General features: G+C 35.9%; 6 protein-coding genes across 12 annotated transcripts in view; 5 read left to right on the top strand and 1 right to left on the bottom strand.

Moving 5' to 3' along the window:
- Positions 1–1,016: 1,016 nt before the first annotated feature.
- tulp1b (TUB like protein 1b) lies at positions 1,017–16,650 on the bottom strand. Of its 3 annotated transcripts, XM_089134530.1 has the most exons (13): positions 14,499–16,650; positions 11,028–11,151; positions 9,344–9,448; positions 7,767–7,895; positions 7,535–7,645; positions 7,308–7,448; positions 6,703–6,788; positions 6,446–6,613; positions 4,524–4,636; positions 4,307–4,415; positions 4,101–4,199; positions 3,847–4,018; positions 1,017–2,006 (listed from the first exon to the last, which is right to left on the bottom strand). In XM_089134530.1, exons 1-13 carry the CDS (start codon positions 14,511–14,513, stop codon positions 1,873–1,875), a joined length of 1,506 nt encoding a protein of 501 aa, XP_088990656.1. In that variant the 5' UTR covers positions 14,514–16,650; the 3' UTR covers positions 1,017–1,872. The 3 variants fall into 3 exon arrangements, with proteins under 3 accessions (XP_088990656.1, XP_039509928.2, XP_088990655.1); XM_039653994.2 differs by lacking the exon at positions 14,499–16,650 and having other exon boundaries at positions 7,535–7,636; positions 11,028–11,809; XM_089134529.1 differs by lacking the exon at positions 14,499–16,650 and having other exon boundaries at positions 11,028–11,808.
- A 6,482-nt stretch (positions 16,651–23,132) lies between these two features.
- On the top strand, positions 23,133–73,149 carry kcnq2b (potassium voltage-gated channel, KQT-like subfamily, member 2b). 3 transcript variants are annotated; one of them, XM_039654004.2, is made up of 16 exons: positions 23,133–23,593; positions 40,253–40,343; positions 40,418–40,544; positions 42,943–43,118; positions 47,645–47,770; positions 49,642–49,752; positions 50,362–50,457; positions 51,925–52,019; positions 52,990–53,058; positions 54,758–54,781; positions 56,333–56,556; positions 59,162–59,209; positions 64,992–65,100; positions 66,558–66,689; positions 70,253–70,376; positions 72,133–73,149. In XM_039654004.2, the coding sequence occupies exons 1-16, from the start codon at positions 23,295–23,297 to the stop codon at positions 72,814–72,816; spliced, it is 2,535 nt and encodes an 844-aa protein (XP_039509938.1). In that variant the 5' UTR covers positions 23,133–23,294; the 3' UTR covers positions 72,817–73,149. The 3 variants fall into 3 exon arrangements, with proteins under 3 accessions (XP_039509938.1, XP_039509949.1, XP_039509942.1); XM_039654015.2 differs by lacking the exon at positions 59,162–59,209; XM_039654008.2 differs by lacking the exon at positions 54,758–54,781 and having other exon boundaries at positions 72,133–73,148.
- Positions 73,150–84,761: 11,612 nt separating this feature from the next.
- arfrp1 (ARF related protein 1) lies at positions 84,762–92,971 on the top strand. 2 transcript variants are annotated; one of them, XR_016169579.1, is made up of 8 exons: positions 84,762–85,117; positions 85,494–85,581; positions 85,661–85,743; positions 85,874–85,955; positions 88,059–88,129; positions 88,231–88,331; positions 89,321–89,499; positions 92,830–92,971. XR_016169579.1 is itself a non-coding variant. In XM_039654026.2 (7 exons), the coding sequence occupies exons 1-7, from the start codon at positions 85,025–85,027 to the stop codon at positions 89,406–89,408; spliced, it is 606 nt and encodes a 201-aa protein (XP_039509960.1). In that variant the 5' UTR covers positions 84,762–85,024; the 3' UTR covers positions 89,409–89,727. The 2 variants fall into 2 exon arrangements, 1 of the variants encoding a protein (XP_039509960.1); XM_039654026.2 differs by lacking the exon at positions 92,830–92,971 and having other exon boundaries at positions 89,321–89,727.
- stmn3 (stathmin-like 3) lies at positions 92,892–102,695 on the top strand. The gene is made up of 5 exons (XM_039654043.2): positions 92,892–93,022; positions 95,862–95,957; positions 97,363–97,544; positions 98,903–99,094; positions 101,398–102,695. Exons 1-5 carry the CDS (start codon positions 93,004–93,006, stop codon positions 101,455–101,457), a joined length of 549 nt encoding a protein of 182 aa, XP_039509977.2. The 5' UTR covers positions 92,892–93,003; the 3' UTR covers positions 101,458–102,695.
- A 2,073-nt stretch (positions 102,696–104,768) lies between these two features.
- helz2a (helicase with zinc finger 2a) lies at positions 104,769–124,975 on the top strand. The gene is made up of 21 exons (XM_039654055.2): positions 104,769–104,925; positions 106,075–106,664; positions 108,849–109,032; positions 109,185–109,295; positions 110,221–110,338; positions 110,437–110,818; positions 111,851–112,492; positions 115,053–115,845; positions 115,956–116,031; positions 116,126–119,600; positions 119,776–119,861; positions 120,015–120,158; positions 120,256–120,396; positions 120,584–120,728; positions 120,836–120,952; positions 121,084–121,276; positions 121,813–121,947; positions 122,172–122,381; positions 123,432–123,585; positions 123,822–123,989; positions 124,117–124,975. The coding sequence occupies exons 2-21, from the start codon at positions 106,096–106,098 to the stop codon at positions 124,251–124,253; spliced, it is 7,980 nt and encodes a 2,659-aa protein (XP_039509989.2). The 5' UTR covers positions 104,769–104,925; positions 106,075–106,095; the 3' UTR covers positions 124,254–124,975.
- A 3,589-nt stretch (positions 124,976–128,564) lies between these two features.
- Positions 128,565–144,179, top strand: part of sp7 (Sp7 transcription factor) — a 16,127-nt gene continuing 512 nt past the window's right edge. The window contains exons 1-2 of one of the 2 annotated variants that reach the window (XM_089134531.1): positions 128,565–128,978; positions 142,248–144,179. The exon at positions 142,248–144,179 is cut by the window's right edge and continues 512 nt beyond it. In XM_089134531.1, coding sequence (XP_088990657.1) covers positions 128,901–128,978; positions 142,248–143,549 — 1,380 coding nt within the window. In that variant the 5' untranslated portion in view covers positions 128,565–128,900 and the 3' untranslated portion in view covers positions 143,550–144,179. Of the gene's footprint in view, positions 128,979–140,783; positions 140,929–142,247 lie in introns of those variants that run through there. The other variant, XM_039654083.2, reaches the window with a different exon arrangement.

Raw genomic sequence — 144,179 nt, forward strand, 5'->3', positions numbered from 1 at the left:
CCAGCATTGTTTAGAGTGTATATATCTAATATGTGTTACTGTTCACCCTAAAAAATGCTGGGTTGTTTCAACCCAAATTTGGGTAAAATATGGACAAACCCAAATGTTGGGTTAAAAATCTAATTTCAAATTTTAACCCAACTTCAACTTTCACTTTCAACTGTACATTTTTAACCCAACATTTGGATTTGTCCATATTTGACCCAAATTTGGGTTAAAACAACCCAGCATTGTTTAGAGTGCAATATAAATCAGCATTCACAATCCACTGGATATTTTTAAATTTGTAAGTTTACTATTATTGCCATGGCATTATTAAATTAACATTAGGCAGCATTAAAAGCCTAAAACAAATGTCAAAATAGATAAATGGCTATTAGTTAACATCAATAAAGCTGCTTAGGTGGCATCAATTGGAAAAAATAAAGGCTGCAAAGAAAAGCATTGAATTGCACAAAAAAAATACCATAAAGTTTTACACATAATTAACTTTTCAAACACACCTATAAAATAAATTCTTAAACAAAGCACATTTTTACAAACACTTTTATTTCATTTCACAGTTGCATTTTCCTTACACTGTAAAAAAATATTGATGGTTAACTTAAAAAAGTAAGTAAGGTTGCCTTAAAATTTTAAGTTCATTGAACTGGAAAAAGTGAGTTAATACAATGAAGGAGATTAATTTAATTATCAGAAACTCAAAATTATATGTTATCTGAACTAAATAAATTATTTAAGTTGATTTGATAAAAGAAAAAATGTTGTGATAACTACACTGTAAAAAATATTGTTGGTTTAACTTAAAAAAAGTAAGTAACCTGGTTGCCTTAAAATTTTAAGCTGATTGAACTGGAAAAAGTGAGTTAATACAATGAAGGAGATTAATTTAACCATCAGAAACTCAAAATAATAAGTTATATCAACTAAATACATTATTATAAAGTTGATTTGACAAAAGAAAATACGTCGTGATAACAAATCTTGAAAATATTTTTTTACAGTGTACATTTACATTGAGTAAAAACGAAAGAACATGTCTAATTTACTTTTGTCTGCATGCATTAAGACAGTTATGGGTTTTTATCAAATGCATCCTATGTTACAGAAGGAATCATAAACTATAATGACATGTAAAAGGCAAAACAAAATAAAAGAAACACCAAACAATGGGTTTTCGCATCTGTATCAGGTGATCATGGACTTATTTCAGCAATGACACATATTATTCCAGATAATGTTTGTCTGAGTAAGCAAAAAAACTGCATGAGTGGTTGAGATGTTTGACATTCTCCAACGCATCAGTCATGCCAATGATATTGCATGTGCAAAAATCTGAAATTTACAATCAGCTGATAAATCTGGACCTTCAGCTTTCGGCACACTTGCACAGACACATCTTTCTTGGACATGCATTTTTACACAGTTACACACACACACACACACACACACAAATGTAGCACGACTGCCAATAAAACACAATAAAAAACTGCTTTTTCTACTGCTGTTTTTAACCCGGTTTGCTAATATTAAAATACAACCAAAAAACTGTTTCTTTTCCCCCCTTTTTACGCGCAGACCACGTCTAATGTGACCTCCTCACCACCAGGGGTCATTTGCATCTTTCACACCCTCAAATCAAACATCATAAAAGGAGGCACTTCCTCCGTTCTCCAGTACACCCACTGTATTCGATTTCAGCCCATAGAAGAGGTTATGACCAACAGATGCATGTAAAATCATGCAACCCCACAAGCAATGGTGCTTTATTTTGACAGATTTATGGGCTCTGGAGAATTGAGCCGATGCTGAGTGAGAACGTTTCCCATGTGACAACATCACAGAAAGACACCCGCAGGAAACGTGACGCTCCTACTCGCAGGCGATCTTGCCATCAAAGCTGGAGAGGGCGATGGCAAAGGCTTGTACGGCACACAGAGGATAGCTGTAGTCCAGAGTGAAAGCGTCATCTGCAACTCTCCCAAACTGCATCACAATGTAGTCCACTGAAATATATGTAAATTTATATTTACTTAGACAACATATTAATACTTCCATTATTTTGCTGCACAGTGTTTATTGGGCACTTTGTATGTACACTCTAAAACATGCTGGGTTATTTCAACACAAATTTGGATCAAATATTGACAAATTCAGTAATTGGGTTAACATTTTAAATGAAAATTTTAACCCAAAGTTTGGGTTTGTCCATATTTTACCCAAAATTGGGTAAAAACAACCCAGCATTTTTTTTAGAGAAACGCATGCAATATGGAACAATAGCTACATTTTTCAAATAACAGTAACATTTAAATGTAAAAAGGGATTAAAAAATGCTAAATAACCTTGAGATGCAACACACTGAATTAAACATGCACAATTCTTAAGTGCTGCATCTCAAAATACATTTAGCATTTTTTTATCCATTTACATTTAAATGTCTTAACTTTTATTTATTTATTTTACATTTAAATGTTAACTTTTCCCAGTTCAGTCAAACAGTAAGTCAAGAAAGAGATTAAAAAATTGCTGTTGATATTATTTCTGGTACATTTGTCACATTGGAAATGGACGATGAAGTCAAGTGCATTGAATTGTGGGATACAGTATATTGCATTAACTAATTTGGCTTTAAATAGTACTAAAACCTAATTAATAAAATTATAAACAATTATATAATGAAATAAATTATTTAATTAAATCAAAATAATAAATATAAATAATAAAATATAAATATATAAATCACTAAATAATCACTAAATAGAAATTTAAAAAAAGCAAACTAATAAAAATGGCAAAAGCACAACAAAAGTACTGAAAATTAAACTAAAAAAAAATCCATTCCATTTCCATTTATAAAAATATAAATAAATTCTAAAATAGTATATAAGAATCCTAAAATAACACTTCAGGTTATACACTCTAAAAAATGCTGGGTTGTTTCAACCCAAATTTGGATCAAATATTGACAAATCCAGTAATTGGGTTAACATTTTAGATGAAATTTTTAACCCAAAGTTTGGGTTTGTCCATATTTTAGAGTGTACTATTATATAAAACAGTAAAAAAAAAAAGCATGAAATATGAAACAATACATTTTTCAAATAATAGTAACATTTAAATGTAAAAATGGATTAAAAATGCTAAAAAATCTTGTGTATTTTGAGATGCAACACACTGAATTTAACATGCACAATTCTAAAGTGTTGCATCTCAAAATACATTTTTTATTCCATTTTTACATTTAAATGTCTTAACTTTTCCTAGTTCAGTCAAACAGTAAGTCAAGAAAGAGATTAAAAAATTACTGTTGATATTATTTCTGGTACATTTGTCACATTGGAAATGGACAATGAAGTCAAGTGCATTGCATTGTGGGATACAGTATATGCATTAAATAATTTGGCTTTAAATAAGTACTACAACCTAAATAATAAATAATCACTTAATAGAAATTTAAAAAGCAAACTAATAAAAATGGCAAAAGCACAACAAAAGTACTGAAAATTAAACTTAAAAAATGTTTAAATATAAATAAATACTAAAATATTATATAAGAGTCCTAAAATAACACTTCAGGTTATACACTCTAAAAAATGCTGGGTTGTTTCAACCCAAATTTGGGTCAAATATGGACAAACCCAAATGTTGGGTTAAAAATTTAATTAAAAAAGTTGAAAGTGAAAGCTGAAGTTGAGTTAAAATTTTAAATTACATTTTTAACACAACATTTGGGTTTGTCCATATTTTACCCAATTTTGGGTTAAAATGACCCAGCAAAATCGCTTTATTCGAACACGATCTATTAGTGAAGTCGATCAACACAGCTCTAGCTGAGAGACTTACGGTCTTTGTTATGCACTATCTGGAAGTTTTTGATGGAGGCCTGTGTGACTCTGCCGTTGAAGTTTAACACATGTGACGCCGTATCTTCATTCCACACTGGCGTCTTATTGCGCAGCTCTATCAAGTTTTCCATATTTCTGTTTTGATGTCTCATGAGGAGGCCATTATTGTCCTGTTGGGAAGCAGTATTTTTAGTTGTCACTTTAAATGGTTGTGTGTGTGTGTATGTTTGTATACATTTGTGATTTACTTACACTACGTGGTCGTATGGGGACTCGTTCACCATCTTTGGTCATGCCAGGAATAATTATAATCATTCGTCTCGGCCCTTTCATGCCCAAAACATTTGTTTCCTAAAGTCACAATATAATATCAAATTAATATTATGAAATATCACTGATATTGTTTCATTGATTAGTACTTCAACCAAAACTACAGCAGTATTGTAATGTTGCCGTACATAGATAATGGCTGCCAATTCCTGCCGAGCGTTAGACATGTCCGGCAGAGCACGGTCCGGATGCAGTGCATTATCGAACACCGTGAACTTAGTTCCCATCAGATTTGACCTGAAATACAAATGGATATAACCTTTAAATCAACGAGACTGTGTCATAGGCCTACAAAAAGTATCATATAAAGAGCAGCTATATTGGTAATGGTCCAAACCCACGTACCTCAGCTTCCCAACGAAGTTTTCTCCTCCTCTGGAGAGGTCAGTGGGGTCTATGGAGATCAAGTAGTTTGAGGTTGTGCTTTTCTTCCTCTTCCTTCCCGCTAACAAAAACACCTGGATGTAAAATGGACAAAAAAAAGACAAATAGGAATTCATATTACTCCCATTTGCAAAGCTAAAATTAGTAAAAAAAAAATTATAATATTGGAGCATATATTGGGGTAAGATTTTCTTAGTCTTTTGAAAGAAATGAATCATTTTATTTAGCAAGGACACATTAAATTCATCAAAAGTGACATTAAAGATATTTATAGATTTAGAATGATTTCTGAAGGATCATGTGACACTGAAGACTGGAGTAATGATGCTGACAATTCAGCTTTGATCACAGGAATAAATTATATTTTAGAATATATATAGAACCAGTTATTTTCAATTGTTAAAATGTTTCACAATATTAGTGCTTTTATTATATTTTCGATCAAATAAATGCAGCCTTGGTGAGCAGAAGAGACATATTTTAAATCTTACCGACCACAATGGTTGTATAAAAACTATCGGGTTCTATATATGAAGTGCATGACAGAACCCTTAAGTTCTATATATGAAGTGCATGACGGAACCCTTAAGTTCTATATATGAAGAGCCTGATGGAACCCTAAGGTTCTATATATGAAGCGCCCAACGGAACCCTAAAGTTCTATATATGAAGCACCCAACGGAACCCTAAAGTTCTATATATGAAGCGCCTGATGGAACCCTAAGGTTCTATATATGAAGTGCCCAACAGAACCCTAAGGTTCTATATATGAAGCACCTGACAGAACCCTAAGGTTCTATATATGAAGCGCCTGATGGAACCCTAAGGTTCTATATAAGAAGTGCCCAACAGAACCCTTAAGTTCTATATATGAAGTGCCTGATGGAACCCTAAGGTTCTACACCCAACGGAACCCTAAAGTTCTATATATGAAGTGCCTGATGGAACCCTAAAGTTCTATATATGAAGCGCATGACGGAACCCTACGGTTCTATATATGAAGCGCCCAACGGAACCCTAAAGTTCTATATATGAAGCACCCAACGGAACCCTAAAGTTCTATATATGAAGTGCCTGATGGAACCCTTAAGTTCTATATATGAAGCGCATGACGGAACCCTACGGTTCTATATATGAAGCGCCCAACGGAACCCTAAAGTTCTATATATGAAGTGCCTAATGGAACCCTAAAGTTCTATATATGAAGCGCCTGATGGAACCCTAAGGTTCTATATATGAAGCGCCTGACGGAACCCTAAGGTTCTATATATGAAGTGCCCAACAGAACCCTAAAGTTCTATATATTAAGTGCCCAACAGAACCCTAAAGTTCTATATATTAAGTGCCCAACGTAAACCTAAGGTTCTATATATGAAGCGCCTGATGAAACCCTAAGGTTCTATATATGAAGCGCCCAACGGAACCCAAAAGTTCTATATATGAAGCGTCCAACGGAACCCTAAGGTTCTATATATGAAGCGTCCAACGGAACCCAAAAGTTCTATATATGAAGCGCCCAATGGAACCCAAAAGTTCTATATATGAAGTGCCCAACGGAACCCTAAGGTTCTATATATGAAGCGCCCAATGGAACCCAAAAGTTCTATATATGAAGTGCCCAACGGAACCCTAAAGTTCTATATATGAAGTGCCCAACGGAACCCTAAGGTTCTATATATGAAGCACCCAACGGAACCCTAAAGTTCTATATATGAAGCGTCCAACGGAACCCTAAAGTTATATATATGAAGCGCCTGATGGAACCTTTTCTTCTAAGAGTGTCTATGTTTCCCACTCATCCATCATGATTGAGCTTATGTTCATTATGTTCCAACAGCCTGAGAGACTCTGGAGAAATACAAACATTACAGTAGATGTCATACTTTCTTCTCATTGTCCAGGTGCAGGTAGTAAGTCGGGTAAAGGCCTCGGTCCATCCCTCTCTTGTCCCGGGTCACTTTGCACTTTACCGTGACGCCTTGTTGAGCGGGTTGAAGTACAAACTCTTCCAGATTGTCAAACTCGATGACAGGAGAAGGTGCTCGCTCCTCCTTCACAGGAGTAAAAGAGGTAAGCATACAAAATATCCAACAATAAATAAACAATAGAGTGAGAATAATGTGGAATACAGTGAATTTACCTTTTTGCCTTTTTTCCCTTTGCCCTTTTTCTTTTTTTGCGTCACTTCTGAATCAGAGTCTTCAGTCTCGTCTGCTTTAGCGGGATCTGACGATGAGAAACGTATATTTATATATATATAAATATATAATAGTTAATATTCAATTTCTTCACAATGACATGCTATAACCCTCAATATGGTTCTTTAATTGTAGCTCTCTTAAAAAATACAACATGTCACCATATTGGAATAAAACAGTTTGTTCTTCATTGAGAATTTACTTATTTGTGAAGTATTTATGATGATACAATTTTGTGTAATCATTAAAAAAAATATATAATATAACAAATAATAAAATAAAACACATTTCACATAATAATAATAATATATTTTAATAATATATTTTATTTGTAACGCACTTTACATCAAATTAATGACCTCAAAGTGCTACAACATAAAAAACAAAAACAGAAATAAATAAATAAGAGTTTTTTAAAAGAGTCCACAGTCTGATATATATAATATGAATTTTTTTTTTAATATAAGCTTTTATATCTTTTTTTTTATATCTTTTATATCTTTTTATCAAATTGTGCATACTATAATGGTTTAAGAAAAGAACTTACTTTTGGTCTTTTTTGTCTTTTTGTCCTTGTCTTTGTCTCCTCCGGTCTGAAACATGGACGATGGGTTTGAGCTGCTCTTCTTCTTTGTCTTGCTGCTTTTGGTTTCTGGTTCGCTCTCATCTTCACTCTCAGATTTGGCAGCTTTATCATCCAAAAGATAAGCGAACATATACATTATTGCGAATAGTCAAGCAGACATGCGTGTAGAAAAGCTCTCAGAACACTACCTTTCTTTTTACTCTTGGTTTCAGGCTTGTCTCCATTTATCTGAAACATGGAGGCCGGCTCCTTTTTCTTGGCTTTAGATTTCCCTTTACTGTCTGCGTCCTCTTTCATGTCTTCATATTCACATAAAGCAAGAAATAAATAAACAGATCCAAAAATCAATCTAGTTAGCAAGTATTGCTGAAAGTAACGTTGGAGCTCATAATAGTTGTCACTCATTTGAGAAGAGGACACCTTTTGATTTGGACTTCTTGTCTTTTTCCTTGTCTTTTAATTTTCCATCAGAACTTTCTTTTGAAGTCTTTTTCTTTGTCTTCTTCTGAGGAGTGGTCTCTCCATCATCATCTTCATCTTCTGTAGAACCTGTTTTGCGATAAACACATTGAAAAAAGATTGGTACACTTATCAAATGTCACGCCACCATCCTGTAGAAGAGAGAAGACATTGCTTAGTATTACAGTTGTTTCTCCAAGACAGTCGCATTGATTCCTGAGAAACAAACTCCAATCATCTTCACAGTTTCAACTGATGTTTCCATATGGGCTTGAGATATTAATGTGTGAAATCATTATGAGATCAAATTCTTCCAATCTGAGATGATACACATTCATAACTATGCATTTTTAACTAATCTCATCTCAGTAATTGTCTTATAGTTTTAGAAAAAAATATTGAGACCTCAATAAAACAGAATTTGTGAGAGGTCACGTCGGTGTTGTTATTTATACTTTCAGTCACGTGACTACTATATGGATACCTGGCGGGAAACGAACGCTGACAAAATGGCGACATACACTAGTCCAATACTACAATGTCACTGTCACCGAATGTTAAAATTAGATATCAAGAAAAAAATTTACATACTCGAAGTCTCTACCAGAGTTTGGAGATATTTACATATGTCATAGAGAATCCGTCACTTTACACCGCACAAAAATGAAAGCCGACAAAAGTACAGATAGATCTTTTTTCAAGAGTGGACAACGCTGTCGGTAAAAAAGGAATATCTTCACAATCAAAGCAAAGGTCCGTTTGCTTATGTTTGCAGCTATAACGTACACGTTTTGTATATTAAAACTGGCGACGTCCATCCTGGCAAGATCCTTGACTAGTTTACTGGGTTTCGTTGCTCGAGAACGACGTTTTTTTGTTTGTTTTTTTTTTTAATTTCACATTTTTATTTTGTGAATATGAAATTTGACTAATAAAATTAACAAATGAATTACAAAAGCCTCCTTAATCACACTGTTATCATACTTTAAATATCCAAAAAATACATTTTCAAGATGCTAAATTAAAAAGTAGGCTACCTCATACTCATAATCTTTTCATGGCAGAAAATATGTTGTACTGTTTCCAAGAGCAACTCGCAACAATGTCTTTACTATTATATATTCAATTTCTGGATGAATCAGCTTTTTTTAAAATGAATCTCTTGAATGAACGATTGAATGACAAATATATTATTTAAGAGTCACTTGTCGCCATCCACTGGTGTAACGATGTAATGATACAATCTTTATTTGAAGAGTCACGTTTCTTTCCAATGTTTGATCACTACCATTGACATCAGTGTTTACATCTAAACTAATTTTAACTTGACATTGAAGATGATGTCTTAAAATTAGAGATGTCGCCTTGGCAAGTTGAAGTAGCCTACTAAAATGACTAAACCTGAAATACAAATAAAGCTAAATAGAAATGTACACAAAACAATACGACAAAGCAAATAAAAAATGAAAATACAAACTTAAAAGCAAATTAAAATATTAATAACTATAATAGTATTTCATTACACATGGGTCACTTACTCTTCTTCTTCTTTGGGGCACTTTTCGCTTTCTTTTTGGATTCTTTCTCCTTCTCTGTTGATTCTTTTTCCTTCTCTAGTTTCTTCTTCTTCACCTTCTCTCCATCTGTGAGGGAGGTTTGTGAGAATTGAGTAAACAGACTGACAGAAGCACAGTTCTGTCATCATGACAACTCTTGGAGTGTTTGGTATGTTAATGGATATATGACGATGTTTATATGTTTGGTCTTGGCGTAATAGATCTGCTTCGCTGTTTCTGTTATTGCTGTTGCTCAAGTACAAGACATGCTACTGCCAATACACACACGACACGACACACTGCTGTGAGCAAGTAAGACTAGGGTGACCAACGGTCCTGTTTTCATATAACAATATAACCATTTTCTATCCATACAGAGGAGGCATAACCTACTTTAAATGTATTGAAATTAATAAGGTATCTTTGAGTAAACTTCGAGTATCATTTGAGTAGGCCCATCCGTTTGGTTTTTGGTAATCAAAATATGGTCACCCGAAGTAAGACATGCTGATGCATACATGAATTATCAGCAGCAGTGGCGTGCACAGACAAACAAAATGGGCACTAATTTATCTTATTTTATTTTTAATTATTTCTGTCCTTAGCATTCTATAAAAAATATGTTAATACAATTAGAATGCATAACACATCAAATGAAAATAGGGAAATTATGATAGTATTACTAAATATTGTTTACTTTACCAAACAAAACAGCGAGAATCAAGAAGGTAATTATAGAAAATTCCTTTTTTCAGTTTTGTTGATGTTGTAAATTTAATGTATGTTTTATATGCAGAGCCGGACAGTAACGGAGTAGGTCTACATTTACTTGAGTACATTTACATTTATTCATTTAACTGACGCTTTTATCCAAAGCAAGGTCAAAGGTTGATGCACGAGTTGCCGAGATGAGATAACCAATGACCTTTTCAAAATGGCGGAGGGTCGTATGTACTGATCTAGAACGTTCAATAATATATATATATATATATTAGGCCTGTGCAAAAATTATTTGCGATTAATCGCATCCAAAATAAAAGTCTGTGTTTACATAATATATTTGTGTGTGCTGTATATTTTGTATATATAAATACACACACATGCATGTATAAATTTAAGAAAATGTGTTATTCATATATAAAATATTTATATTTATATAATATAGATTTTGTATTTATATATATATAAATATAGAATTTAAATGCAAATAATTCTTAAATATATACATGCATGCATATGTATTTATATATATAAAAAAATTATATACAGCACACACAAATATATTATGTAAACACAGACTTTTATTTTGGATGCGATTAATCGCAAATAATTTTTGCACAGCCATAATATATATATATATATATATATATATATATATATATATATATATATATATATATATACAGCATATTATTTACCGTTTGAGTTTTGATAAATTGTCTTGCCGTAACACGACAACAAAAGCACTTGAACGCAACCCAATAGACTGGTAAGTAACCAGTTCACAAGTGGAAAATATCTCTTTTTTTTCCCATAGCACGTGAACGCACCGAGAGAATGATGTGATGCAAGCAGTTTGAGTTAAGCACCAATCAGCTGGCGCCACCTAGAGTGTGTCATGACAGAACTGAGTGTGATGTGAGATTCGGACTGGACTCGGGCGTACTCTGAGTGGCCGGGCTGCTCTCGGCCGACAGGTCTGCACTCTTCTTGCTCTTCGGCTTTTTGGGTTTGGCTTCGCTCCCGTTGGTCTCTACTGGAGTGGACTCGGGCTTCTTCTTTTTGGGCTTCTGTAATATTCTGATGTGCGCAGTCATAAAATGACATTTTTGTCAATGGTGATGTAGAATTAAGCATGTTCATGTAGCAGACACTTCTAACCAAAGCGACTTACAAATGAGGAATACATCAAGAAATTCATCCAAGCTAATGCTAAGTGTCAGATATCATTCAGAATAGGAGCTACAAGCTAAAACAGGGAGGAATAGGAATAGAAAATTAGAGAACTCACCAGTAATGATGCATGGGAAAGCAAGAAATAAGAAGAGAACAACATTCTGTACATCTATTTAAGTTATTCAGAAGCATCTTATTCTTCATCTGCACACTTGGATTGATGTAACTTAACTTGATGTAACTTGATGTAACTTAAGAGGTCCCAGGCTCAAATCATTCATTTTGTTCATATTTTTCTCCAACTTAAATAGTAATTAAAGCCTAAATATTAAATGCCATGGATGAATATGAAATGACAATTTTCACCAAAAATTAAAAGCTAAATTACAGATGAGCGAAAATGACTTTAGAAAGATGGCAGTATTATTATTTTAGGTCTCCTTGTTGCATTATTTGCCAACGGTGACAGTTCAGCAATGTGGAGAAGCACTTTTAGTTTGTGTTTTCTCATACTTTTATTTCTCTTTTAAAGAACAATCTCTGAAGAACAAATAACATTGAAACTAGAAATTTATCAAAATAATTGTCAAAAATTAGTATGAGTGTCAAAAATATTATTTTTCCAGTGTTTGTTTGACTGTAACTCAGAAATTCTGGTTCTTAATAAATCTTTTTTTATATATATATATATCTTCATTTTAAGACTATATGGTTTATATATAAAAAAAAAGATATAATACTTCTTGATTTACAGGCATGCGAACTTTGCAGGAAAGCAGGAAAAGAGCTTTTTCCCATTTTTCAACTGTTACCATATAATGCAACAAGGATTGCTGAAGACAAAAGAATTGAATAATAGACCTACCAATCTCTGTATAAAAATAAATAATAAAGCTGCCATCTTTCTAAAGTCATTTTCGCCCACCTGTAATTTGGCTACAAATCTCCGGTGAAAATGGTCATTTTGACCCACTCCACAAAATACTGGATTACCCAGTAAATATTCATTTAATATTTTGGCTTTCATCATTACTAATTATGTGTCTACACTCTCAGAAAAAAAGGTACAAAAGCTGTCACTGGGGCTGTACCTTTTCAAAATGTACACTTTTGTCCATTTTATGTGAAAATATGTACTTTTTAGGTGCTAATATGTACATTTCATGAGCTAATATGTCCATTTTAGGTGTTAAAATTTACATTTTAGGTGTTAATATGTACATTTTAGGTGCTAATATGTACATTTTAGGTGCTAATATGTACATTTTAGGTTCTAATATGTCCATTTCATGAGCTAATATGTCAATTTTAGGTGGTAATATGTACATTTTAGGTGGTAATATGTCAATTTTAGGTGGTAATATGTACATTTTAGGTGATAATATGTACATTTTAGGTGATAATATGTACATTTTAGGTGCTAATATGTACATTTCAGGTGCTAATATGTACATTTCAGGTGCTAATATGTACATTTCAGGTGCTAATATGTACATTTTAGGTGCTAATATGTACATTTCAGGTGCTAATATGTACATTTCAGGTGCTAATATGTACATTTCAGGTGCTAATATGTACATTTTAGGTGCTAATATGTACATTTCAGGTGCTAATATGTACATTTCAGGTGCTAATATGTACATTTCAGGTGCTAATATGTACATTTTAGGTGCTAATATGTACATTTCAGGTGCTAATATGTACATTTCAGGTGCTAATATGTACATTTTAGGTGCTAATATGTACCACTAAGGTACCAATATGTAGCCTTTGGACACAAAAGTGTAACTTTTGAAAAGGTACAGCCCCAGTGACAGCTTTTGTACCTTTTTTTCTGAGAGCGTATGAGCAAAATCAAGCAGGAGGTTTCCGAAATTTGGTTGATTTGACATAGAAGGACCTAATTGCTAAATTGTCATGCTTGAAATGTGCTGACAGATATGTCTGATGCGGATGAAGTTATACAGTACTGATAAAAGATGTTTAGTCAATTATTTACATCAAATGTAAAGGAACATAAACAGAAAAATGTGGGAGAAAAATCTGAAGCACAAAACATGCATTTCGAACAGCATCCAAAAACACTTCAACATGCATTTGAAGTTTTATTTATGCATTACTTTTGTAGATAATAATCACTTATGATGCACATTGATATTTGTAATGTGTTTTAAATGCATAATCTATTGATAGCAGTGATCTGATGCATAACAACATTATGCAACTTGTTGAACGAAGGTGACAATTATTGAAATGCATCATATATCTATGCATCATTTTTCAGGATGTCTTCATACGTGTAATTTAAAAATATCTACGCATATTTTAACCCTCGTAAATGACAAAAAGAATGAGATATTCAATGTGGGCTGTGCTGAGTGTAGTTAGTGTGTGTGTGTGTGTGTGTGTGTGTGTGTGTGTGTGTGTGTGTGTGTGTGTGTGTGTGTGTGTGTGTGTGTGTGTGTGTGTGTGTGTGTTTGTGATCCACTTAAGACCCAGCCAGAATAAGGCTATTAATACCATCACCTCAGTCAATCCCTGTCATGAGGTGTGGAGGAAAACACGAACCCTAATTCAATCATGTTTCCATTAAATTAACAGCAAATTCTATACATTTCGCCAAAGACGTTTTTTGAAATCAGTCACAAATTAGGCTAATTACTTAAAACACAACCTCTGTGGTCAACAACTAATCTCTAATATCTGTGCTGTCTAAATGTACTCAAGTTTGGTTTGTAGGTCACACACTGAATGAGACATTCATATATTTCCATTTATAATTCTATAATTTCAAAAAATATCGTTTAAGCTCTGAACGCAGGAGCTAAAGTTTTCAAACGTATATCACCGTATAAATAGCATCTGCAAAGTCTAATATTTCTTAGCTATTTTAAAAAGAAATACTAATAATATTTATGCAAATGTAATTATGTTAAATATTAGTGAAATTCATGGGCACATGTGTGTGAAATCACTGATCTTTCCTGAAAAACTAGAACTGACCTCACCAAAACTCACTGATTTAGACATATGACATAATAATGACAGTAATATTATTATTATAATAATTATTAATGTTAAAAAAATATACAGTTCTGATAACAGATGCAGAACAAAATAATTCAGATAATCTCCAAATGTCCTTTAATTAATCAATATTTAGATCAACGGGGATTCAAAAAATAATATGCCTATAGGCTCATAACTACATCATGCAATCAGTGTATTAAAACAAACGTACCTTTTCCGCAGACATGTCCGTATCCTGAATGTGTGTCCACTAATGGCCGAAAGTGTGGAGCTTCACTCAATGAACCTCCATCAGCAGAAAGTTGCTAAGAGGATTTTCGCACTGACCCCATCTGTCACACACACACACACACACACACACACACACACACACACACACACACTCACTCACACACGACAGACGGGAACCACGTGGAGATCTTTGGGCGTAAGGTGCTGTAAAAAAATGATATGGTCAGTTATGACAACATATGTTTTTACATTGCTTTAACTCATCAAAGTTAAACACATTTATACAAGATGACAATGACTTAAACGTTCAAGTTGATTGTACTTAAAAAATGAAGTGGGAATGTTCTGATCATTAATAAAAACGTCTCTCTTTTTTTTATTTTTTTTTATTATTAAACGTAAAGAGCATTACAATCAAAGTAGCATAAAATTAAGATAAAAAATAATAAAAACGTCTCATTATGGAAAAGTGCCGAAGTTACGACGTCACTCTGTAGGCCAAAACGCGGAAGTGAGTTAGCATTTTAGCACTACGGTTCCCTCGCTCTAAAGCCTATGGGATTTATGAATGTGTTTTTGCTAAATGGCCTGAAATAAGGTCTGTGGTGAACAAAGCCTCTAAATATTTTCACATTTTGATCTATGACATAGAACACACAGTTATAACCTGCTTGTAGTTTTTTAAACTTTATTGTGTCTGATTGTGTTTTTTAAAATCTTTATATAAGCTTCAAAATGTTTAAATTTTGGATTATCTTGACAAAACGTGTAAGAGTCACAACCCTTTGTTAAACACAGATCTTATTTTTTGCGATTTTCCAAAAGTCTATGGGGAAAATGCATTTTTTTTTTCGACCGAGGGAATCCATGCGCCGCTAGCTTCCGAGTTCAGTTGTCCTACAAAGTGACGTCATCACTTCGTAAATCCCTGGTCAGAGCCTGACTCCACCCACTGGCAATATTTGAAGATGCTGAAAAAGTGGGCTGACCCCAGCGGAGATAGAAGGGAGGACGAAATAGATGCTAAAACAATCTATCCTGATCGTTTTCAATACTCACAATTCCAATTCCTGACTCCCTACAGTGGTTTTGACGACACACGATGGTTTTTATACTGCCAAGGGTCACGAAGTGCGGAACATCCAATAAGAAAATTCAACTGCAGTAGCCACCATTCAACCTGAAGAGGGCAGCACTAAGACGATTTTACACCATATATTGTAGAAATAGAACACTTTATAAACAAATGTCAAAAAAGTTACTCGAATCAATGACTGGTATTAATAAAGATCCATTCTTACAGATCATTAACTAAAAAAAGTTGGTTAAGTGTTTAGTTACTCTTTTTTATGTAATAAAAAAGAACATGTTTTTACATTATTTGAACTCATCAAATTAAGTTCATCCATTTTAATTTTTTTGTTATGGACTCAACTCATTTTTTTAAAGTCAGTTTAATAATTTAAGTAAAAAATAAATAAATTACAGTGCATATTTATGCAAATTTTACACATCTTGTTATTTTAAAAGTTTGCATGGGGGTTAAGTCATAAATATTTTCTTGTTTGGTGGATTAATAATGGATGTACAGTATTATTGACCGTGGGAAATCAGTGGGCCACCAGAGAAAGCCTAAAAATCACTAACAATTAAATCTAGGATGGGAAACGAACACCAGAAACATCTGTTCTCTGACCAGCGCTGGAGGGGAACATAAAGAAACGACATGAATAGAGTGTGTGTGTGTGTGTGTCGGGAGCTCTGCTTTAGTGCTCTTCATCTCTTCTGATTTGCGTTGCCATGACAACGTCTCGGCTAACAATGAGTCCCATTGGGTTGTGTGTGTTTATCACCATCATCCTGTAACTGGATGAGGATGATAGAAATATAAGAGACTGCATGTTCACTTTTTGCATTGGGACATTATTTTTGTCCATTATGCATGAAGAAAAACACTCATATGTGCACTCTCAGAGAATAAAATACATATTAGACCGCTCTCAGATATTGATGGACTGGTTTGATCTGAGATTGATGAGAGATGATGTGTGACGTATAGAAGGTCGTGACCCTGCAGATCAGCAGCACACACTGTTATTGTGCAACTTTATAAAAGTTCATGCATGTGAATTTTGCTGGAAATCAAACCTATGATCTTGGCATCGCTAGATGGTGCACATATAAAAAAGTATATATATATATATATATATATATATATATATATATATATATGTATGTGCATATACAACACTGAAAAAAATGATATGCTTTATCTAATCAATAAAATTGTGGCAACATATTACAAGCAATATTATTAATTAAATTGTACAAATTAGAATTAATTAGAATGTTAATTTAATTAACTGTTACTCAATTCTAATTTGTTCAATTTAATAAATAATATTGCTTGTAATCTGTTGCCAGAATTGTATTGATTAGATAAAGCATATTCATTTTTACAGTGTACACTATACACACACACACACTTGACGAGTCTCAGCCGAGGGAAGCTCTTTCTCTGTGTTGTGGATGGGGTTTAATAGTGTGTATTAGGCTGATCTGTTCACTGATTTGACAGATTACACTGTGAGAACTCAAACACACGGCAAATCTGTCACAGTGTTAGGTTGTTCCCTGGGTTAAACACTAGAGGTCCTCAGTTTTCACGGTGTCTATGCATTCTCACTACAATTCCCATGATCCTGTCTGTCGCTGATTGTTCATTGCCTTACAGCTGTTTTTCGACAACCTGTTAGCGCTTGTGTGTGTGTGTGTGTGTGTGTGTGTGTGTGTGTGTGTGTGTGTGTGTGTGTGTGTGTGTGTGTGTGTGTGTGTGTGTGTGTGTGTGTGTGTGTGTGTGTGTGTATATATATATATATATATATATATATAGTGTTTGTCTTTTATGTTTTTGGATTGCATTTTTGGATTTTGGACGTTTGCCTGGACTGGTTGTGAGTATGGATTACCCCTTAATAAATATTGATATTTCTTACGTTTCCTGGGTGTGTATCGTGACACATGATGTATGACTTGGTCCGATTTCACCATAACTCACCCTATTAACTCTCTCAACGCTGTTAAAATGGATCCACAAATTAAATATACAGATTTTATTCTGGTTCCAAATAATAAATAAAAACTTGCCTTGGTTATATTTCTAAACCTTTATATGTTTATTCTTGCTCAAACCGTCACTTTTTTAAAAACAATGGGGAATATATATGATGTTTACTTGTTTATTCCTATTTTTCCTGTTCCATACAATTCAACTTGAGAATTTCAACCAAAAACAAATTCTCAATTTGTGATCAATCTTTGTGATAAAATCCCTCTTATTCAAGCTAACGGCTTAGGCGGGTTTAATGTGTTCAATATCTGAACTGTGGTGTAAATCCAGCTTTTAATGTTGTCTATGTGGTGTTATTAATATGTAAGTTGATAAGTGGACAGCATTGCTGAGTATTTCCTCCTTAAAACTGCAGTGAACCAAAGACAGTCTCAAAAACACGCTTTGGTGTTTCTGACGTCACAAACCACCTTGTAACCAATCAGATCAATGTGGATCTCTGAGTGAGGGAGTGGAAGCGGGGCTCATTTGCATAGGGTGAATTGCCCTAATGTGTTATATGACATCATGTAACCAAAACTTTAAATCCACACCAAATACAATTTTAAAAACCCCGGTATGTGTCCCAATCAAATCAAAAGAGAAAATTCAGATAATCCATTCATAAGAGAAATTATAGGCATATTAGCGCTTATAGCAAGTTGTCTGAGAAAATCTGCAGCTTCCTAATGTGGGACACTGAAAAATCTATGATAAAATACCAAAAATCACATTGATACATGTAGAATAGTGACATCCTAATTTATTTTAGATTCTCTCTTAAATCTATAAGTTAGCAATTGTCTTTGTTATGAATGAATGAAACATGTAAAATAACAAAATCTTTAGTTATATTATCCATTTCCTGTAAACCAGAATCACAATCCATAAACAAAACCATTGTATCAGTTACTAATGCATTTGTAAAACACATAAAAAATAAACAGATACACTTTAGACCAAAATAATTTGGTATAATTACACTGTAAATGATTTCTGTTGTTTTCACAGGATTATACTGTTTTTCTCAACAGTTTCTTACTGTATAATCTATGTACAGTAAGTTACAGTAGATTTAGTTGTTTTCACAGTATTAAATTGTTTTTTCAACAGTTATATACTGTGCACACAGTTGACAGTATGTTACTGTAGAATTGCAATGCATTCTGGGAAATTATCAGTTACTGTTAATCTAAATACAGCAGTGCAATTGACCGCGAAAAACACCACACACAGTTCCACGGGTAAAATTGCTAGCCTACTAATGTTATTCTTACATTTAAAATAAAAATGTAGCACTGGTTGACCATTAACAGTCATAATTTATGACATAATTTATGTCAGTGGGGTGTGCATGAGAGCATATTTGACTTTGGAAGAGTTTCTCTGTCGTGTCAGTGGTGCTGCTGTCTTTTCTGCCGACCTGCAACTTCTTCATCTGGTAAGTAATAATTCTTATAATGTGTATGCAAACGGATTCTAGCTAATAACTTTAAAGTTATTTAGAATAGCTGACCACGATTTCTATATTCAATTTAATATATTCTAGACATTTTAATATAATATGTATATGATGGGCTACTCTTCAATGTAGCCATTTGGGATGTTACTGTAAATTCAAATACATTAGTACGAAATGACCGCGAAAAATAACCACAACAAGCTGCCATTTTATGAAGAACTCTTCAGTTCCCTTCCCTCTGTAAGAACACGCAGGCCGTGCATCGCGTCGCTGTCGGTCGGCAACGTTTTCGCCATACATCTGGTTAGTAATTCATATTTTTATGCAAACCATATGAGTTACTTACGTTAACAGATTAACGTTAGAAAGAAGTGGCCGCGGAATGTTCTACGTCTGTATAAGTCAGACGCGGATTTCTTTTATGTTGATAGCCTTACTTGATTAAATGTGATTTTATTAACATATATTTCATATGTAACCTCTTATACGGTCAAAATGGTCTAATCATTTTGTTATTTACCACGTTAAGTCGGTGGAAGCGCCTGCACGTTCATTATTTTATGACTTACAGGGGTTAGGAATTGCTAATCGATAAATGTATCCTGAAATCGGACATCCAAGGTTAGGATTCGGATTTATTGTTATAAAATTAAAGTGCCGATTCCTCTTATTGATTTTTTCACGCTTATTTTCGTGTAAATCCTGACCTGGCGTTCTGCCATTATAACGTTACCTCAGTGATAAAGTTGGACCGCGGAAAGCGCCCAAGGTGTATTTTTGTCCAAAATACAAAGCTATGTGTGACATTTACAGTATTTGTTGTGGTCTTTGTTAATCTTTGGTTATCATTAACGACACATACACGAGGGAGTTAGCCTGGTGTTGAACACTTTACTAAGCGAACTTAGAATCAACAACAACAACAAAAAAAACCCGGGTCATACCAACTACACAAACTGCCTGGGGGTGTTCCGGTAGGAACCATTCACTGCATATACTACAGTATTGTCGGCTATAATATCATTTTTTTTTTTTTTTTTACTATGTGTAAACTGACATGTACTCATTTGAAGGGAACGATGCCTTGTCAATCTTTTTTTAAGTCATGTAACTTAGTATCACACAAGCAAGATTTAGCCTACGTTTTCACATGATCGTAAATGAATTGATTTTAAACAACAGTCCAACAAACAAGATTTTAGTATTAAGTGAATTACACTTTAGACATCATTTTGTCTGTTTTTGCTAGCCAAAACAACAACAAAAACGTACTGTATTTTAACTGTCTTGTCTGTTCTCCTTTTCCACAGGTGTGAGCTGTGCATGTTAAGAAGACCCCTATCCATCTTGATGACCGATGAATTGTAAATCTAATCTAATTTAATTATTCTATTTATCTAACTACTACTACTATACCTTGGTCCAGTACTGACCCACTGAGAACATTTTAAACGGATTTTTATCCATCTGTGAATTTTGTCTATCTGCAAGTTGTTTAGAATTGTTGTGTGAAAATAAACGTTACTGTACAGTTTAAGGTTTAATTGCATAAAAGCTTGGATAGAAAACTTCCTATTGCAAAAGTTAGAACATAAGTCTGCATATAAATAATTATTGATACCGTAATGCAAGTTTTTCATGGCACATGTGCATGATGAGGTTGTTTTGTGTTTAGTTTTTTTTTTTTTTTAAAGGACACTGGATAACTTGTCATTTTGTTATACTCATCTGGATTGGTGGTTTACTCGTCAAAGCTTTTATAGTTTATAAGTTTATATGTGTCTCCCAGCCCTGCAAATCTGGTCCCTTAGATAGAAAGCAGCCAAAAACCCTTTAAAATCAGCAACTGACCAGTTAGACAGTCTATCTCAAACCAATAGACAATCTTATACTAGTTTAAGCTGTTTTACCCCAGCAGGGAGTGGGTGGATGAGTTGTAATGAACTATCTTTCTACTAGATTGATCAGATAGCACCCCTTTAATCTTTTCTATTTTACCTGTTCATGATAATTTTTGCATGTATTTATGCATAATTGTTCATGATTGTCATGCATGATTTTTATTGTATTATATTACATTTTTATTATTAATCTATTTAATTGTATTAATGTATTTAAATGTATATTATGTAAATGTACTAATGTGTTTGAAAATACACAATAAACCTTGTGCAGTTAAAGCTTCAATTGTTCTTTTTTCTATTTCCCATTAACAGTTAAAATAATATTTCTACGGATTTTCTACAGGTTACACAGTAGCACTATAAAATAAATACAATAACATTTCATACTATACAGTATTATTAAAAATTAACAGTGTAATTCTGTACTTTAATATGGTAAGAAATTACAGTAAAATAATGTTATTTAATTTGCAGTATGCTTAACAGTACTGTAGTTAGTGTTACGGTAATTTTACTGTTAAATGAAATACAGCAAGTACTGGATAATTGTTGCCAGTAAGTTACTGTTAATTTGACAAGAAATTTTTTACAGTGTACAACTATAAAAAAAAATAAAATGTAGCCTACAATTGTCTATGTTTCCTCTTTACCAAAACAGCATAATTGATAAACCCCTTCTTTAGTACTAAAAAAAATCATTACATGGATAATATGTATTTATTATTTTAAAGTGAGTTTCTTTGACTTATTTATTAGGAATGACATTTTTATTAATATCTGACCACAGATTCTGAAAAAAGGTCATGAAAAACCTGTTTCCATTTCGTGAAACATTTTTTTCTTTGGTTAAGATTTGTCTAATAAACATTATTCATATAAATGTTTATAACATGCCCCATTTATGACTCATTGAAGAACTGTCCCACATTAGGCTGATCATACTGTCCCGGATTTGGAAACCACATTTCCTAATGTGTGACACTAAGGACATTTGATAAAAATATCAAATATACATATAAAGTTACACTATTTTTTTTTTTTTTTGATGGACAAACATTTCATAAGGCTAAAACGTGGCAGGATTGCTTTGTTTAAAATCTATTTAACTCCTTAACATAAAATTTTCTAACCTTCAGATGGTCTTCACACAAGGTGTCTCCTGATTGATGATTGCTCCATCCTCAAATATGACTGGACATTTGATTGGTCATGTCACTTTGTCTAACCCTTAGTTTCACTGTTATTCATGTATTTATGGGGGACCTAAACCTATAGGTGTCCCACATGGGTGCTGGATGTGGAGTTACATTCGAGCTATTTTAATGTATGAAGTTTTTTTCCAAAGAAAACACTTTTAAATGTGTAATTTTAGTGATCAAAGATCAGTTTTAAGGGATAAAATGATTGACAGGGGGACTAACATAAAAACTGAAAAGGTCTTAATTTGACAGTCAGTTGTGAGCAGTGTTGGGTGTAACTAATTACTAAGTAATTAGTTACTGTAATTTAATTACTTTTCCCTTGAAAATGTGAAGTAAGGGATTACTTTTCATTTATCAGTAATTTAATTACTGTTACTTCTGATGTAATTGAGGTAAATACTGTGTATAGATCAATCCGATCTCACAGCGATTCGTATGCGTTTTATGAGGTGTCTAAATTGTACGACCGCACTCGTACAAATTCATATGAATTATTGTAAAATATGTATGAAAAAAGTGTGAAATGTCATGAGATCAGAAATAAAACAGGGGTTTAACATCAAAATGTATTGTCTGAAGCTAAAAAGTATAATGTAACCTTCTCAACCTTGGTCAGTTTAAGGATAATTCATGCAATTTTGTAGTATTTATTTGAAAGAATTAAAACAGATCCATGTCTATCCTTGTATTATTCATCTGGTTGAGATTGATATGGGATTTTGAAAGTAATTAGTAATTAAAAGTAATTAAATACTTTTTAGAGAGAGTAATTAGTAATCTAATTACACTGTTGAAGAGGTAACTATAGTAATTAATTACTTTTTTAGAGTAACTTACCCAACACTGGTTGTGAGTTTAGATGAGGAAATCATGAATCTATGGGATGTAGAAAAGTGTGTGTGCGCGCGCGTGCGTGTGTGAGAGTAAAGAGAGAGAGAGTGAGGGAGAGACTGCAGATCGTCTTCGCATCGCTATTGGCTTCTTGTTTCTCAGCGCGCGCACCTCTCGTGCGCAGTGATGCTCGCACCTGTCCCGACCCGCAGCATCAGCATCAGGACCATCAGCAGCAGCGGATCTCCATGACGACAGCGCTTCCAGCATGGTGCAGAAATCCCGCAACGGCGGCGTGTTTCCCGATGACGCCCCGCCGGCCGAGAAGAAGCTGAAGGTGGGCTTCGTGGGGCTGGACGCGGGCGCGACGGACTCGAGCCGAGACGGCGCGTTGCTGATCGCGGGCGCGGACGCGTCGAAGCGCGGCAGTATCTTGAGCAAACAGAGATCCAGCATCTCCGGGAAGAGGCCGCCGAAGCGCAACGCGTTCTACCGACGCCTGCAGAATTTCCTCTACAATGTTCTGGAGAGACCGCGCGGATGGGCGTTCATTTACCACGCTTACGTGTGAGTCTCTGCACCTTTAAGTGTTCTGAGTGTTCCTTCTGCTGATGGCCATCAAAACAAAGCGCTTCTCAAACCTGTCAGTCAGTCACGCGCTTGGCGAGGTGTGTGTTTACACGATTGGAGAACAGTTTCGAGCAAAGCTTCTGGAGCCAGATCTAACGTTACCCCACAAAAAAAAAAAAACCTGTAATAGATAGGCTAGATAGTTATTATCGATTCTGAATGCGGCTTGTGGAATGTTTGTCGGGATTGTTCTATTAATAGATGATGTACGTTGTTTAAAGCTTTGTTTATGTGAATATCTGCACCTTTGCTGATGGCCATCAAAACAAAGAGCTTCTCAAACCTGTCGGCTTCTCTTCACGATGTTTACTCTCCAGTTCTTTCATTTATTCATTATTATAGCAATGCAGAACGTGTTGTGCTTCACAATCAATACACTCTCAGAAAAAAGGTACAAAAGCTGTCACTGGGGCTGTACCTTTTCAAAAGGTAAACTTTTGTCCATTTTAGGTGCTAATATGTACATTTTAAGTAATATGTAAAATGTAAGTGCTAATATGTACATTTTAGGTGCTAATATGTATATTTTAACTTTAAGTGTTAATATGTACATTTTAGGTGCTAATATGTCAATTTCATGAGCTAATATGTCCATTTTAGGTAAAATATGTTCATGATTTGTTTGTACATTTATTCTTTTATGTACATTTTATGAAAAAATATGTACGTTTGTACATTAAAAATATGTCATTTTTTTTCTTTTGTCAAATCAACTTAAATAATTAATGTGGTTCAGATAACTTAATATTTTGAGTTTCTGATGATTAAGTCAATCTCCTTCATTGTATTAACTCAATTTTTCCATTTCAATGAACTTAAAATTTTAAGGCAACCAGGCTACTTAATTTTCTTAAGTTAAACCAACAATATTTGTTTACAGTGTGTTAATATGTACATTTTAGGTGCTAATATGTCCATCTCATGAGCTAATATGTACATTTTAGGTGTTATGTACCACTAAAGTACCAATATGCAGGCTTTGGGTACAAAAGTGTACCTTTTGAAAAGGTACAGCCCCAGTGACAGCTTTTGTACCTTTTTTTCTGAGAGTGTACATAAAGATAACAAATACACACTGTGAGTGTTCTCACATACATAGATGTGATTTTAGCCTAAATCTAATAGAGACGGGAGATCTTTGCAGAGTTTTGGACGCTCTCACACATCAATAAATCGCCCTTATGTTTATATATTTTGCGTTGCTGACACACAGAAGATGCGGATTCTCTGATCTCAAGGATCTGGGCGAGTGTGTGTGTGTGTGTGGACCACATGTTGGACATGTATAACAGTGCCTGATTGAAGAGCTTTAAAAAACTAGTTAATCTTACATGATTATAGAAGAGGTGTTATCATCTTTTTTAACATTAATATTCAGTCATGGACCCAGATCTGCCCAAAAAACCCTTTAGTGTTGATTCTGAATGTGGCTTGTTGGAAAAGCGCTTCATGTTGAATATGTTTGGCAGGATTGTTCTATTAATAGACGTTTCTTCCGGTTGTTTAAAGCTTTGTTTAGTTGAATTCATAATCATATTTGCATAAGTGAATCTGATTATCTGCTGATTAACTGTTTTCTGCTGCACTTTTGATTTGATTTTCAGTCATTTCCTTCTTGTTGCTGTATGATTATATATTTCTAAATCCTTTTTAATAGTTTGAGTTTCATAGGCTGATATAATAATGATCTTGCTTGTGTTGTGCATCTCATACAGATGTTTCTATTGATCAGGTTTGGTTATATCGCTCTGAAAGCTTGCTTTTAATAGTTATTCAACCAGAGAATTGTTCTCAAATTATGTTCAGGTTGAAGATTCGCGTTACAAGCCAAAGAAACCCAATCTGATGCTGTTTAGAGGCACATCTTCTGCTTGTAAGATCTTCAGTTTCAGTGTTCCTCGTCTTGGCTAGAGCTCACGTGAACCGGGATTTTCAATTGTAATTCAAAGCGCTTTACATATAGAACAAATTAAAATAATCAAAAGAAATACAGTTTGGAATAAAAAAGAAAGTAAAATACAGCCGGACCAACTGTTTAGTTTATATTTAGTGAGCATATCTGCACTATATTGCGTGATTTATATACCAGTAATAACTTTAAAATCAATTCTAACTGGGAGCCAGTGTAAAGACCTGTTTGTGTTCATATGCTCAGAATGACCTCATTCATCATCACAAGCTGAATTACAGTAGTCTGCGATCATCAAAACACACGCGCACTGTTTCATCAACAGCGATCACATCTGATCCGTTTATATGCATCGAATTCCCCTCATCAGCGCAGTTATACAGTCAAACCAGCATTATTCACACACCCTCAACATCACACACATCGCAGTTTAGAAAATGGTGATCAAATATGAAGAGTTATGAAATGAGTGGATATTTGGTTTTGTCCGTCCTTCACTCTTAGAAGAAAAGGTTCTATATAGAACCTTAAAAGCTACGTATTTGGAACCCCTAAAAGGTTCTATACACTCTTAAAAAAAGGGTTCCTCTGGGTTCTATATAGAACCCTGGGGTTCCATACTTGGCCAATAGAACCTTTTGCCAAAAAAAAAAAATGGTTCTATATAGAACCCTGGGGTTCCATACTTGGCCAATAGAACCTTTTACAAAAAAAAAAAAGGTTCTATATAGTGAGTTCCATATATGAAGCGGGGGATGGAACCATTTCTGGTTCTAAATGGAACCATTTCTTCTAAGAGTGTTCTGTTGGACTCTCACACATGAATTATGTTGAATATCTGTTAAATTGAACTACACAATCAGATAATACCAGTTTAGCTCAACCAGTGACCAAGCAATGCTTCATGTTGTTCAGTGTGTGTGTAAAAAGAGCATTAGCGATTACAGAAAACATCATCAGCTCAAAGTGGAGGAATCATTTCTGGCCCCAAATTTGTATAATTTTCTCTCTATGAACTATATTTGTGTATAATATGCCACCGTTTATTTTGCTCTCCTCACTTACATCAGTGAGCTACAGTGAAACGATGTGTAATGATATCTGGAGTGTGGATGAGTGTAGATGGTGTGTGTTGTGGTGTGTCAGATGTTGCTCACATGCGACCGGTGTCTTCACAGCGGTGTGATAATCTCATCCATTCATTACAGACAACACACGGACAGCTCCCGATACACACATCATCATCCTGAGACACACACACCATCCAAATGAATTTTCACTATAGTCACTGACTTTCATTCATTTTTCATTGGATTACGATTGAGCTCTACACTACAATTCAATTCTTCCAGATGCGAGCGAGCTCTCTAACTGAATTATTACTAATAAAAACACACACTAAAGATATGCATAATTAATTACAGAGATCTGTCATTGAGGCAGAGAGCTCTGCAAATGCTTTCTTTATAGAGAGAACTGATCTAGAGAACTCTTTACAGTTTTTTCCAATTGCTAACACACAATTTTGCAAACTAGTCTGTTTTTTTTTAAATACAAAACCACACGCCCAAACTGCAAAATACCTCATATATCCTGCAAAATGAAGCACTGCAAACGAAACTACACACAGCATTATCAAAATCAGACTTTTGCATGAACTGGCACACACTTCATTCATATTACCAGATTTTTGCCTAAACAACTACACACTCACTGTAAAAATTTTTTTTACAGTAATCTGTAAAAGATTTTTTTTGGTTAAACTAGTGAAAAAACCCAATGTAATTTACTTGAAAAAGTTAGTTCAGGCAAGAATTTAAAAAACTTAGTAAATTCTATATCAGTACTTATTTCAAGCAAGTATAAATGAAAGTGTATTATCAACTCAATAAAATTAAGTAAAAATTACTCAACTTTTCTGATACTGGGGTTCCCATCATGCACTGGACCTTGAATAATTAATGAGGTTCATTTTTCACTGGTTTCCAGCTGTATTTACACTGTTTTATCATTGATTTTTGTTTTCAGTATTAGTAAATTGCCATTTTGTGACATTTCGAGTAAATTTTTTGCTTAAAACGACACATTCAAACACAAAAACGACCCATCAAATGTTACCACCATTGTGTATTGTCTACCAAGTATTGAGGTGTTTGCATTCTGACATGATGTATATATAAATTACTTAGATGATCTAAGTAAAGAACATACTATAAATGACTAATAAAATTCAAGATAATTGTTTTAGTGAAGTGTAATACAAAGGCAAAGGAAATCGGTATTAATCAACCTTTTTACAAGTCGAGTTAAAATGACTTATTTTTTGTAAAGTTTACTTAATTCCACATTCCAAGTAAATTTAACTTAAAGATTTCTAATTAAAGCTACTGATAAATATGTTTAGGTTTTTACTTGGCAAATCTTTGTAAATTTACTAGCATTTTCTGAGTGAGATCGTTTAGCAAGGTTTTTTCAAGTAAATCCTACTCCAATTTTTTTACAGTGCTGTTGGGCATAATGAAAAGCACTCATATCTTTAGTATATGCTTTGCCATAATACTAAAATATGTCTCAGATTGTTCACATGCACAGAAATATTTGCAGACACACACATGCTGTTGAAACTATAATGTATTTTTTCACTACAGTAAACAAGTCACAGCAGAAATATTTACATAAAATGACTTACAAAAAACAGTAAACTGAAAAGAAACTTCCAGAAAATATATTACAGTAAAAAAAGTGGCAAGAAAAATATATTTTTTATAGTTTTTATAGTGCTTACATCCAGATTAAAGTGTTAACAATTAACCATTGAGGTGTTTGGCCAGATGGCACATGTAATTGGCCAATTAGTGTCATTTAGAAATGGCAAACATGTGACTTTATGTCTTGTTGTGTCTTATGCAGTGTTGGGTAAGTTACTCTAAAAAAGTAATTAATTACTAGTTACTAATTACCTCTTCAACAATGTAATTAGATTACTGTACAAATTACTCTCTCTAAAAAGTATTTAATTACTTTTAATTACTTTCAAAATCCCATATCAATCTCAACCAGCTGAATAATACAAGCCATGAATCTGTTTTAATTCTTTCAAATAAATACTATAAAATGTTTTCATACATATTTTACAATAATTCATCGGTCGTAATATTTAGACGCCTCATAAAACGCATGCGAATCGCTGTGAGATCGGATTGACAGTATTTACCTCAATTACATCAGAAGTAACTGTAATTAAATTACTGATAAATGAAGAGTAATCCCTTACTTTACATTTTCAAGGGAAAAGTAATTAAATTACAGTAACTAATTACATACTAATTAGTTACACCCAACACTGGTCTAAAATGTGTTTAGACTTTTGGAAACTTGAGAAGAAGTTTTTCTCTCTGTGTGTGTCCGTTTAAAGAATTGTGCTGTTCATGTCATTTTAGTGTGTTAGGAATCGGAAAAAAACTGTAATAGTAACTAAATTGTAGAGCTCTCGGTTAAATTCTTACTAGTAGAAATGCAAATACGACTTGCCGTTCAGATTTATCTTTATTTTTCTCCCCATATTTCCTCTCTTCCTTCCTATCGGATGTTGATTCTCTGTGTCTGCTTTACTCTTTATCCTAATTATGTTGCATTGAACAGTGGACTGATTAGTCACCGTTATCACTGGATTATATCTCGTAAGTAATAAAATTAGCAGTTGTGTGGGTGTAGATACAGGATTACTCAATGCTTTCTGTCCGTGTCCGTCATCATCTGCAGTTTTATTTAAAGCACTGTTTGTGTTAAAGCTGCTGTGGGACAGTACGTATAAAAATGCTAAACATTATTAAGCATTATCAGTGATTGGCTGTAGGAAATTCTCCACTCTTGTGTTTTTGCTGCAGATGTTTCTAAACCGCTGTGTGTGTGTGTGTGTGTGTGTGTGTGTGTGTGTGATTATGAAACACGTTGACAGGAAACTGCAGAGTAACACACTCGCGTCAGCAAAATCTGCTAATCGTAGAGGACAGTTGAAGAACTGGAGAGAAGAAGTTAAATAAATAAACACAGTCAAAACTGTGATGTTTCAGAGGCGCGGATGTGTTTATGTGTGTATTTTACAAAGCAAAAAATGTTATATAAAAATATATGTTATGTAAAAAAATAGGACAAATAATGGTAAGCAAAAATTATATTTTACTAGTTGACAACTTTCATTTACAGTAATATATATATATATATATATATATATATATATAGATACACAGCATTTATATATATATATAAAGATTTTTAATATTCTGCTCACCAAGGTTGCATTTATTTGATTGAAAATACAAAAAAGAATTATATATTGTGAAATATCACTACAATTTAAAATAACTGTTTTCTATTTTAATTTTTTTTATTGTAATTTATTCCTGTGATTTTCAGCATCATTACTCCAGTCTTCAGTGTCACATGATCCTTCAGAAATCCCTCTAATATGAGGATCTGATGATCAAGAGATTATCAATCTTGACAGCAGTTGTGTATAATTTCATTCAGGATTCTTTGCATCAGAAATATGCTAATTTACCAAAATACTAAAATCTGTTGATCTAACTTTCTAATATACTGACAATCAGTAAGCAGTTCATCTTAAGCAAAACAGCACACATGACCCTAAAATAATGCAAAACACATTCATTTCACAGCATAAGATGGAACATAAAACCTTAATGTACATAACTGATAACAAAAAACTATGAAGAAACGTGTGATTTCAATTAGAAACCATCAAGGTGTGGCATAAGAATATTGGGAATTACAGATTATGTTTTACAATGTAAATTATAAAATGTAATTTTTCACTTCCAAAAATAGTATTTTACTGTATATGATAGCCTATAGATGTATAGACTCAGAGAGCGTCTCAAGTTACGCCGCATTTTTACAGTATTTCACCGTTTCATATTTTACAGGCAGACAGATTAGTCTTTGTTAACATATTTGCGAATAAATATATATAATGCAGAATTTAACATGCAAATTTTTTATGCTGACCACCAAAAGGAGGTAAAGTTGTGTTATTTAAGTGTGTGTTATGATATGATTAATATGACACTTGCGTCTCTCATGTGACAACATTGTCCTGTAAATGTCTAGCTTCTATCTTTCTAGGCAGTGTGTGTGTGTGTGTGTGTGTGTGTGTGTGTGTGTGTGTGTGTGTGTGTGTGTGTGTGTGTGTGTGTGAGACCTCTCAGCTCGGGTGTGAATCAGGCACCACCATTTAAGTTTCCTGTGAAAAAAGCTGCATGGTCTCCGGCCGACAGAGACGTGTTCGGGCAGTCTGCCCTGCGGTCGTCACTGACACACACACACACACACACACACACTGATTCATGAGCTGGTTTATAGGGAGCTTTTCGTGTGCCACACATTACAGTGATGAAGGAGACACACACCTCACACATTTAATCTAGTACTGACACTAAAACTCTGAAAACTTGATTTTTTTCTCACATAGTAATTTTTATTTTATTGTTAACTACACTCTAAAAAATGCTGGGTTAATTGTTTTAACCCAACTTTGGGTCAAATATGGACTAACCCAGCCGTTGGGTTAAATTTTTACATTACATTTTTAACCCAACATTTCGGGTTTGTCCATATTTGACCCAAAATTGGGTTAAAACAACCCAGCATTTTTTAGAGTGTATACACAATACATATTATCACTAATATCCACTATACATATAATATATCGCAATTAAAAAAGCAACAGTTACACCCTTATTTAGTTGTGAATATTTCATAACTAATTTATGTACAAAAGATACGGTCTCGTTTCCTTCCTTCATCTTTATTTGCTGCTGTTTATGTGGCATATAATGTATATTTATGCATTAAGTTTGTATAAAGACTTAAAAATAATATGATTAGTGGGAATGTACTCAACCAAAAGCTTGAAATAATTCATATTTTGAATTAATTAATCATAAATGTGTCTTGAGCATCAGATCCTCATATTAGAGTGATTTCTGAAGGATCATGTGACACTGAAGACTGGAGTAATCACAGGAATAAATTACACTTTATTATATATTCACATAGAAAACTGCTGATTTGAATCATAATATTTCACAATATTATCGGCTGCGGATTGTGAAATGAAGCCGAGTCAGTTTTGTGGGTCAAAGAACGAGCGTCCTATTAGAGTAACACAACATACAGGAGAAATACATGAAACTCAAAAAAAATCAGAATATCGTCAAAAGTTATAATTGTGATGATTATTGAATATTACATGAAATTTTAAATGCAAAAATGTATAAATCATTATAGTTATATACTAAATATAGTAGTTTCACCTTTTAATTTGCATTACTGAAATACATGAACTCTTTTTTCACGATTTTTCGAGTTTCACCCGTTTATAATATATATTATAACATTATTTTGGCCATTAAAGGAGTAGTTCACTTTAAAAAAACTTTTGCTGATAATTTACTCGCCCCCATGTCATCCAAGGTGTCCATGTCTTTCTTTCTTCAGTCGAAAAGAAATTAAGGTTTTTGATGATTTTTCTCCATATAATGGACTTCAATGGGGTCCAAACGGTTGAAGGTCCAAATGAGAGTTTCAGTGCAGCTTCAAAGGGCTTTAAACGACACCAGACGATAATTAGATTACTTAAAAATAATCTGTTGAACGAACTTAATTAAATTAAGGAAAGGTTTTCCATGAAATTGAATTAGGCTACATTTTTCCAACAAATTCAAATTAGTTTGAAATAATTTGTTGTAATCTTGTTGTATGAATTTAAATTAATTTAGTCATTCCTACTAGATAAAGTTTTGTACATTTAGTTTTGTCCTGCCTTAATTCACCAACATTATAATTTTAGTTATTTTGACTCTATGGTCACTTCTAATGATAGACACTTTCAGTGTTCATTTGAATTAAACCATTTTTTTTTACATATAATATTATATTATTTGTGCAGGACTGTAAGTGAGGTTTACTTACAGCCTGAACAGGAGGTTTAAAGCACATATAATATAATAATGAGTCTGAACACAATACTGACCTAAACACGGTCACCACTCTTCTGCATAATGGCAAACATTACAGAAAGTACTCATTAACATTAACTAACAACGTCTTTCCATTTACTGAAAAACACATAAAATAACACTTTTTCCATAAATTATGTAGTCCCTTAATGCAGTCCCTTGCAAAGCATGCTGGGAACTACTGATCCACTGCCCAGTTAGATGTCAACAACAATGATTCATGTAGATTTCACACAAATGAATTAGGTTGATTGAACACAATTCAATGAAGTTGTGACAATATTAAACAATCATGTTACTTTTGCTTATTTTAATTAATTATTTTAACAAGAGGCCAAAATTCATTTTTTGAGTGACATCCGTTTAAGACGAACGAAAAATATTCATGTTGACTCAATTAACCCTTATGCTGCATTAGGGACATTTTTGGTCTTTTGCAGTTTAATTTCTTTGACCATTTTGGCTGTTTTAATGCAAATGGTATGAAATTTGGCAAAATTGTGACTTTTTGGATACATGTAAAAAATGTGATCCCATTTTGCAAAATATGTATAACACACACTGTGTAGATCAAATAGTAACACTCAGCACCATAAAGACCAAAAATGGCCCATTGAAACCCATTAAAACGTTGTTTAAATCTGAGGCTGTCAGTAATACATGAAACATGATTTTTGCACAAACATCCTTTCATTTTGAAGCAAAAGCATTATATTTGCATTATATAGTGATGACGTCACTACATATTTATTCCCTATGGGTGGAAATGCACCTTATTTTAGGCAATAGGCAATATTTAATAGGTGGCCATTTTTGGTCTCTAACGCGCTAAGTGGGATTTTTTTGCAAAGTGGGACTGTGATAATCCAAATCTAAAGTTTTCTCTTTGCATTTAGTTTATTGAAAATAATTTAATTTTTGTGTGTTTTCCTCTTATACAAATCGATGGTTTCGCAAACAAAACTGGTAATTAAAGGGTTAAAATCCTGAAATTGAATACATTTTTGGTAGTTATGATGAGGACTGATGCTGGTTAAAAGATTTAACTTGGTAAAAGTGGAAAATAATAATAATATATAATATTTTAGGCAATGTTTAATATGTGGCCATTTTTGGTCCTTAATGCACTCAACGGTGTTAAAAATCTAATGCAGCACAAGGGTTAAAAAAAATTGGTAAATCAATTTTTTAAAAGATTACATTGATTACATTTAATGAATTTAAGCTGGAATCACTTCTATGAAGGATTGTGTCAATTATTAAATTGAACAAAGAGCTAAAATCATTTTTTGAGTGCAGTTCATGCAAAAGTTTGATTTTGATAATGCTATGTATAGTTTCGTTTGCAGTGCTTTATTTTGCAAGATATATGAGGTATTTTGCAGTTTGGGTGTGTGGTTTTGTATTTTGATAAAACCAGACTAGTTTGCAAAATTGTGTGTTAGCAATCGGAAAAAAACTATAATATCAAAATACTTTTCTCAGCAAGTGCAACTGACTCAATGTGTGATTACTTTGTGATTTGGTGAGTTACTAACACAGTTGAAAACATGATGAAAGTGCACTTTTGATGATCTATTGTGATTAGCACTATAAGAGTTTTGAAAATGTACACCTTACTTGTGAAAATAGCACCAAAACGAATAAAAAAAAACTGTTTTCTTGTTATTACAGTTTTTTTTCCATTGCTAAACGACAGTGAGCACGACTTGTGCAAAACTCTAACCACAGTCTGCACAGAAGCCGTTCATGTGGTCCAAACTCTAGTTTGTTTTTCATCGCTTGAACACGGTTTTCAAAAACTTATCACCTTAACCACAACCTGCAAAACACTGTGGGTTTACAGATTTTATTCAAATCCGAACACACTGCTGTCAAAACTGTAAACCGCACATTCAAAACAGAATAAATTTCACACAGACACACACTGCTGATTTTCAAACAATTTCAGCTGGGCGTGCGACAACACCGGTGTCCTGATGCTAGAGAGAGGAGGATCAGCCCCTCAGTTATTTGTCGAATTACAGTGTGTACTTTTAGTTTCTACTTTTTTTTTCACATTACTGTAATTCTGTAAATGACTGCAGATTATTGAAGCAAACTGCTCAAAATGTTACAGTGATACAGTTTTTTTAATTCGCTTTGGTACTATTTTCACTATTTTTCAAAACGCTTAGTGCTAATATCACAACAGATCATCAAAAGTGCACTTTTTTCAAACGTTTCATCATGTTTTCAACTGTGTTACAATTCACACAATCACAAAGTATCCTTTTCACAACACAAACACTGTAAAAAAAATATTTTTTGGTTAAGTAAATACTAGTGAAAAAACCCAATGTAATTTACTTGAAAAAGTTAGTTCAGGCAAAAACTAAGTAAATTCCATATCAGTACTTATTTCAAGCGAGTATAAATGAAAGTGTAATATCAACTCAATAAAATTAAGTAAAATTAAGTAAAAATTAATGAGGTTCATTTTTCACTGGTTTCCAGCTGTATTTACACTGTTTTATCATTGATTTTTGTTTTCAGTATTAGTAAATTGCCATTTTGTGACATTTCGAGTAAATTTTTTGCTTAAAACGACACATTCAAACACAAAAACGACCCATCAAATGTTACCACCATTGTGTATTGTCTACCAAGTATTGAGGTGTTTGCATTCACATAAGGCTTAAAGTCTGACATGATGTATATATAAATTACTTAGATGATCTAAGTAAAGAACATACTATAAATGACTAATAAAATTCAAGATAATTGTTTTAGTGAAGTGTAATACAAAGGCAAAGGAAATCGGTATTAATCAGCCTTTTACAAGCCGAGTTAAAATTACTTATTTTTTGTAAAGTTTACTTAATTCCACATTCCAAGTAAATTTAACTTAAAGATTTCTAATTAAAGCTACCGATAAATATGTTTAGGTTTTTACTTGGCAAATCTTTGTAAATTTACTAGCATTTTGTGAGTGAGATCGTTTAGCAAGGTTTTTTCAAGTAAATCCTACTCCAAATTTTTTACAGTGTAAGTGTTTCATTTACATTATTGTTTCATTCACAGTAAAGCTCTTACTATCAAACTTTTGATTTGCATCTATTTTGTTCAGTTTAATACTTTTGTCTATTATTTAATCCAACAGATCTTATAATGGTTAATCAATTACAGGTTTTTTTTATTCGCTTTGGTACTATTGTCACAAGTAAGGTGTACATTTTCAAAACTCTTAGTACAAAAATCCAAACTGATGACACTTGTAACGCAGCTAGTCATTCTTTCAAAACCTGATGTAATGCTTTCAGTCCGTTGCACATGTTTTCAGTCCACATCATCATTATTTCAAACACAAGATTATTGTAATATGTAATGAGAACATTTGGTTTAATCACTGAAACACAACAATATGATCTTCTTTCAGTTTACTTTTAACAATCAGTTCATCCAACAGCAAACAATGCGAGATACATGTTTCAAATCGGCCTTAGACGTGCTGAAATGAATATACTGTAAAAGACAGATTACACAGTTTTACTGTAACATTAGGCAATACACTTACAGTACCCAACATTTACATAATCTATAATTTCCAAATATCCATCATATATGGAATCAAGTGAAGTATCAATGAAGACAATCATTTACAGTATAATATAGTGGCCAATTGTGTGAAATCAATTAGCTATCATGTGTGGTTACATGTAATTTAAATATTCATACAAACACACATTTTATTTCTGTAGATCTCAAAATCCATATACTGTATATTGCTGAAATGAAAATCTATAGGTTTACCAAATGATTAATTGATTAACCATTATAAGATCTGTTGGATTAAATAATAGACAAAAGTATTAAACTGAACAAAAAGAGATGCAAATCAAAAGTTTGATAGTAAGAGCTTTACTGTGAATGAAACAATAATGTAGATGAAACACTTATTTTGTGCTGTGAAAGGATACTTTGTGATTGTGTGAATTGTACTAACACAGTTGAAAACATGATGAAATGTTTGAAAAAAGTGCACTTTTGATGATCTGTTGTGATATTAGCACTAAGAGTTTTGAAAATGTACACCTTACTTGTGAAAATAGTACCAAAGCGAATAAAAAAAACTATAATTGTAATGTTCTAAAAATGTTAATAAATCATGTGAATGTCACCCTTTTCTTTGAAGAAATTGTTCATGTAAAGATGAAGAGTTTGTATTTTCTGTATTGGTGTTTGAGGCGAGTGTTTGTGTTCTGAGTGAGTGTGTGTTATCTCAGTGAGGGGTGTGTAGTGTTTGAGTGTGTGTTACAGTAAGAGTTGTGTTGCTGGAGTGTGTTTTGCAGGTGATATGAAGTGTGTATCTGTTGGTAGTGCAGACTGGAGTTAGAGTTTTACACATTCACTGTCGTTTAGCAATCGAACAAAACTGTAATCACATGTACAGTATTAGTGAAACACTTCTTTAAATCCTTGATGAGGTTTGGTATCAGGTTTGGGTTGTTCCTGAATCTTCATTCCTGACGGATCTGTGTGTCAGCAACTCATATTTGATCATATTTGTCGTGTCACTGTGAGCTGTGTGTCTTCAGAGGGTCGTGACGAGCTTCTCGTCATTAGTCTCACACAGCTGTCATTAATTACTGTAATCAGGAGCTCAGGAGCATCAGGCCTCCACAATCCTACTGTAAATTACAGAAGAAACATTAACGCAGGAGGTTTAATGAGCGCGCTAATGTACGATCGTGTGTGTGTGTGTGTGTGTGTGTTTGTGTGATGGAGATAAACCAACATCTATCTATCTGTCACACAGTGTGTGTGTGTGTGTCTTGTTCTTTTCATCTAATCACCAGCTAATTACTCCTGGTTAAACACAACAGTTGTAACTCGTGTTCCTTTGATGTTCATTAGGAGAATCCGCTGAGCAAGATGTGTGTGTGTGTGTGTGTGTGTGTGTGTGTGAATAGAGCTAAAGAGCAGAATCAGAAGGACTCGTCTGCGATCTGTGTTTGGCGTAACACTCTTCCTCCAGGATTAAACTGAGATGATCCTGTGAGAAATCAAGAGTGTCGTGTTTCATCAGTACAGCATCATCAATATCAATATCAATATCTATATCAATATCAATCACAGTGAATATTAGATTCTCACCGTTCCATGAACCTCCTCTGTGACCTTGTGGAGATAATCAGATTCACAGCGCTCACACACTCCTGTCGTCTATCTCTGCACTGCAGGGGAACATTATATCACCAAAGTACTTAGTATATGAAAATAATACACAAAATACCAAACTGTAGCATATTACTGCTGCCATCTTTCTTCTTTTCTTTATTTATATATTATACACTGTATATATATATATACACACACACATATATATATATGAAGAGTTCAGATGCAAAAGCTTCTAAGTGCCATTTGAAATCTTCTAAAATGATCATTTTTATCAAGCTTGTATAAGTTCAGTAATTTCACTTAAATGGCAATGATAATTACCTATTAATTGTAATTTAAGTGAAATTACTGAACTTAAAAATACAAGCTTGATAAAAATGATCATTTTAGAAGAAAATTTCAAATGGCATTTAGAGGCTTTTGCATCTGAACTCTTCATATATACTATAATATATTTTTATTTATTTATTTGTTTATTGTGACAGGAAGGGCAACGTATGTGTGTGTTGAGCAGACCCTGCAAATGATAGCTTGTTGAATGAGATATTATTTAAATATAATTTGTCTTTAATGTTTTGTGCTTTCTAATGAAACTGTGTAGATCTAACACATCTAATAGTTAACTGTTTTTTTTATTTCATATAAATTTTTTCCTTTATATATTTTTTTAAAGTCCCCCATAGTCAATTATTTTATCCCTTAAAACTCATCTTTAAAAATTAAACATTTTTCCATTGAAAAAAAAATCCTGTGTTAAAATATCTTGATTGTAACTCGACACCCTCTCCTCATTTAGTATGCGCGGTTCTATGAATATGCAAATGAGCCCTGCCTCCACTCACTCACTCAGATCCTGGTTGTCGATCACACGTTGATCTGATTGGTTACAAGGTGGTTTGTGACGTCAGCGTGTTTTTGAGAACCGTGTTCAGTTTTAAGGAGGAAATACTCAGCAATGCTGTCCACTTATCAACTTACACATGGTGTGTGTTAAAGCATATTAAAAACACCACACACATAAACAACATTAAACGCTGGATTTTCTTTAACATTTTCTGTTTCAACTTTAAATTTACTAAGAGTTTTAGTAATTTTTATTACATTTATTGTTATTTATTAGTTTATTATATGTTAGTTCTTGCCTTCAATGTAAAAAACAAACAGAATCTGAAAGAGATCGCATCTCATTTAGTAAAAAAACAACCGAAATTGAACTTTTATGACTTAACGAAAGAAATTAGGTAGTCAAACTACTAATGTCTGAGGTCAGTGTGTTCTGATGTTATAATGTACATGTAGTGTGTGTATCAGTAACTCTGATGTCGCGCTGTAACTCATCTGTGGCTTTAGCGCTGTTAGCTCATGTGGCTTTAGCGCCGTTAGCTCATGTGGCTTTAGCGCCATTAGCTCATGTGGCTTTATCGCCGTTAGCTCATGTGGCTTTATCGCCGTTAGCTCATGTGGCTTTAGCGCCGTTAGCTCATATGGCTTTAGCGCCGTTAGCTCATGTGGCTTTAGCGCCGTTAGCTCATGTGGCTTTAGCGCCGTTAGCTCATGTGGCTTTATCGCCGTTAGCTCATGTGGCTTTATCGCCGTTAGCTCATGTGGCTTTAGCGCCGTTAGCTCATATGGCTTTAGCGCCGTTAGCTCATGTGGCTTTAGCGCCCTTAGCTCGTGTGGCTTTAGCGCCGTTAGCTCGTGTGGCTTTAGCGCCGTTAGCTCATGTGGTTTTAGCGCCGTTAGCTCGTGTGGCTTTAGCGCCGTTAGCTCGTGTGGCTTTAGCGCCGTTAGCTCGTGTGGCTTTAGCGCCGTTAGCTCGTGTGGCTTTAGCAGCTCATGTCGTTTTAGCGCTGTTAGCTCGTGTGGCTTTATCGGTGTTAGCTCGTGTGGCTTTATCGGTGTTAGCTCATGTGGCTTTAGTGCCGTTAGCTCATGTGGCTTTAGCGCCGTTAGCTCGTGTGGCTTTAGCGCTGTTAGCTCATGTGGCTTTAGCGCCGTTAGCTCGTGTGGCTTTAGCGCTGTTAGCTCATGTGGCTTTAGCGCCGTTAGCTCGTGTGGCTTTAGCGCTGTTAGCTCATGTGGCTTTATCGCTGGTAGCTCATGTGGCTTTAGCGCCGTTAGCTCATGTGGCTTTAGCGCCGTTAGCTCATGTGGCTTTAGCGCTGTTAGCTCATGTGGCTTTAGCGCTGTTAGCTCATATGGCTTTAGCGCCGTTAGCTCATGTGGCTTTAGCGCCGTTAGCTCATGTGGCTTTAGCGCTGTTAGCTCATGTGGCTTTAGCGCTGTTAGCTCATGTGGCTTTAGCGCCGTTAGCTCATGTGGCTTTAGCGCCGTTAGCTCATGTGGCTGCTTTATTGTGGTGTGAGGTTACACATGTACACTCAGCCTTTAAGTGTAAGCTTTAGATGAAGACATTCATAATGTTCACCAGTTGTGGTCTGACTGTGCCCATCAGGTGAACTGGTTTTTCTCTTGTGTTCGCAGGTTCCTGCTGGTCTTCTCCTGTCTGGTGTTGTCTGTGTTCTCCACCATCAGAGAATATGAGAAGAGCTCTGAGGACGCGCTTTACATCCTGGTACGTAAGATCACACTGATTATGAAGAACACATGTGGATTGTTCAGTGTCATGTTAACTGTGTGTGTGTGTAGGAAATCGTGACCATCGTGGTGTTCGGAGTGGAGTATATCGTGAGGATCTGGTCCGCCGGATGCTGCTGTCGCTACAGAGGATGGAGAGGAAGACTCAAATTCTCACGGAAACCTTTTTGTGTTATCGGTGAGTAAATCTGAAGTCCAGTTTGCTCTCTCTTGTGTTTGTGTGTGTGCGCACTTTAATGAAAACAGTTAATATGGAACTCTTATTAAACTGATCTGGCATTAACCCTCTGCGGTCTTCCTTTATGAGTCCTCAGAAGTGACCGGAGTCTTAAAAAAATGAAACTTCTTCCATCCCAGTAAAACCAATGCAATTTATTTTTATTCTATAATATTTATTATTTTTAATTTAGGATTTTGAGACAATTTGATTAAATTTATAAATATTTATGCAATATTTATGGTCTATTTTTTCAATAGAAATATATATATTTATATATATATATATATATATATATATATATATTTTTTTTTAAATATTAATGCAGTATTTTAGTTTAATATAGAGTCTAGGCCTTCAGAAAAAGAAATATTTTTTTAAGAAAATTAGCACCATCTGGTTACAGTATAGAGAAAAGGCGTGGAATCATGTTGTAACTATGTACAGCTCTCTATGGAGAGACATGTGAATTCCCCAACTGTTTATGAACAAATTTTTTTTGGTGGATTTGAATATATAATTGAAACAATCTTAAAAACTATTTCTTATTAAACAATTGTAAAAAATAAATAAATAAAAAATTGTGAATTTTTGTCAATTTCCCATTCATTTCCTATGGGGGTCATTTTTGACCAAAGACTAAAATCGTGACTAATTTTTTTACGACCACTTAGCATGCTCGGATCCAGAGGTGGAAAGAGTACTGAAAATTTGTACTCAAGTACAAGTAGAAGTAGTTCCTAAAATAATACTCGATTACAAGCAAAAGTACTGGTGTTAAAAATGTACTTAAGTAAAAGTACAAAGTACCCCTCTCAAAAACTACTCAAGTACTAATTACTAATTACTTTTAGCCTGTGATATTTATTTACTTTTATGGAAACCAAGTTATAAAAATGGTCTAATATGATTATTATTATTATTATTATTAATGAATTATAATGCAAAATAAATAAGCTTATTGGGTTATTTTATGTATAAACTTCTTTTTTTCTCTTATTTTTTTTACAATAAAGATTTCCAAAAGTACCCTACTAATATTTCAAAAGTTTCAAAAGTTATCAGCATTTAGCACTGACACAAATGTACCATCTAGACAGACTGTCAATCAGTGCAGTTACACTGTTATGCCAGTGGGTCATGGCCGGCAAGATACTGTTTTTATGAAAGAGTCATTATTAAACTCTTCATTCTAAGCTTAAAACACGGATTCAATATTAATAAAACAATGTGTTGACAATGACATACAATATAACTTTTTAATCTAAGTTTACAATGTTAAATCTTTATTACGGTATATGTGCTTGTCACCTGAGTAATGCTGAAGCTCATGTTTCAAGTGATGTTTTTAGTCAAATTATCGTGAGGTCTTCCCAACTTTAAAAACAAAAACAACTGAACTATCACATATCACTGCAGAAACAAAGTTTCTATAAAAAAAAAAACACTGTCTCCTTTCCTTCCTCTGTATAAGAACAACTCCTCCATGTGGGGTCATGGGCACTCGTCATCTGGTATTTCTTCTGAATTTTCAATGAATTCAGTGTCTCGAATGTCCATGTCCATTACGGCAAAGTTCTTTGATAACACTAAAATACACTCTAAAAAATGCTGGGTTATTTTAACCCAATTTTGGGTAAAATATGGACAAACCCAGCCATTGGGTTACATTTTTAAATGACATTTTTTACCCAATGGCTGGGTATGTCCATATTTTACCCAAAATTGGGTTAAAACAACCCAGCATTTTTTAGAGTGTACAAACTGAAGGACGTGTGAGGACGAATATAGCTCTCCAGGAACCGGGCTTTTTATTGGCCCGCCCACGATCAGTTATTTCCATTGGATACCCAAATGCTGGTCAAAGATTTGAATATTTGTTGAATTCAAATTGTACAAGTACTTTGTAATTAATGGGATTTTTAAAGTAGTGAAGTACATTACTTAACTTAATTTGTACTCAAGTACAAGAAAAATTACAGACTAAAAAATGTACTCATAAAAGTACAAGTACACGAAAAAACTACTTAATTACAGTAATCTGAGTAGTTGTAATTCATTACTTCCACCTCTGCTCAGATCATGAACTCAATTTTTTTTTGTGTGATCACATACCTATTGCCAGAAATGTTAGTTTCGTAACATTCCAATGAAGCTGTGATTTTTAATAATTCAAAACAGAAAATTTTTCGGTCAGAAATGACCGAGGACAATCAGAGGGTTAAACATATTTATTCCAACCAATCAGAAGCAAGTATTCAGAGATAAAGAAGTGTGTGTCACATTAATGTTAAATACGAGTGTATATTCAGTGCGATCCAGCATGATCTTTCTTCGCATCCGTTGTTGTGTTCCTCAGACATCATGGTTCTGATCGCCTCCATCTCGGTTCTGGCCGCTGGAACGCAGGGGAATGTGTTCGCCACCTCCGCCATCAGGAGTCTCCGGTTCCTGCAGATCCTGCGGATGATACGCATGGATCGCCGCGGAGGGACATGGAAACTCTTGGGGTCTGTCGTCTACGCCCACAGCAAGGTAAATAAACCTGGAAAAACTGTTCAGGAACCAGTAGGGTTGCCAAATGTCCCCAATTAGCTGGGACGTCCCGTATTTTGGGCCTGTTTTTTTTCTTCTCAAGTCCTGATAAAATAAAAATAAAATAAAAATGTCTCTGAATATCCATGCCATCAGCATTGACTCTATTAACTTGCTTTATTCTTGTCATGGATTCATCAGTGCATGTTATTCCAGAGAAAAATCTAAATTTAAAACCTCGTTTTTGAGCGTCATGTGCAAAAAAAAAAAAAAAAAAAAAAAAAATCACATTATGCATTGTTAGTTGACTTTTTAAACAGATATTTTGAGGTCTTTTAGAAGCATGAATCAACATTACCCAATTTCTAAACTGCAAAGTAATCACATATTTTTCAATCCTGTTTCAATCGCCCTCGAGAAAAATGGCAAATAGACCAGATATGATTTTAAGAGGTTTTCTGGTTTCGAGGCTTGCAGAGATTGAAACCACATCAGTCGTTCTGTCATGTGTCATTCGTCAAGCCATTGTTCGAGTGTGTTTGAGAGGTCGTCCTTTGGCTCTGTGCGGCTGTTTCGAGATGTTGAATGAGACGTCCTGATGAAGTGTCGGATGGAGGTTTGCGATCGATAACACTTGGAAAGACATAAACTAGTCCTGTAAGTGCAGGGCTCATGGCCACAGACGGAGAACTGACTGTTTCGAATTTCATCATGCAATATGTCTTTTAATCATAAGTTCAGGGGTCAGATTTGAACATTTTGAGATGTTTTAATCCACTTGTCACTCCAAAAAAAATTATTTATTTTTTTCAATTGAATGAATGTACTATATATTTTAGTTTGATAATGTTTTTTTAATTTATTTAATGTTTTAATGATTTTTTTAGACTAAATTATATTTACGCTGTATTTATCATTCATTTATTAATTTTTTGAGCATGGGACCTGAACATTTTATTTTGAACTTAAACTAAATCCCGTAAATATTGAATGCTTTTAAAGCACAGACTTCAGTTTGATCTCTTTGCAAAGACGACACTTGGCAGATTAATGCTGTGAAATATTTTTTAAAAAGTGTACATGAAAATGTAACAGAATTTTGTTTTTTTGTTTTGAAAAAAATGCACTAAAAAACCTATTTAAAATTTGCATGTGGAATATATATTTTCAAACTCTACTCTAAAACTGCAAGAAAAAACACATATATCTTATATATAGCTATACTATAGATCTAAACAAGTTGTGTTCCGAATTTAAGCTTTATATCTCAAAAAAATGAGCTTTCAGATCACATCAGATTTAGTTCGGCTGCAGTACCAAACGCCTCCACTAGAGGAAACTCGTCTCCCATTCATTTCCAATGTGCTCGTTTTTGGCCGTGAGGATCACACAAGTTATTTAGGAGCATTTAACCTTTACAGTTTCATACCATTCCGACAAAGAAATAAATTAAATAAAGTAAAATGTTTCGCCAGAAGAGCACCAGAGGCACTAACGTTCACACGGGGAACATCGGCTGTTGTGTCGGTGATAAAAACACATTTTCTCGAACAAACGGACACATTATATTAATTGCATGTTGTCAGTAAACATGCTGAAATATAAATGAGTTTTAAAGGGATTGCATGCTAGCAGGGTGACATGAGGAAAGGAAAGCCGTCTGTGAGATACCTGCATAGTTTGCTTAATAGGCTAATTCGTGCCGGGAATATTAAACCAAAGAGGAAAATAGGTGATGAAAACATGATGATGTAACGTTAATCCCTGGCGGCGCGTCGCCGACCAGCACAAGACAAACAATTGAGGTTAAAAAGTAATAAATGTTTATTGTTTTTAGAAAATGTTTGGCTAGATAAGACCCTGTTCATTAGCTGGGATCGTGCAGAGCCGTTTGAAATTGCTTTGATTTGGACTTCAACTTGTTTGTTGCAATTAAAGTCCGTGGTGTGGAGAAAAATCCTGAAATGTTTCCCTCAAAAAAAAAAAAACAATTTCTTTTCCACTGAAGAAAGAAATACATACATTTTTGATGGCAGTGGGTGAGTAAATTACCAGGAAATTTTCATTTTGAGGTGAACTCTAAAACGGCTTGTCATATTATCCATAACAAAGTGAACTCCACTCGTTTCTCTGTGGACTGGCCGTTTCCGGTGCCGGTGAAGTGGATCGCCTGAGGACCTGAGTCTGATTAAAGTGTGCTGTCATTCATCGAGTTGCTGTCGTGAGTTCAGTCTCAGGAGACGTCTCTCTCAAGGGCAAGAAAGTGTGTGAATGTGCTTGCGGTGCGTTTCTCGGTCTAAAATGAGTCGCAGGGGCGAAACGTCGCCGTGTCTCTCCGTGTTTAAGCGGTGTCCCGTTTCCGGCCTGCACTGAGGAGCGGGTGAAGGAGTGAACACAACACACACACTGACGCTGACACAGCAGAAACTGTGCAGTGGGTTTCTTCAATAGTTTCTGGTTTCTTTGGCTTGTTTCAGGAGTTCGCTTGTGTTGTGTTTTGGAGTGATTTTGATTATGATAGCGTATGTTTTCATCGCGATTATTATTATTAAAGGGGCGGTTGATTATGATTTCACTTTTCTAACTGTAGTTAGTGTGTAATGTTGCTGTTTTAGCGTAAACAACATCCGCAAAGTTACAGAGATATTTAAGGGAGATATTTACTTTTACACAAATGGCGTTTTAAGGACTACAACTGTCCGGTTAGTGACATCACACACCCTAGAATTTACATAAACCCCGCCCCCGGGAACGCGATTTATAGATCATCATGACAGAATATGCTAATCAATGACTAGAAGATAGACACTGCTACCTAAATTCATTAACTATTCATTCAGAGATTTCCTGTTGTCACTTAATTAAACATGGACATTTTCTGTACATTTGTGTGTGAGGTAAAAGGACACAAGCTGTTGTTCTCGCTGGGATTTCGACTTGAAAAATTCTCTTTTCATATTTATTATTTTTTTTACCAACGTTTTGATAAATAAAATGAAAAATCTAACGTTTTGATAAATAAGATGAAAAATCCAATTTATATGCAAATGAACTCCGCCATTTCATTTGCATTTAAAGGGACAGACACAAAAGCGGTGTGTTTTCGCTCACCCTCAAAAAGTGACAACTTTAACATGCTATATAAAAATATCTGATGGTTATTTTGAGCTAAAACTTCACACACACAGTCTGGAGACATCCAAGATTTATGTGGAAACTAAAGGACATTATACCACCCCTTAAAAGTGCTTTTTCGATGATTATCTTTTATGTATGTAATACAGCTGATTGTGAATGTAAAAGGTCTGCGAAGTTAAAAAGTTCGAAGTGCAAATAAATGTTATTGTCTCTTAAAAGAAAGAAACGAGTTGCCAGTAATTCCAGTCTCAGTTCCTGTACGAACCTACGGTTTGAAACTAATTTGCATAATGTCAGTATAAGGGTACTTTTTCACAACAATGATCTGCTTAAAACAGAAGTTTTTCCTTTTTTTTTTTTTTTTTTTGCGTATAGACGACAGCATTGTCAAAACGAAACCCATTCACACGGATCCACGAAAACAACTAGAAATGCTGTATTCTTCTGAAATGCTGTATTCTTCTGAATTAATGAGTTAATTTTTCATGAGAAAATTCATTTTTGCTGTTTTTCTGAATTAACTCATTAATTCAGAAAAACAGAGCAAAAAAAAACTCCATTAAAAATTAACTCGTTAATTCAGAAAAACAGAGCAAAAAATTTTTTTCTCATGAAAAATTAACTCGTTAATTCAGAAAAACACAGCAAAAAAAAATTTTCTCATGAAAAATTAACTCATTAATTCAGAAAAACAGAGCAAAAAAAATTTTCTCATGAAAAATTAACTCATTAATTCAGAAAAACAGAGCAAAAAAAAATTTCTCATGAAAAATTAATTCGTTAATTCAGAAAAACAGAGCAAAATTTTTTTCTCATGGAAAATGAACTCGTTAATTCAGAAAAAAAGTAGATTTTTTTTCTTCAAGTGAATGCAATACGCCTCCGTAAGTTAAAGCAGTGTCCAAACATACTCCATTATAAAAAAGATCTGCAAAGAAATTATATTCCAGAGGTACAAAGAAACACCGTGCTAATAATAATATTGAATCATTTTTAATATGTGTATAAATATTGTTGTGTATGTGTAATATATGTATATTTTCATTGATTATAGATCTATTTTGTAGCCATTTCCTTAAATATAGTAGTAAGGGTATGAAGGAAAACACACGTTTTACTTCTTCCTACTCCCTTTTGTACATGTAAAGTTATTATAGAGTATATATTATAGAGTTAATGTAGAGTTTTATATTGCATTATTTTTTTTCTTGTATTTACATGTTCAAAATAAAGATATCAATCACTCAATCAAAATACTATAATATTATACATAATAGGGGCTCTTTAAGCACAGTCTATATTATGCACCATCAATCATAGGCTTTTGACATTTGACATTGACACTTGATTTTGATGTGCTGGTCCTGTGCATGTATGCGCCCTCACAGGAGCTGATCACAGCCTGGTACATCGGCTTCTTGTGTCTGATCCTGGCCTCGTTCCTGGTGTACCTCGCGGAGAAGGAGGATAATGAGATGTTCGAGACCTACGCCGATGCGCTCTGGTGGGGTCTGGTGAGCACTTAACAAACACACTTGAAGTAATGGAGCGTGTCCGCAGATCAACATAATGTGCTCTGAGGTGGATATTGTTCCAGATTGGATTCCCTGGATAACTCGCTACACTGATAAACACAATTTGTTTTCTTGCACTCGAGTTACTGTAAATGTTCTGGTGCATACGCGCTTCTGCATTGCTGTGTGTCATATTTTCAGCTTTATTATATGTTAACACAGTGTAGTTTCTGTATGTAAGACTGCAGTTGCTCTCGGGACGCCAGCGAGTGCCAGTGAAGCGCTGGCGTGAATCCTCTGGAAATAGGACATCAGATAGACTAACAGCTGAAGTTTACACACACACACACACACACGTCTGGGAGGATCATTAATTATGCAGGGATGTTTATCGCTCGTTGAGATTAATGAGGGGATATTTCCGAAAGATCACAGACGATGGAGTTCAAGGACTTGAATAATTTAATGAGATTTTTATTTATTTTATTTTTTTCTGATTTGCTCCTCGTGTGAGCAGTTTGTTTATATCATGACACTAAAATGACCAGATATTACATCTGTAATAGTGCCTAATCATAAATATACCAATCATCTATTCTATTCTGCATATACAGGTGAAACTCCGGACCGATAAAGGATTTTGAAGGCCGATACTGATACAAACATTTTGGTGTTTTAAAATCCGATATTCCGATATATCGGCCGATATTTCATTTATTTATTTGACATGGTAGTCACAAATTTTGTCATGCTTATTTGAGTTTAGAGAACTGATGGGGATGTTCTTTTAATTGTTATTCAAGCAATGTATGTATCGTGACCAACTCAACGAGTGTTGCCAACAGGAACGGTGTAGAGCGCCCTCTGGTGGACAAACTATACAACTCCAACACTCATGACATGGTTCAAGCGTGTTTCTTCCGTTTTAATTTTATTGTTGAAATATTCATTTATCGGCCATTATGACTGCCGATACCGATAGTTTGGAAAATGCCTAATATCGGCCGATAATATCGGTCTGGCTCTATTAGAATATGGTGCAAAAGTTCATCTATTTCAGTAATTCAACTTAAAAGGTGAAACTAATATATTATATAGACTCATTACATGCATAGTGAGATATTTCAAGCCTTTATTTGTTATAATTTTGATGATTATGGATTACAGCTTATGAAAACCACAAATTCAAAATTAGAATTTTGTGAAAAGGTTTTCATATAAACTATAATCATCACAATTATAACAAATAAGGCTTGAAATATTTCTATATATTATTTTAGTTTCACATTTTAAGTTGAATTACTGAAATAAATGAACTTTTGCACCATATTCTCATTTTTCCAGTTTCACCTGTATATACAGTATATATGCTGTATGTATTAAGTATTTGTGTATACGATCAGAATCTAAAGGGATTCGTCATGCACTTCTATGCATTAAGGTAATAAACCTTTGGAGGAAAATTAATTCATCTTAATCCTAATTTTTAAAAACCTACTGGTATAAAAATATGCTTTTTTTATGCAAAATACGTTTTGTTTTTAGTTTTTTTGGAGGGTTGGTGAAATGTGAGCCAGAAGAGCAGCCCTGATATTGCACTGATCGCTCAATACAGTGGAGTTTCAGAAATATAATTGTTTTTGATATACACTACCGTTAAAAATAACTTCTAATTTAACTTAAAATAGAATTTCGAATGTTACAAAATGTTTCAAAATGTTCTTTTGAACATTCTATCAATTAAGAATCCTTGAAAAATGAGCTGTTTTCAACACTGATCATAAATGTTTCTTGAGCATTGAGTGTTTTCTGAAGGGTCATGTGACTCCGAGTAAGTGTGCGCTGACGTAGTTTTCCTCGGTGTCCCACAGATCACTCTGACCACCATCGGCTACGGAGATAAATACCCCATCACCTGGAACGGCCGTCTCCTGGCCGCCGCATTCACACTCATCGGCGTGTCCTTCTTCGCCCTGCCTGCGGTCAGTCTCGCACAGATAAAGTCTGACCGGCTGTTAATGGAGTGTGTGTGGAGAGAGAGCAAACCGCTGGATGACATCAGTGCAGTTTATCATGGATATAACAATCCCTCTGGCTGCTTAATGTGTTCTGCTTTACTGTAAACTCTTTATAATGCATTTTTAAACATGCATTATAGTTTTCACCAATAATTGTAACCAAAGTCAAAATGCATTATAATATTTGTTGATTCCTGAAATTCCCAGTGCAATAATTATACATTTTGCTACATTAATAATGAGATCATACAATGCATTATAAGGTGCATTACAAGGCATAATTAATGATGCATTATAATGAAGACTTATAGAGTAAAGTGTTTGCAAGATATCCTTTCTAGTCCATCTATTCACACCCAGTATGTTGTAAACCCTGTTTATTCAGAGAGAGAGTCACTAAATTACAAACAAAACTAAATTATCAGAGTGTTTTTGCTGCATAAAGCTGAAGGAAACAATACCCAAATAAAAGACGTCTTTAATGTGGTGCCGCTCCGTCAGTGCAGCGTAATACTCTCCGCTTCAAGAAAAACTCCCGTCATCATTAAAGAAGTGTCTCTTTATTCTCCACAGGGGATTCTGGGATCTGGGTTTGCCTTGAAAGTTCAGGAACAGCATCGGCAGAAACACTTCGAGAAGCGCAGAAACCCTGCAGCCGGACTCATTCAGGTGAATCTATCTATCTATCTGTCTTTCTGTCTATCTATCTATCTATCTATCTATCTATCTATCTATCTATCTATCTATCTATCTATCTATCTATCTATCTATCTATCTATCTATCTATCTATCTATCTATCTATCTATCTATCTATCTATCTATCTATCTATCTGTCTCTCTGTCTGTCTGTCTGTCTATTATATTTATTTACTTTTAAAAACATAAACATACAAAATCATAAGACTTGCTTAATTTTTAACAATTGCAATATACATTCATACATAAATTATATTAATGGAAAATATCAGACAGTCAGTAGTCAAATAACATCTCATGAAGTCGTTACAGTTTTTCTCCGTCGCTTTGGTGCATTTCTCACATCACTATTTACATTTGCACAACAGTTAATGCAGTTCTCAAAGCAATTAGTACAAACTGCAAAACTTAGTTGATAACCTGCAAAAGTGTGTCACTTGCTCAAAATGGATAACTCATTCCTCAAAAGCAAGTATTCAAGTCATTGAAAGTGTCAGTGTCATCAAGATGAAAAGTCCTGACGCCAGTGTTTATGAACAAGATGGTCAAATGGCTTTGTCATGTTTTCATTATGATAGTTTACTCTGTAAGTGTTTGCCAATGCAAAAAAAGTCAGATCTTGGTGACACTATACCTGAAAATGCTCAAGACAGTCCTATAAACTATTTGCACAGCCATTTGAAAACTACAGTAAAGTTTCACATTACTGTATTTAGTGAGGTACAGTAATTGAGTACAAGACACTGAATATGTATGTTTCACATTTTTACTGCATAGTCTTTGCAATTCTAATTTGTTCAGATCATTGTGCAAAAGAAAAAAATACACCCTTATTTAAAACAAACATAAACTCCCTTTGGGTAGATCGGTGCACAACTGTAAACAATATCACAGTAGGAACTGAACAAACAACATACATATACTGTAATCATTCATGCACATCTCTTCTCATGAGGTTCACCTGCCAGAAATTGTTCAATTTAGGGAAAAAAAGGTTTTTTTTACAGTAAGATAAAAAAAAATGTAAAATTTGCTTGACGGATTTTGACAACTAGTTCAACATTTTTGTATGTGATGACTCAAGCAATGAAATGAGGACTATTAGTTTTATATGGAATGACTATTCAGCATTCACAAGTATAGTTAATTTGGACTGATATGACATAAGCAAATGATAATGTTATAAAACAGCAGAGAGTTGTATGAAAGCAATTGATGCATGTCCAAAAGCATTTGCAGTTTGTTGGAAGGAATGAGAAACTGCTACTCTGATGTGCACAAATGACAAAAAGTTGTGGAGGTTGAACTAACTGTTGTGCAAATGTAAATAGTGACGTGAGAAAAACTGTAATGAAAGATTTCTCAGTGAAAACCATTGTATGGTTTCAGACCAGTATGCAAATTATTATTCCTGTAATGTACGTGACTGTGATCCTCAGGCTGCCTGGAGGTTTTACGCCACAAACCTGAACCGCACGGATCTGCACTCGACGTGGGACTATTACGAGAGGACCGTATCGGTGCCCATGTACAGGTACACACACACCGCTTCACACACTCCCATCCTCCATCTCTCTATCCCAGCATTCCTCTGGGCCGTCAGATGAGATCTCCTCAGACGTCTCAACATCGATCTGCTCCCTGACCTTCAGCTTGTGTTGTGCAGAGAGTGAAGGTCAACGGTGTCTCATCTAGACCTGCGGATGGCATGTTTATACATCATATCTCATGCTTTGATATCTAATCCGCTGGCGTTATGCATGACATATGTGTGTGTGTGTTGCATCCGCTAATGCTGCTTTTGAGTCATTGAGAAAGTGTGTAGATGCCAAAGCTTATACACACATGCATTAAACTCTTATTAATAGATATAAAGCATCTTTTGCACTGATTGCTCAATACAGTGGTGTTTAAGGAATATAATTGTGTTTCACAAAATAACTTCTAATTTAATGTATACTTTTATTCATCAAAAATAGAATTTTGAATGTTTCTATTTCAAATGTTTCATCCTTTAAAACAATTAAGCTGTAATAATCATAAATGTGTCTTGATCATCAGATCATCATATTAGAGTGATCATGTGACACTGAAGACTGAAAATTCATCTTTGATCACAGGAATAAATTATATATTGTATTGTATATTTTCATAGAAAACATTTATTTTAAATTGTAATATTATTTAACAATTTTACTGTATTTTTGGTGAGCATAACAAAATAGAAAACAAAATAGTTTACATTTGAATCTCTAATTAGTGGCATTATTATGAATATTAGTCCTTGTATTTCATGTTTTTTTTTGTTAAAACCTCATCGAATGCATTCTAGCCGTGATCTTCTCTCTCTGTCCCTCTTTAATTTAAGTTCACAGTCAGCAGTCGGCTATATTTATTAATAACCTTGTTAGTTTTCTGTCGATTCATCTGTCCAAATTAGCATTGCGCAGCATTTCCTCTTCACACATCGTGTGTGTGCCAACAGCTCCTGTGTGTTTTTCCAGACTCATCCCTCCCCTGAACCAGCTCGATCTCCTGAGAAACCTCAAGAGCAAATCCGGCCTCTCCTTTAGGTAAAATATCCTTTATGCATTTTTATTTTTGCTTCTCTCAGATAAATAATGTGTTTATGTGTTAATGAAGTGAATTGTGGCATCTCAAGCTAAATAAATACAGGGTACATGCAAGGCATGCATTAAAACATGCATGTTTCAGAGCTAAAACCCTCCTAAGCTCCAAAAACAGTGGCGTCACACGGGCAAATACATTTGCATATTACTCAAGGAACACATGTGACCCTGGATCACAAAAGCCGTCACGAGTCGTACGGGTTTATTTGTGGAAATAGCCAACAATACATTGTATGGGTCAAAATTATTGATTTTTCTTTTATGCCAAAAATCATTAGGATTTTAAGTAAAGATCATGTTCCATGACTATATTTAGTAAATTTCCTACCATAAATATATGAAATAGGGCTGTCAAACGATTAATCACGATTAATCGCATCCAAAATAAAAGTTTGTGTTTACATAATATATGTGGGTGCACTGTGTATAATTATTTTATATAAATACACACACATGCTTTTAGATATTTAAGAAATATTTTCATGTATATACTGTATATAGATTTATATATAATTTATATAAATAAATATATAAATATATTTTATATATATAAATATTTATATAAATATTTTATATATAAATAATATTTTTTTCTTAAATATACATGCATGTGCATGTGTGTGTGTATATATATATATATATATTTATATATAAAAATAATTATCCACAGTGCACCCACATATATTATGTAAACACAAACTTTTATTTTGGATGCAATTAATCGTGATTAATCGTTTGACAGCCCTAATATAAAATATTTATTTTTGTGAGTAAATGCAGCACAATCACGAGCATAAATGCACCACTTCACTCTAAACAATGCTGGGTTGTTTTAACCCAAAATTGGGTAAAATATGGACAAACCCAAATGTTGGGTTAAAAACTTCAACTTTCACTTTCAACTGTACATTTTTTAATTACATTTTTAACCCAACATTTGGTTTTGTCCATATTCGACCCAAATTTGGGTTGGAACAACCCAGCATTTTTTTGAGTGTTTAATGGCGATTTTTCTGATATTTTAAATGGTTGTATATTGGCCAAATATTATCCTATCCTAACAAACCACACATCAATGGAAAGCTTATTTATGTATAAATCTCAATTTCTAAAAATGTAGCCATGTGACTGGTTTTGTAGTGCAAGTCACATATTAAAATACAGGTGAAACTCGAAAAATTGTAATATTGTGGAAACATTCATTTATTTCAGTAATTCAACTTAAAAGGTGAAACTAATATATTATATAGACTCAGTACATGCAAAGTGAGATGTTCCAAGCCTTTATTTGTTATTATTTTGATGATTATGGCTTATAGTTTACGAAAACCCCAAATTCAAAATTAGAATATGTGAAAGGTTTTCATATCTGTAAGCCAAATTCATTAAAATTATAACAAATAAAGGCTTGAAATATCTCACTTTGCATGTAATGAGTCTATATAATATAGTTTCACATTTTAAGTTGAATTACTGAAATAAATGAACTTTTGCACATTTTTTCGAGTTTCACCTGCAAGTAAAAAAAACATGTCATGACCCCCCTAATATTTAGTAGGATATAGTTCAAAAAGACAACCTGTGTTCAGTAGTTTGTTAAAGGACATTCATAAGTATGATCTTGTGTTTCAACACAACGCAGGAAGGAAGCCGAAGCCTCTCCGAGGTGAGTGAAAATCATATTTCTCAGACGCCACAACAGTGTTTCTTCTAATATTAAATGTCATAATGCTTTCCTTTGCATGCATTATCTCCGTGTCATCCGTTCTGTCAGCACAGGATGTGTTTTAGAGATGTTGTTTGTGTGCAAATATTTTAGCAGTCCAGCGATGCATGTCCACATCAATGAACACATTGTTTGCATGTGCACGTGTGTATTTGTATATTAGTGTGACCTTGTGTGTGTGCAGACAGATGTGTAGCGTTTAATACGCCAAATGCACATCAGTATATCCGGCCACATGTCAACGAAACACGGAAACTCCCGCTCCTTCCCTCCAGGGAAACACTTCATAATAACCTTCATTAACACACATTATGTAATGCAGATTATTCAGATATGAATATGAACAACTGTTTGATTGTACTTTATTAGTAATAATTTAATACAAATACAAATACAACTTTGCATTCAATTATCATGCACTCAAAAAAAATTTGGTCCTATATTACGATTTATTTTATGCATTTATTATGCATTTGAATTGTACTGTATATAAAGTTTCCATTCATTTGGATTACAGTTTTAACATAGAAACAAATGTGATGATTTTTTGTCAGTCATTACAGATTTAATACACTGATTGTGTGTTATATTGTGTGGTTTATGTATTTATCATCAATAAATCCAATTTGTTTCAATCTCATACATGTTAAACTTATACATCTGCATACTTTTATCTGCATAACACATTTATGCTGATCTGAATTGGATTATTTAAACAAAATTACATGCAAATAGTTGCACTCTAAAAAATGCTGGGTTATTTCAAAACCAAATGTTGGGTTAAAAAATGTAAAGTTGAAAGTGAAAGTTACCCAACATTTGGGTTTGTCCATATTTGACCCAATTTTGGGTTAAAACAACCCATCATTGTTTCGAGTGTAATAATAAAATGTTCAAGTGCTGAAATCTGACCTGAATATGCATCAAGTTTATTAGTTTGCTTTTATTAAAACTAGTCTAAACGGATGGGAATTTTATATGCATATTTCAAATGCATAAATCTCAAATTTAGGCCGAAATATTTTTTGAGTTTTGCATTTTTTGCATGTGAGCAAAAGACATGCTGTTGAATTAATGCAAGTGTAATGCACACTTAAAGTCGCGATGCAACGCAAAATTAATCAATTATACGTGTTTTACGACCTTTTTCAGATATATTCAGCACATTTGATCAAAAATAAAAATATCAATTAACATCCGAATGTGTAAGTGGATAACTTTCCCTATTAAGTTATGAACAGAAAAAAAGACCCGTTTTTTTAAATGTTCTAAAAATGAACGTTGGAGAAAACTTGTTCTCATTTTGCAAGTATTATGGGAATGTTACTTTTGACTACGATCTGAAAAAAGTCATTTAAAAAACAATAGACTAACGTCCACGTTTAACATTTTGAGAACATTATTGAAGATTTCAAGGAACATTCTATTAATGTCACGGGAACTTTATTATTATTTTTGTCTCTAACTTTGAGTCGCTTGTCCCCTTGACAGTCAGAAAGTGAGCCTGAAGGAGCGCGTGTTCTCCAGCCCGAGGAACTCTGCGAGTAAAGGGAAGAGCTCTCCTCAGGGCCAGCAGTCGCTCCGACGCTCTCCCAGTGCCAACAGCATGGAGGACAGCCCGTCCAAAGTTCCCAAGAGCCTCAGCTTCGGCCAGTCCAGTCGGGCCCGGCAAGCCTTCCGCTTTAAAGGGGCCGCGTCCCGCCAGAACTCAGAAGGTGAGGCAAACCGACCCGTTGCTGTGCACTCACTTCTGCGTCTGTACGCTTTAGTCATGGTTTGGTTGTTGTATGTGTTGATCAGTGAAGAAGAACTCGTATATGTGTTCGTATAGGTCTGAAGGGCAATAGTATGTGAACTTGGATAAAATGTCAGAGAATTAAAAACTATAGGGCCTGGCTGGGTATTGACACAAATTTCACAATTCGATTCGATTTCGATTCACAAGCTTGCAGATTTCGATTCGATTCAGTATTGATTATTTTGGATATCCGTTACAATAAATGGCAAATTTTCTCAAGGAAATCAAATCTGTTAACTAATGCTGTAAACTATGGGAGTCTAGTTGTAGCCTATAGGCTTCATTAGCCTAATATGAAGGCAATAATGAACTGTTTTGTAGCCATACAAACACTTAAATTACACTTTTATTTATTTTTATAATAAGAAGATCATATTAAATATAAACATTTACATGGTGGCTGTCATAAAAACTTGCCAGATTTATTCAAATATGCATTAAATATTGAAGAACATTAAGATTATAATGCATATGTAATATGGTGTATATATTTAGCAAAATGCTCCTCTCTAGAGTTATTTTTTTCTAGCTGACTAACGAGTTGATGTGACTGGTATTATTAAGCCGGAAGAGAGATCAGCGCTGCTCCTTCTCTTGAGCCACAGCGCCAAAACGCTATTTATGTTTTTGAATTTCTAAAGAAAATGGACGTAATTTGAAAATTGAGAATTTGTTTCATATTAATAGTAACAAAGGACAAAGATTATTGTGATTTTTTGGATGCGCGCAGCCGCGATACAATGTCCCATTCATTCAAAAGAAACAGGACGACTAATCGATTCTTGAGATTTAACAATCGATATCGGTTCGTAAAAATGAGAATCGATTAATATCGAGAAATCGATATTTATTACCCAGCCCTACTGGTTAGCCATCAAAGACTTTAGATATACAAACACGTTACTTATGAATGGGAGAAAGTGCAGTGTGCAATATGGCGGATTTAGTCCCGCCTTCTAAATAAAAGAACCAATCGGTAACTGGTAAAGTCATCGTGTCACTGCATCTGTCCGCAGAAGCTCCGGGTGCCATGAAATATACGCTTTTTAACAACATTTTAAACAATATTTATGGGCCAGAATTTGTTACTGATTTGAAATATGTAATTTAACGCCATTTACGTAATTTTGCGGCTTTCTGTGTTTTCACTGTTACCGCTATTACACATATTCTGAAAGAGTACATAATCTCCTCCTCAAAACACAGGCAAAAAAAGAAAGAGTAGAAACAAACGGTAAAGTATTGCTTTGAAATGCTTTTGTTCTCAAGAATGCATGAACCCAGAAAACAAATTTAGGTTCTGGGAACGTTAGTTTTTGATTCCCAGAACGTTCCCGAAATATTCTCCTTACGTTATAAAAATGGAACCTAAAAATAACCTACATGGAACGTTCTTATAACGTTCCTCTTTGGTTCCCAAAAAAATAACCTCATGGGACCATTCGGGAACGTTAGGGGAACGTTCTGTGTTTGCTGGGAAGCTAGAATAAAAATAAAATAGCAGAGGCTCTGATTTTTATTTTGATATATTATTGCATGTTTAGATATTCAAATAACAAAATATAGCACAAATATTGTGCTTTTTGTGTAAATGATAAAAAAAAACAAAAAAAACGCTGGGAATTTTTAATTTTTTTGTAAGAGTTAATTGAAGATTGAAGTAGATTGGACATGCTCTTGGATGCCCAAAATACAAAGGGACGTTATTATGCTTGAATAAGTTGAATTGAGATTTTTTGAAGAATCCTCAGAAAGTGTCAAGACAGAAACTACATTATCCACTCTCTACAAAATGCTGGGTTATTTTAACCCAACTTTGGGTCAAATCCCCAGCTGTTCATTTATAAATTGCATTTTTTCACCCAACAATTGGGTTTGTCCATATTTGACCCGAAATTGGGTTAAAACAACCCAGCATTTCTAGAGTGCAGATCGAATCTACTAGTTCCACACATCAGGATCTGATTCTGTCTTTCTGTTGTGCATGTGAGTTCAGTATTGTGATCAATGTTCATTTCTTTCTGTCTGTGTTATTTGTGCATATCAAGTTTATCATATAGAATCTAGAGTCGAGTGTTGCATTTGATGCTAATGTTTTTGAGGAGAAACTGTTGGACAAACAAAGTATTTTATTAGCTAATATGTTTTATGATTGGTATGAATACAGTTGATGATTTTATTATTTTACATACCAATCATAACTTTTGGCTTGAATCGTTAGACTGTGTTTGTACATATTGAAATATCATTTATGAAAAAATCTCTGCTTTGGTTACACTTTCCACAAAGTGCCAATTCAATGGTTCGCTTCAAGTGGACATTTGAATTTATGAATGTACAATTGTCAAATGATTGATTATATTGTTAGCTCTGAAACCTGGATCACGTGGACAGCAGCAGCTTGTGGAAAGGACGACCTTTGTAATCCATGTCTGCGTTTATGATTTTCCCCTCATTGTTTCTGATGAATGTGGATCCTGATGCTGTCCTTTCCGTTTCTATGTTGGATGCTGATGCTAAAGTGCTCATTGAGATGCAAGAGGAAGATTTGAGACACAGGAACTCTCCAGGTCAGGCGATCCAGATATATTCAATCAAACTGAACCAGATACTATAAACCAGCTACCATGCTTTCAATTTGGTTTGGGCTATAAAAAATATAATTGTATTATTGACATACTGTTAGTTAAGCAGAATTACACAATCATGCTGTTGTTCTGAAAATTAACTTTTTCAGTTTAATTCCTTATGTGCTTTAATAGGGTTTCATTCAAACGTGAGCTCACTTTGATAAAGCATGTTATATGCATTTTCTTTCTTTTTTACCTATTCACAGCTACATTATATCAAATTTTCCATTCTTATTCACTCTTATTCACAATTCTGGGTTGTTTTAACCCAAGTGTTGGGTCAAATATGGACAAACCCAGCCGTTGGGTTCAATTTTTTAAATTGCATTTATAATCCAACGTTTGGGTTTGTCCATATTTGACCCAAAATTGGGTTGAAACAACTGTATTTTTTAGAGTGTTTGACTACATATCTCTCTGGACCGCTGGGATGAATTTAAATGTGAACTTCAGATAGTATTTCACAGCATTCACATCATAAATAATATTGTTAAAACTCTGTCATTAATTACTCACCCTGTAGTTTTGGGTGAACTACAGTTGATGGGACCCCCACTATGGAAGTCAATGGGGTCCATCAACTGTTTAGTTACTCATTTTCTTCAAAATATCTTCTTTTTTGTTCAGGTTTGTAGAGAGAATTATTATTTTTGGGTGAACTAACCTTTTAAATGTACCTGCATTTAAGGATTAAGCTGTCATTTGGACATATCTGCTAAAATGGCCACCAACGAATTCAGCGCCAAGTTATCTCAAATATGATTGTCGGATCTTCATGAAGTTTTGACATGTGCATATTCTTCTTTAAGAGGCACTGTACCAAATTCAGTGTAACTCAGCCACTATGGTGCTGTAATAAGCAAATGCACTATATAACTCAACCGTATGTGACCATATGGCGTTATGTGACATTTGCGATTGAAAATAACCAAGTTTTTCATCCTCAACATGCAATTGACATTTGTTCTGATTCACATTAGACATTTCTTACCAAAAAGTTATTCAGGGAATTTTTAAGTATTTTGCAGATTAAAGTTTCAATTGAATTTTCATGCGTAGTCCACATTGTCTAAAAAGTCTGTTTCTCGTAAACTCAGTGTGCAAACTTAACAAATTTTGGTGCACAAGGACGCCAGGACAATCTGAAGACATGCACCAAATTTCATGGAAATACCCCTAGGGGGCGCTACAATACTGAGCTTCATAGCTCCAGGTTGTTTAATAGAGGAAACTGATTCAAATGTGATTTGTTTGGATCCAGATCATTACCACTGGTGTATTGAGTTCATCACAGCGGTCTGAAGATATGCCAGTGTGCGAAATCGTTCCTGCTTTAATACTGGACACTGTGCTTTCTCTTTAATTTTGAACGATATTTTTCACAAAAGTATTCGTCGTGTTATTAATCTTTGCATGTTTGCATGTTCACATTGCTTTGAAAAGAATTAGCATGATGGGGTTTTTTTTATTGTTTTTGCTCTCTATAAGATTAAATCTTTTTTTATTAGCTTGTTAATTATTTTGCCATTTTATATATATATATAGACTATAGGTGCCACTAATGGTTAATGATTCTGTTTCTAAAGTCCCACAGCTTGTGAAATATATTCAGTGTCCTAAAACATGAATATGTACAAGATTATTGGGTTATTACCAGTTACAGATTTAAAGCAATAATTAAAATCGAAGGCAAATTGCATTAAAATCCAATCAAAGCACATGAGATTACAACACTACAGTTCGCATTGCACATGTTTTTACACTGAGCTCCAATGTGGATTTAAGATATTCTGTGATGCAACTAAACAACTTCTGTATTTCATGTTACATTATACATGCTTCATTAATGTTATTTTACCAGTGATATCAGAGTTTTTCTTTAACTTTCTCATTTTAGTTGCTTTTATAAGCTTCTAGCAATTGCAAAAGTCATGCTGTGCTTGTAAAGCTCTTGCTGTCATCTATAAATTGATCAGATGGTTAGCATATAGTTGAATGTATAGCAATATTTAGAATAGCATTCATTCTTGATGTTGTTCTCACATATATCAAAAAGTAAGTGAAATCATGCGATTGTGAGAATGTCCTGATGTCTTGTTAGTGTACAGGATTCAATCTGCACCTTCACTCGAATGTCATTTCATTGTATTTAAACACTGACACTCTTTGAGAACTTGAACATTTCACATCATGCAAGAAAGAGTGTGTCATTTCTCTGACGGTGAATGATTTATTTGAATCATATAGGCTTTGGACAACAAGAACTAAAATCTGATTCACCTTCAGAGAATCGACTAGTTTCAGGAAAAAATCTTTCATTATTACGAGCATTGCCGTTTCTAGATTTAAAGCAGGTTTGTTTTGTGGTTGTTTTTGTAACCAGCCTTTATTCCTCCCCAAACTATCGCAGCAATCGAAGGGTTAATCAGTAAGAGATTACCACAATCGGCTGGAGGCCGTTTTTACCGACCCTAGAACTAGTGCTAGTTGATGGCTGCAAACTTTGCTCTTTTACCTGCATGTGAGGAAAACCAGTTAGTCCTGAGGAGGAGCCTTGAATGCAATGAAACACCACAGAGCTGAGGAACATCGTCAACCTCAATAAACCCTCTTCAGCGCATCGTTATTCACTCGAGGGACGCTTGTTTCGAGGCTCTGTGGTTTATTTGGCATAATAAGCACAGGTAGATTTATTTTCACGCACCTGCCCGGATCCAGATGGTCTGTGCTAATGAATGGGAACAAAGGAGACAGACACCGTGGCCCAAAATCACAGCGTTTTGCATGGAGACAAGAAACAAGGCTGGCTAGTGTTATTTAAGGGATAAGTTCTTCTCAACTTGTGGGTTTTGACCCAAAAATGTTTTTTGTAAAAGAAAATGATCTGTATTACATTTAAAGCAACACTAAGGAAGATTTTTTTACCTTATAATAGTGTTTCCAAAATCGTCGTGAGTCGTGAAAGGCATTGCCGTATCTGCTATAACCACATATGTACACTCTAAACAATGCTGGGTTGTTTCAACCCAAATTTGGGTCAAATATGGACAAACCCAAATGTTGGGTTAAAATATGTAATTTAAAACTTCAACTTTCACTTTCAAATTCTTTTAATTACATTTTAACCCAACATTTGGGCTTGTCCATGTTTGACCCAAATTTGGGTTGAAATAACCCAGCATTTTTTAGAGTGTAAGATTGCCAATGAGACGTAAGAAAACTACAAATTTGACTTGCTTCACGTCAAGTGTTACAATAAGCATTATTTAGTTTTTCTTCGTTTCTGATGTCGCAATACATCACACTTTCATGAAATCAACATACTCTACTTTGTCTGTGGACATCGTTCATTCCAAAGCCGGCGCTGATAAACAACGATTGTACGCGTGCGACAGTCGGCTGCGCTTGGCTAAATTATTTAACAGCGGTAATGGACAATTCCGCTTCCAACCTGTAGGGCGACCGCAGAGGAAACGTTACTTGGTGTTGCTTTAACGCTGGTTACAGGTTTGGTATTGTGTTGGGTTGCAACTTGCAGCATAAAACCAGTTGAGAACGGCTGCTGTAGAAAACTCAATGTAGTTATGAAGTCACTAATACATTCAAGTTTAATCTATATATCGTTGAAAACAGTCGATGCTATAGTGAAACCGTTTCTTTGTGGCCGTTAACAGCGCTTTATTAAAGGAGTAGTTCACTTTTAAAACAAACTTTTGCTGATAATTTACTCGCCCCCATGTCATCCAAGATGTCCATGTCTTTCTTTCTTCAGTCGAAGATATATAATCCATATTTCTCCATATAATGGACTTCAATGGGGTCCAAACGGTTCAAGGTCCAAATGAGAGTTTCAGTGCAGCTTCAAAGGGCTTTAAACGACACCAGACGATGAATAAGGGTCTTATCAAGCGAAACGAGCGCTCATTTAAAAAATAAATAAAAAAGTTTAAGTTTTATAAGCTCAAATGTAAGTTTTGTGATGAGCGTTCGTGACTCTCCTGTTGAACGAATCTTTTTCCGAGTCATTTGGTTCATTCAATGAACGAAATGTGAACGGAATGACTCGAAAAAAGATTAGTTCATTTTGATGAGCGAGTTCGAACAGGAGAGTCACGAACGCGCATCACAGAACAGAGCAAGGCGAGCATTTGAGCTTATATAAAACTTAATTTATTTTTTAAATGACCGCTCATTTATTTATTTATATGGTTATATTTTTTAGTAATAAATAGACCGTCTGGTGTCGTTTAAAGCCCTTTGAAGCTGCACTGAAACTGACTTTTGGACCTTGAACCGTTTGGTCCCCATTGAAGTCCATTATATGGAGAAAATCCTGGAATGTTTTCATCAAAAACCTTCATTTCTTTTCGACTGAAGAAAGAAAGACGTGGACATCTTGGATGACACGAGGGCGAGTAAATTATCAGCAAAAGTTTTTTTAAAAAGTGAACTACTCCTTTAACTCATATTAACAGTTTGTTAAATAGTGTGTTTCGACTGATCAGCTTCGCTAAATGGATTTTCACTGAATCCAAAATGAGTCTGAAGAAATATTAGTTAAATGATATGACGTAGTTTATTGCCGTTTGCTTGTTATATTAGCAAAAACCTCAACAATGTTTGGACGTTAAGTCACGCTTCCACACGTCTGAATGTCACTGCATTCGAGACCAAATATCAAATCAAGTGTCTCAGATCAATGATGTTTCACTAATGTATAACAAACACAAACATTGTGGTTGTCCATTTTTTTAATGTTTTTGAAAGCTCCTCTGCTCATCAAGGCTGCATTTATTTGGTTAAAAAAATATAGTAAAAATTGTGAAATATTATTCAAATTTAAAATAACTGTTCTCTATGTGAATATATAATAAAGTGTAATTTATTCCTGTGATTTTCAGCATCATTACTCCAGTCTTCAGTGTCACATGACCCTTCAGAAATCACTCTAATATGAGGATCTGATGCTCAATTATTATCTGTTATGCTGGTCGGTTATTAATAATGGTTCTCATCATTATTAATGTACAGTTTTTTTATATATATATTTTTGTGGAAAAATTCTTTTTAAGGATTCTTTGATGAATATAAAGTTCAAATAGAACAGAATTTATTTGAAATACTTAAAAAAAAGAACAGAAAATCTTTACTGTCACTTATGATCAATTTATACATCCTTATTGAATAAAAGTATTGATTTCCAATTTTTTTTCTCTTTTAAGATCGTACTGACCCCAAACGTTTGAATGGTTTCCACAAACATATGAACCATTTTCATCATGAGTGATTTCTGAAGGGTCATGTGACACTGAAGACTGGAGTAATGATGCTGAAAATGACACTACTATATATTCACATAGAAAACATTTTTTTTTAATATTATTTTTTAAAAATGATCAAATTAATTCAGCCTTGGTGAGCAGAAGAGACTTGATTCAGAAACATAAAAAGAGTAAAAGCATCTTTTAAAATGAAATAGCACTTGATTTGATGTTTTATGATCTGAAGCATCCAGGTTAACTTTGTCCAGGTGTGTTTTGGGGTCACTGTGTTTCGGGCCACGGTTGTCTCAGATCCCCCATAATGCTCGTCTCGCACCAGTCCACCGCTGACGAATGGCATGGCACTGCCCTCTCTGGTGTGGGCCTGAGCGAGTTGAATGCAGGGTCAGGGGGTTTGTGCACTAACTCCAGAGTCCTCCTGTCCGTGTTGTGTTTTTTAGAAGCCAGCCTTCCCGGAGAAGACATTGTTGATGACAATAAGAGCTGCCATTGTGAGTTTGTCCCTCAGGATTTAACGCCGGGACTAAAAGTTACCATCAGGGCCGTGTGGTAAGCAAAGATGAGACAGGCAGCATCACTCAGAAAGGACGTAATGCTCAATCACACGTGTAATATTATTGATAATACTAGAGAAGTCTGCATCACATAATATTACCTCATTAACTCAGACTCTCCTGAATGTAAGTTACATTCAGTCTTTTGAATCCTTACATTCACACTTTCATTGCTCAGATCATCTCAGCGACGCTTATATGCATGAGATATGTTGAATATTGAAGGTCAGTATCAAACGCAAAAATAGATAGCAGTGTCTTGGACTCGGTTCAGGACTAAATCTCACGAAAACCAGATGTTCAGGTCATATTTTACTGCAAAATCAATGGCAAAAATCATATGGACTAAACCCAAGTAACAGTTATTTGAAATAAATAAATACTTAAACGTATTTATTTTTATATAGTTGCCAAGGCAGCATCTCTCATTTTTATTTAGGTTGATTTGAACTAAAATAACTTAAACCGAAACTAAGATAAAAATTCCACGATATTGGCTAGACATATTAAAAAATAATAATAGTAAAATTAAAAGGACAAAACACACAAGAAAATTATTCAATGAAAAAAATAATATATAATATATAAAAGAAAAACTAATTGAGAATATTAGTGAAAACTATAATATTGAAAACCAAGGCAAAATTTCTCATTTTTATTCAGATTAATAAAATAATAAATAAAACTATTTTATTTTATTTTGTTATTAAAAACTGTAGACATTTTTAAAACTAATAAAAAATAACAAAAACAATAAAATGATTGTGATAAAAAAAAAACATGAAATAAAAAAATAAATCTAATTCAAAATATTGACAAAAACTATAATAGTGACAAAAATTAAAACCAAGGTAATTTCTCTGTTTTTTTTTTTATTTAACCCAAACTAAAATTACTAAAACTGAAATATTATTTAGATTATAGACACATTAAAATAATAAAATCTAATAAAAATGACAAAATAAACATATAATATGGAAAACAAAGCTAAACTTAAAATAAAAACACACAACAAAATTATTAAAACCTTAATTAAAATTAAAAATGAAAACAGGAAATATAAAAATAAAAACTAATTCTGAATATTTACAAAAACCATAACATTGAAAATCAAGGGAACATTTCTCATTTTTATTTTAACTGAACTTTTAACTCAAAAAAAAAAACAAATAAATAAAAACCCTGATTTATTTAATAAAAAAATAACAAAAAAGGCAAAACACACCACAAAATTATTAAAACTAAATAAAATAAAAATAAAACAGAAAATATGGCCAAATACTAGTGAAAACTGATACAACAAATGGGCCGTAGAAAGCAAAATATATGTTCTCATTTCTTTGTTTTTGTTGTGAAATATGACCCTGGCCCGGCTCTCTGAGATTCACACAGATGTCTGTGTGTTCAGGGTGTTTAACAGTGATAATGTGTGTGAATTGTTTGTCCCCGCAGCATCATGAGGTTCATGGTGTCCAAGCGCAAGTTTAAGGAGAGTCTTCGGCCGTATGACGTGATGGACGTCATTGAGCAATATTCAGCCGGACATCTCGACATGTTGGCGAGGATTAAAAATCTGCAGTCCAGGCAAGAACAGAAACACCTGACCGCTCCACACACACACACACACACACACACACACACACACCGTATAGTGTTGTTCTTCTGTGTTCTGCATGGCTTAGTTTCCTAAATGTCTTTCACTGTTTGCATATCTGTCAGAATATGTACATATACAACACCCAAACACTTCACTTCAGTGGCATAATGTGTGTGTTTGAGGAACATTATCTACATTTTCATTTATTGAGATAAAATATCGAGATATCAGAGCAGCATACGTGGGTCAGTAATGATTTTTATTAGGGCTGTCAAACGATTAATCGCATCCAAAATAAAAGTTTGTGTTTACATAATATATGTGGGTGCACTGTGGATAATTATTTTGTATATATAAATACACACACATGCTTGTATATATTTAAGAAATATTTTCATGTATATACTGTATATAGATTATAGATTATATATAAATATGTTATAAATAAATAATATTTTTTTCTTAAATATACATGCGTGTGTGTGTATATATATATATATATATATATATATATATATACACAAAATAATTATACACAGTGCACCCACATAGGCTATATTATGTAAACACAGACTTTTATTTTGGATGTGATTAATCGTTTGACAGCCCTAATTTTTATATTTCCAAATCTATTAATTTATTCAAAAATAATTGAAATGCAGTTTCACAGAAAAAAATATTACTAAAAAATGGCAACAAAATGACAAAGTATTAATTAAAAAAAAATCTAAATTAAAACTTAACTAATTCAAAATATTTTTGTGAAAACTATGAGTCCAATAAAGCAAAAACATTTATTTAAATATTTATTTTTTACACCTGTTCCAGTATTTCAGTCACATCCATGTTATTTTAGGGGAATCCTGAAAGAAAGTAAATATATTCCTGCTTTTATATTTTGAAAACATTAATGGCATACTTTCAGCACACGTTGATGGCTGACGATCAGGGAGCTTTGTATCGTAATAATAAGTATGTCTGGAATATGTTTTCTTGGAGTCTGGGCTTGTTGTTGTTGGTGTGTGTTTCTCCCCGTGACCCGTCGAGGGTCCTGACGTTTGCGCCGGTCCGGATCACGTCACTCTGCATTGTGCTGTCCTCTACTCTATTTGTTTGCCAGGTTAGATATGATATTGGGTCCTCCGGGTCCTTCGGGTCCTCCGGGTCCCAGCACCCCTCGCCAAAAGAAGTGTTCAGCCAAAGGAACCAAAGAGTCGCCCCTGTTGTCTTCTAGGTTAGGACGCCCCAGACTGCATCGCCAGATCTCTATCCAGACACAAGTGAAGAAACCTGCTTCTGTTTCAGACTACATGGCTAGTAGACACTGAGCTGGAGTGATCAGGGACCACTAACTCCACTCTTAGAGAAAAAAGGTTCTGTTTTAGGCTCGAAAGATGGTGTATTAAAGGAGTAGTTCACCTCAAAATGAACATTTCCTAATAATTTACTTACCCCAATGCCATCCAAGATGTTCATGTCTTTCTTTCTTCAGTGGAAAGGAAATTAAGTTTTTTGAGGAAAACATTTCTGGATTTTTTAAGGGTCTTATCTAGCAAAACAATCGGTAATTTTCTAAAAAAATAAATAAAATAAAAAAACTTCGGCCTTTATTTGTAATTTTAGTTAAAGTTTTAAAAATTATGTTGCGTGTTTTTAAAAAGATCTTTATATATTTATTTTATTCGTATTAGTTAGTTTTAATAATTTGTTTTTTGTTATTTTTTTTATTAAATAAATCTAGGTTTTTATTTTATTTTTAATGTCAGTTAAAAGTTCAGTTAGAATAATGCTTTGATTTTTAATGTTACAGTTTTTGTTAATATTCTGAATTAGTTTTAATTTTTATATTTCCTGTTTTTGTTTTTAATTCTAGTTAAAGTTTTAATATTTATGTTGTGTGTTTTTAAAAAGATCTTTATATATTTATTTTATTCGTATTAGTTAGTTTTAATATTTTTTTTTTATTAAATCTAGGTTTTTATTGTATTTTTAATGTCAGTTAAAAGTTCAGTTAGAATAATGCTTTGATTTTTAATGTTACAGTTTTTGTTAATATTCTGAATTAGTTTTAATTTTTATATTTCCTGTTTTTGTTTTTAATTTTAGTTAAAGTTTTAATAATTATGTTGTGTGTTTTTAAAAAGATCCTCTGTATATTTATTTTATTCGTATTTCATTTTAGTTATTTAAGTTCATCAAGATAAACTAAATAAAAAAGAGTTTAGCTTTGTTTTCCATATTATAGTTTTCACTAAAACTAGATTTCTATACTTCCTGTTTTCATTTAAAGTTTTAATACTTTTGTTGTTGTTTTTATTTTAAACATGTCTATAAAATCCAGAACTGTTTTCCTCAAAAAACTTTCCACTGAAAATCTTGGATGTCATTAGGGTGAGTAAATTATCAGGAAATTGTCATTTTGAGGTGAAATAAACCTTTAATAATAATTATAATTAAAAAAAAAAACGATATAAATTCATTAAAAATGTATTAATTAAAACAAAATGATTCCTTTGATGTTCTAAATGGAACCTTTTCTTCTAAGAGTCTATTAGCGTTGAAACGGCCCAAACGCTCCAGGCAGCTTCTGATAATCAACTCTTAATGGACTTTTGTTTGTTGTGACTGAGCTAATCACAAGAGACGCTGCTTTGTTGAGAGAAAAGCAGTGGGACCAAATGTCACGTTTCGGTGAGTTACTAGTCATGTAGCTGAACTAAACCTGGTTAAGCTAGTTTGCCTGCACCGCTGTTTGGAAATGAAGCGTTACGGCAGTGAGAAGCAGCAAATGGAGATGCACACGTCCAAAAAAATGGTTTTAATTTCATTTAGCATCGCTGTTGCTAATGCATGGCGTTGTTTCAGGCATGCCACATGACGCACTATTTTTATTCTTTCGCAAGTGCGATTTTCTTCATACGGTCTCAGCAGGGCATGCTTGACTCCAGCGTTCTGCTGAGCATATCTGGAGCATATTGGACGTGATATAATATTTCTGATGCTTTGATGAAAACCGTATCTAGTGTCTCAGATCAGACGCACCCCTGCTAGTGTAGCTTATCATCTGAATCTTTGGATAATGTGTCAAACTGATGCTTACATTCGCATTCTACATATGTAATACGCAGCTAAAGATGTGATTTCACGTTGACACATTGTTCAAAAATGGCAAATATCAACAGAAAACGTCTGACTCTTTCTGTCCAATCATCTCTGTCAATCTGTCTCATTATCATATCCCTCCCTCTGCATGCATTCATTTACATCCCACAATGCTTTGTGCTTCAAGATAGAATACATGGTTTATTGTTTCTTTGATATGAATATTGTTGTTGTAAAACTTTGGGTTATTAACAATGAACCGGTAATGGAAATAGATGGAAAACAAAACTCAATACAAATCTGTACTTGATAATTGGTGATTATATCAAAAAAGCGTTTTTGTCCATGTATAATGAATCACTGTCTCGCATATTTCCCCCTATAAGAGATGTTTGCAGGAAAAACTCATGAATTGTCAAGATGTTTCCTCTCTTTAATTGATTGTTAGAGTGGATCAGATTGTTGGTCGAGGCGCTCCGATTACAGACAAGGATCGTCCTAAAGGAACCACAGATGGAGAACTGCCGGAGGATCCCAGCATGATGGGACGACTCGGGAAAGTGGAGAAACAGGTACATCGCAATCACTCGTTTACACTGAACCAGTCAGGGTTTCCAGTCATCCTAGATTTTATTATTATAGCTTGGCGAACGCTCATCAGAAGAGAGATTACTTGGTTAAAGATCGTTCAGAAAGGAATACTTTTAAAATGGTTATAACTTATTCATAATGTCTTATAAAAGAAGATTCATTTTAAAATTGTGTTAAACATTTAGAGGTTGTTGGACACCCTTCACAAGGCTACTATGTTGGGTTTATATTATAATTAAAAAAATTAATTTTAGTAATATAAAATCAAAGAATGACATTCTAGTGGGCATTTGATTGAACAAAAATGTGCAAATATTCAATATAATCTGGAATATTTTGGTCAATCTTTGCGTAGCATGTAGACATGAACTAAAGGACACAAAGGCATGACCATTGGACAGGGAAATGCTCACTAGGTCAGCAGGATCAGACAAAAAGTCTGAACAATTACCACCATTTTCCAGAACTGCAACCTACCTGGAGTCTCCAGAAGAGCAAGATATCAGGATCTCAGAGATCTCTTTTTTTTCCAACCGAGCCGTACCAAGCCATGCCAAGCCGTGCCGTGCCGAGCCGTGCCGTGCCAAACCATACCAAGCCGTATCAAACCATACCAAGCCGTGTCGAGGCATACCGAACCGTACCAAGCCGAGCCGTACTGTGCTGAGCCATACCGAACCGTACCATGCTGTGTCGAGCCGTACCGAGCCGTGCTGTACCGAGCCATGCCATGCAGAGCCGTACCGAACCGTACCAAGCCGTGTCGAGCCGTACTGAGCCATGCCGTGCCGAGCCGTATGGAACCATACCAAGCCGTACTGAGCCGTACCGAACCCGTGCTGAGCCGTGCCAAACCGTACCATGCCGTGCCGAGCCGTACCATGCCGTATCAAACCATACCAAGCCGAGTCGAGCCATACCGAACCGTACCAAGCCGAGCCGTACTGTGCTGAGCCATACCGAACCGTACCATGCTGTGTCGAGCCGTACCGAGCCGTGCTGTACCGAGCCATGCCATGCAGAGCCGTATCGAACCGTACCAAGCCGTGTCGAGCCGTACCGAGCCGTGCCATGCAGAGCCGTATCGAACCGTACCAAGCCGTGTCGAGCCGTACCGAGCCGTGCCATGCAGAGCCGTACCGAACCGTACCAAGCTGTGTCGAGCCGTACCGAGCCGTGCCATGCAGAGCCGTACCGAACCGTACCAAGCTGTGTCGAGCCGTACCGAACCGTGCTGTACCGAGCCATGCCATGCAGAGCCGTACCGAACCGTACCAAGCCGTGTCTAGCCGTACCGAACCGTACCAAGCCGTGTCGAGCCGTACCAAGCCGTGTCGAGCCGTATCGAGCCGTGCCATGCAGAGCCGTACTGAACCGTACCAAGCCGTGTCGAGCCGTACCGAACCGTACCAAGCCGCGTCGAGCCGTACTGAGCCATGCCGTGCCGAGCCGTATGGAACCATACCAAGCCGTGCCGAGCCGTGCCAAACCGTACCATGTCGTGCCGAACCGTACCATGTCGTATCAAACCATACCAAGCCGTGTCGAGCCGTACCAAGCCGTACCGAACTGTACCAAGCTGTGTCGAGCCGTACCGAGCCGTGCTGTACCGAGCCATATCGAACCATACCAAGCCGTACCGAGCCATGTCAAGCCGTACCGAACCGTGCCGAGCCGTGCCATGCAGTGGAAAAGTGCCATAGGATTATGTCATAATAAGATCTTCCTCTTCTGCAGGTGATGTCAATGGAGAGAAAGCTGGATTTCCTGGTGAACATCTACATCCAGCGCATGGGAATCCCGCAGTCCGAGACGGACGCCTACTTCGCCTCTAAGGAGCCCGACCCGGCGCCTCCGTACCACAGTCCGGTGGAGCACATGGAGAAGAGCGGATCCATCACCAAAATCATCCGGTCCAACAGCTCAGCGGGACAGAAGAACTTCGACCCGCCGACCTCCACGTGCGTCAATCACCACTGTCCTCCGTCCACGTCCCGGCACCCACAAACCATCCCCGATCCCGGCCCGATCCCCGATCCCGCTTCGCTAGTGCGTATCCCTCCGCCTCCGGCACACGAGCGCTCGTCCAACGGACACAACGGAGGATCTCGCGCACACCACTCCCGCGAAGACGGGCGCCTTTCCCAAGCCGGAGCCGAGAGCGACACGTCCGTATCAATCCCGTCGGTGGATCACGAGGAACTCGAACGCTCCTTCAGCGGATTCAGCATCTCGCAGTCCAAAGAAAACCTGGACTTTATGAACAACGCTTATTTTAGCGGCGTGCCGCGCTGCGCTAAAGTGAGGTCGTACATCGCGGAGGGCGAGTCGGACACGGACTCCGATCTGTGTGTCCCGTCGCCTCATTCAGCCACCGGAGACGGCGCGTACGGGGACCGAGGCTGGACCGGACCCAAGTGAAACCGCTCTGGAAGTCTTTACAAACCAGCGTCAGACTGTATTTGTGGGAACCTGCGTGTTTAAGAAGCAGAGTTTCACTCACAAGCACGACTCCACGAGCGGAAGAAGAGAGAAAATGCCTCTGGGAGCCTTGACGTAAAGATGGAGGAGAGACCGTTTCACATCTGGCGTGTTTTCATCTTTAAGGTGGAGACGGCAAAAGCTTGAGTGCTGGAAACGACTTCTAGGAGCTTTATCCATCAGGATGGATGAGAGACACGTGTTTATCGTTTCACATGTGCTGCGTTTTCATCTTTAAAGGAGTAGTTCACTTTTGAAAAAACTTTTGCTGATAATTCACTCGCCCCCATGTCATCCAAGATGTCCATGTCTTTCTTTCTTCAGTCGAAAAGAAATTAAGGTTTTTGATGAAAACATTCCAGGATTTTTCTCCATATAATGGACTTCAATGGGAACCAAACGGTTCAAGGTCCAAAAGACACTTTCAGTGCAAACTGCAAACTGTTCAAAGGGCTTTAAACGATTCCAGACGATGAATAAGGGTTATTAACGGTTATTTCAAAACTTATTCCAAAAATGTAACTTTTCTAAGGACAAATGCTAGCCTTGCTCTATTCTGTGAGGCGTGTTTGTAACGTCACGTAATACGTAATTACGTTCAAAAGGTCACGGGCGACGTAACCGGAAGTACAGAATCAAAATCGTCCGACATCGTTGTTTTACCTTTTAATTCCTTTTTTGTAAACGGTGTTTGAGTTAGTTTGCACGTTCAACCTATGCGTTCAACTTGTAAACACTGACTCTGTACTTCCGGCTACGTCGCCCGTGACCTTTTGAACGTAATTACGTATTACGTGACGTTACAAACGCGCCTCCAGAATAGAGCAAGGCTAGCATTTGTCCTTAGAAAAGTTACATTTTTGGAATAAGTTTTGAAATAACCGTTAACAACCCTTATTCATCGTCTGGTGTCGTTTAAAGCCATTTGAAGCTGCACTGAAACTCTCTTTTGCACCTTGAACCGTTTGGACCCCATTGAAGTCCATTATATGGAGAAAAATCCTGGAATGTTTTCATCAAAAACCTTAATTTCTTTTCGACTGAAGAAAGAAAGACATGGACATCTTGGATGACATGGGGGCGAGTAAATTATCAGCAAAAGTTTTTTCAAAAGTGAACTACTCCTTTAAGAACTCTGAAACCACGTGGGACTTCGTTACGACCAGCGCTAGACCAGCCCGATCTCATGAAGATGTGTATCTATAGCACAAATTTTATTTCTCATACCATTTATACGGCAAAAATAGTTTTTGCGTGCATATGATACGCACTTTATGGACTCGCTCCACACCCCTAATCCTACCCAAGGGGTTTACAGTGCGTATGAAAACTATTTTTTGCGTATAAATGGGACGAGAAATCAAATTTGTGCTATAGATACGCAGCGCGCTTTCATGAGATTGTGTCGGCTAGACTGTATTTGTGAGCACCTGTGTGTTTAGAAAGCAGGGTTTCACTTACAAGCTCAACTCCATGAACGGAAGAAAAGTGGAGACGGCAAACGTTGGAGATGACTTCTCAGAGCCTTATCCATCAGGTCGACGTAAGGATGGAGGAGAGACACGTGTTTATCGTTTCACATGTGCTGCATTTTCATCTTTAAGAACATTTTCTGGATTTGCATCTCACTAGTTAAATGAGTAGTTCACTTCAGATTTAAAGGGATAGTTCACTTTGAAATACGTTTTTGATATGTTTTATCTTACCTCAAGGGCATCCAAGATGTAGGTGTCTTTGTTTCCACAGTAATTTCAACACAGAAGAAGCACAGAGAAGTCCAAATTAAACATGATTTAATGACTCGTAAATGTAAGTACACATTGATGGCCTAAGACACGAAACGAGCGGTTTGAGTGAGAAAACCAACAGTATTTATATCGCTTTACCTCGTGTAATCACAGTGATCTGAATCAGTTCTACTGAACCGAACTGAATCAGTTCAATGTTACGGAAGTGATCGCTTGCGTGTGACGTCACTCAATATTTACGCGGAGATTTCGTAAGTTTTACCTTTTACTAAACATATTTAGATATACCGAAATCGTCTTCCATTGCGGTTTCCCGTCTATCTAAATATGTTTAGTGAAAGGTAAAACTTCCCAAATCTCTGTATAAACAAAGAGTGACGTAGCGATCACTTCCAGACGGAAGCGCCCGTGCCGTCAGATCATTTTGTCATGGCTGTGATTACACGAGGTAAAAACGTTTTCTCACACAAACCGCTCGTTTCGTGTCTTAGGCCATCAGTGTGTACTTACGTTTACGAGTCATTAAATCATGTTTAATTTGGACTTCTCTGTGCATGCTTTTTGAGGTGGACCCCCTGATAGACAACAACGGTTTGACTGAAAAATGTCAAAATTGAAAATACTGCGGAAACAAAGACATCTTCATCTTGGATGCCCTTGAGGTAAGATAAAACATATCAAAAATTAATTTCAAAGTGAACTATCCCTTTAAAATCTCCTGGTCATTTCCTCTCCTCCATGTCATCCAAGATGTTTCTTCCTTTCTTCAGTGGAAAAGAAATGAAGGTTTTTGAGGAACACATATAGTGACTTCAATGGGGTCCAACGGGTCGAAGGTCCAGATGTGAGTTTCGAGCTGTGATGCGACAAGTGCAAGACCAGCATCAGTGGTTAAAGTATACAAATGTGTATTTTGTTGTAAATGTCGGCTGGTTTGTGTAGATCAGACTCTTATTCCTCGGCTGGATCGTGTCGAGACTTTGAAGCTGCACTGAAACTCACATCTGACAAGTTGGACCCCATTGAAGTCACTATACGGAGAAATCCTGGAGTGTGTTCCTCAAAAACCTTCATTTCTTTTCCACTGAAGAAAGAAAAACATGAACATCTTGGATGACGTGGGGGCGAGTAAATGATCAGGAGATTTTAATTCTGAAGTGAAGTAATCCTTTTAAAGGGATCGTTCACCTAAAAATAACCCGAACGTTCTGTCATGGTTTACTCACTCTTGTGTCTTGAGTTGTTTGCTGTAAAAAATATTTTCAAGATTTGTTATCACAACATATTTTCTTTTGTCAAATCAATTTAAATAATTCATTTAGTTGAGATAACTTATAATTTTGAGTTTCTGATGGTTAAATGAATCTCCTTCATTGTATTAACTCACTTTTTCCAGTTCAATCAACTTAAAATTTTAAGTCAACCAGGTTACTTACTTTTTTAAGTTAAACCAACAATATTTTTTTTACAGTGTGTCAAGCTCCAAAAAGGCCAAAACTACACATAAGTGTACATCTACATGGATGCATTTGGCAGAATCTTTTATCCAGAGCGACTTGCATTGCATTGTAGGTGTGTAAGGTTTGTGACCCAAACTGAATCAAACTGTTATTTATCGTTTATTGGACTCGTATTCCAAGCCTTCTGACGTTATATGAAGGTATAGTGAAATGTAAGTTGCTGATAAACATGGGGGCGAGGAGTAAATAATGAGAGATTTTGGATGAAGGATCCCTTCCGTGTTCATTGTGAATGTATTTCACGACAGCTTGTGAATTTCAAAATGTCTTTTTACACCAGGTCACTTAATGTCCATCACAATACTCCCTAAATGAACACCATTCACTTCAAGTACATAAGAAATATAAAATGTCACTTTCTCTCAAGTTTACAATTTTTTAAGACACACCTAACTTGCATGTTGATAAATTAGGAATATTAAGAAAGAATGTATATTCTTTAAATGGAAAAAAGCCTATTTTCTGCTGAAAGAAAAATCTTTTCCTAAAGACACTTCCAAAGCAATTTCTAAAAACAGTGTACATAAACCGTTTAATAACGTAATGTGTCTGCTTCACAATCATAAACATTTCATGTCGTCTGAAAACATGAGGGCCAGATGAAGTTGAACGTAAACAAACTAGTTGAATCATTCATGAATCTACTCTTTTGAATGCACTATTTTGTGTGAGAAATGCACTGTATAATTTTGCCTTGTTCTTCTTCTGATGTGTTTGATGTTCTGTTGCCTTTTATTGTTTTTTTTATTGCTTGAAACCATATTGAACAAAAATGTCTGTATGGAGACCGGACATAAAGTACGTTTCCCGACTGAACATCTCCAAAGAGGATAGTTCGTTATAGTTTACATCATCTCGTCTTCCATATCTCCTGCGTTCAGATATCTGACAGTCTCTCCCTTTAATGCTGTTCATCTGTTGCATGTGCTGGACACACCGGGGCAAGTTGTCACACTTTCCAAATCCAGGGAATATTTCTCATGGTGTGTTGAAAAAATACATTTACATTTTACATTTGGCAGATGCTTAATGTTTACATTTAATCAGTTCAAGCATTGGTGTTGCTCTACTGTATCTATAGCGGGGCATGTTGTCACACTCAATGATATACGGGTAACATTTTACAATACATTAGTTAACATTATAAACTATTAATAGTTAACACTCTAAACAATGCTTGGGTCAAATATGGTTAAACCCAAATATTGGGTTAAAAATGTTACTTTCACTTTCGACTGTCATTTTTTTAATTGCATTTTTTTTAACCCAACATTTTGGGTTTGTCCATATTTGACCCAAATTTGGGTTGAAACAACCCAGCATTTTTTAGAGTGATTAGATAGCATGAACTAATGATGAACTGCACATAATACAATTTTGAGTCAAATATGGACAAACCCAAACGCTGGGTTAAAAATTTTAATTCAAATGTAACCCAGCCATTGGGTTTTGTTTGTACTATTGTACCAGATTATAATTACATACTAGAAACACAAGCTATAATTAATTCTATCCCTTCAGAACATGTCAGTGATTTATGTTCTTAAAACTTGTTACACTCTAAAAAAGGCTGGGTTGTTTCAACCCAAATTTGGGTAAAATATGGACAAACCCAAAATGTTGAGTTAAAAATGTAATTTAAAAATTTAACCCAACTTCAACTTTCACTTTCAACTGTAGGCTACATTTTTTTAATTAAATTTTAACCCAACATTTGGGTTTGTCCATATTTGACCCAACTGCGGGTTGAAACAACGCAGCATTTTTTAGAGTGTAGTGAATGCACTGTGAACTAACAATGAACAGCTGTATTTTTATTAACCAAGATTAACAAATACAGTATTTCTCAATTAGTTAATATATTTATTGTAAAGTGTTACCGATATAAGTTACAAAAAAAAAAATAGCTGACAGTGAAATATGTAATACTATCAAAATAAAATGAACAAAACAAACTGGTGTTTCACTCAACCACTTTTAACGCAATGTATCTTTGCCTTGTGACAACTTGCCCCGGTCTCCTTGAACTGAATGCAAAATACTTAAAATGAAGTAAAAGCAGCAGAATTACTTCCTGGATTCAGACAACAGTCAATATATATGTGATGTGGAGTCAGAATACTGTGGTAAACATGGCTGCAACATCTTCTAGCCTAACAGACGCACATTGAGGAAGACAAGTCATTGATTCGGTTGAGTTCTGTGACAGATCTGAAGCTGACAGTCTCTTGCATGAAGATGCCATCGGATGAGAAGTAATCTCATTCGCCGTTTGTAAGAGAGAGTTGAGTTCTGCACATTCAATCGGTGAATCTGTAATAGTCATTTGAGTTGAATATTGTCACAGTTGCCTTGGTTTCAATTTGTTTTTCCAAAGAATATTGCGTATTTTCAGGGGTGTAAAGTAACGAATTACAAATACTCACGTTACTGTAATTAAGTAGTTTTTTTCAGAAATTGTACTTTTTTGAGTAAGTTTAAAATTGTGTAATTTTACTTTTACTTGAGTACATTTTAAGTGATGTATCGGTACTTTTTCTCCGCTATTTTCCTTCTGTTTGTGGCCGTTACTCGTTACATGCTTGTTTTAATTTTATTTTTATCCATCAACGTGATTGGATCGAGTAATCGGTCTCGTGACTGTCATCAATTCAAATTAAGCATATAAAACTTACCGCCTATTCCTGCTGTTACTCGTGACTGCGGTGGAAGTGCATTCATCACGCATCAATTCAATCCAGATATCAGCGTCTCCCTCTAATATGCTAAGGTACATTTCACATTTCTTCTTAATATGATATTTATAAAGGCTGGCCTGTCTACATGGCCTAACATTTGGTCTGAGGTTGGGGGAATTGCGAGACGAGTTCATAATGCGGTGAATTCCCGCTCCCATTTACTTCACAATCACAGGAGAGACGCGCGTCACGATCTGCCACGTCTCGCGCTCGCCATGCCGCCAGATTCAGAATCAGTGCACCATGTCGTTAACTTGAACTGCATTACTTAATAAGAAATTAGCACAGCTCGTTAATAAACAGCGTTTTTTGATTGATCCATTATGTGATCCGTCTTCATTTGGCAAGTGCACTTGCGCAAAAACATTTTTTCATGCTGAACTTTTTTTTGTGTGGATATCATGCTGCTGATAAAACGGCTTCGCCGAGACTTCAGAGACAAAGTGTGTTTGTTTCTTTTGTAAAAGTTTCCTGGATATAACTTCCCTATTTAATGCACAATTGTCCTTTCAAATTATATTATCAGCATTACAATGTGAGTAAATGTAGCCGTGTAAAATGTAAGGGATGATGCCACCCTTCTAGAACAATGCATTTACGTTTAAATTGTAACATATTTAATAGCATGGAATTAAAGTGTGTAATTAGTGTTTTTAGTGCACTTTTTCAGTGCATTAGTTGAGGTAATATGATAATATTAGTGATTCTCATTTATCAAAACACTAACATTGGTACCGTTTTGGAGAGAAATTGGGTATTTTTTTATTCAACCCATCTCTTGGTGTGTGATGCTGAACTATCATATGAGTTTCTAAAGGTTTTTGAATTATTTGCACAGTTATGAATATTGATATTTTATGTGCAACAATAACATGCTCAGGCCCAGTGGCTTTTCGCCTAATTTTAAATGCTTTCCCCCCCAAATAATATGATTTAAATGGTGATGAGTGTACTGATTTGATGCATTTTAAAAAGATGGATGATAGATATTCTTCAATCTTTCTTACAAAGAACAAAATATAATGTGAATTCTATTATGTGCATTTTTAAACTTATAAGTTGTAGTGCACAGTGTTTATTATAAGGGTTAGAATCCGCACCTCAGTACTCACTACTCACTACTCTTGAGTACTTTTAAATAAGCTACTTTTTTACTTTTACTCAAGTAGTTTTTTGGACAAGTACTTTTTACTCTACTCACACTACATTTTTTGGAATGTAATGGTACTTTTACTTGAGTATGTTTTTTCAGTACTCTTTCCACCACTGCGTATTTTGCTGAATTGCCTTTGGTATCTTTTATAACAGTGTCAGTTTTTTTCCAGTTGTGTTTTAGCTCAGTTTGCTTCTGAAATGCTTGTGAATGTATTTCTTAACGCTGTTGTTTTGTTTTCACTGTACAGACTCATAACCTGCACGACACACATGTTAGATCTGCACAAAACACAACTGCGAGAAACTCACAGAGGTCTGAGATATGAACGAACTTCCACGAGACTCAAGTAAATCGGGTAATACTTTACAACTAACGTGATAAATAAAATGGTCATTTTTTAGTTAATGCTAATTTCAACATAAATTCAAATTTTTATGGTCTTTAATAATGTTCGATGCATAAAAAGGTTTCAATTGGAAATTTGTCTGACATTTTTAAATGTTACTTGTTTCGGAATGTTCACAGAACGTTCAAAAGTAACATTCTCATAATCGTTGAAGAACGATGTAATTGGAATGTTAAGTTAAAGGGGCTTTATCTAAGAATTTTCATGTATTAATTGTTTTTTTTTATTGCCAATGTGTGATCAGCTTGTAACGAAACGTTAAAAAACATCGTTTTAAAAACGCTTTTCATTTACATCAACCCGCGTAAATACGCTGTCGAGCGCCATCATAACTCTGCCAAACTGGGCGCTCGCATGACGTTGCGCATTTTCTGGCGCATAATGTGACGTTTGAGAACCCAACACACACGACAACACATAAACGGCGTTATCGGACATCTCTGGCCGGAGTTTATAGAAATAATCGTTTTCTGTGATAAAAACGGGGTTTTCGTCTAAATGAGAGGCCAGACCGCGGGGAAATATCTGCGTGTTCCCTTTGTGTAAACGGGGCAGTATAAGGCCGGATTTGGCGGGAAATCAAAAGGATGTACCGTTTACGCTCCCGAGACCCTCTTTCCCATTCAACGACACATGAAACAAACGAATGCTTATACAATGTTCAGGATAAAATAGCCATAAGAGCCGTTCTGTACTGTAACTTTTATTCTTAAATATGCTTTTAATCAAACTATAACAGCGTCATCTGTCGTCATGATCGGGATGTTCGCTGGCAACTTTTTACTTCCAAGCAAAGAACTTCTCCGTGAGTATATTGAATATTGAATCATGTTCAGACTCGTACGTTACGTGAGCAATAAGTTGCTGGCCGCAGTTCACTTAATGCCCACCGGTGTCGCTAAATAACAAGGGTTTCTGAATTAAATAACATTAAATTAAATTAAATTAGGGCTGTGCAAAAATTAATTGCGATTAATCGCATCCAAAATAAAAGTCTGTGTTTACATAATATATTTGTGTGTGCTGTATATAATTATTTTGTATATATAAATACCTATGCATGCATGTATATATTTAAGAATTATTTGCGCTTAAATTCTGTATATATATATATATAAATGCATAATCTATATTATATAAATATAAATATTTTACATATGAATAACACATTTTCTTAAATATATACATGCATGTGTGTGTATTTATATATAGCCTACAAAATAATTACATACAGCACACACAAATATATTATGTAAACACAGACTTTTATTTTGGATGCGATTAATCGCGATTAATTTTTGCACAGCCCTAAATTAAATTAAATTAAAGTTTAAACATTAAATGTTTTCATAACTTACATTTTTGTGTTTGCCAGGTTATCGTAAAGCGTAGATGAGTATAACTGTGGTGTTTGTGATTCTGCACCTCCAGGATTTACTTTAATTCAGTTTACCAGCAAATCTCGACTATGTAGCGCTCGACTAGCGCTAACCAGCACACACACACTTGAGGACACATGAAAGTAAAGTTATTATTTGACTGTTTTAAGTGTTCAATATGATCATTATGGAGCAAAAGTTTTTTTTTTTAATCTTATCTTACACAGAAGGAACGGCCCGCGCATCTCACATATCCTGCAAGCCTTAGCCTACGTTTCTGGTCTTTGTGTGGAAAGTGACAGAAATGGTGTTTTTGGCTTCCGCTAATGTCATTTAATCATGTGACACCACGCCGGTATGTTCTCGGATCCATGATTGCTGTTTTCCACAGACGATGAACTCTGCTGTTGTCTTTTATTTTTCTTCTCAAGAGAAGCGAATGCTTGCCGGCATGTTCTGAACCGCTAAATGCCATATTAAATATATATATAGCTTTTGATTATTATGTAGCATATCTGTCGTCGTGTAGTCACTCAAATCCATGAGCTCATGGGCAAATGTACAATAAACTTTGTATATCATAATGTTCAGATGGTGCTGTCGTTCATGTTCACGTTTGTATTGGGATATTCACAATATAAATCATCCCAAAACAGCTTTATTTTAAAAGCTTGATTAGTTATGCATTGGCCTGATTCTGGATCAGTCTGAATGGACGTTGTTTTGATTTGATATATTTTTGTGATATTCCTGGTTATATAATTTCACTCAGTCCTTTTTGTAATGTGCTGCTTGTGTGTGTGTGTGTGTTTTGACTCCTCGGGTGGTGTTTGGGTCATGAAAGCGGGTTTGATTGTGACCTGAACATGTTTTTGTGAGTTTCGCTCTATTATTGCATGAATATAATGCAAGAGTAGTGTGTGTAGTGTGTGTAGGCATGATGTAGTTCTTCCATTAGCAGCCTCTTAATGTGTGAATATGAATCATAAATATTGCACACTCGTGCACTTACACATTGTGTGTGTGTGTGTGTGTGTGTGTGTGTGTGTGTGTGTGTGTGTGTGTGTGTCAGAGAGAGAGAGAGTGTGAGTGAGTGTGAATAAGTGTGTGTGTGTGTGTGTGTGTGTGTGTGTGTGTGTGTGTGTGTGTGTGTGTGTGTGTGTGTGTGTGTGTGTGTGTGTGTGTTTGAATGCAAAATTCTTAATTACTTTTTCTAGATTTATCAGAGCCTGCTCCTCACTGGATGTAAAATAATAATAATAATAATTTGACTAATTTCACATTTAAAAAAAAAAGGTTATTTGTTTTTTCTCTAATGATAAATCTTATCATAATGAATATTACTTAATTAATCTGCTTCTTCTGTTAGCAAAATTTGTTATTAATGTAAATTTGGAAACAAGCCTTTGTGAGCAGAAATTCAACAACACCTAAACACAATACTGGTTTTTGAACAATAAGAAATCTGCAAAATGCACATTTTTGTTTAACTTTTATGTTTCTCACTGTTTTTGTTTTACTCATTGTACCCCCTGACTGTAAGTGTAATTCTTAAAAGTCAATAAAAAATAAAAACGTAATAATAATAATAAAAACCTCTTGCAATTGGCTAAATTGGAACGTGCTGAGGCTATTCCAGTACACCATACATCGATGGAGTCGCCCCTGCCGAACCCAGCAACAAATGATTATGCAAAGCGACTTATAAATGAGTTTTTTTAATGCAAATGAAGACGAAAAGTAAAGTCACGAACACAGTTTTTCTTCCTTTTTTCTTTACAGCAAGATGATGTTTAGGTGATCATTAAATAAAGTACAGAATTGTTTATTATTGGTGTTTTGTCTATTCTGATTTATTTTGCTTCGCATTCACAATATCAAAAAACAGATTTTGTAATGTTAGCATGGTAATGTTAATTAGACCATTATAGGTTGAACTGAAAGAAAAATTGGAATTTGAATTAAAAAAAAATATTTAAAAAAACATTGTAGCAATATAATATCACATAGACTATTTTTCAGAAGATAGTTAAATCTGTAATTGTATCCCTTCCATCAGTAACAATGAGTTTTTTGGCACATGCATTAAGCAGGGAACGCAAATATTTATTTGGAGACCGTAATATTGCATCCTATTGTTTTTAATTGCATTTGGATAATCGTGCACTGTAGTCTGTGTGCGGGTGTTATACGATCTTTCGAACAGCAGGAGGCGCTGTGTTCGAAAAGTGGGGGACTGTAGATGCAGGCTCCGAGGGATCCAGGGTCTGTCCATATAAACTTGTGCTGTGTCCATCTCTTTTACTGTCTATGCCTTGAAGCATATCTGAAGTGGACTAACCACTTGGATTCACAGAGCAGTGACAATCAAACTCCATAAGGGGGCGTCACACCATCACTTGTGTTATGTCTTTCCGTGTGTGATTTTAGGTTGAGGCTTTTCTTTTATTAAAGGATTAGTTCACTTTTTTAAAAAAAACTTTTGCTGATAATTTACTCACCCCCATGTCATCCAAGATGTCCACGATGAAAACAAGATTTTCTCCATATAATGGACTTCATTGGGAACCAAACGGTTCAAGGTCCAAATGAGAGTTTCAGTGCAGCTTGAATAATGGGTATGGGTCTTATCTAGACGTGGACATCTTGGATGACATTGGGGTGAGTAAATAATCAGCAAAAGTTTTTTTTAAAGTGAACTACTAAAAGTGTAAACCAGTGGTATCATCTTTTATGATTGATTTATTATGTGCTGTATAACATGAAACACCTGAAAACTATAATTCATGAGTTTTAACTGAAAGTGTCACAGTGAAAGCTATTTTTGGATGTCATGGATATATAATGGTGTAGTATAATAACTATGGTGAAATAAATAGGTTAGTTAAACGATGTTTCAGTCTTTGCCACCGAACAGATGAACTACATTTCCCACAATGCACTAAAATTTGCCAACAACTTCCCAGGAAGCGTTTATTACCGACCGCTGCCAACATGGACATAAACAGCAAACCAGAGTCTCACGAATTACATCTGATTCACTGAATTCATATTTGCATCTATATGAAGAAAAACACCGTGTTCTATATCGCAATCTTCACTAGAGCTCGTGACTGTTTACGTTGTTTACTTAGCGCCGCAGCTAAGCTAAGCTAGCTGTGTTTGTGATGTGAGCTGGTCAATAATAGTCTGTAATCGAGGATGTACACTTTATTATCGGGTCTGTACAAATATGTGTTCCAGAAGGACGAGTACTGCGTCCTTATCCTCGGTTTGGACAATGCAGGGAAGACGGTAAGACTAGTCGTAGTAGCTAAATTAATAGTTCACGCCGAAAACACTTCCCCAACATCAGTTTTGCTTTAGTAACGTTTTGGGCTTATGATGCACAAACTTGCCTAGGCAGGCAAGGCAACTTGGAAAGTAGTGTCTAGGTAGACTGCTAATCAAATATTAAGACTACTACAATGTGCCATAATACAGAATTTGAGACTGTAGTAAGTAAACTATTAATCTCACTAGTTAGGTTGCACACTAGGTTTTGACACTGTTTCTGTATTAGTATCCAACTTATTTACTTCCTTGAATAAATACGATGCTCAAAAGTCCAAGGTTAGATTCACATCTCATTAGTTTTGAGACAAATCTGTTCTTTTCTTGAACATTGTAGACCTTTCTGGAACAAACAAAAACAAAATTCAGTAAAAACTACAAGGGGATGAACCTCTCGAAGATCACAACTACAGTCGGCCTCAACAGTGAGTAAAGCATGCTGTAAATCTGAAGAAAACATATAAACACAGCAGGAGTATTACTCGTTTTTCCTGTTTGTTTCAGTCGGCACCATCGATGTGGGAAAAGCTCGTCTGATGTTTTGGGATCTTGGAGGACAAGAAGAACTACAGTCTTTGTGGGACAAGGTAACACACCTTCTCTAAACTGATCCTGATGCTGTCGTTGATAATGTTCCTCTAGTGCTTTATATAAATCCACTACAGAAGACAGGAACTCCTCTAATCTGTGTGTAATGTCATGTTTACCATGTTTTAGTACTATGCAGAGTCTCACGGCGTGATCTACGTCATTGACTCTACCGATGAGGAGCGCTTGGCCGAGTCGAAGGAGGCTTTCGGTGAGTCGTACTAAATTGAGGAATCAATCAGAACCTGAACAATCAGCAATGTTTTCACATCACAGAACACAAAACCCGTGCATAAACACAGAAACTGCAGATTTAAGCCTGTCATTATTTGTTTAATCTTGCATATCTGATCTAATCACATCACAATTATTTAAATTTCAGTCATGTTTTGCCATCCAGAATAAAGGAAATGTAAGTGCTTGATGAAATGCCATCAAATTTATGATAGTTTTATTTGGAGAGAATCATAATCTGGCGGAGAGTGAAGAATATAAACATGATTACAAAGCGCACAAAGATATTCAAAGGTCATGTGACATGAAAGCTTGTGGGTTTTCTTATATTATGTTATATTATATTAAATATGCCGGTTACACTTCACAAAAAGGTCCAATTAGTTATCACTAGTAAGTTAAATCTGTTAACTTTAAAAATGTAATCTGTTAAAATGATCTAATGGACCTTGAGCGAAAAATATTTTTTTTATATAATGTTAACAATGAATAATAAATACTGTAACAAATGTATTCCTACAGTATTTATTAATCATTGTTAACATTATATAATAAAAATCCAGCTGTTCATTTTATTCATTCAAGGTCCGTTAAATAATATTAACAGATACAACTTTTGATATTAATAATATATTTGTAAGTTTTGAAATAAACGTTTTAAATTAAATTTTTAGTTCATGTTAAATAATGGAAGCTTATTGTAAAGGGTTATCAATAATATTTTAAATAAATAAATATTACACATTTTTTACATAGCATTAAAGTACGGTAAATCATATAGATCTATTTTATTATAATTGTTATTATTATATATGATTTCTAGTAAAAAAAAAAAAAAAAGGTTTACACTGTATGTGACATGAACAAACCAGAATGAAATAATTGCAAACATTTTATGCATATTAATATAATTTAGCAGTATCTACTCGGTGATTGCGACAGTATTGTTTAACCCTCTGGGGTTGTTCGTTTCAGAGTCACACTCGGGGTGTTCGGGTCCAAATGGACCCAAAGGGCGGAATTCATATTTAAAAAAAAAAAAAAAAATCATGTTTTTTTTTTTTTTTTACTCGTTTTTTATAATATTTTCTCTTTTCTTTTTTGGTGTTTTGAGAAAATTTCAAAAATAAAAAAAAATGTATAATTAGTATTAATGCAATAATTATGACATCATTTCCCCCCATTGAACATAATAGAAAAAATATTTAAAACAATTTTTTTTTTTTTACTCGTTTTTTATAATATTTTTTCTTTTCTTTTTTGGTGTTTTGAGAAAATTTCAAAAAAAAATGTATAATTAGTATTAATGCAATAATTATGACATCATTTCCCCCCATTGAACATAATAGAAAAAATATTTAAAAAAAAAAATTTTTTAAAGCTGTATTTCATTTTAGAGTCAAGCCTAGGCCTCATAAAAGCAATTTTTGAAATGAGATGGATGCCATCTCGTGGACAAACTGAGCATTTAAAAAATGCAAAACACATGTATAATCTGAATTTTTTTGGTGTGTTTGTGTATAAAAGTGTGTTTGTGTGTGTGTGGATGTGTCTGTTTTGCACTCTTGATGTTTTATAGATTCACCCCTTCACTGTTGTGTGCTTTTTTTCAAGATCGTGGCTGATTTGTAGATTATACGCACAAAAAAACTCAGTATTTTCACATTTTTGCCAATTTCCCATTCATTTTCCATGCTGGACCCGAACACCCCAAGTGTGACTATTTTTTTTACAACCACTTAGACTATTCACATCCTGTCCCCAATTCTTTTGGGTGTTCAAATACCAACAAAGTCACCAAATTTCGGACCAATCCGAGGAAGCTGTGATTTAAAAAAAAATGTATTTAAATTCTTCAGGTCCATTTGGGCCGAACAACCCCAGAGGGTTAATGTTGCAGCTTTATACTGTAGTATAATTTAGATTTTGTCTGGTATATTTGATGGTTTGCCTCACTGATTCTGTTTATATGTGTTTCTCTACTGTGTAAAGCCTGATAGAAATAAAGGTGAGTTGACTTTGTAATGGTGAGTTGAACTGAAGCGTTGTCTAATCTAATGTGACCTCTCTTCATGAGCAGAGAAGATGATCAGCAGTGAAGTTCTGGAAGGAGTTCCTCTTCTCGTACTGGCAAACAAACAAGACGTTGAGGTATGAGCTCTGTGTGTGTGTGTGTGTGTGTGAGAACTCTGCACGTCTCTAGGTGGCGCTGTGCTCTGTAATGACGCTGTGTGTGTGTGTGTGTTTCTCAGAACTGTCTGTCTGTCCCGGACATTAAGACGGCGTTCAGCGACTGCGCTCCTAAGATCGGGAAGCGAGACTGTCTGGTGCAGCCGTGCTGTGCTCTGTCCGGGTACGTCTCCTCCATTATTCACTCCTGCTGTGTTCAAGTGCACTTAGAGTGACTGTGTGTGTGTGACCTGTGTTGTATGACCTATACAACGGATTACAAGGCACTTCAGTTACATAATCAGATTACTTTGCAAGTAACTAGAATAGTAATTAGTAGGGGTGTAACAATATATCGTGTCACAATAAATCGCAATAGAAAAAAAAAATAATGCGTATCGTGGCGTATGCGTAAAAAAAAAACTTACTTATGTAACTTGACCAGTAAAGTGTCCTACATAATCATAAATATATCTAGTGCAAGTATATAAAATAAAATAAAATAATTCTGAAATAATAATTCTGTATTATTATTAATAATAATAATTCTGTAGCCTAAAATAATTCTGTATTTTCAGCTTCAGGATCATGAATATTTTTATTTTGGTGTCACCATTCTCCTTGGGTTACAAGCACCAAGTCCAAACCTATTCATTTAAACCCACAATGTAATATCATTTATATTTTTTTGTTAACATTTTATCATATGTCTTGGAGTATCGCATATGTATCGAATCGTGACCTGAGGGTATCGTTACACCCCTAGTAATTAGTGCTGTGCGACGATTAATCGCATCCAGAATAAAAGTTTGTGTTCACGTAACACATGTGCACTGTGTATAATTATTTTGTATCTATAAATACACACACATGCATATATTTAAGATTTTTTTAATTCATATATAATATATTTATATATAATATCAATTATAGAAATAAATATATACATGCAAATGTTTCTCAAATATATATACATATGCATGCGTGTGTAGAATTTTAATGAAAACGGGCCCTGGAGTTTAGTGTGACGGTGTGTGTGTGTGTACGAACCCTGTTGCAGTGATTATAATGACTATGCAACTGATGTTAGTGCATGTAATGCCAGATAAAGGTCAGTGTTGATGGTTTTACGTGATGGTTGTTTAAACGGTGTGTGTTTTCTGTGTTTTTCAGGCAGGGAGTGAACGACGGCATTGAATGGATGGTCAAATGTGTGATCCGGAACATTCACCGTCCTCCCAGACAAAAGGACATCACATAGAACATCATCTCTCTCTCTCTGTGTGTGTGTGTGTGTGTGTGTGTGTAGGGATTCTGTAAATGCATAGAGGATGCAGTGTTTCTGAGGACGTGTAAGTTATGATATTACATTGTCACCTCATGTTTGATATCTATGCATTGTAGATATTTATACGCTGATCTCTGATGAGTTTTAAGTTTCTCTGGTAACCTTTTTTTTTTTTAATCAATCGTTACTAAAATAATGAAGACGTTCGTCGTATATAATTTCAAGAGGTGTTGTTTTTGACACTCACAATCTTAGTTCAATTATCTAATAAACAGCAGAGATGGAAAACACAGCTCTTATGTCTGGCTTTGATTTGCACGACAGATGTTTTCCCAACTCTCACAGATCCGGGAACGCCTCGCTCCGGCAGGACTGGCTTTAATGATTTTCCCTGGTCTAAGATGAGGGCACCAGTGAATCAATAAACACCGCTCATGCTATGAATGTTAACACATCACATCTGTGACCTCTCTAATCAATCATACGCTTATATGTGTGTGTGTGAAAGAGTCAATATGATGTTTAACACGTATGCTCTAAAAGCCCCAGATGTTCTGATTAATCAGTGACGTACGCAGTAGGAGTGTAACAATTACGATACAATATTATTGCAAGACATATGATAAAAGGTTAACAAAAAATGGACTGTTTGTAAAAATGCTAAATTTGGTGTTAGAATGTGTGTGTGTGTGTAAATGAGTAGTCTTGGACTTGGTGCCGAAACCCAAAGCACAGACAATAGACACACCAGAATAACAATATTCATGATTCTGAAGCTGAAAATACGTAATTTTAGACGAATATGCACTAACTAGATATTTAAAATAAAGTTGGCCTCAGTTTATTGGTAACATCAGACATCTGGCATTATCAGGACACACTAATATTCCCTCATTGCATTATTATACATTACATTCAACATTATATAGTAGTTTAGTTTAGTGTAGAACTGACACTGAAACTCTGAAAACTTGATATTTTTTTTTTCTCATACACTGTAAAAAATATTTTCAGGATTTGTAATCACAACATATTTTCTTTTGTCAAATCAACTTTATAATAATTTATTTAGTTGAGATAACTTATTATTTTGAGTTTCTGATGGTTAAATTAATCTCCTTCATTGTATTAACTCACTTTTTCCAGTTCAATCAACTTAAAATTTTAAGGCAACCCGCAGGTTACTTACTTTTTTAAGTTAAACCAACAATATTTTTTTAGTGTAGTAATCACAACATTTTTTCTTTTGTCAAATCAACTTAAATAATTTACTTAGTTCAGATAACATATAATTTTGAGTTTCTGATGGTTAAATTAATTTCCTTCATTGTATTAACTCACTTTTTCCAGTTCAATCAACTTAAAATTTTAAGGCAACCAGGTTACTTACTTTTTTAAGTTTTTTACAGTGTACAGAAATGTAAATTTTGGGTGAATTATACACAATATTGTCACTATTCACACATTTTTATTTTGTGACGTGATATATTGTTACACCCCTAGTGCTAATGTTCATATGTAGTTGTTGAGATATGTCACGTGTGTGTGTGACGCTGATCTGCACTGCTGTATCTCAGGCTGTTCTCTTGTGCAGTTTCTTTAGGACAGCGGGGTAAATTGAGCCGGGCTTCGCACGCAACCCTTCATCTGAGGGTTGGCCATGAATACTGCATGAACACTTGTGTAACAGCGCATCCGTGAATCTGGAAGGGAACTTGAATAATAGAGCTGGCACTCTTATGGTGACGCTGCAAAAAAGGGTTTTAATAGTCCTTTCAAACAGTCCTTTAAAAAGGTCTTTTTAAAAAAAATATTAATTATTTAACAGGAAAACCTTGTATTTTGTTCGAATTCTAGGTATGATAATATGTTTCGAGTCAAATTGGATTCAATACAGTTCATGAAAAATCACACTATGAAAAAAAAAGTTATATTAATAATACTCACACATTACAAAATAATTAAACACCAGTAAACCATTTTTAACTTTGTTTTAAAATACAATAAAAAAATTATTTTATTTTAGATTTTTTATTTTAAATGTTTTATTTTTGTGTGCTCATCTGACGGTCAAACAGTAGATCATGTGTTTGATTCCCAGTGAAATGAACACTTGTGTGCTTTTCTGTGGTTGAGAGTCTGTCAGATTTAAACACCATCAGAGAGTAGTTTAGAAACGGGAATATTTTTATTTTTTTATTTTGGTTAACCATGAAATTGTGTGTTAAATTGGCTTCATGCACAGCTCCACTACTTCCTGAACTTCAGCCAGCTCCTTGTTTCCTGTCTGCCATTATTGGACAAACTGATTAATTCAGGTGTGTCTGACCTCGGTAGTCACAACAACAATAATCAGGCACACCTGAATTAATCAAGTTTGTCCAATAATGGCAGACAGACAGGAAACGAGCTGGCTGAAGTTCAGGAAGTTTTTCATTCCACAAAATTTCGATGTCAGTTCTTACACAACTCAATTTGGTTAAATTGACCTGCAACATGACAGAAGGGTTTAGCAAAACTGTAACATTTAACATTTTTAAAACGTAACTTTTTTTCCACCTAATTGCAAATAGCTTTTTTTCTACAAAATTTTGTTGATTTTTATGTTGGGCAGATTTCTTATTTATTTATTTATTTATTTATATGTTTGCCAGATTTACAAAAAATAAAATAAACAGACTTGCTTATTCCACTAGTAGCCTAATAATGTGCATTGGAACACGTGAAAAACCGCTTAAGTAAAAGAATAGTAATAACAAAAAATGCTATTACGGCTTTATCTTAAAAAGCTGCTCATTATAAAATAACCTGCTTCTATTGTTATTCCCGTCTTAATGTGTCTTTCTGATCAATCGCTGATTGGAAACGATAAGAGTGTTCGTCACAGGACTGAACCCAATCCCTCTTCTGTCCTGTCGATGAGTTATTGACTCTGTTAGTTCCTCATTGATCGGGCCTACAGTAGTCCCTTTAAAAAGACAATATCTAGAAATATTCAGTGAGAAGCAAAAGTCATTGTGTATTTTTGTCTAGTTTTCCAGAGCAAATATCGAAACATTCTCAAATCAAGATACGTTTACTAGAGAAGCAAAATGACTGAAGATATAAAGTATCATAATTAAGCAGATTTATGAATTACCATCCAAACCAGTGGTCTCAGGAAATCATCTTTTAAGCACAATCTCATTTAATTTTTGATATTGCTTCTCAAGTAAATGCATCTTGATTTAAAATGCATATGAAATATTAATACCATATCAAATGTTGCAAGAACTTGACTGATCTTCAGTGTTGGGAAATATGAACTGCATAACTCCGATTAAAGAGTAAAAATAGCTCTTGTTTCCAAGACAACAGCATTACATCACTTTGTGATTGTCTTTTTTTCTCTTAGTTTATCTCTGGATCTGATCATATTCCAGCTTGGCCAGTGACATCGTTTCTCTCTTCATCTCTTGTCCTCTCCTCCTCCTCCTCCTCCTCCCCTGATAATAGACCATCGCTGTGCGTCACTCCTTCAGTGCTTCATTTCCTTCATCTCTCGCCTCAGCATCCGTCCGGCAGCACAATGGACAGCACGGTTTCAGGTAAGAACCAGAACCAGAACCCTACCGAGAGTTTTGCATGACATTGGTATTATTGGTATTAATTATCATTAATAGATTTATCATTTCTGTTTAAACCAGACTCATTATGTGCTGATGCTCAACGCTGCTGATGTTGCGCTATAAAAAACGTGTTCATTCGGAGGATAGCGGCAGTGCAGCAAAACGTGTCGCAACGTTGTAGATGAGACTGTCTAGATCACATTCAGACGCACACCGGAGTCACTCATCCACTGCATGTGACCTGAATCTGTGTGTACTAGAGCCTACTATATGTGACCTGACCTCTATATATATATATCATCTGAAAGCTGAATAAATGAGCTTTCCGTTGATGTATGGTTTGTTAGGATAGGCCGGAATACAACTATATTGAAAATCCGAAGGTGCAAAAAAAAAAAAAAATTTAAATATTGAGAAAACGCCTTTAAAGTTAGGCTTACACTCTTAGAAGAAAAGGTTCTATCAGCGCTACGTATTTGGAACCCCTAAAAGGTTCTATACACTCTTAAAAAAAGGTTCCTCTGGGTTCTATATAGAACCCTGGGATTCCATAGAACCTTTTACCAAAAAAAAATGCTTCTACATAGAACCATTTTGGAGTTCCATATATGAAGCGGGGGATGGGACCATTTCTGGTTCTAAACAGAACCATTTCTTCTAAGAGTGTAGTTTACAGTTAGATTATTTACTGTAGGAAATGTACAAACTATCTTCATGGAACATGCTCTTTACTTGGCATAAAAAAAATCAATAATTTTGACCCATTGTTGGCTATTTCCACAAATACACCAGTGTGACTCGTGACTGGTTTTGTGTTCCAGAGTCATAATAGTCTGGTAATCTTGTGTCGTCTTCGAGACCTTGTGAAGAACCTTGAGCAACACAGCGGTTGTGTTTTGGATCTGAAATAGTTCTATAAATAACAGCAGCACGTGTGATTGGTTGTAATGTCCGGCGGATGCAGCAGGATTTGAGCTGTTCGCTATCTCAGCTCTATTACAAAGTCACCTCTCTCTTGAGCTCATGTGTGATAGATAAACGCACACACACACGGCTTGGATGCACACGCCTGAAGAACTCGCTATAGTAATAAACACTAACATTAAATCCGCATCTATTAGGAGGAGTGCTGATTCTGTGGATTGTTTTTAAAAAACTTCTTAAAACATATTTTTAGTCAAGCTATTAATTTATTACTGTGATTTTTTTTTTTCTCCTTGTTTGATTTATTTTGTTCTGTACATGCATGCTGTCCCACTTTGAGTTTGAGAAAGGCACATTACAAATTAAATTTTAAAATAATAAAATAATAAAAAATAATATTATTAATAAATAATAATAAAATTATTATTATTATTATTAAAGTTCTGCCCCTTTTGCATGCATAAGAACATTTGTACTGTTTTGCTGATAGTCAGTGTTGGCGATTTGTGATTCCTTGTTGAGGATCTTTGTCACACATGATCATCGTGACACACAGTTCACCTTCACACACACTCACACAGTCAATTATTTTGCTGACATGTGCTGTGGTGAACAAATCAATAATGCATGAATCCGGTTGAGGGTGCGGTCTGTGTGTTCATCCTTAATTCATGTTAAAGGGTTAGTTCACCCAAAAATGAAAATTAAGTCATGAATTACTCACCCCCATGCTGTTCCAACCCCGTAAGACCTTCGTTCATCTTCAGAACACAAATAAAGATATTTTTGATTGAATCTGAGGGCTGGATCACTTTTCCATAGACAGCCTGAGGGACTGCCTCTTGACGGCCCAGAAAGTCATTAAAAGAAAAGGTTTAAATATTCCATGTGCCTACAGTGGCTCAACTATAACTTTATCAAGCGACGAGACTACTTTTTGTGCGAAAAAAAAACGTAAATAACGACTTTATTCGACTTTCCATTACTTCCTTATGGGTGCATGCGCGAGAACTGAGACGAGACCGTTCTTCTTCGACTACTTTTTGTTACCGGCTGCTCACCGCTTAGGAGTTTTACCGCCCCCTACCGTATAAGATGACGTACTGATATAGCCGGAGGCGCAAAACGTTCTGTTTACAAGCAGTACGTCATCTTATACTTTTCTTTTAATGACTTTCTGGGCCATCAAGAGGCAGTCCCTCAGGCTGTCTATGGAAGAGTGATCCAGCCCTCAGATTCAATCAAAAATATCTTTATTTGTGTTCCGAAGATGAACGAAGGTCTTACGGGGTTGGTACAGCATGGGGGTGAGTAATTAATGACTTAATTTTCATTTTTGGGTGAACTAACCCTTTAAAGGTTTAGTTTATCGAAAAAATGAAAACTCCATTTTTGGGTGAACTATCCCTTTAACTAATGTAGTTAAAGTGCCCCATGTATCCCTTTACTCATATTTGATCACCAAAAATATGTATTTAAGCGTTTTTTTTTTCGTTTGTTTTTTGCCTTAAAATATCTTGGAAATGCAAATGAGCCCCGCCTCCACTCACTCACTCACTCAGAGATCCACTGGTTGACGGTCACACATTGATCTGATTGGTTACAGGGTGGTTTGTGACATCAGAAAACACCAGCGATATCAACTTACACACGTTGTGTGTTAAAGCAGATTAAACACACCACATACACACATAAACAACATTAAAAGCATTTACATAAGAAGCAACATTAAAAGCTGGATTTACACCAAAAGGGCACTTTAACCTTATTCAAGTGTTAATATTTCTAATGTTCCCAGTACGAAATGTATTATGTAGCAAAGGTGTCTGTTCTTTCCCCACCACATCTATATATATTATACATCACTGTTTTCTTTCTTTCTTTCTTTCCGCAGCCTACTCTGAGAAGCTGAGAGAGATGTCGGTGTTGTCTCTCATCTGCTCTTGTTTGTATTCCCAGCCTCATCCCAACACCTTCGGCCAGTTTGAAGGTGGGAGCTTCAACAGGCCTCAATACAAGAATATTAAACCCTCTAGTGCTCTTTGCTGTTTTGCTTTGTTTCAATGAAAGTAATGTACTATATTTTATTGCATATTTTGTATTTTTAAGGCGTTTTATGGTACTAGACTATATTTACAATCCATTTATTCATGTTTTGAGCATACACACTGTAAAAATATTTTCAAGATTTGTTATCACAACATATTTTCTTTTGTCAAATCAACTTTATTATAATTTATTTAGTTGAGATAACTTATTATTTTGAGTTTCTGATGATTAAATTAATCTCCTTCATTGTATTAACTCACCTTTTCCAGTTCAATCAACTTAAAATTTTAAGGCAACCCAGGTTACTTACTTTTTTAAGTTAAACCAACAATATTTTTTTTTTTACAGTGATGTGAATAAGTTTGGACACCCATGCTAAAGTTGCCTAAAAAGAGATCTTAATGCCTGAGGATTGCCAATCTCTAGGTGTGGTGAATGGTGTGTGATGATGTGGGGATATTTTAATCCCAAAGGCCAAGGGAACTTTATCAGGATGCATATTATCCTGGATCCATGAAATAATTGGCTTTTAAAAATAAAAATCTGCCTGACTCTATGGGAATTTAACATAGGGGTGTCCTGACTTATACTGTATTTTAAGGAAAACCATTTATTTATTTATGAGACATTATTCATTCACAAAGAAAATTGGTGTCCTTAAAGGTTGGAGTTTTCCTCATTTTTCTAATTAAGGCATTAAGATCAATGTCCAAAAGATGATTTTTTATTCCTCTTTTTAGGCAACTTTAGCATGGGTGTCCAAACTTATTCACATCACTGTAGACCTGAAAATGGCATTTCCAACTTAAACTCGTAAATCTTGCACGCTTTCTCAATTTTGATGTCTTTTTAAAGACGACACTTGGAAGGTTATTGCTGACGTGAAAAATGTTTTAAAAAGCGAACTTAAAAAAAAGTTACAGAATTCTATGTTTATTTTTATGAAAAACGGACAAAAATACTATTTAAAATTTTTATATGAAATCTACATTTTCAAAAACACATTTTACTCTAAAACTGCAAGAAAATCAAAGCCATAAATCTAAACAAGTTGTGTTTACCAATTTAAGCTTGATATCTCAAAAAAATGGGCTTTCAGATCAGATTTAGTTTGGCTGCAGTACCAAACCCCTCCACTAGAGGAAACTCGTCTCCCGCTCATTTCTGACCGCGAGGAGCACAAGTTTGACTATTTTAAACAGAACCATTTAACCTTTTCCAATCATGTCCATGACTTTTTTTCACACATAGCAAATGCCAAAACCTTTACCATTCGTTTCGTACCATTCCGATGAAAACATTTCCGAAGAGCACCAATGATCATTGTCCTCATCTTCCCTCCGCAGACATGGAGGTGAAGTCCCTGAATAAGCGAGCATCTGGCCAGGCGTTTGAGGTCATCATGAAGAGTCCGACTGACCCGTCTCCTCCAGAGAGACTCCAGACGCTGGCGCTGCCGGCCCAGAAGAAGGAGCCTTCGCTGGGGGAGCTGCAGAGGAGGCTGGAGGCCGCCGAGGAGAGACGCAGGGTAAGGTCATGCCATCATTCATCCGTGGAAAACTGCACATAAACAAATGCTGCGTCCCAATTCACCTTCGTATACTACGGCCTAAAAGTAGGCACTGTTTTTGAAATGAAAAAGTACATACTTTTGAGTGTGAAGCTTTTATTTCCTACCGTTTCAGGGATAAAAATGTGAGAGAAATTGAACGTTGATCTGCCAGTCATGGGTCTTTTTTCACAGATTTTTTTGATCCTGGCCTTATCATCCATGGAATCTCTAATGGTCTTTATAATGAATATGTTAAAGGATTAGTTCACTTTTGAAAAAAACTTTTGCTGACAATTTACTCGCCCCCATGTCATCCAAGATGTCCGTGTCTTTCTTTCTTCAGTCGAAAAGAAATGAAGGTTTTTGATGAAAACATTCCAGGATTTTCTCCATATAATGGACTTCAATGGGGTCCAAACGGTTCAAGGTCCAAATGAGAGTTTCAGTGCAGCTTCAAATGTCTTTAAACGACACCAGATGATGAATAAGGGTCTTATCATGCGAAACGATCGGTTATTTCAAAGCTTATTCCAAAAATGTAACTTTTCTAAGGACAAATGCTAGCCTTGCTCTATTCTATGAGGCGCGTTTGTAACGTCACGTAATACGTAATTATGTTCAAAAGGTCACGGGCGACGTAGCCGGAAGTACAGAATCAAAATCGTCCGACATCGTTGTTTTACCTTTTAATTCCTTTTTTTGTAAACGGCGTTTGAGTTAGTTTGCACGTTCAACCTATGCGTTCAACTTGACTCTGTACTTACGGCTACGCCGCCCGTGACCTTTTGAACGTAATTACGTATTACGAGACGTTACAAACGCGCCTGAATAGAGCAAGGCTAGCATTTGTCCTTAGAAAAGTTAAATTTTTGGAATAAGTTTTGAAATAACCGATCGTTTCGCATGATAAGACCCTTATTCATCGTCTGGTGTCGTTTAAAGACATTTGAAGCTGCACTGAAACTCTCATTTGGACCTTGAACCGTTTGGACCCCATTGAAGTCCATTATATGGAGAAAATCCTGGAATGTTTTCATCAAAAACCTTAATTTCTTTTCGACTGAAGAAAGAAAGACATGGACATCTTGGATGACATGGGGGCGAGTAAATTATCAGCAAAAGTTTTTTCAAAAGTGAACTACGCCTTTATCAATCAGTACCTTTGTATCGCCATCTGATAACCAACACAGTCCTCTTTTGTACGTCTCCATCACCGCTGAGATGTTTTCATGACTTTGTCCCACATTTTGGCCTCTTTTTAAATGTCAGAGAAGCTTCTCCTCACTGTCTCACATTAGCCGTGTCATCTACTCTTTCTACACTTCTTTGTGTAGTCCCAAGAGAAGCAGGTCCTGAAGCAGTTGGCGGAGAAACGGGAGCGTGAGAAGGAGGTGCTCAACAAGGCCCAGGAGGTCAACAACAACTACAGCAAGATAACCGAGGAGAAACTCCAACACAAAATGGAGCTGATCAAAGAAAACCGCATGGCCCGTCTCAACGCCCTCAAGCAGCGTCTGAGAGACAAGGTGAGACATCAAATAGTCCATATTGTGAGTAGATGCTTTGGAGGTCCAAACTCAAATCTATTTTACATTTACCAATTCGGCAGACACTTTTATCCAAAGTTACTTACATTGCATTCAAGGTATACATCTTGTTAGTTCATGCATTCCCTGAGAATCGAACCAATTCTTCTCTATGGTTTAAATACCAGAATGGTATTTGTTTGAAAAACAAACCTTTTTATGATTCAACCAGGGCTTAAATGCGGTGTATTTTCACAGTGGTGTGTAACACAGTCACTCCTGCTAGCCACTGTGGCGGGTTCAATTTTACATTTTAAAAAGGCCTCTAGTGTTGTGAAAAATGCAGATTTTTTTAAACAAATATCTGAAGCTCTTTCGCAGGATACACAATACCAGCTGTGCATCCCTTTACGCACTCGATTCATTTTGTTGGTGTTACAGGGCTTAAAGACAGGTGGGACGTTTGCCACTATATTTTTAAAACCATAATATCTTATGTAAGTAATATTGACAAACTATATATCATTTGAAAGCTTACAATCTCTAGTTTCCATATTTGGGGACTGCTTTTCAAAATATATTACAGAGGAGCCATAATTTATCAATATGCAACAAGAATATTTTCATACTCATAAGGCGTGTTCAGACCTTTATTTTAAAATAGCAGTAAACATGAAAAATCATGAAAAAAAAAAATGGTTGATACCTCAGTTTGTTTGTTTCCAAAAGTTCAAAAGATAACATCTATTCAATTATTTTGGAAAAAAAAGGTCTGAAAAGTTTGAAATATCAAGAAAATAATAAATTCACCATTTGTGACGTGGCAGCGAGCTATGACTTACATGAGGTTCTTTGTATGTGTTTCTTCAAGGTTGAATTCATATCTGAATCTGCCAAAATTCCCATGCTACTTCTGAATAGGATCTCTACTTCAGAAATTGTATGAAAATTGTGTAAATAATGGTTCATATCACTCTAAACACGAATGGAAATGCAGGCGCCCTTATATGGGCAGTAATGGAGTCTGGTTGTGCCCTAGTGGAAAAGTTTGGTACTGCGCTCAAACTAAATCTCACTGAAAGCTCATTTTTTGAGATATCAACCTAAAATTTGAAACACAACTTGTTCAGATTTTTGGCTTTGATTTTGCTGCCGTTTTAGAGTAGCCCAAGTTTTTAAAATATATATTTTATGTAAAATATGAATAATTAATATTTTTACATTGTACATTTCCATAAACTCAAACTTCTATAACTTTTTTTCTGTTTCACTTCCTTAATTTATTTCACTTCTACAAAAATCTGCCAAATGTCTTCTTTAAAACAAGACCAATCATATGTCTATATTCCAAAAAGCATTCTTGAATTACAACCATTTAAGTTCGAAATGTGCATTTTCATATCTATTCAAAAAAGGGGGGTGACGGTTAAAAGGTTAAATTTCAGCGAGGGATTGTGTGTTGAGCATAATTTACTAATTTCCGCAGATTTTGTGCTCACACCCACAATGCAGCACAAAGAGACAAGTATATTGGCTATAAAACAGTATAATGGGTTTGTGGGAAAAAAAGTGACGGCAACTTAATAGACCAAATTAGGGATGGGCAACGATTAATCGCATCCGAAATAAAAGTTTGTGTTTACATAATATATGTTTGTATATAAATACCCACACATGCATGTATATATTTAAGAAATATGTGCATGTATATATTTTATATATATTTCTTCACAATTAATATTATATATATAAATATTTGATATATCAATAACACATTTTTCTTAAATATATACATGCATGTGTGGGTATTTATATATACAAATTAATTATACACACTACACACACATATATTATGTAAACACAAACTTTTATTTTGGATGCGATTAATCGTGATTAATCGTTGCCCATCCCTAGACCAAATTATGAGATAATATGAATAATATATGGCAGTTTTTCTCTATGGCATCGATGTCTAAATTGTGGCCAGTGAGAATCCTGAGTGGGAAAACCACTAGCCAGTTAAGGTCGAACAGAAAAATAAAGTCTAGAAAAAATGGGCTTGTTATACAATTTTATCTTAAATTTAGGAAACTACAGGCTTGAATTTTACCACACTTCCTATTGCATGTTTTTTTTCTGGAGTAACAGGCTTACAAATGTACTTGTACTGTACTGGGAATAAAAAACAGAATTAAGTTTCCTTTCTGGTTACTGCACAACCAGTTCTTATTTACAGAGCATTGATCATGCTCTCTCTCTCTCTCTCTCTCTCTCTCTCTCCCTCTCTCTCTCTCTCTTTCCAGGAGATTCATGCTGCAGAAGTTCGTAAGAATAAGGAACTTCACACTGAACTCTCTGGCTAAGGACACTCTTTGAGCCACGAGACATCCAGTCATGACGGCACTTGGAGGAAATGTCGTTATTTGGCCACACTGTCTTAAGAGGTCAAATCAGACTCACATTATCAGTTTTCCTTATCAATACATGTCTGAGCATATAACAGCATCCCACATACACCACGTGGACACAAGTATGTGAGCACCCAAACTTCATACGTGCTTGTTGAATGTTTCATTTATGAACCCTGGGCATTAATTGAGTTCATCCCAAAGATAATCAGTCAAGTTGTTCCACATATTGTGTATTTTTCTAAGTCCAACATGTCATATCTCTATCCCTAAACCCAAACTTTACTAAAAAATAATGGAAATTTGTAAAAGCTGATGAGAATGTTGTTGAGACAACCCCTAAACAAATCATTTGACCTATTCCTAAAATCTGATTGGCTGATCTTGATCCAGGAACATAAGACACGCATCCTCCAAAACTATTGAACATTTCCAGAATTTCATTGTAGATTTGAAATTATTAGACTAGCCAAATACATTTATATATATATATATATATATATATATATATATATATATATATATATAATTTTATTAAGGAATCAATATAAAAAATGAGTACAAGTAAACAAACATAACAAAAAAACAAACAAACAAATGAACATACAAGCAAACAAAATAATAATACAAGAGGAGAAAAGTGAGCCAACGTATACAAATATACAAACAAAATTGACAGATGGCAATACGGATGCATCTATATCTCTCGTATAGACTTGCATACATATTCATACACACATACCTGCATGTCAAATACATTATTTAGAAAGTGGTGCCGACATACTTGTGGCCATGCATTTCATCTGCCTGCTGGGAAAAAACTACTTAGACCAGTTTAAATTACAAGATTAACTTGATTTCAATTGCCACTGCCGGTGTGTACAAGTGTAGACCAGTAGATGAGCTTAAACCAGCATGAGAGTGTCGTGACACCAGCAAATGTTATGATCATTTATTCTGGTCTCAATTGTAATTTAGCAGGGCTGAATCTCACAAAACCAAAAAAACATGACTCTGTATCCACATTTACTCAGCACTTTAATAGGATATGATTCATTCACGTTGTTGGTAGTTTAGGTGCATTTCAAGGGTCACTGATTTGTGTGACCTGAACGAGAAATGTCTAAGCTATATGCTGCTAACTGATTACTGAAAACCATTTCAAATAAGATTAAAGCCTAACATGTTCGTAATCAGAAGTCTTTGTCTTTTTTTTTTGCAACACAAGAAAACTAAAAACACACCCAACAGATTATTTAGGATTTTTGATGTTTATCACTTTCGGGGTAAAAGTGTAATAACCTACATTTTACATTGACATAATGCAAGCATGCATTAGCTGCTATTATCTCTTACTAATGGCTAGCAATTTAGTGTCTCCTGGGTATCTGTGAAATTTCTCTTGCTGTTTTTTTTTTTTTAATTGTCTTTGACAAGTTTATGATCAGGTTTTGTACATGGAAATTTCTGACGCAGTAGTTTCTATATCATAAGGACTTATATTGCTGCTGATAAGACTCCAATAATCAAAGCTCAGTAAAAGAACGGTGTGTTTGCATACGCGTCGTCATGTGTGTGTGTGTGACGAACGCTGGTCAAAGTGTGATGCATATTACTGAAACTGAAGCTGTTTTGTTTGCATAGATCCTACTACCTTTTTGTGCTGATATTAGTGCACACTGCAGCAAGCCTAGACAATATATTACTGTGTGTGTGTGTGTGTGTGTGTGTGTGTGTGCCTACTTAACAATATTTTGGGGACCAAAATCTCCAAAAAGCTCCATTTAGGGATGTCATTTGTAAATCTGGAATAAAAATAAAGTAATTAAAGGGTTTTTTTAATGTAAAAATGCAGGAAGTTTAGTGTGTGTGTGTGTGTGTGTGTGTGTGATGGGTTTAGGATTAAGGTTGAAATATGAGATAATATACAGTTTGTACAGTACAAAAACCATTACTTCTATGTCCCCATTTTGATAGCTAAGTAAATGTGTGTGTGTGTGTGTGTCCTGGTTTCTTGTGAGGCAGGTTGAGGCACATTTAAAAGTAAACACAATCATGACATTCCTGTGGCCTTAATCAGAAGCAGAGTCATACGGGTTAAACGGACACGTGGCACATGGACCTGTTTTGTTTGTGGCAACATTTCCATAATCTTACATAATAAGGCATTTAAAAGGGAGTGGTCAGGTCAGGTCAGGTGGTAGATACATAAATATTTACACTCCAAATGCATATGATGTCAGTCATCAAGCGACAATTACAGCAGTTTCAATCAGCTGTTTTGTTAACATGTATTGTTCTAGTCTGTACCTGTTTGAAATTTGACCAAGTCATCTCAAGCATGATCAGTTTTCACAGTTCATGGTGTTTTAGTTTCAGTTCTAACCAAATTCATCAGCCAAGACAAGTTTCCTCTATGTGAGAATGTTTTCTAAATTTGACATTTGAAACCTTGAAATAATTCGATCTGCACTACACTCTTAGAAGAAATGGTTCTATTTAGAACCAGAAATGGTTCCATCCCCCGCTTCATATATGGAACTCCAACATGATTCTATATAGAACCATTTTTTTTTGGTAAAAGGTTCTATTGGGAAAGTATGGAACCCCAGGGTTCTATATAGAACCCAGAGGAACCCTTTTTTAAGAGTGTATAGAACCTTTTAGGGGTTCCAAATACGTAGTGCTGATAGAACCTTTTAAGGTTCTATACAGAACCTTTTCTTCTAAGAGTGTAATCTAAAAATGTCACATTTATTTAGCTTTGCATTTAAAGTGTTCTCCACATAACTGAGAGTGTGTAAATAATCCTTATTTTCTTTCTGTGTGTGTGTGTGTGTGTGTGTGTGTGTGTGTGTGTGATCAGTGTAAGCTGGAGCAGCAGGCGTGTTTGGCGGGGAAGGATCTATTAGGTCCTTGTTAAAAGAAACATTTTAAATACGGAAAAGAAAGTTCAGTGTTAATATTAATAGAGAAGGTCTGAAATATTTTGTTAGGAAAAAATAAGCTTGTGTAATGTGGAAAACATGTCTAATTTGAGCTTACTTCATGGTTTAAAAATGCACATTACACACAAACATTATTTTTTTTAACGGCTAAAAAACATATTTATAATATCTACATCAATTTTATACCCATTACAACTGACATTGCGAGTTGTTTGTTTGCGGTTCTGTTAAATACCCAAAGCTGATGCTTCCTGTTGTTTTCGTCAGTAGTGAAACTGAAACCTAGAGCTGCATTTGCACTGTTCGGTACAAACACACTGTCCAGGAAAAGAAAACTTACTCTGTAATTCTAGAAAGGAGTGGCTTAGCCAGTGTCACTAAGCAACATCTATATAAATAGCTGAAACGCCTCTAGGAAGATACCCATGACTGTTACAGGAGCATATCAGAACATCTTCAAGCTGTATATATGAAGGTAAGATGATTCTCTCCATTACTAATTCTTTTGTGAACCGTTTATTGTAGTGAAAAATGATTCATGAAGCTGAACAGTGACTTAGTCTCTCACTCTGCTAAACATCCCTGTGTTACACGTATTAAAGTAAGCTGAACTGTGCAGAACTGTTCCTTTAAGAGAAGGTGACCGGAAAGCATCTGCTAAATGATTATAATATAAGGTGATGATATATTGTGATTATGATAGTTTTAATCAGCAGCTTATAACCTTAAATACAAATAAGAAATTGGTCTATGGAGAAAGTATTGTCATGACTGATCATGCACTTGTGTTGGCTAACAGTTTTTAACGATCACACTGTTTTTATAGATGTAAATTGGCTTTATGCACAGCTGCACTACTTCCTGAACTTCAGCCAGCTCCTTGTTTCCTGTCTGCCATTATTGGCCAAACTGATTAACCTCAGTAGTCATGGCAACAATAATCAGACACACCTGAATTAATCAGGTTTGGCCAATAATGGCAGACAGGAAACAAGAAGCTGGCTGAAGTTCAGGAAGTAGTGCAGTCGTGCATAAAGCCAATTAGTGTGTGTAAAGATGTGATCCGTACAACTGATGTTGTTAACATAGTAAAAGTTTAGCAAAATGACAATATTTCAGCTTTTAAAATGAAAAAGAAGTTTGTTTCTGCCACAGAATAAAAAAATACAAAAGGTAATTGTGACTTTTATCTCTCAATTCTGACTTTTTTTCTTTCTTTTGTTTACAATTGCGTCATAAAGTCAGAATTGTGAGATATAAACCTGCAATTGTGAGTAAAAATTAATTTTTTCCCCTTAGAATTGGACTTGGATTGCAAGTTTATATCTCACAGCTCAAAATTGGAACGTGGGAATTTCTCCCATCTAGTGGTGAAATTATATTTTGCATTCAAACGAATTGTGCTCAAATGCATGTTTTATCGACTACGGTAGCTGTTATATACCAAAAAGCTATGACAGGCTGTCACCTAATAGCACATCATCAAGTGTTCCTTCCTTTTAGATATTTTTATAATACCTAAAAAAGTACACATTGTCCCTTTAAAATGCTTTATTCTGTGGCGAAAACACGCTTTCCTTAGTAAATGTATCTTATTCTAACTACAAATGATTTCTTTTCACAGGAATTTCATGCCTTCTGAGTCATGGCTCTTGTAGGAAATCATCATAACCTTCAAATTTTACAAGAGAAGTTGAATCTGTGTGTGCGATGTAAGAAGTGCTGTAGAAAACACACTGTGATTCGATACTCCCTAAACCAGATCATCCATCCCTGCTCAGAAAACATCTTACTGGTCCAGTGGAAACGTCCCAATTCAGTGTGGAGGCCAGTTGCTCCCCTGCCAGGCTTTCCCATCCCTTACAAGTATGTGGTTTGCTGGTTCTACACTGAAGAGCATGGATGCAAAAAACATGGAAAAAGATGTTCCTTTGCTAGTAGCGCAGAGGAAGCTTCAGTGTGGAACGTCATGAAGGATTTACGGCTGACAATTCCTCAGCTTGTGAACGTGATAAAACGAAACCAAAGGACACTGCAGTCAAAGCCTCAAGAGAAGGGAAGCTGCACATTATGCCACGAACACTTCCCAACGGATGAGGATTTCATGAACCACTGTTTCACGGTGAAGCACCGGAGACTGATCTTTGAAGACACTCTGCAATGGAAGTACCGTGATCCGCCACCACAATACAAGGACCTGAAGTTGTGTGAAAGGTATTTATATGAAGCATAACATGCCAATAGATGTTTCGAAGTCAAATCAATTAAAGGGGTACATCACTTTGAAATAAATTTTTGATATGTTTTATCTTACCTCAAGGGCATCCAAGATGTAGGTGTCTTTGTTTCCGCAGTATTTTCAATTTTGACATTTTTCACTGGAGGCTAAAGGGGGGTCCACCAAAGAGCATGCACAGAGAAGTCCAAATTAAACATGATTTAATGACTCGTAAATGTAAGTACACATTGATGGCCTAAGACACGAAACGAGCGGTTTGAGTGAGAAAACCAACAGTATTTATATTGTTTTACCTCGTGTAATCACAGTGATCTGAATCAGTTGTGCACTGAACCGAACTGAATCAGTTCAATGTTACGGAAGTGATCGCTCGCGTGTGACGTCACTCAATATTCACACGGAGATTTCGGAAGTTTTACCTTTTACTAAACATATTTAGATATACCGAAATCGTCTTTCATTGCGGTTTCCCGTATATCTAAATATGTTTAGATCACTGTGATTACACGAGGTAAAACGATATAAATACTGTTCGTTTTCTCACACAAACCGCTCGTTTCGTGTCTTAGGCCATCAATGTGTACTTACATTTACGAGTCATGTTTAATTTGGACTTCTCTGTGCTGCTCTTTGGTGGACCCCCCTTAGCCTCCAGTGTATGACTGATAGACAACAACGGTTTGACTGAAAAATTGACTCAAAATTGAAAATACTGTGGAAACAAAGACACCTACATCTTGGATGCCCTTGAGGTAAGATAAAACAAATCAAAAATTAATTTCAAAGTGAACTATCCCTTTAAGTCAAGTCACCTTTATTTTTATAGCGCTTTAGAAATTGCGCTTTTACAGTGATCAACAGGGAAATAATGATTCAATGGTGCAAACATAGCTCAATTCGACTGTAAAGCAGCTCTATAAATAAAAAGGTGTCTTTAGCCCTATTCGGACGGTAATCTTTTCTCATGGGTCGTACGGTATTTTCAAAATTTACAGGGGTTAGTCTGCGATTTTATTTGCTGTCAGAACCAGAATGTCAGTGTTTTTCTCCCACCACCCATATAAAATCCCCAGCCAAATTACCCACTTATTTTTTGACAAAAACCAAGGTTGTGTGGTAATTTATTTGCCATCCGAATCCACATCTCTGAGTTTACAAGAAGAGATCACTTCAAAATTCACTGTTTAAACCCTTTTTGATCACTGCCAAACACAAGCACAATTCACTGTAATTCACTGTAGAGCCCGACCGATAAAGGATTTGAAGGCCGATACCGATTTTGAAATCCGATATATCGGGCGATTTTTTTTTTTTTTTTTTTCAGAAACGCACAACAAAACATTAACAGATTTCCCTAACATCAGTTATTTGTAGTTATTTATGAGTTTTAACTTAAATAATATGATAATACAATTTAATAAGAAACTTGTTTCTTTTATTGTCACAACAGAACAGACTGATGATAGTGGCATTAGATGAGCCATGATGAGCCATAATTTAGCAATGGATAACGTCATACTGCAAATTGGAAAACATACATTTTCAATATAACAGGCCAAGAAGAGATTTAATTGTTATTCAAGCAATGTATGTGTCGTGACCAACTTAATGAGTGTTGCCAACAGGGACGGTGTAGAGCGCCCTCTGGTGGACAAACTATACAAATCCAACACTCATGACATGGTTCAAGCGTGTTTCGTTCGTTTTATTTTATTTTTGAAATATTCATTTACCGGCCATTATAACTGCCGATACCGATAGTTTGGAAAATGCCTAATATCGGCCGATATATATCGGTCTGGCTCTAATTCACTGCATGCATTATTTTAAAGTCAAGATGTACACTTTTATTACTGAAATGCTGGAAATTATTTACAATTAACTTTTCTGCTAATTTTCATACTTTTAAAAAGACGTCCTTTTGAGATATAATTTTCGCGAATTTGTAGGATGGGAAAAATTTTGCCTCGATAAATTACCATCCAAACCGAGTTTTATCACTGAGGTGCAATGAAAAAGTATTTTACCAGACGTCCACATGAGAAACGATTACCGTGCGGTAATATAGGGAAATAGGGCTATTTTAGTCAGATCAGTGTTGATTCAGTTCCGTTGTAGCCTATATGTAAAGAACTAGCCAATACGATGTCCTCTCATAGACCCCTAATATGCGAGTATGGAAAGAATTGCACAAAGGCACACAGTCGAGAGGAACTTCATGAATGGCAAAAAAGAATCAAGGCTACACGGAAAAAAGCCAGGGATGCCGCCGAGCTGGGATTGCTGTCCTATCAGGACATTCTTTTGGAGGAATACAGGCACAGCGACAACAAGAAAATGATTGTAAGTAGGCGATACAGATACAGAATGCTAACAATTTTATGTCATTGGCCGTTGCTAAATATCTACTGTATATTTAAAACCAAAGCTTGATTATTACTGTACACATGCTTTTTACAACATCATAAACATTGATTGAATCAATATTCCTGCAGATCAACGACACCCTTCCTGATGTTTCCATCACCTGTGACCCAGATTTAGACAGTGTCTGTGTAAGGAAAAAGGGAATACAGTGCACATGGAATTTTACCATTATTTCTAAGGTTTGTGCATTAACTAATGATACTGCTATATGTTCTCTTGGTTTTTAGGAATTATAGAGCAGCTTATTTATTGCACAATGCACATTTCTTAATATTAAGTCAAGTCATCATCATTTATATAGCACTTTTAACAATGTGGATTGTTTCAAAGCAGCTTTACAGAGAGCAAATCAAGCCTAAAATGTGTTTTAATATCACTCTTAGTAGTATGAGTCTGAGTCTATCTTTAAATGCTAGATATTTAAAGTGTACCTTTATTTAAAATATTTTATTTGACAGGGACAAATGCATAAAACATTCCTTTATAATAAATACAAAGTAGATGCCACGCATACAGGTTTCTAGCTATGACTAATTTGCAACCCCTGTCCCTGATTAGGCTTTTAAAATTTAAAACAGAAATTACTGAGTATTGAATGTAAGATATAACCATTAAAAAACAAACAACAAATACATTCCATACATGAAATAAGAAATGTGCTAAAGTAATATAAAGTAATAAGATATACCTAAAGTAATAGTTCCATTTAGCACTATCAAATAAACCTAAGTATATCTTTAGTTGGATCTTAGCACTATTTCCGAATAACTAAATATGCGTCAAGTACCAAATTAGGCTAGTTGTTCCAATTTAGCAGACTTTAAGTATGCCAATAGTAAAATTGCAGGGTATTTATATTAAGTAAATACTGTATGTAAATGTATTTGTAGTATATGTTTTTCAAATACATTTTACAATATTTATTTTTCACTACGGTTATTTTGATGATTAAAGAAAACATGTTTTCATGACTTATTGACTTTTCTTTTTTTTTACCGTTTTTCTAAACATTTTCAGACAGCTGTAGTTGTGTTGGTAGTGTTGGATAGCCACATCTGCAAATGCATTGATCTGTACTCTAATTTTTGACTTAAATCCCTCCAGGAACCTCTAGACGTGATCGCTTTACTCAGATGGGAACAGGGGGCGAAATTCAGCCTCAGCAAAGACCCCCGTGACGAACGGTCATATTCCACTAGTGTTTGGTTTAAAAAAGATGAAGGTAAAGATTGAATGTTTCTTACAAAACCCAGATTCAATATTGACCTGCCCCATGTTGACAAAATACATTCAAATAATGATTGTAAATTGTTTCTGCAGTGTATGAAATTCCAGTGTCCTTCGAATCTGACCAACCAGGCCTGTATGAGCAGTGGGTATTGTTTGACTTCAATACGAGACCAGTACTGCGTCAGAAACTCAAGGTCAGAGTTGGAGAGGATGAGTGTAAGGAAAGATGTCCATCACCTGAGGTTATGCAAGAAAAACCAGAGACTGGCAGGGATCTCGAGCCCTGGAATGAGGAAAGCATGGAAGTCATTCCTTTTGTTGAAAGAGACGAGGCACAGAGAGAGCTGCTAAACAGATACCCACTCGCCAATCAACTCCAGTCAATCAGTTTGATTAACCGTGAGAATTACAAACAGAGCATGCACAATTTTTTATACCAGGAGGAAAAGGAAGAGGGCGAACTGCTTGCTAGGTACAGTATATGTTTAGTAGGGCTGGGTGATAAATATCGATTTCTAGATATTAATCGAATCTCATTTTTACGAACCGATATCGATTCTTAAATCTCAAGAATCGATTAGTCATCCTGTTTCATTTGAATGGGACATCGTATCGCGGCTGCGCGCATCCAAAAAATCGCAATAATCTTTGTCCTTTGTTACTATTGATATGAAACAAAGTCTCAATTTTCAAATTACGTCCATTTTCTTTAGAAATTCAAAAACATAAATAGCGTTTTGGCGCTGTGGCTCAAGAGAAGCAGCAGCGCTGATCTCTCTTCCGGCTTAATAATACCAGTTACAGCACCAAATAAACATGAATGAGCATCTGAAAGTGTGTTAAAGATAGAGTACAACTTATCCAAATCCGGATCATGTCACATTGATTCGCTCAATCAGCGTTTCAACCGTGGAAAGACGTCAGTTAAACAGCTTGTAATCAATGTCATCGTCATATTTACCTCAGAAAACCCACATAAACTCGTTAGTCAGCTAGAAAAAATAACTCTAGAGAGGAGCATTTTGCTAAATATATACACCATATTACATATGCATTATAATCTTAATGTTCTTCAATATTTAACGCATATTTGAATAAATCTGGCAAGTTTTTATGACAGCCACCATTTAAATGTTTATATTTCATATAATCTTCTTATTTTAAAAATAAATAAAAATGTAATTTAAGTGATTCATTCATTATTACCTTCATATTAGGCTAATGAACCCTAGTAGGCTACAACTAGACTCCCATAGTTTACAGCATTAGTTAAGAGATTTGATTCCCTTGAGAAAAATGGCCATTTATTGTAACTGATATCCAAAATAATCCATATTGAATCGAATCGAAATCGAATCGAATTGCAAGCTTGTGAATCGAAATCGAATCGAATTGTGAAATTTGTCTCAATACCCAGCCCTAATGTTTAGGTCTAAACACAATATTTGACTATTGCAATTAATAACAACTCTAATAAACTCTCTTTCTCCCAACATATGTCCAGGCTGAATCTACGAGGGACTGTGCATTTGAAGAATAAACTGGAAGATGACAGGTTTGGATTGAAAATGCTTAATACGGGGGAACTTTTTGCTGCCGTGCCTGTGTCTCGCCCACTCACTCTTGATGCCCCTGAAGGTTTCATAGTGAAAAGACATGCGATCAGATCTCTTGTTCGTGTCGTGAAAAACAATAATTATCTTGGGCCTATTTATGAGGCAATGTTTCTGAAAGACGCTCCCACTGACACACAAGTACATCTACAGCTTTCCAAACACTGCTGCACTGATCTAAATCTGCAGAATGAAGAGCAATGTGAGATGGAAGTCCACTTCCAAATAAATCGTCTATGGTTCTGCGAGATGCACAAGGCCATCGATGATCTCCCCGACTTGGACAATGTTTTGCCGGATCTGAAAAACATCAACTTATGTATTTCTAGCCAGTCAGATCCCGAAGAGTTAAATGAGAAGCAGCAAGCTGCAATGAACTTTTTCCTGGGTGTAACGGACAACGGAGGCAGTGTCCCACCTTTGTTGATTTATGGACCTTTTGGAACAGGGAAAACTCGAACCCTTGCAAAGATGGCCCAGGTTCTTGCACAGCAACCACAGAACAAAATCCTGATTTGCACACACACAAACAGGTAAGGCATCGCAATTCTGTGGCACAGAATAACTTTAAATTCCATGCTGATTTATGCTGGTTAGTGCTTGTTGGGTTCTGGCCTAGCTGGTGGACCAGAGAGTTAATTCTAAGGATAATTCCGATATTTAACACCTTGAGTCTATTTTGTAGTTTGTTTTGAATGAAATAGAGTGGTGTGGACTTAGAAATTTTGACAATGGGTCCTGTCTCGACTTTTTGACTATTTTAGAATCGCCTGTGAGAGCTTTAGGCTACGTTCACACTGCAGGGCTTAATTCTCAATTCCGATTTTTTGAAAAAATTAGATTTTTTTGCAAGGCCGTTCACATTTCCAATTAAATGTGACCTTTTGTGATCTCCTGTGTGAACGTGAACTGACCCAGAAGTGACCCGCATGCGCAGAAGAGTAATCAACGGTCAACGACGTCACTTGTTGTTTGCGTAATAGTTATTTTTTTCCATATTGTTTCGAGTATTTGTTTTATTATTATTATTATTGCCACAGCCCATATACAAACACAGACAACAATTATTTTATCGACGGGCAAAGTTTGCACATAAATGTAAGTTTTCCGATCCTCACCGACCTCGTCATAAACCCCGTTTAATTGATAGTGCGCATCCTCGGCGCTCCTTGCTTTGTCACCGGCGGCCGCGGTGCGACACTGGTGGCTGGTGTTGCCAGATTGGGTGTTTTTTCGCTACATTTTAAGGCATGTTTACATGTGTTTTAGCCAGGTTTAGCCATGTGTTTCGCCTGGAAGGCTCTATAGAAATCTGGCACCCTACTGTACGAAGTTAAACTGACAGAGAGCGCACGTTCACAGACACCAGAATGAACGTGTTCACAGTAATGTTCATCAGGCAGTAATACAGTATATGAACGCGTTCATGGCATGCACTATCGTTCATTGAACGCGTTCAGGCACAACACTGGGGAAGAGACACGTCTGCAGCGGTTGAAACGCGTTTGAGTTAGCGTGTATTGGCTAGCTACAGGTGCGTGCAATGACGTGCGGGTCGGATATATGTGACCTGGCCGTTCAGATTGAAGTCGCATTTCAAAAGATCGGATACATATCGGATTTGGACCACATACCCAAGTGGCCTGGGTCGCATTTGAAAAGATCGGATCTGTGTCGTTCAGACTGTCATGAAAAAATCAGATACAGGTCACATAGGGGCAAAAAAATCGGAATTAGGTCGTTTCAGCCCGCAGTGTGAACGTAGCCTTAGACTGGCTGTCTATGGGCATGCACAAACATGTCCTTAAAACAACCCTTAATGTTAATTTTCAAAATTGTGCAACTCACCGAGTGGTTGGTGGTGTTCGTTGATGTTCTGAAACAAGTAGCGTAGCGAAATACCGTTTCTGTCATGTTTTATTTGTCTTTTTTTTTAAATCGCATTGATGTCTGCTGGAGGACTCAGTGCTCGTTGATATTACTGCGCTAGGCTAGCTACCGGAAAAGTAAAGGGGTCTGTTTACATTTGGTTGTAGTCTTTTCGCGCGGTTCTCCGTCTCTCTGAAGGCTAGCGTGAGCAGAGCAACTGTCCCAGATAGCAAACTGACATTGAATCAACGTGGAAACGACGTCTCTCATGACATTGAAACAACGTTGATTTGCTCATCGAATTAACGTTGAACCAACGTCAGACGCGGCATTCTTCAAAGCTAAATGAAATCGAAAATTGGTTTGCTTTCATAACGTTGAAACAACGCGTTGATTTCAAGTTGATTTTCCGTTAGTTTTGAAAGAATGACGCGTCTGACGTTGGTTCAACGTTAATTCGATGAGCAAAACAATGTCAGATCAACGTTGTTTCGATGTCATATTTCCACGTTGATTCAATGTCAGTCTGCTATCTGGGGTGCTCCCGGTCTTTTTTTACGGTGCGCTAGACACCGTGTTCCGTACAGCGTCATGGTTGTCGCCATCAAGTGGTCGGGAGTGTGCTAACGCTTCAGACTCAAATATCGAGCAGAAGTTTATACGCGGTTGTGAGGTATCTGAAAAAATAGTTCTACAATAGCAAACAACACGGATTGAAAGCATACATGGCGCCGATATATTTGTTTTTAATCATCAACGAACACCACCAAGCACTCGGTGAGTTGCACAGTTTTGAAAATGAATGTTAAGGGTTGTTTTGAGGACATGTTTGTTTATGCCCATAGACAGCCAGTCTAACGCTCTCACAGGCGATTCTAAAATAGTCAAAAAGTCGAGACAAAACCCATTGTTAAAATTTCTAAGTCCACCACTCTATTTCATTCAAAACAAACTACAAAATAGACTCAAGGTGTTAAATACCGGAATTATCCTTTAAAAAACCTTGTGGAGACACGTATGCTTGTCTTTTCAACAGGTCATTTAAGCCTACATTTGGTTAAAATACATTTGCATTCCTGTAGCTCAAACAATAGAGCATTCATAAGCTGATGAAATAAATACCTCGAAGGCAATCTTTCATTGTATAAAAATGTCTGCCAAATGCATTGTTCTAAATGTTCAATTGTACAAGTCCAATTAATTATCATTTTTTCCCCAATGCAGTTCAGCTGATCTTTACATAAAAGGTCATTTCCATGAATACGTGACAACTGTTCACCATGAAGCCAAACCTTTGAGAATCAAGGCAATGGAAAGTAACCTCAGATCCACCGATCCTACCATTCTACCGTACTGCCATTTATCCAAAACCGGCATTCGGTTTGAGTTTCCTGATAAAGATGTTCTGGATTCCACAAGAATCATCATAACGACAACTGCGCTGGCTCGTTTATTTCATGACATGAAGCTGCCTGAAAACTACTTCAGCCACATTCTGATTGATGAAGCTTCTCAGATGTTGGAGTGTGAGGCTCTTATGGCATTGGGCTTGGCTGGTAAAAATACACGTGTTGTTTTAGCTGGAGATCACATGCAGATGGGACCCAAGCTCTTCTCAGTGAGACAAGACAAATGCTCAGAACATACCTTGCTCAATCGCCTCTTCTTTTACTACCAAGCTGAAAACAACAGTGCTGCCAAACAAAGCCGAATCATTTTCAATGAAAACTACCGTTCCACGAAAGACATTGTGGATTTTGTGTCGACACATTTTTATGTGGGAAAGACCGATGTGATCAAGGCTAAAGGAGACGTGCCTCCTCATCCACACCAGCATGCCTTGCAGTTCCACCATGTAAGAGGAGAATGCAGTTTGGATTCATCAAGCATGTCCTGGTTCAATCCAGAACAAATTCTTAGAGTTGTTGACATTGTGCAAGGAATATTGGAGGAGTGGCCGCAAGAGTGGGTTGATAAAGATCCTGAATCAGTCTGTGTTCTTTCTCAAGGCGCACAGGTATCAAACATATCGCTATTCGCCGATTTATATAATGGTTTTTATTAATGTCATGCTGCTAATTCATAAAAGTTGCATCAGTGTATTTATAGCAGATGCTTGTGTTTCAGGTGTTGGCAATACGGCAAAGGCTGCGTCAGCTTAACCTGCCCCGTTTCACTGTGGAGAATGCCGAAAATGTGCAAGGTAGGGATAAGGCATTACTCGAATGTGCAAACATACTAGTAGTCATGGATATGATTCACAGTGAGAGCATACTGCCTTTTCCCATATTTTGCAGGAAAACAATTCAGAGTCATTGTGATTTCCACTGTGCACACTAAGGACAGCCTATTGGAGACGGACCGGACCTGTCTTGAGTTTTTTAATGACATGCGAGTGTTGAATACTGTTATGACAAGAGCTCAATCCCAAATAATTGTTGTTGGAGACGCAGCTGCAATTTCTTGCCATCAGTTCGGGATGTGCTGGAGACTTTGGGGATCTTATATAGAGTACTGCATCAGCCAGGGAAGTGCCCATGACTTAAGCTTGGATTCTTTGAAACATGATCTCCTTGAGATATCCGAGCTCTGCAGAAGTGAGGATGAAGAGAGTAGTGATAGTGAATCAACTACATCTGAAATACTAGACACGGAAGACCCAATACTTCAAGAGCTTCTTGATGAGAGCAAAGACATCAATGTTGCATTGACAGAGGAAGGCTTATTTCCCATTTTTACCAATGGGCATCTTGTCAGTGATGTGAACAAGCAGATTACAGAAGCAGATGAAGAGCAATTCTTGACAAACTCTACAATCCACAAACGCTGTGAGATAGTCATCGAGAGCTTTTACCAAGGTTATGCAAGACCACTCGACGAGCCTACTCTGAGAATCGATATCAAGGGTAGGAAGAATATCGGACAGGCGTTCCCTGGAGACAAAGTAACAGTGGAGATCCTGAGTGAGAAATCAGATCATCCCCCAATGGGAAAAGTAATCGACATCCTTGAAAGTGCAGATCCTGTCAAAGAATTTGTCTGCACCATTGAAAGATATGACAATCAAGTGATGACACCTATCAACAAATGCATCTCCAAAATCTACACGCCATTTTCAAAGGACAAACCAGATCACATTGCTGTAAGAGATCCTGATAGCCGCCAAATAAAGAGTTTCATCAAAATAAATGAGGAAGGACGTAGAAAATACCTCTTTGTTGTCAGGGTCCTTAAGTGGAGAAAGAATCACGGTTTTCCCTTGGGGATAGTTGTGAGTGTGTTTCCAAAAATAACAACTATAGATGATGGATTGAAAGTTCTCGAGATCGAGTTCCAGTTGAGGAGGACAATTTCTTCATCTTTGAGAAAAGAGATGCACGAATTCCAAGGTCTCGATTTATTTGAAGATGGACGAAAAGATTTTCGAATGCTCCCTACATTCACCGTTGATCCTGCTGATTCACAAGACCTTGATGATGCAATCAGTGTACGGGATTTAGGCGAGCACTATGAAATCGGAGTTCACATTTCTGATGTTGCAAGCTTTGTGGCTGAAGACAGTGAACTGGACAAATATGCAAGACAGCTGTGCACTACTTTCTATCCACACGAGAAGGAGCCAATACACATGTTCCCTAAAGAATTGAGCGCCAATTTCTTCAGTTTAATCCCAAACCAAGACAGACGAGCCATCTCCTTGATAATACACGTAGATGCAAAAACCAACTACGTGAAGAAAAGATATCTCTTCAAGTCAATCATTCACTCCAAGAGGAAGTTTTCCTATGATGAAGTTGAGGACATCCTTGAAAAAAATTGTCAGCATTCTGACCCACTTGAAATCTGCCTTGTGAAAGCATGGACCTTTGCTAATGTTCACAGGAGATTCAGGAAACAGGAAAGCTGGTGTTACAAACAGCCAGATGAGGACGTAACCCTTGGAAGAAGACAATCTCACCAAATGGTGGAAGAGCTGATGGTCATGTTCAACCACACAGTTGCTGAACGCCTTCTGTTTGATGAAACAACAAGGAGCATAACTCCACTGAGATGTCAGGACAGGCCACAAACTGAAAAGCTTATTGACCTTTTTGACAAAAATGCTGTCTTGATTCCACTTTCTGTTCACTTCTCAAGTCGAGCTCATGAGATTGAACATGTGCCTCGTGAACTGAACAACCAAGGTTTGATTCGCTACACAGCCATGCCAAACTCACAGGACTTTTCTGATTCTGAAACCTTCCCTATATTAAAATCACTTTTGAGATGCCTGAAGACAGCAGCAGAGCAGAAAAATATCTACAAAGTAATTGACTTTGTTGCAACTGACGACATTCACCCTCAACTTCTCCCTTTTGCTATTGCATTTAGGAGACTGTTTCACAAAGCGTGTGTTCTGCGCTCAAACTCAACACATGTCTCAAGAATTGGGCACCATGATTTAGATCTTGACAGCTACACATGGGCCTCATCTCCCGTCCGCAGATACATGGATGTTATTGTGCAGCGCCTTCTTCATTCTGTGATCGACAAGACAAAAAATAGGTACAGAGCTCATGACATTGACCTGTTTTGTATGGAATTTTCCAGGAAAAATGATCAACAGTCAGCCTATGAGAAGAAAGCCAATGCTCTACATTTTGCATTAAAACTGTCGACTCGAAGTGAAAGGAAGGTAGCGTACATTGTGGAGCTCAATCCGTCAGGGTCAAACTTCAGAGTATCCTTCCCACTTAATAGAGACTCTATATCAGAAAACCTATACATTATGTACAGGGAACTTCAGCTGGCAGATCAGCCTGTGTTTGATGAAACAAACAAATGCATGATCTTGAAATGGGAGCGAAGAATATATTCATTCTCCAATCCTCACATCCAAGCTGAAGTCAAACAACAAAATCCAAACTCAGTCATGGCCTATGTCCCAAGGAACACCTGGAAAGGCCTAGCAGCCGCTGTTAGAGAGGAAAACTGGGACATAATGTTTACCCTGATTGAGGAGCTTGAAAATAGCTCAACAATCCATGCAAGACAATTCCAGGAAAGACTGAGAAACTACAAAGGTTCAGAAAAATCTGATCCCATTCACGCCGAGCATTATGCTGAGCTGTCGCTGAGAATAAAGCAAGGTGAAGCAGTCGAGGTGCAGCTAGGTACCGCCACAGCTCGAGGATTATGGACACCAGCAATTCAGCTGTTTGTTGTGCATCCAAAATTTGAGATTTGTTTGGATCATGTAAAAGATCCGATCAAGTGTTTTTCAAAATATGCGTTACACTCATCAAGGAGTTCATACCAGACATACATGGATTATCAGGAAATATGGAAACCTTTGTGTGAAATGGAGTCAGCCTCCAATGCTGTGGCCGAAAATGAGAGCATTATAATTGAAGATGTAGCCTTGAAATTGGAAAACTCTCCTCAAAATAAGCTTAAAGGTTTTTTTCTCCTCCCACTGGACAAGAAATCTCAGTGGTGTATTGATTGTGACCTGAGGAAAAGTGTTCTCTGCATTCGAACTAGGATTCACCAAAGTCTGAGTGGTCCCTTTCTGAAAAAAAGTCAGAGCACAGCTCTCATGGATGTACCTTCCATCACTTGGGTGGCCCATGGCATAATTACAGAAGTTGAAGAAACAGACTCCAAAGAACCAGTGAACTTACGAATTGATTTTCTCATTAACCACATGCCCATGACAAATATTCCAGAAGCGATATTCTCCGAGAAGACAAGGTTTACTCTGGAGCTGATTACAAAGCTTCTGCCAGATGTGTAAGCCTACAAATCATATCTAATGAATAGCTGACTAAAATGTACAGTTAAAAAAATACAGACTATTTCAATTTAAAGCTACTCTTTTGAGTATTTTTATCAACAGTATAGTTTAATGTGTCTCTTTAGATTATGAGCACATCTTCAAACAATATATGCTTAATTTATTTTGCAGGCGCAAAGAGAATGCAATTAGCAGTCTAACCAAAGCTAACAGCCTTGTGAAAATGATTGCCATTGGCAGGAAAATCAACTCTACAGGTACTACAGTTTCACGTTTATTGCTTCTTTGTAACATCTTGTATTTCAAACTCTACTTTCAAACTATAGCAATTTACAGCATGAGACTTTTTCTCTTCAAAACTCTTCAAATGTAGTTTCATTTTGTTTACCACTATATTTAACTCCTCAAAGGATGTACAAATCCGGAGCAGAACCCAGCCAGATTTGAGATTGACAATTATCTCCCTTCTGGGTTTTCCCATCTAAACAACAGTCAATGTAAAGCTATAAGAGAAGCAGTGACCAACCCGTTCACTCTTATCCAAGGACCACCAGGTGAGAGATGTTTTCTGTTCTGACCTTCATTGGTTTCACAAAGGCTATTGTAAGTTGTAGTCCTTTTCTGCTATTTTATTGTTGTGCATTTTCACAGGGACTGGGAAAACTGTCGTTGGTGTCCATATTGTGTATTGGATGCTCAAGAAAATCCAACAGCTTCCAACCTCCAGTTCACAGAAGAAGAGAGCTATTCTGTACTGTGGCCCTTCAAATAAATCTGTTGATGTTGTAGCAGGTAATTTTTTGCAAATCGTGTTAAAATTTGGCATATTGGCAAAAGTAGGCCATTCAGGTATTCAGAATTTTTAATATTCAGAAGTACGCACTCACTGTAAATATGAGTTACATGATACACTTTTAAAGAACATTACCTGACCGATGATCACTGCAAATTGAACTGGTTATTCAAATGTGTGTTGCAGGTCATCTCCTAAAACTTAGAAAAGATGTTCGACCTCTCAGAATCTACAGTGATCAGATGGAGATGTTGGAGTTTCCTTACCCAGGATGCAATCTGAAGCTGTCACGCAATTCTAAAAGAGGGGAAAAACCAAACACAGAACTCAGGTATTCCCCAAAACTTGCCCATTAATCACTCTAATTATCAGTGTTGTGTGTGTGTGTATTTAAACCTTGATTTCTATTAACATATGTTTATTGTTGTTGTTTTTTAGTTCCATTGCATTACACCACCTGATTCGAAAGCCTGGCAACAGATATTCCACTCAAATACAAGCATTTGATTTGAAAATCGCAAGAGGAGATCAATTTACGCCTGAAGAAAAAAAACTGTATGTATGGCTTAATAACTACAAATCTCTTTTTGGTTCCAAATTATTGTTTCTTATTTGTTGGAAACTGTTTGGACACAATTACGTAGAAAAGAAAAGCTAATTTAAAGTTCACGTTTTTTGTTTTAAAGCCACAGAGAAATTCTCAAAGATGCTCGGAAACACGAATTATTGAAGCACGATGTCATCTTGTGCACTTGCACTGCAGCCTCACACCCTGCCTTGACTGAAACCCTCGACTTAAAACAGATCATCATTGATGAATGTGCCATGGCAACTGAACCCGAAGCCTTTATTCCTCTAGTGGCTCATAAACCAGAGCAGGTATGAATACAAACCAAAGTTAATTTTAGACAAAGAGTGATGCTGGATATTAGCAGCATGGATTGGTTGAATAACACTAAAGGCCATAGAATACACGCATCACTCATATTGTTTTGAATGGGGAAAGGTTCAATGCTCAATATGTTGGAAAAAGTAAATTCATTGCGTCAGTGCGCATGCGCATTAGCTTGACCCAGCTTGAAAAAAAAAAGTGTTTTCTGTCATGATTCGAGTGTTTATTTACAACATTTATGAGACAGTTGTTGTCAGATTTCATTGGTAATTTCAAAGAATTTGATTTTGGAGAATTTAATGTTTCTCCATTCAAAAAGATAGGAGCTGCACTTGCATGCTTGAGAGGCGTTTCAAAGATGTCCGCCGAGTGAATTGACTTGTCTTAAAGGGACTTTAACACACATTAAAAGTTACTGGAGGTTTTACCTTGACATTCACATCAATGTGTAAAATGGATAGTATTCATTACTGTAGTTGAATCCACTTCTGGGTTCTTATACTATTATATTTTCTTGTTGTAGATTGTTCTTCTGGGCGATCATATGCAGCTTCAACCTGTAGTGCACTGTGATGTGGTGGAGCGATTGGGAATGAGCCGATCTCTTTTCGAACGTTACATGGAGAGAGCACTCATGCTTGACACTCAGTACAGGATGGTAATAAATGATCAGAATATAGCTTTAACACTGTATCTGTATTTACAAATTTCTTTCAGTTGTTGTTTCTAAAAATGGCACTTCTGTTGTTTTTTATTTAACAATATTATTTTTATTTAGTGATATTAAAACACTGATCTAATAAATTGCACCCCAGCCGTTATACTGTAATAGTTCCACATAGTTCAGATTCTAATTTATTTTACGCATCTTGTCTCTTACAGCAAGAGGACATCTGTGCATTTCCATCTCAAGAGTTCTATGCAGGAAAGTTAAAAACCGGAACTCGACACAAACCAAGTCTCTTGCATGCTCAATCAAGGCAAACATGCATAGTCTTTGGTCATGTTGAAGGAACAGAGAAAAGTCTGGTGGTCTCGACTGAACAGGGGAATGAAAATTCAAAGGCAAATGTGGAAGAGGCAAAAGAAGTGGTAAGTTAGAATTGTAGTAGGCTGAAAAGGTGTATTTGGGGCTATAGTGTAAATAAAAATCTATTACCTATTAAGTTGCATGCTGCAGGTACAAAATGTGGTTTTGTTTAATAAGTAAGAGAAGGAACTATTATCTATTATTTCATAAACCTAAAACCTCTGTACATAGCATAATATACAGCATATTCCAATATTTAATCAAAGGATGGTTCCATATACTGGAGGTCTGGGCTAAGCCTCAAATATCCACTTATACTGTAAACGAAACCGCTCATGATCACTAATTTTGGATATTTCATATAGTTGCTACTTTTGTCTCTCATTTCAGTCGTGGTTTCTACATAACACGAGCTAGAATATTTCATTAGCGCCATCTTGCTATTCAAAATAGTCACTATGACTAAAAAATGTTCTCAAAGTTGAATAACATCAACAGGCGGCTATGCGTCTAAGTTACAAAACATGACAACCGTTTCCAAACAAACGAACAAATTATGTGTAACATCAGTTCTTTTAACACAAAAGACGATATTGTTAAACTTAACGTTACCTAATTACTCCGACTGATGCAGAGAGCATTAATTTACACTCTTCTTCCAGATTCTCCTCAGTCCGCGATGTTGTTGGGCGGCAAGTGTCGGTTAAGTTTCCTAGGAGACATGACGACTCCTCCTCAAAGCGCGCGCTTCACAACATTCAAATTTCAGAACGTTTCTATCCTAAACCGATGTTATTGTTGGATGACAATTTTTTTAAAAAAAAAAACTTTATTATTTCTAAAGACATCTCTGTTAAATTATTATAAAAACGTAATTATATTGAGCTGTATGTTGATCTAGATAGAACAGCGCTGTAAAAAGTAAAAGACATCACGTGACCACCTCGTCTTACATTATCAGAGAGACACATGGAAAATATAAATACAAATAATGTAATCTAAGCCCTACCTATTTCTGACACAAAAATGCACTTTTTATTCAATATGTATTTATTTATTTGTTCATTTATTCATTAAAACCATTTTTTGCTGTATAATCGTTCTTCCAACAGGTGCGGATCGCCATGCTTTTGACTGAGGCGGGGATACAGACGAAGGACATCGCCATTCTCACACCATATAATGCTCAAGTTAAGAACATTAATGACTCGCTTTTAAATTATGGTATAAGTGACATCACCGTCAACACCATCATGAGGAGTCAAGGTAATAACCTTTTTAACAAATGCTATTTTACATCAACTATTCTGGACCCATGATTGAACATTTAAATATGTAGCCTATGCATTTGAATAGGGCACACAACTAAGTTAAATATTTAGATAGGCATTCTAAACTGTGTTTATAAATGTTTTTACACTTGATATTGTTTGTTTCTGTATTAAGGCATATATAGCCAATATTATTTTTTGATCTTTTTTCTTTTATTTGTTTGGCCACAGGAAGTGAATGGAAATATGTCATCATGTCAACTGTGCGCTCCTGCCCAAAGTCTGACATAGAGAGACAACCAACCAAATCCTGGATTATGAAACAACTTGGATTCATCACGGACCCACACCAGGTTAACGTGGGCATTACCAGGGCACAAGAAGGACTGTGCATCATTGGTTAGTTCAGGGTTATTAAGCTAAATGCCATTATAATGACACAATAGACCTCACTTTGATTATGCATTTTGTAATTATCAACAGTTAATGTCTGAATTGCAGTGCCTTAATTCTGTTATTTTGACAGGTAATGAGAACTTGCTGCGCTGCAGTGTCTTGTGGAGGAGACTTCTGGATCACTATCAGAAGAAAGGGTGTGTAGTGAATCCTCAGAACATCCAGGTTCAGAAACACAACAGAATTAAGAGAACTGCTAGAAGATGATGTGCTTTCTGCAGTTTTCCTTTTGTAGCCGCATTCACTTTATTCTCTAGCGGTGTTAAATATGCACTCATATTTATGCATTACTCAGGGAGCATTGTACCCGTCAGATGTGTTCATATAAGCTTATTCATTAATACCGTAAAATAACCAATCTTGGAATGCACTTTAGTATACAGTATATTAACTTTTTTAATTTATTTATTTTTGTCTGATTTATGTTGTAATTCAATCATATTTGACTATTCATTTTAATGCCAGAATTTTTGTCAAGTTTTAAGAGAACTGTAAAGCACATTGTATTTGTTAAAAAATACAAATTTTATATATAAAAGCAAAGTTAGTGTGATTTTTGCCGATGCAACTATGAAATATAGACATTTGACCACTGTAGCACCATTATTATGACTATAATCTAGACACTTGCAATGTTAAAATGTGTCCACTTAGTGGTGCTATACTTGCATATAAAGCCAATCTAAGGAAATTAGTAACTGTGTATATTTGGATTCTGTTGATTTGAGATATTTCGTACCAAAACTAGTGAAACCATCTAGTCACATTTTTTATATGTTGTGTTATAGATGAATGTACAATTGCATAACGTTAACGTAAATGTATAAGGATGTATCTGTTTTCAGATCTTTACTTAATTTGCACAATAAAGTAGCTGTAAAATGAAGGGGTGAAGCACTGAAGTCACTAATAAAAATCTGTGAATGTGATTAATTGCTTTTTTCCTTCTCTAATTCATCATGTCTGTGTTTGAATCAGGTGATTTTGAGTGTGAATGAAGTCAGTTCTGCTCAAGTTTACACAGGTACCCAACACTACATCATTGATAAATCAATCATTTGCTTTATGTTGATAAATTAATCAAGTTTTCAAACTTATTTCATGTCCAAATGTTTGGGGCCAATGTTGGTCTATATTTTGATATCGTACACACACACTCAACAACACACTTACACACGCACACACACACACACACACAGAGAGAGAGAGAGAGAGAGAGAGAGAGAGAGAAAGAGAGAAGGGTGTTATAAGGGGGAGACAGACGCCAGGCCGGTTTGGAAAGACTGAGGAGAGCTGTGGTTTTGCGGGAGTGTGACGAGACATGGCAAGAAGAAAGAGAGAGAGAGAGAGACCGCTGATGAAGGCGTATGATAAAGGAGTGGATACATGGATTGAAGACATTACTTGAGAAGCACAATTGTTTAAAATATAAAGATATATTTTGAGAGAATGTCTTGACATTGTGTTTATTTTTCTAACTCTATGGGAGAAAAATAAACTTGAACAAATATTTGCTAAAAACTAGCTTTAATATATATATCCACTTATATATCAACAATATATACACAGTATATATATATTGTTAATACGAAAGTAAATGCATCTTGTTTTACGGATATTTACAGTAGATATTTTGAACAAAACAAGACAAGACTTGCCGTGCATTGCATGAAAAAGTGTCCAGAAACTGAACTTGTGCATGTGTGTATGAGAATGGTGCATTTCTTTTTTGAAATTGCACGTGTGTGTGTGTGTGTTTGTGTTAGTGAGAGTGTGCATGTGTTTGTGTCTGTTTGTGTGTGCATGTGCTGAGTGCGTGTGTGAGTGTGTACATATGTGTATGTGCTGAGTGCGTGTGTGAGTGCATGTGTTTGTGTGTCTGTTAATGTGTTTGCGTTTTGCTGAGTGTGTGTATGAGTGAGTAAATGCATGTGTGTGTGAGTGTGCGTGCATGCATGTGTGTGTGCATGTGTGTGTGTCTCATTAGGCTGTGAGAGGTTGGAGCAGGCCGTATCCTCTCACCGCAGTCTTTGATGGGGTTCAATCAGCGCCACATGAGACGGAGGAGAGATGAAGTGGAGAATGGAGGGAAAAGATGTGGGATGAAAAGTAGCAGTATATATATATATATATATATATATATATATATATCGGGGAAATCGTATTAATGCCTGATGATGAAATTCAGGACATCAGGGTCTCTTGCTTGGTCTGTTCTCACTTTTATTGGTCCATTTCTTGATAATTATAATCTGTGTAATTTATAATATTGTTTAAAAAAATAGTGATTGTTTCCTAACAGTTTTTTAACAGACTATTCCATCTGCCTTTGTTGTCGTTCTTCAGGGTTCTAATAGAACCATATTGGCTCTTGAAAAGGTTCTAAGGAGAAATTGACTGCATATCACTTTCATGTTTAACTGGTTATTTTAATTTCTCTAGTGATAAAGCATGTTTATGAGCTTCTAAATTCATTGAATTTAATTGCAATTTAATGAATGAATTTAATAAAACAAAAATCCATTAAATTATGAAACCCCGAAAGGTTATTTATGAAGTGCCTGACGGAACCCTTCAGGGTTCCAAATAGAACCTTTTCTGAAAGGTGAATATGGATTATTGAATTTTTAATAATCAAAATGTGTTTGAAATGTTTTGAATTGAAATATTCACAGTTTAAATATTCAACCATGCTTCAGCCTTAAAATGTAAGCATGCTTGGTTAATGCAATGCATTATTTTTTTAATTAGTGCCATTCAATAAGCTTTTTTGTTTCAAAAACATCTGGCACTATTTTACTTTCATAAAATAGTGCAAATATTCCATGTAGACTTAATCAGAATGAGCTCATAAAATATGATTTTACAGTAGCATGCATAGGCCTGTCAGAGTTTCAGGCCACACAGTCACATTGTATTATTCAGAAGCTCTGTTTTGTAAATGTGATAATTATATGCTGCTAAAATCCACGAAGGAAACGCATCATATTGTTTGAACACCGAGTCACGCCGTGTGAACTCATATTCAATAAAATCATCTGACTGCATGTCTTCATTAGTAATAATTTATGACGAGGCGTCCCGTGTCATCCGCGCTCGTGAATGCGTGCTGGGAAGTCCGGCTCTTTTCAAAGATTCGATTCTTTTGGTCGGCTCCCTTAGAAGAACCGGCTCTTATAGCTTCCAAATGGCTCTTCATTTAGCAACATTTGGAGCCTTCCATTTTAGTCCAATTTAGCAATTGTAAATGATTTGTGTGTTGGTAAGCACTTTGTTATTCAGTGTTTTCATGAAAGCCTTATTTTTCGTTACAAAAAATACACAGTTACTATTATTTAACATATTAATAAATCTTTAATTGAACACACCACAGCAAACAAATCAAATAAATAAAGGCACAAGTCTTAACATTAAAGGGTTAGTTCACCCAAATATGATCAAGTTTTAAATACGGATTTTTTTTATTTATTTTACACAAACACATCGTTTTGCTTCAGAAGGCCTTTATTAACCCCCACAGAGCCGTTTTGAACACTTTTGTCATGGATGGATGCGCTTTGATGGACTTCCAAAAAAATATAACCATTGACTCCCACTATAAAGCTTGGAAGAGCCATGACAATTTTTTTTTATATAACTTCAAATGTATTTGTCTAAAATAAGAATGTCATACACCAAGGATATGAGACAAGAGTAAATCAGGGTGAGTAACCCTTACTTCAGGGTGAGTAAATCATAGGCTAATTTTAATTTAGGGGTGAACTATCCCTTTAAGAGACTTAGCATGCGCCTGAAGAGTCGGCTCTTCTCGTTCGCTACAAAGAATCGGCTCTTAGAACCGGCTCGTTCGCGAACGACACATCATTAATGCGTGCGTCCGTACATGTGTGAGTCTCTCCGCCACCGTTGTACAGATGTGACCGCAGTGAACCGTGTTCCCCGTTTCTTTCCACAACAAAGACTTATTAAACAGCTCTGGCTCGCAGGCCTCGATCGCAGCGACCGCCAGCCGCACTTCCACAAACACGAAGAACAGTTTAAACCTATTTTTTATACAGTCTTTGGTTTAAACCGAGAGCTGGAGCGAGGAAGGGCCTCCGCTGATTCAAACCAGACGAAACTGCCTGCCTTACTCTTTAAATTAGTCCCACATTATGTCTGATTGTTTAGGAAGCACTTACAAACTTACTAAAGAGCAGTTAGCTCGAAAAATCTATCAAATAATTACAGGTCACTGGACGAATAGTGTTTAGCCCTGCTGTGAGTGAGTGAGTGCGAGGGAAACGTGTGTGTTTACACGGATGAATAAAGATAATGTGTGTGACTTCAATAACACAAGCTGGATTTCACATTCTTTAGACTCCATTGTGGTGTTTTTTTTATTGAAATGTAGTCTATAGAGTGTGTATGTGTGTGTGTGTGTGTGTGTGTGAGAGAGAGAGAGAGTTGTGAGTGTGTGTGGATTTTCACATTTTTCAGATTCCAGCTGCTGTATAATAAACAAGTGTCAGAAAAGTAAATGGCACTTGTTTTTCAATACTTACCAACAATATTACAGGTTAGCCTATGGCATTTCTGTGTGGATCCAAATGTAAATGCAAATTTAACATGTAACTGGGGTTTCTGGGTGATTGCTTGGATGCTGCAATGCAGTGTACGCAGATGTATTTTAATTATGTTGCAGCATTGTTCGAAGTGGTTGCTAAGGTGTTGCTAGGCGTTGTAATGGGTGCCAGGCGTCCCCTTTTGAGTGTAGGCTACACAAAGTGAGATAATACAATCAGCAGCAGAGCTGCATGTGTTTGTTTTGACCAACAGAGGGCGCTGCTCGCTTTAAGTGTTAGTTGTTCGTAGATGCTACCGCTAGTTTTCTCAGTGAAACAACTCGACCAGAATGAACGACCATCAGCGAGTATCACCATCAGCTTCAAAGTAAGGCATATAAAACTCTCACACAAATACATAAACTCCTAACTACATCTTTATATTTTATACGCAAATTTAGCCCTGCGATTGGCTGCTAGCATTCATTTCCATTCAGGTAAAGAAAGAAAGCACGTGCACGCGCCGTCTCGCAGTTTTTATGGAAGGCCAATCCCGCCAAAAACATGCTTTGGTATATCTTTTTTTTACGAAATTGTGTCAAACTACGACATAAAAAGTCGAAATTGTGTCAAACTACGTCATAGCTAAAAAAAAAAAAATCAAAATTATTACAGACTATCTTAGATTTTTTTTCATGTCATAAATGATTTACAAACTTTTTTAATACAGCGGCTTCCAAGATGATCAGTTTTAAATAGTGTTGCATAACATATAAAAATTACTATATTTGGACCTATATCCGGCGGGATGTTGATCCTGTGATCTTTTCTACTTTTCATGTCACCATTCACTAACCTGCCATTGTTTAGGTTTATTATTTATGTATTATGATTTGTGTATTATAAAGTAGCCCCGGGCAATTTGTATATGCAGCGTAATAAAAAATATACACCACAATATAAAACAAGATAAATAAGAACACACAACAGTAGGCTCCATACATTTAAAATTTTAAAATATACCATTCTGAGTATTTAACAATCTGATTGTACAAGGGATAAATTAATATTTGTATATCGTTTTTCATCTTTGATAGTTTTATAGCAAGAGCAGTGCAAAAAAGTCACTGTCTGTTGAGAGAGTGTGTATGAGTGCATCTCTCTCTCTCTGTGTGTGTGTGTGTGTGTTGTGTACTGTGTATGTGTGCGTCTGTGAGTGAATGTGTGTGTGTGTGTGTGTGTGTGTGTGTGTGTGAGAGAGAGAGAGAGAGAGTATGTGTTGTGTGCATGTGTGTGTTGTGTACTGTGTGTGCATCTGTCTGTGTGTGTGTGTGTGTGTGTGTGTGAGAGAGAGAGAGCGTGTGTGTGTGTGTGAGTGCATCTCTATGTGTGTGTACATGCGTCTGTGTGTGAGAGAGTATGTGTTGTGAGGATATGTGTGCATTCGGGTGTGTGTGTGTGTGTGTGTGTGTGTGTGTGGATTTCCACATTTTTCAGATTCCAGTGGGTTTGTTCAAATTTAAGTATAGCCTATAGAAGAAACAAGTGTCAGAAAATGTTTTTTAGAATCATTCAGCCTCTGGATGAGATGCACGCGTGTGTGTGTGTGTGTAGTGCGCATCACAGGTGTATGGTGTCTCAGCGGCTCAGTTTCCGCCAGCTCCAGTAGGGGGCGTCGTCCCCCAGGCCGGCGCGTGTGACGTGACGTGGGCAGCTCGCGGTGGCTCTGGTCAGGCAGACTGGAGCCCTTGGGCGCTGGCATGCAGTTCAGCGTTCGGGAGCGGCCCCCTCAAAAACCATCTCCTCAGGGGCCACACCCACCGCTCGCTCTCTGTGGGGGACGAGTGTGTGTCTCAGAGCCAGCGCGTTCAGAGACCGCTCGCCTCAGCCAGGGGAAGTCAAAGCATTCGGCTTTATTTTCGAGCCCAGACTGCGTGGCATTCGCTCGCTCCAAACGAGTGTACATGCACATCTGGGAAAGTCTGTGTACAATCACTTCCTCCGAGTCTGAGACGAGAAACTCAAACTGTCCTTGACCTAAACATCAAATGTCAGGGTTTTTTTTTTTTTAAGGTGGTCTTGACTTTTATAGCACTCCTGAGTGCGAGTGAGAGAAAATGGCCTTACGGTGAGGAGGTGGAAGCGGTGTTTTCTTTAGTGATGGTTATATTTCACCACCAACTTGTGCTTTAGCTAAAGGGTGTGTGTGAAGCGTTGGGTGGTCCGAGCTCTCCTTGGGTTTCAGACCTGCCGTGTTTAAAGGAAGGGCTCTTTTTAGGTAAAATGTGCTTATTTTTACTTGGACCACTTGCTTCAGCTCTTTCTATATTGCTTAATCTCATGGAAATGTGCAGGTTGCTACGGAAGCTTGTTTCCGCCACTGAATTAAAAAAAAAAAGAATAATAATAATTGCGACTTTTCATCTCACAATTGCGAGATATAAAGTCAGAATTGTGATAAATAAAGTCGCAATTGCGAGATATAAATTCAGAATTGCGAGATATAAAGTCAGAATTGCGAGATATAAAGTCAAAAATTGCGTGATATGAAGTCAGAATTGTGATAAATAAAGTCGCAAATGCGAGATAAATAAAGTCGCAATTGCGAGATATAAAGTCAGAATTGCGTGATATAAAGTCAGAATTGCGTGATATAAAGTCAGAATTGTGTGATATAAAGTCAGAATTGCGAGATATAAAGTCAGAATTGCGAGATATAAAGTCAGAATTGCGAGATATAAAGTCAAAATTGCGAGATATAAAGTCAAAATTGCGAGATATAAAGTCAGAATTGCGAGATATAAAGTCAGAATTGCGAGATATAAAGTCAAAATTGTGAGATATAAAGTCAAAATTGCGAGATATAAAGTCAGAATTGCGAGATATAAAGTCAGAATTGCGTGATATAAAGTCGCAATTGCGAGATATAAAGTCAGAATTGCGAGATATAAAGTAAAAATTGCGAGATATAAAGTCAAAATTGCGTGATATAAAGTCAGAATTGCGTGACATAAAGTCAGAATTGCGAGATATAAAGTCAGAATTGCGTGACATAAAGTCGAAATTGCGTGATATAAAGTCAGAATTGCGAGATATAAAGTCAGAATTGCGTGATATAAAGTCAGAATTGCGAGATATAAAGTCAGAATTGCGAGATATAAAGTCAGAATTGCGTGATATAAAGTCAAAATTGCGAGATATTAAGTCAGAATTGCGTGATATAAAGTCAAAATTGCGAGATAAAAAGTCAAAATTGCGAGATAAAAAGTCAGAATTGCGAGATATAAAGTCAGAATTGCGAGATATAAAGTCAGAATTGCGAGATAAAAAGTCAAAATTGCGAGATATAAAGTCAGAATTGCGAGATAAAAAGTCAGAATCGCGAGATATAAAGTCAAAATTGTGTGATATAAAGTCAGAATTGCGTGATATAAAGTCAGAATTGCGAGATATAAAGTCAGAATTGCGAGATATAAAGTCAGAATTGTGTGATAAAAATCAAAATTGCGAGATATAAAGTCAGAATTGCGTGATATAAAGTCAGAATTGCGAGATATAAAGTCAGAATTGTGTGATAAAAATCAAAATTGCCAGATATAAAGTCAGAATTGCGAGATAAAAAGTCAGAATCGCGAGATATAAAGTCAAAATTGCGTGATATAAAGTCAGAATTGCGTGATATAAAGTCAGAATTGCGTGATATAAAGTCAGAATTGCGTGATATAAAGTCAGAATTGCGAGATATAAAGTCAGAATTGCGTGATAAAAATCAAAATTGCGAGATATAAAGTCAGAACTGCGTGATATAAAGTCAGAATTGCGAGATATAAAGTCAGAATTGCAAGATACAAAGTCGAAATTGTGTGATATAAAGTCAGAATTTGATGGTAGCGCGTCATTGACAGGCGACATTTGTTTCCGGCACGGCCACTTATTTAAAACTAGGGTTGGGTATCGTTTGAATTTGAACGATTCTAATTCCAATTCAGATTCCTTGTTTCGATTCCGGTTCCTAACGATTCTCGATTCCGATTCTTTAAAGAGGCAGGGTCAAAAAAGTTTAGCTAACCTTGCTAACCAACGGTCTTTCTGAAGGAAATACTCCTTCTGTCACAAATACTCCTATTGTCACGAATTTAGCATTTTGTTATTTGTTATTTTTAGAAACGTGAAGCCACACTTTGGACCGTCGACGTATGCTACTCATGTTCGACTCGCGCGGTTATGCCAACACTTCCGGTAGACGCTTCTTCGTTGGTGGTGTTCAGTGGTTTCTTCTTCTGCTCGGCGAACTGTGAATATCGAAACTAGGAATCGAAATTTTAACTTTTGAACGATTCCGGGAAAAACTAAAAGTTAGTCCCGGTTCCAATCGATACTCGATTCTCGATACCCAACCCTATTTAAAACTGAAATTTCTCTGAAATAAAAAATCTTTGGAGACTTTTGGGATATTGTAAGTACACAACTGCATGAAATATATCACACTGTGCAAGTGACTTTTGGATATTTTATTACAAAATTCGTACATATTGTACCTTTAAGGTCCTTGCACACTGAGCCTGAAATTTTCGCACGTTAAAAAATAAATACGTCAATCACGCTTGCACACTGCCTCCGAAACTTTCGTCCGTCATAAATAAAAAATCGGATCCGGTTCGATTTTCTGCGTTTTTCGCATCCGTAGCCAACAGTTTGAATGGTGTTTTGACAATTCAAAGCCACCGAATCACGAATACGAAAAACGCATACGAAAATGTCGGACTCTGTGTGCAAGCGCCCTTGATTTTCTGAATTGTTCTGTTTTAAAATTGCATCATGGGTTGTGTGTTTCACGTCAGTCGCATGAGTGATGTTAAACTCTTGTTAAACTGATGATTGGAGGACACTTGTGGTGAAGCTCATGGGGGCGGACAGCAGCACTAGTGGTAGATCGGTGCCATGTTTAGTATAGTCTAGAGTCCTGAGTAACCAGTAATTCATAAAATTGCCCTCTTTGTTATGATCATACTGGCTCCTTCAGGCCCCACACAGTTTGACATCCAATTCATGAGTATTTCACTGTCTTCAGTTAATGACCTGCACAACCAAAGCTGTGTTTTTTTATTGCAGAAAGGCCTGTTGTAGAAGATATTAAGCTTTTTTCTTTTTTTATCCCATCTTTCTCACTTATTTTTCCATAGGAATTCTTGTGTTTTTGTGACCACACGGTCTGGAAAAAGCCATCTCGCTGTGAGGCGAGTTTGTCCCTGACCCTGTATCTCCCTCTCACCACATTTCCATCTCAAAGCCACTCGCACACGTCTAATCATTTCACTTTTTCCCTGCGTGGCAGCGTTATTAAGAAGTTTAATTTGCTGAGGGCCCGGGCTCAGAGAGGAATCCACGGAGAATTATTGCATTGATTCCCATTTAACCACAGCGAAATCCTCGGTACTCTGATACGGAGTCTAATGATGAAAGCATAAAAACCCCAAACTGTAAAACCTCTACAAAATGAGTTGTGCATACTCTTTAAAAAACAGTTTGTATATAGGCTGCTATATTATATCTAGAAACTGGCCAAAAATGATGATATTTCATCTAATGGTCACAATGACTGTAAATCAATGTAAAATGGAATGAAGCTCAAATTATACAAGTTTGAGTTAATGTGATGTTTATGAAATCCAGTTGCATGAGTTAGCATAGTCAACATTTTTATTTAAATTGCAATCAAAAATCTATCTGCGTTTAGCCTAAAAAAATTAGGGAAATGTGAGTTTTGTCAATTTTTTAGGGTTTACAGTGCGCGTCACGAATTATTAATTGGTTCCAAGTCTGTTATGATTGATTGGATGAGGCGCATCATGAAAGAAGAAACTAGCTATGTATCCATCCACGTATTTTATGCACATGTTGGGATATCACATAAAAAGCGCTGGTTGGAAACTGCAATTTTAAAATATGCATAAAAAGCATAGCTTACCTGCTCAATTGTGGTGTAGAAATTTTTTTATCTAAAAAAACGTTCATAAACTACGATGGAAACCAAACAAATCCCTCGACAAACACTCTTTGGCTCAGCGTCAGCTGTGATTGGATAACTGGACTAACCAATGGACCAATGGCGTCGCATCATCTCGCTGGAGTGGAAGTGTGTCATCAGAATGATTTGGTTTAATTCCCCCCAGAAGCGTCTCACAGATACGAGCATAGATATCTATATAAAGGCTAGATGGCGGATTAAGGCGGAGTTTCTTCAGGCAAGCTGATGTAAGATGAGTGATCAGCACGAACACAAATACTCTTATCTCATTGAAATCTTGACGGATTTACAAACGGTTTGGTTTCTTACAAACATTACTGACGTGGCTATAATTATCTGGATGATTCTTTATTTATACACTTATTATTCATAAGTATGCTGTGTCATAGCTACATCTCTGACTTTTATAACAAACCAAACCGTTTGAAAATCGGTAGAAAATTGAGCAAGTTATGGTTATTTAAATAGTACATGTACCATTAACACAATGTTACAAATGAGCGAGCTGCCTGTGACAAGATGGCCGCCAGGTGCAGACGTCGACCTCCATTGGCCAGCAGCATGGACGAGATATCTAGCCTTTATATAGATATCTATGTATACGAGTGTGTTCTCGAACACCAGCATCCGAACGCAAGACAACATGATATCGTTTACTGTGTTTCGTCTGACGATCTGAGACGCACTCGTTTATGATGGAGGGAAAAAGAGCCTGATTGCAGCAACTTCCATTGTTAGATATTTAGCTCTAATTTCTCATGTTTTTAATCTTGTTCTCTTGAATACATGGGATTGAAACTCTGCTTTATTCGCAAATGTTTTATGCGATATTTCAATTTTGTTAAATGCAAATAATTAGAATTTTGTTTAGTTCGTTTTAAAGTACAGGTAAAACTCGAAAAATGAGAATATCGTGCTAAAGCAATTCAACTTAAAAAGTGAAACTAATATATTATATAGACTCATTACATGCAAAGTGAGATATTTCAAGCCTTTATTTGTTATAATTTCGATGATTATGGATTACAGATATGAAAACGTTTTCACAATATTCAAATTTGGAATTTGGTGTTTCATAAGCTGTAAGTCATAATCATCAACATTATAACAAATAAAGGCTTGAAATATCTCACTTTGCATGTAATGAGTCTATATATTATATTAGTTTCACCTTTTAAGTTGAATTACTGAAATAAATTAACTTTTGCATCATATTCTCATTTTTCGAGTTTCACCTGTATTTGGTCGCCATTTGATTCGGAAGTAGAACCAGTGGAGAACCGCTTACTTTATCATACATATTGACACAAATTAGTATATGAGTAAACATTATTTGACTCGGCTCTCAAACGCCCTTCATTAACACAATAATCGACTCTGCTTTTAAGAGCCCATGACCTCGCCCAGAGAGGAAAACGTTTCAATGTAAAATTCAAAAATAGAAAAGATAAAAAACACAAAATGTTTCCCTATAAATCTCTAATTATAGATTCCTCTCTTGCCACTTTGAAGGAAGCTGTTAGTGGCTCTTCAGAGTGATAAAGGATTTCCCAATAAACTCCTCGCATCCAGTGGCTCGTACACACCACCGCTGCACCTCTCCTTTCAATTTCAGCGTTCAGGGTGTGGGATTTCTGCTCCTCAAAGGGAAATAGGAAAGCTATTAGCCCAAATGGGGAAACCACATGCAAATCATTGGGAAGGCAAACCCTCAAACTGGGCTGAAGGCTCCACATGTGGCATCGCGCTACACGCTTTATATCTTTGCGTGTTCAGTAAATTTAGTGAAGGCACACACCCATTTTGAACCTTATTTTTTCACTCTGATGATCATGTAATGTTCATGTCTTGTACGTTTGCAAATATGTCTCGAATGTTTCTCTTAAAAAAGTAAAGTTGACATCCAGAAAGAGAGCTATATATAAAATAGAAAATTTTGTCCGATAACCCGATAATTCTTTATACTTGAAAGCCGATAACCGATATATCGGCGGATAAATCGAAATCCAAATTTGTATATGATTTTTGAGAGCCTGATTTAAAAAACAAAAGTTTCACCATTAAAATCCACATCCCAAACACACAATGTTCTCATTATACATTATACGTTCTCATTATAGCGTCATTGAAAGCAGCACTTTATTTTCGCTGCGAGATAGGCCTATTTTAACTTTTGATTAATAAAATGTTCTCCTATAGCCTAAAAGTTTATATTCTACTTAAAGCTATATTCTATTTAAAATGTAGGCTACTTTTACATAATTACGTTTTGCTTTCGCTAAATGTCCCTTTGCGCCACCTGGTGGTCATTTCGCCACCGACTTTGAAATACGGCTGGTTTATTTTTGCCGCGGAGGCGGTAAACGACATTCTGGTTGTCCACCTACTGTAATTGTATGTAGCTGATATGACAGACTTAAGTGATTCCAATCATATTTCAAGCCATTCAAAATCATCATGTTGAACAGTGCACATCTGAAGCTGTAGGAAATAATACATAGGCTTTAATATATCGGGCAAATTTGACAACGATAACATTAAAAATGCATATAATGTCCGATACCAATATGGTGGCAGAAATATCATGCATCTCTAAGTGTTTATTTTTAGATCTCATGCATTTGTGTGCATCATACATTATCACAGAAAATAAAACCTTACCTTAACTACATTCAAAATGCACAATTTGTGAAAATGCTGTTCACGTTGATTGCATGCTGATTCATCACGGTAAAAAAGAAATCAAGCCACATTGCAAGTCTACATTTCTTCTTCAGTCAATCGTTCTATTCTTCCAGTTGCATCACCGTTTTGAGTCACTCATGTCTTTGCATATGTTTCCATTCATTTGAGAAGTCATGAGATCAAATGAGCAGACGAGACTTGAGATAAATGCACGAATGGAAATTTATTTGGCCATCCCAACCATTTACAAATGCACATGCATTAGTGTTTGGAAAATGAATATGATTTTTACTTAAAGCTTCACCTTTCAGCACTCTCTCGACCCGTGTGCTGTATATCAGCTAAATCACTTGATATGCACATTTTTCTTTCCCATATTGAACTATTTCATCAGTGCCATCAATATTTCCCAGAAGAAACTAAAAGGTTTGTGTTATTCTGTAGTAATGAGCTTGTATTAAAAGCCACAAAAACACAGGTGAGTTTAAACTTTACAGTCTTATTTACAAACACCAAAGTATGACTGTGGATTAAGGTCCAAAAATGACTTAATCTAACATTTAAATCTGCCAATAAATCACTGTGTGGTCTTTACTGTAGTGTTTCTGACAGCAGCGTGATTCATCATGTCGGAATAACACTGCCCCCTATGGCACCAATCTAATTAGCCAGTGCAGTTCAATACTATGATTGCAGAAATTAGTGTGTGTGTGTGTGTGTGTGTGTGTGTGCAGGGTCAGTTGAGGAGCAGACTGCTAAATATAGTCTGTGTGTTACTGTAAGGGCCAAACTCTCACAAACTACAAGCTTGCTCTGACCATGCCTTGTAATTGAGGGAGAAAATAAAGAATGAAATTACATGTTTATTTTTGAAAACAATTTTAATCTTCTCTCCCCTCATTTTGGAAAAAAGCAACACCCACAAGGACACTCAAAACCAAGATGGGCTGTCGGAAGGCTGTTCCAACTGTTTATTCACTTGATGGATGTCTGTAAGCCAGAGAACAGACTCTTAACAGTGGACAACCTCTGTGTAGTGCATGTACATGCGTGTGCTCAGGGATTATAGGTGGAAAAAAAGCGAAAAATTTCAGTTTAATTTGCTTAGACAGAGATGCCTATAAAGAAAGCAAACATAGGATTATTTAATATTAAGGCTGTCTTAAATAAAGCATCTTTGACTTTCAAAAAAATCCCCCAAAAAACAGAATTTCCAGAGGTTTCACAACACAAAACACATCATTTCTCCTTTTAAATTAAGAGTTTTTCTTCTTGATAATTTCTCAAATTGTGTCATAATTGTGTTTGCATGAAATCAGGGTGTAATGATCATCTGAGAGATTGTTTGAACCTTAACCTAAATTGACAGGGTAAGAGTAATTATACTTTCTACTGCGTCTCACTTATTCATGAACCCTTTATGCCAAAAAGGTTCTAAGGAGAAATTGTCTTAAGCGGGATTGCATAGCCTAATACTTTCATGTTTAATGGTTTTTTTTAATGTTTATTTATAGTCATTAAATGTTTGATGTTTAATTAATTGAAAAATAAATAAATAAACAACTAAATGCATAAAATGAAAGATTTTGTATATGAAGTGTCTAATGGAACCTGTTAAGGTTCCAAATAGAACCTTTTCTTCTCAGAGTGATACATTACTGTCAAACTGTAAACTGTGATTCCCTTGATTTGATTGACATTCATTTTTTTATCACACTTGAAATGTTTTAGCACCATTCCATAGCATTTTTAGCACAGATTAATGAATAAATAATTATATATGCTTAACTATATATATTATATATTTCTATTTTATGAAAATGCTTATAACTTTGCTGTCCTGAGTGTGACGTATGTGTAGCCTATAATAATAAATCTAAAAAAAATAAAAACAAAAAAACAGTGTTTGTAAATATGCTATAAGCCTGTATGTGTGTGTGTGGGGGGGGGGGGATTCTTATTTGTCCTGCTGATGATTGGTTCAACTATAATTTAATGATTTTATCACATATTTTTTTCATTTTAAATGGTTGGCTTGTGAAATCTTACATCCTCATATTCACATAGTTTTAGAACAATAATTTAAAAAACATTACCATTTTTGTGATGTAGTTGTCTTTTACTGAAAGAATTGTACTCTTTTCCTAGTTCAACATGTAAGATAGTTTTCTTTACAGTAGCCTATGAGAATATGGAGACTCAAGCACACCACAACATTTGCATATGAAGTATATTAACAAGTGTTGCTCTTTTTCAAAACTTAAAAAGCTTTGCTAGCCTATAGCCTATATTTAAAAAGTACATTGCCAAAGCATATCAACTTTATACACACATACACAATATTGGCCTGGGCTACATTTAATGTGTGTGTATATATGATGGATTAAGGCAGGTTTTTTTTTACAGTGTTTTGGAAATGAACAGTTTTAAGCTATGTAAAACAACATGTAAAACCACTGATAAAAAAAGAACAATTTGTTGCTGAACTGTAGGCAACATAGTCCTTCTGCGAACTTAGCCTGTGTGTTATGTGAATGTGATGAATGAAAACAGAGGAGGCTAGGGCGGGCCTATATTTATACATTCAGCCTATGTAGCCTATCAATAATAATTTAAAGTAGGCTAGCCTATGTAGGCTACTGAGAGCGAACGAGCTGCTGTTTACCTTTTTACGGTGAGCATATTAGCGCAATTTAACTTTTGACTTTTAACAATTTAAACTTTTAACCTTGTTTGAAAACTCTCTGAAAAGGCTACACATGTAGCCTACACTCTACACGAAATATTTCTATTTAGAACCAAAAATGGTTCCAACCCCCGCTTCATATATGGAACTCCAAAATGGTTCTAGGCTATAGAACCATTTTTTTTTTTTTGGTAAAAGGTTCTATTGGCCAAGTATGGAACCCCAGGGTTCTATATAGAACCCAGAAGAACCATTTTTTAAAGAGTAGAACCTTTTAGGGGTTCCAAATACGCAGCGCTGATAGAACCTTTTAAGGTTCTATATAGCACCTTTTCTTCTGCGAGTGTATAGCTATATAAAAACAATAGGCTACATAATTTTGATACCCCTAACTTTTTATTTCAATTCTTTTGGGAGGTATAGGCTACCGTATACGGACGGAAGCTTGTTTTCGACACGGAAAAGGTAAACGCGACTTTTAATCCCATCCTTCTGACTTTTTTCCCCTCAAGATTGCGAGTTTATATGTCGCATTCTTCTTTATAATTCGAAATTGCATGTTTATATCTCATATAATTCTGAGAAAAATAAATAAATTCGAATAATTGCGAGTTTATATCTAATTAGGAGTGTTAAAGTTAAACCCCCCATAAATCGCAAGGCAAAGTGCGTTCTCTCTCTCTCTCTCTCTCTCTCTCTCTCTCTTTCTCTCTCTCTCTCTCTCTCTCTCTCTCTCTCTCTGCTCTCTCTCTCTCTCTCTCTCTCTCTCTCTCTCTCTCTCTCGGAGGCGGGTCTCCCGGGATGCTCATAGGAGAGTCGCTGCGCTCGTACGGAGTTTATTTCAGTCAGATCTTCAGTTTTGAGCTTCTCTCTCTCCTGCTTTTGGACTGAACTTCACAGGACTGCTTTTCCTCCGGGATGGCCGCGTCGATTCTGGAGGTATGGGATACACAATCTGATCTGAGGCCTGCCTATGTTTGTTAGCAGTTTGGTTTTAACATAGAAATCGGATTTCTACAACAATGTCAACTGAACTTAAACAAGCGCACAACAACAACAACAAGGTTGTTTGAATAGCACTTTATGGGTGTTTTGTTCAGATAAAGGTCTTCTGATTTAGGTTACTCACTTAAAAGTTATCATTAAGATATTAAAAGTAGAATTGAGCTGTAATCTCACAGTAAGTGTATAGAAAAACTGAAATTCAGTCCATTTTGTCAAGAAGAAGTGAATTCACTCATGTTGCACTTAGAATCATTGCAGGTTTGTCATTAACTGAAGAAACTTTTAAAGTTCAACAACTCAATCTGTAGCCTAGTTGTTATGGTGTTTTAAAGAACTCGCTGATCTGAATGACCTATAATGAACCCTATTATAATGAGCAAAAACAAACTTAAGAACCATTGAGGTATCTTTATTGTTTAGATGATCAAAGACAATCAAAATAAGCCAGCCTGTAACCTAGACAATGAAATATGAAAACTCTTAGACACAAAACTCTTGCGCATTGGTTTTGGGTGCAGGCATCAAATGTAAGCTCCACATGGTAATAGGGAGCAATTAACCTGGAAACGGGAGCAGAACTTGTGCCAAGATGAACCACACACGCTCAGCGGGAAATATCATTGCACACACACACACTGTGCCTTACTCATTAATTTATCATCACTTCCCAACGGAAAATGGGGTAGACCACTGCCGTTCCAAATGAAGCCAAGTCCAACCGTAGTCTGTGACTTTAAAGTGACATTTCGACAAGTTAGGGTCGGGGTTATCCTAAAAATCCGATCAATTCTTTAATTTAACTCTAACTTTCATTCAATATTGAATTAAGTGTAAACATGGCTACCATGTGTTAAATACTTGCGGGATCATGTTTAGATCAGCTTGAACCTCTCTGATCTCTAAATCATTGACATTTATGTTGATTATTGCTTATTTTTCATTCTCACGAATTGTCTGTGATTGACAACATAATTAGAGTGTCGTAACTAAACAATTGTTTATTCTTCTTACCAAAATGCTATTGTTGAAAATCTCTTGCTTGTTTTTTCTCAAACACATGGTCACTATGGAGATGTAAACATGTCAAACAGGAACTCCATGTGTGGTGACATTAATTATCGTGTTTTCAGTGCTGGTGCATATTTCTGTCTAGACTAATAGCACAGGAAGGATGTTTTGCGCACTACTTCAATGCATTTAAAGCATAGTTTGAATTGCCTCGTTTCTGATCGGCGCTTTCGTTCTCTTCGCAGGAGGAAACACGTTATGGATCCAGTCCCTTGGCTATGCTAACCGCAACCTGCAATAAATTTGGGAGCACCAGTCCAGTCCGAGACTCTGCAACGCCTGGTAAAGCGGGAAGCGCAGCACCAATTAGGAAAGCCTACAGCATGACCTCTGAACTCCAGAGTCCAAAAAATGGACGCGGTAACGATGGCGTCGCGGACACTTACAGCGGCTCCTTTAGCTCCGCCGGCGGTTTGCTAACGCCAACCGGTAGCCCTCCTCCGGCTCCCACGGGAGCGTACGGCTCCGAATACAACCCGTTCTCCACTTTCCAGACCTCGAGTGCCTCTCAGGACCCTTCGCTCTTGGGGACCAAAGCTACAGCGGACTGCCTAGCAAGTGTCAACACTTACTTAGACATGACGCATCCTTATGGCTCATGGTACAAGAGCATCCATTCCGGGATCACGGGCTCTCCCGCGAACACCACTTCTTCTTGGTGGGACGTCCACACCAACTCAAACTGGCTTAGCGCTGGGCAACCTCAACCTGAAAGCCTCCAAGCGCAATTGCAGCCGGTGGCTCCGCAAGCATCCCTAAATCCACAGATGCAGAGCTACACTCCCGATTTTACGCCTCTCAATCCAGCGCAGTACTCGTCCGTGGGGTTGAGTTCGTCGTCACACTTGCTCCAGTCGCCGCAGCACATGATCCCGCAGGACATGTACAAACCCAAGCCTGTGTCCACATCTGGGATCCTTGACAATCCAATGGGGATCAAACCAAGTCGAGGTTCGGGCGGATACACCGGCGGCTCCTCCACCGGCAGGTCTTCGTGCGATTGTCCGAATTGCCAGGAGCTTGAAAGGCTTGGAGCGTCCGCCGCATCCCTACGCAAGAAACCCGTTCACAGCTGCCACATTCCCGGTTGCGGAAAAGTCTACGGAAAAGCTTCGCATCTAAAAGCTCATCTTCGTTGGCACACGGGCGAGCGACCCTTCGTCTGCAACTGGTTGTTCTGCGGAAAACGCTTCACTCGCTCCGACGAACTCGAGCGCCACGTCCGCACGCACACTCGGGAAAAGAAGTTCACGTGTCTCCTGTGCAACAAGCGCTTTACTCGTAGCGACCACCTTAGCAAACACCAGAAGACGCACACCGAAACTAAAGGCCCGGAAGAAGAGGCCGAGACGAGAGGAACCGAGGAGCCGACGGATTCCGCTAAAGTGGATCCCGCCGCGGGGATGCAGGATGCTAGCGGCGGTGGAGAGGAAAAGAGCAACACAGGGAATGGTGTGGACAACAGTAGCGGGCTTCTGGAGATATAAACCGTAAGACTCTGACGAGTGGAGCTACTGGTGCCAAGCTGCGCAAAAAACACTACCAGACAAGTTTTGGGGTCGGTAAGATTTTTAAGGTTTTTTAAAGAAGTCTCCAAGGCTGCATTTGTTTGATTAAAAATACTAAAAATTGTCAAATAATTTTACAATGTAAATCAGCTGTTTAGTAAAGTGTAATTTATTCCTGTGATTTTCAGCATCATTACTCCAGTCTTCAGTGTCACATGATCCTTCATGAGGATCTGATGATCAAGACACATTTAACTGTGTTGAAAACAGTTATTTATTTCAGGATTCTTTGATGATTTGAAAGTTCAAAAGAACACCATTTATTCTCAAATAGAAGCTTTTGTTACATTAAACGCTACCGTTCAAAAGTTTTTGGGTCGGTACGAAATTTTATTTTATTTGGGGGGGGGGGGTCGATACTTTTATTCATCAAGGATTAATTAAATTGATCAAAAGTGACAGTTATAATGTAACAATGTAAAGAAATGCTGTTCTTTCTATTCATCAAAGAATCCTGAAAAAAAATTGGACACATCTGTTCCAACACTGATCATAATAATGATGAATGTTTCTTGAGCATCAGATCATCATATTCTGAAGACTGGAGTC

The sequence above is a fragment of the Pimephales promelas genome, chromosome 8 (genome assembly GCF_988280905.1).
Source record: "Pimephales promelas chromosome 8, fPimPro1.hap1.1, whole genome shotgun sequence".
NCBI lineage: Eukaryota > Metazoa > Chordata > Actinopteri > Cypriniformes > Leuciscidae > Pimephales > Pimephales promelas.

Bases quoted from the DNA above. Each gene is read 5' to 3' on its own strand.
- arfrp1 (XM_039654026.2), top strand. From the start codon at position 85,025: ATGTACACTTTATTATCGGGTCTGTACAAATATGTGTTCCAGAAGGAC. The intron at 85,118-85,493 runs GTAAGACTAGTC...TGAACATTGTAG, and splicing joins TGGACAATGCAGGGAAGACG to ACCTTTCTGGAACAAACAAA. The intron at 85,744-85,873 runs GTAACACACCTT...ACCATGTTTTAG, and splicing joins TACAGTCTTTGTGGGACAAG to TACTATGCAGAGTCTCACGG.
- helz2a (XM_039654055.2), top strand. From the start codon at position 106,096: ATGGCTCTTGTAGGAAATCATCATAACCTTCAAATTTTACAAGAGAAG. The intron at 119,601-119,775 runs GTAAGCCTACAA...TTTATTTTGCAG, and splicing joins ACAAAGCTTCTGCCAGATGT to GCGCAAAGAGAATGCAATTA. The intron at 123,586-123,821 runs GTAATAACCTTT...GTTTGGCCACAG, and splicing joins CACCATCATGAGGAGTCAAG to GAAGTGAATGGAAATATGTC.
- kcnq2b (XM_039654004.2), top strand. From the start codon at position 23,295: ATGGTGCAGAAATCCCGCAACGGCGGCGTGTTTCCCGATGACGCCCCG. The intron at 50,458-51,924 runs GTGAATCTATCT...TGTGATCCTCAG, and splicing joins CTGCAGCCGGACTCATTCAG to GCTGCCTGGAGGTTTTACGC. The intron at 56,557-59,161 runs GTGAGGCAAACC...CTGATGCTAAAG, and splicing joins GTCCCGCCAGAACTCAGAAG to TGCTCATTGAGATGCAAGAG.
- tulp1b (XM_089134529.1), bottom strand. From the start codon at position 11,178: ATGACTGCGCACATCAGAATATTACAGAAGCCCAAAAAGAAGAAGCCC. The intron at 9,449-11,027 runs GTACGCCCGAGT...CCTCCCTCACAG, and splicing joins GAGCAGCCCGGCCACTCAGA to ATGGAGAGAAGGTGAAGAAG. The intron at 6,614-6,702 runs GTAAATTCACTG...ACTCCTGTGAAG, and splicing joins AAGGGAAAAAAGGCAAAAAG to GAGGAGCGAGCACCTTCTCC.
- stmn3 (XM_039654043.2), top strand. The intron at 95,958-97,362 runs GTGGGAGCTTCA...TTCCCTCCGCAG, and splicing joins CACCTTCGGCCAGTTTGAAG to ACATGGAGGTGAAGTCCCTG. The intron at 97,545-98,902 runs GTAAGGTCATGC...TTCTTTGTGTAG, and splicing joins CCGCCGAGGAGAGACGCAGG to TCCCAAGAGAAGCAGGTCCT.